Genomic DNA, 144,179 nt, shown 5'->3' with positions numbered 1-144,179 from the left:
TTTCCTGATAGCTTATAAATTATTTCCCCCTATTTACTAATGAGGACCTGGGGATAGAGAAAAAAACGTGCAAAGAAATCAGGGGAATAATGAACCCGTTCATAATGCATTCAATTTTTGCAAAAATAGCACCTGCTGAATTTCCTGTCTATGCTTGGTCTGGGGAATAGAAATAAACAAATTCCTTTGTGTAGTGTTAAGATATTATCACTTCTATAAGAAGTGGCACAGCAGCTGCTACCTTCATTAAAGACAGTAGCAAATTTTAATGTGTCCTAATTTGTTCAATGATGAGTTCTGAATAAATTGCTAATTGTCCCACTCCACCTTGCTTGTCTATTTTTAGCAATATTCTTCATCCTCTCCTTAATCATTCAGCAGACATGCTACACCAAAGGGGTCCAGGTAATTGGTACCCGAGGAAATTGCCATACAGGAGTGACTAAATTCAGATGGCTTTTTTTTATGTTTTATGATAAGCTCTTCTCCAAAAGGGGCAATTTTGTTCCTCAGTGCCTTGAATGTTTTCAAGTTTATATAGCATTTTCTGCTCATAAGATTTTTTTCCCCTGTCTCCAGATTGCAGGAGAGTGCTGTTTGAGTTCCTGGTGCCATGCACTTCCACATCTAACAGATAAGGGAGCAATAGCCAGTGTGGTGCCCTCCAGATATTGCTGGACTACAACTACCATCAGCCCCAGCAAGCATGGTCAATAGGGGTGATGATGGGAGTTGTAGTCCGAGTAACAATTGAAGAGCACCATATTGGCTAGCCCTGAAATAAGGCATCTAAAGAACTACTGGTTCTTTTTTTAAACGGTTTAGTGGAAATATTGAATGATGAAATATGGAAAAAGGGTTAGTAGCCTCACCTGTCACTTTTAGGGACCAATTTTTCACTGCTGGAATTTTGATGTGCATTATATTACGATTTCACATTATTGGATGACACCTGACTAGTGCATAGGCACTAGAAGGTGAGGATTAATAGAGGGAAAATTATACAGATAAATAAATGAATCTGACTCGCTGGACAAGTGCTATTGATTTGGTTCAATGTTGTTGGTTTCTTTCCCCCTTGGGTTAACTTTTACATGTTTCTTTTAAAAAGGAAAGTCAATAAATACATTTATTTGTTTTAAAAGAGGGGGGAATTTAAAAGAGAAAGATTAAATGCCCAGGATGGAGGGTTTTAGTGTCAAGTTTCGTAAGCCATGATGATGCTCTTCATTGATATGGCAGAGCTGTTGCTCCAGTATCGCAGGCAGGGCACAAATGTTTAGGATCAAGGTGCCAGCTGCAGGCAAAATACATTACAGTCCTCTTCACATTCCTTGCCACAGCAGCCCTTTGAAGTTGGCCACCTTCCCCACCCCCTGCCCCCACCCTGGCACATTAACAGATGGAAAACTAGAGGTAATGACTTGCCAGAAACTATTGAGCTGAGCTGATTGGGATATGAGCCTAAGCCTTTGAAATCTATTCCTCTTTCTGATGGATTGCCATTCCACTCCTGTTCTGGGCTCAGCATGAAGCAGATTGAGCCAGTGGGGAAAGGACCTAGAAAACCTTGACTTCTACACTAAAAGCTCACTGGCTGGCCTCTGGCTAGTCATTAGAGCCCTGATCCAGAGATCTGCATGGTGCTTGTAGAGATTCCACCAAACAGAATGAAGGGGAATAACTGAAGGAGCGTCTCCACCCCCATCGTTCTACCCAGACACTGAGGTCCAGCACCGAGGGCGGTTCCCTCACTGCGAGAAGCCAAGTTACAGGGAACCAGGCAGAGGGCCTTCTCAGTAGTGGCGCCCGCCCTGTGGAACACCCTCCCACCAGATGTCAAAGAGAACAACAACTACCAGACTTTTAGAAGACATCTGAAGGCAGCCCTGTTTAGGGAAGCTTTTAATGTTTGATGTATTACAGTATTTTAATATTTTTTTGGAAGCCGCCCAGAGTGGCTGGGGAAGCCCAGTCAGATGGGCGGGGTATAAATAATAAATTATTATTATTATAAGGTGCCTCTTCTGAGTCCACCCCCATGTGAATAAGGGATGGGGAGGGATTTACTATATTAGGTTAAATTTCAAGGCCCGACTCAGCCATGAAGTTCATTGGAGGGACCTATCTCCTGGTCTAAGCTCCCTCACAGGGTTGCTGTAAGGATCAATGAGGGAAGGGAGAGTACCATGTATGCCACCTTGATCTCCTCAGAGGAAAGGTGGCATCTGATTTTAATAAAATTAAAGTATCACCAGGCTTTTAGATGGGACAAGACTTGTCCTCAATTCTGCAGTGACCTCTTGTGAATATTGGGGGTATGTTGCAACATCTGGGCCACTCATTTGTGGATTGGTCCCACTGTCCCAGCCTCAATTTTCCATCCTTAATATAGGAATACTGATCACATGATTACTCAGGAAGAAATATGTGCAAGTTTGAGACCTTAGGAATAGGGATTTTACATGCCCGCACTGATGTTACTGCAGCATTGCCATGTAGCACAAGCCCATGGATGTTTACTGATGTTTACTGTGCTTGATATCATTTACTCCCAGGAACAGCTCATGCAGGATTGCAGCTGAAATGAGCACGAGACGAATGGAAGTGGGGGAGAAAAACTGGCCAGGAATGCAATGCGTCTTTCAGGATGATCTTCTCTTGGCCCAATAAAGCTATGATGGGTTGCGGAAGGCAATGAGGCATTTATCTGTTGGCTGCTCTCTCCTTTCTAGTCTTGCGTAAATAATGTAGCATACTGTTAGGATCCATAACAATAAATGACCCATAATATACTTAAGTAAATTATGTGGCACCTGCTAAGTACTTAGGATTTCACTGTTTGTGCCATTTGATGAACGAAGAACAAACCTCACCCCTCAGGAGAATGGGTTGAGTCTTCAGGGTGGAGGGGAGGGCAAATATGACCACATGGATCTAAATGTGACATGTAAATAATTATTAAACCTGGTAAACCAAGCATCTGCTTGAAAAGCAGGGAAATTTGGTGTGATGTTGCCAACAAGGCATAAATGAACCAGTATCAGAAAAGTATTTTGTAAATCTATCAGGTGGGAATGTTAGGAGAGGAGGAGAATGTGAAGGTGGGTTCACACACACACACACACACACACCAAGAACAGATGTGGGGACATCACAGGGCTATGTGGGGCAGCCTCACCCCATTGCCAATATATATAGCAGCCACGCTTTGTCATCCATGTGTTTTTCTGGAATGTGAAGGGACTCACAATGCATATCTGGGGCGCCAACTTGAATAAAATATTTGTGGGGAAAGAGGGCAAGCCCTGCTATGTAACTTGCTTCATACTGCACTATGGAATGAATAGGAAAAAAACAATAAATCGGGATATGAATGGTACAACAAGGTTTAATTTTAATTTTTATTAATGTTGAGTTTGCTTCAGATGGTGGGGGCACCAAAAGGGTACCAATTCGGGCAGCAGGATGCTTTGGGCTAGCAGTGGGTCTCTGATAAGTACACATTAAAGGGCGAAAGACAGGGTGGACAAGCTGTGGACTGCTTTAAAAGAAAGAAGATGGTGTTTTCTGCACTAGATATGGAGGCGGAACTGAAGCTAGGGAAAGGATCTAAGGGAAGGGGGTTCTATCTCAAACAAGGGAAGATACTTACAAGACACTCAAAGGAGAAATTGGCAAGAATTCTTGCTTGGTCTACAAGGGAATTGCTTTGCATTTAGGGGCAGAGTGGTAAGCGAACAGGAAAGGCAAGGTTACGCATCGTATTGTTATCCGTTTCTTATTTCTGAGAAGTGGGAAGTTCCAAGGGCAGTGAGACTGAGATTGGTTTCCTTTGGATGACACACGCAGGAGACTTATGGTGTCTGTCAGAGCTCACTGGGAATAATCAGCTACTCCATCTGAGGGGGTCTCATCCCCTGAGAGCAATTTGTGCAACCCTTTCTTCAAGACTGCACCCTGCCTCCCCGTTTGCAGCTAAAAACTCTCAGCTCTCACCCCGCCTTACTATGCCGGTTCAAACTGCAAATAGCTTTTAGGTTTTCTCTTCTCCTGTTTTGTAGTCTGGAAGAGAATTTCTTTATCGAAGGTCTAATAGCCATCTTGTTCTAAACACCCGAAGGAGATTCCCAGCTATCAGGAGACTTTTCGCTGCCATTAGTTTCCCCTGAAGAAACATTGACAGAGCGTCCTTGACCACTAGACACCAGTCAGTCTAACAAAAGATTGGTGAACCAACAGACATTGTTGCACGTATGAGGTTGCATCCAAGGCAGAAGTAGAGATTTTTTCGGGGGTAGGAAGAATAGATTTACTTTTCATTCAAAGGTGACTCTACCTAATCTGCATTTTTCCAAAACAATACTTGAACCGAAACACAACTATCCCTCAAATTTTGCTCCGAATTTTGTAATGCAGTCCTCCAGTCATATAATGTGTACAAAAGTGCATGTACTGGGGTAAAATCTGTACAAAATGAAAATAATAATGTACAAAGTTGCATTCTTTTAGTGGATTTTGCAAAATGTGTGTATTAGGCAGCATGTATAATGGGGGGAATCCCACTTAAAATGCTGGTGAATTTTCATGAGGACCATTCTTGTTTTGTGGAAATGTGGAGGGCTGGATTTAAGATTGGGAGAAATGAGAAAATGGGAGAAACTGCAATTGTCAGATTCATCCATTCCTGGGTCAAAGTATATGTGGTGCTTTAAACAAGGATAAACACCACTCAGTGATAGTGCATAGTAATTGAAGTGGGGATTCCTAAGAGATCATTAATCTGATATACACACCTAGAAGTAAATACCACTGGATTGTGCATTTAGGGGTTTTAAAATACATGTGTGATTACTGCCTAAGACAGACTAGAACTATGTGTTCAGTTCTTTTAAAAATACTGTGTTATTTATCCCATATTGCAAGTTCTAGCTATAATTAGACCTTAATGAGCTATTATTTTCATATTTTGAGTACATGCCACAGTTTAAAATTATGAAATTAATCTACAAGATTTTTAATGGTAGATACCCACATATGCTGGATTTCCTTTCACTCTGTGAAAGTAAATAATTATGAAATCTTCACAAACATTTGGAAAACAAAGGATATTTAAATTGTGCATGACATAAATGAACTATTTGAAACAGCTGTGTCTTGAGAGATGGATATAAAGCTTCTCCAAAAATGATGTTTTCATTTCCTTCCTCTCTAAATAATTTCCTCCACCAGGACGTTCTGTTGTTAAAAATCCATCTATGCACAGCTGGGGGAAATTGAGAGACAGTAGAAAGGCAGCTATTCATGGCATGGATCCATGCCCCCTCCCCACCCTAAAAATCACATCTTTTTTAGATAGAGATAAGTTACTCATACTTAGGCCATATTCAACTCAATAGAAAGAGTTAATTTCTTTTCAATGAATGATTGAATCTATTTTGGTCAATGGTCGATGGAACCTAAACACAACTGCCACGATCTGGATACAACTCAAGATGAATTAAGGTCTGACTATGTTGGTCTTCTCTGCCAGAGTCAGTGTGGTGACTTGATGAGCATTTTGGTAATGCTGAAAGTTTGGGTTTTTTCATCATTTTAATGGTTAATCAGTCTACTGAAAATACGGCACTAAGAGGTTATTGCTGCTGCTGCAGCAGCAGCAGCAGCTTTCCAGTATGAATCCATAGTGATATGGATAAGAAACAACAAAGTTCTAATCAGAGAGGAGTGGCTGATGAAGATGGTGGACTATGCCGAAATGGCAAAATTGACTGGAAAAATCAGGGACCAGGAAGAGAAGAGATTTAAGAAGGAATGGGAAAAATTTATAATGCATTTAAGAGAACGACTAAAAACTTTGGCAGGATTAGAGTAATACTTGTAACGTACAAAATACAATGGAAAATGGTTAATAATATTTCTAACAAATTGGGGAAAATAGGATAAGCTGAAGGAAAAAGGGGTTCACAATGGAAACCAGGGAAGGGTGGTGGGAAGTCAAGAGATTCTGAGAATCCTAAATGTGAAGGTTAATGATATGTTTAAATTGAAATTTGCTGTGTAAAATTTAATAAAAAATATTTAAGAAAGAAAGAAAGAATTTCCCCAAAGCTGCTGGATGAGAGTGTACAGGTAGCTGTGAAGTTAAGGATTCACATTTAATAATCTGAAGGTGAAGTAATGCCAGCTGCTCGAATCAAGACACAACAGAGCCAAAAGGGACATCAAATCACTGTGGAAAGCATGTCCATCTTTAATTAAAACTTTTGCACGTTGCTTCATTTTTTTGTGCAAGAAGGTTTTTTAAGAAACATCTAACACACTGGGGCTAAAATATATTTAACTAATGCTAAACTGTGCTTAATTAGAACTAAGTCCCATTGATTTTAGTGGAATTTATTTCCAGTTAAATAGCAGGGAGACCACAGCCCTAAAGAAGAAAGAAGTGCAAGAACCTAGCTAATTGGTCATGAATATACGAAACTGAGAGATGGTACAAAATCTAGCGAACAGTCATACAGATGTGTATTGTGAGCTTTTTGCAGCATGTAAGCTTTTTGCAGCATGCACACAACATCATTGGCATTAAAATACCAGCTTGTATCTTTTCACTATGTATTTTGCTCGCCACAACAATTTTGCAATATCCCAATGAACTGTTTGCAGATTAAGGCTCTCCTGGCCAAATCTGGAAATGCCCGTTGTAGCTCAATAGTTCACCCATAGATGCATTAAGAAAACCGTGTATCCTCTGCTGTGCAGAAACCTATGTGGGACTTTGTAACACCATGCTTTCAGCAACTTCTCAAGAATTTACCCCATTTGAGACCCATTCAAGGAGCCCAGTTGTATATGAATCCTACTGTGCAAAGGAAGACAGAAAGCTGCCTATGACATTCCCAGCACTACCAGGAAATGTTAGGTATTGCAGCTGGGGCCTTTTACATGCTCCACCACTGATGGAAAAACCATATTGTGAAAAAGAAGGGATAAAATTGTCCTGTGTGTTATCCGAGAGAGGGACATCACTATGACAGGTAAAAAGGTAAAGGTAAAGGGACCCCTGACCATTAGGTCCAGTTGTGGCCGACTCTGGGGTTGTGGCGCTCATCTCACTTTATTGGCCGAGGGAACTGGCGTACAGCTTCCGGGTCATGTGGCCAGCATGACTAAGCCGCTTCTGGTGAACCAGAGCAGCGCACAGAAATGTCATTTACCTTCCTGCCACAGCGGTACCTATTTATCTACTTGCACTTTGATGTGCTTTCGAACTGCTAGGTTGGCAGGAGCAGGGACTGAGTAACGGGAGCTCACCCCGTCGCGGGGATTTGAACTGCTGACCTTCTGATCGGCAAGTCCTAGGCTCTGTGGTTTAACCCACAGTGCCACCCGCGTCCCTCACTGTGACGAGTAACCAAGGATAATTCTTTATTTAGTGGAAGCTATGGAACAGGCTGGCCCAGCACTGTTCGCAGTAGCCACAATGGCAGCACTTGATAATGATAAGTAAGAATTATGAAAAGAAATAAACCAAGGCATTGTTGCCTCTTTGGTATTCTTGTATAGCAGTACTTAAAAGTTTGATTGCATTCCCTTAATGGTCCCTGGAGGACAAAAATCTGAAACATACAAGAACTGCCTTTCAATGTGCACTTATGCCATGGAAATCAATGGAATTGTATTTTGAACAAACATAGCTAAATTCAGACTGTGCATGTCCTTAGTTTTCAAGACAGTCACATCCACCAAGACAACTTCCTGCTAACTCAGAGTCAAACTCCAGGCAGGTAGAGGCACAGACATTTGCTTCAAAACAAGAAGTTCACTCTTTTGGCCTGCCTATGTGTCAGAATCTCTCCAGACAGGGCCCTCTTGATCTTTTTCTTTTTGTGTGTTATAAGGAAAACTAATGAGGCCTTTTTGGTAGTGACTGCTGTCTTCTGATGCAGAGAGCTTCCTTGAGGGATTGGTTATTAGAATGCTAAAAGGAATGATTCTACCATGACAGTCTACTCAAATCCCCTGGAGGTGGGAAAGAAAATCCTATTAGCTCTTGGCTCATACCTTTGGAGACTTCAAAAGCCATCCTTTGATGTTCAAGCAAGGTCTTTGAAGTGACCAAGTGCACAAAATGAAGATAAAAGACTAGGAAGTATGGGATGCTGAATCCCATTATGTATTCCCCAAGTTACAGAAATATTGTGGTGATTTAGTATCTCAAAATGGCATACTGTTTTGCAAATAATGGCTTCTCTCTTGTCACAGGGGCCACATAATTACTGCAGAGTGGTTCACGGTGTACAAGGTTGGAGTGATAACTCAGCTTTCTAGAAAGTCAAAGAAAACAAGCTGCAAAGTATTCCCACTAGTGTTTAAACAACACAATTGTATCAAATCATACCCATACAACCATACATTTACACATTCCAGTGCTTCAATCCTGTATGCACACCTACCCGGAAGGAAGTTCAACTGAACATAATAGGACTTGCTTCCAAGTAGATATATGTACATAGCTTGGTTCTGATCATAGAGAAGGCTGGTCTGGTTAGCACATCACATTAAACCATAGTTTAAAACAAACTGTGCGTAAGCAGTGTGCTAATGCACGCTGCTCAAAAGTTCTCACACTGCTCCACTTCTGCAGACAGATACACCACAGAAAAAACAGGCTCTGCTTGTTGTCTCATCCAAACCCAAACTGGTGGTTTGTTTTCTCCAAACAAAGCACAAACTGTAACAAAGGTTTGCGTTTGGCTTACCACTCATGGATTGCTTGGGAGCAACAAATCATGGCCCAGGTATGGGCAATATGACAAGCCAGGCTTGCTTGTTTTGCCTGCAGCACAACAGCAACAGGACTTTTGTGCAAGCAAACCGGGCCATCATGGCACAATTCACGCACTTTGAAACCAATGGAATAGCAATGGATGAAATGCAATGGCTACGGTTTGCATGAGTGCAAACACTTAAATCGTCATTTTATCAGCAGTGTCCCAGAATGATGGGACAGAATGATTGTGTTTGTATTATACTACTTGGAAAACAGCACATTACTGGCACTCGGACTTTGGATTGTGTTATGAGACTCTGTTAGATCACAGCAATCAGCAGCCATATGTGTATTCCTGGTGCAACTTGCTCCATTTGAATCCCTTGCACATGTTGCTTTGTTTTGTTTTCCCCATATGGCTCACTGTTAGCTTTACCATCCGTTTCATACACAGAGTAGACTTTGGCCATCATGAAACAAACGGCACTTGAAAACCAGTCAGAGATCCTTTAATAGGTTCTGGCTAGTCCTACTAGAGAAAAGCTAGCAGCTGGTTAAATGTTTAACTCAACCATCTATTACTTACGTAATATGTGTCATCAAAAGCAATAACTGCGTTGCAGGAAGTTGGACTAGATGGCCCTCATAGTCCCTTCCAACTCTACAATTTGATGATTTGATACAGAGCAAATATAAACAACAAGAATCTATACCTGCTCCAAGGGGAATACACTCCAGGTTTCAAGCATAGATGAGAAAACCAAGGGAAGAAGAAGATACATGGGGTATCAATCTTTAAAATAAAATACAAGGGAGAGATAGGGTAGGATGGGAAATGAGGTGGTATCGTTCTTCATGTTTTTTGCTGTCATAATTCCCACTGGTCCTTGTATTAGGCAAGGCCTGGTTCTGTGATACTCAAAGCAAGCCAATGTTAAAGAATTAATGAATACACAATATATGTAAAATCAGCAATGCAGTGGTTTTGAACCAGTGTGCCGTGGCACCCTGGGGTGCCTTGAATGATGGTCAGGGGTGCCGTGGGCAACACTGGCCCCTGTCCCTCTTTCCCTCCCTCCCTCCTCTGATGACTTCTCACGTGTCTGCCTCCCAAAGGCTTGCACAGCTGTTTGTTGCAGCAGTCCTGCCGACAAGCTCCCCAGGCGAATGGTGCCTTTGGGGCTGGCCAGGGGGTGCTGGTTACCAGGAGCTGATGCGGCCTCAGAGTAAGCAAGCAAGCAAGCGGGTGAGGTGGTGCAGCCAGCCAGTCCTCCAGCCCTTGCTGTTGGGAACAGGCAGACAAGTCCTAGGCCCCTGTGGGGCAGTGTTAGGAGGCGCCTCTCTTTGGGGCAGGGGGGCAGCTCAGAGACCGGGGTGGCAGCAGCGGCTGCCCAGAGGACTCCCAAGGAGAGGGGAGAGGAAAGGAGGCTGAGGGAACACTCCACAAGGGAGGGTGATCGAAAAAGTTTGAAAACCTCTACAGCAAGATATTGATCCAAAGGAAAGTCACATACTGAGAGGAAAGCGACCTTCTTTCATAACAATCTTTCTTCCACTTCTGATATTCAGCATCCATCCCTGACAGTTGCCACTGCTGTTCTTATGATTGTTAGTTTGTTTACTTCTGCATGCGTGCGCACACCATAACATATGACTTTGATAGGAATCTCACCACAGCACAGTTTTAGAAACTGAGATATGAAAGCTAAGAGCTAAATGGCACCTTAATCCTAGGTTATGGGTGCAACAACAGAATGTCTAGGTGCGCTTTTTATAACAAGAATACAAAGCTGAAAATGAATGAACTACAGCTAAATTATGTTTATTTTTCACATGGTCTAGTCCTTCTCCAGCCTGCCCCCCTAATATTCTTAAGAGGGTCTCTTCTCCAGTCTTCAGAGAGTAGCTGGAAGTGGGGAGGCAGAAAAAGGTCCTTTTGCAGTTTTAATCTGAAATTTAAACTGCTCGCAATAATGAAATTCTCTGTCGCAAAATGCGCCCAGAAACAATGGGAGTTTTGAATGTTGCCACAAAAATAGTGTCCACTTCTGCTACTCCTTGGTTGAGAGCAGCTGGTGCAGGCATCATTGCAACAGCAGTAGCAGTAGCAGTAGATGGCAAACTGGGGGGGGGTCAATTCTCAATCATCCACATTTTCAAATTTGGCATCCATGCGAAAGCAAATTCCTTAGGAACACACACAGAGCAGGTCAGGGTACTTTTCAGGATTGTTTTCTTTGACTGGCAGAGTCAGGCAGAGGGCTTTCATATTATCTGCTACCTGAACCTTTTCAACTGGAGGAGTCAGAAAGCATGCACACTATATATTTAAAGCACAATCCCTCTGCTCAAAAAAATAACCCTCACAGACCTACAGTTCCCAGCACCCTTGAGCTACAGTTCCCTTTTAATGTATGCTGTATACACAGTCTCACCTTGTGACTTTTTCTATGCAAATCATGTCTTCTACCACTGAGCTACGCGCACTTCCCCTTCTTTGCCAATTTCTCAGTGGCACAGAAACTGGAACCCTGAACATCCTGTACACATGGAAAGATAAGGGCTTGATTCTGTCTTCTTTTGACTAGCTCCTAAAAATGCCCAATTAGCTTCCAATTAGTAACAGCTCAGATTCTAAGGATCTGAGGTGCATCCTGCATGAGATTTTCTAATTTTGCCAGCCTCCTAACCAGTGCATGCATCACATAACTGAAACAAAATTAGCATTGAAAACAAAACCTGTGAGATCATCCAAAAGCAGGATTGATATCACTGACAAGTTAAGCAGCCCTTGACGACAACTGTCAATTGTGTGTATAAACCACACAGCCTGCCCTTAATGATCACGGAAAGAGAAGCAGCCAATTTCTCTTTGAAGACTCAACACAACACAAAATGCCAAAATCACTTAACAAAAGAACGCCATTGTCCAAACAATCTGCAGAGTTATGGGGAGGGAAATAAAAATGAGGAACTGTTTCAAACCAGGGTTTTGGCAGTATATACCTCTTTAGACAAAGCATTCTGATATTTGTGATAATCTGCTGAAATGAAAATTCTCCGGGATCAAGTTGCTAGTTACATATTTGCCTGGCAACCCAGCAGGTGGTATTATCTCCTTTATATGCCCTTCTAGGCTTCGGATGAGGGTAATAAGATGAAATCCCATCAATAACTCTCGCATTTAATGCTGGCAGCAGGAATAGTTATAGCAACAGAATGGCAACACCCAGATGCACTGTTGCTGAACGGATTGATTACAAAAGGTTAGATGCTCTTGCGATGGAAAAAGCTAAAGCATTCAAGAAGCTACTCACATGGCAACCATTTAATAGTAATAGTAATAATAATAATAATAATAATTTATTTGTACTGCTCCATCCCAGGCCGCAGCCAGGCCCAAAGCAGCTAGCATCATAAAACTAACAAAGTATACAAAGAACATAAAAACAGACAATCAATTAATTAAAATACACCTGGTTGCTTTTCATTGGTTTCTTAGACTAGTAACCCAAATGTCCTTAAAAGAAAAAGAAAGAAAGAAAGAAAGATTAGAATAACAGCAAACACTCTTCCCAAACTGTTGATCTGGAGATATGATATGGAGTTCCATCCCAAACGCAATACAATTTATATCCAAGGAAGCAATGAGTTTTTTCCCCCTCCATCAAAGCATATTTCCTCATGCCTGTTTGAAGACCAAAATCTTGTCTCTGTTTGTAACATACCTTGTAGACATCTACTTGGGGGGGGCCCTCTTTGTTCACCAGCCTCTGTATCAATTCACATTTTCTGTCAGTGTTTTCCCCCCATATTTTTGACTTGCTTGGAACATTTTCCAGATTGAATGACCGGCCAAAGTACCCCTGAATTCCTGCATATTACAAGAGATCCCAGAGCCCAATGGACCTCGCTATCACCTGGGATGGACAAATTCATCAATTTCTATTTCTCAACTCTCCAGTTTTAAGTTAAGTCCTCAATATTTCCATGTTGGTTTATGGAGGGAAAGGCCTTGTGAAAATTCACAAGCATTTAAGTGTGACCATCTCTTAATATACATATTTGTGTGTGCAATTTTGCTTAATATACACATTTTTTGCGAATCTATAGTGTATTTTTATGTATTATTTCCACTAATATATGCATTATAATGTACATTTTACCCTAGTATGTGCATTTTTTGCACACTACTTGGCTGGAGAAATAAAGTGAAAAATTCAAAGACGTGTGAATTTCAAAGGAAGGCTGTGCTTCGGTTCACATATTGTTTTGGCAAGTGTGAATCAGGCAGCTTCACCTTTAAATGTGAATCAAATTTCTTCCCCATCCCTACCACCACCTCACTGGAACGGGTGGTGCATGCCAAAACACACCTTGAACTCTCATGCCTCTTTATGAAGGAGAGTCTGTCGTTCAGGAGAATAACATATGTTCCACATGCAGGAGGTGCCAAGTTCAGCTCCAGCATCTCCAGCTAAAATGCTCAGGAAGAGGGTGAAATGAGAGCCCTCTAGCTGCCCATCGGACAGACAGAGTAGAAAACAGTGAGCTGGAGAGTCAGACATGCTATGGGGCCATTTCTTATGTTCAAGCTACATTGGGAGGAATAAACAGTGGAAAACAAGCTGTGTTTCTGGGAAGGCCCAGTCTGCTGCCCATTCCACCTCAGTATCAGCTGCAGGGGGAGGGGGCAAAGTTGCAGCCAGACAGCAGAGAGAGGGGGGAAACTCACATGACACTCTAGAGTGGGGCTGGCCCAAGACATCTTGGCACCTGAAGCAGCCCCCAAAATGGCACCCCCTCTCCCTGCCAGGGAAGAAGGGGTGAAGGAAGATCTACATCAGGAACATGGAGCATGTATAATAAATGTGTATAATACATAAATGGAAAAAAATCTTAGAGGAATATATGGAAAAAGATATACCGTATTTTTCGCCCTATAGGACGCACTTTTTCCCCTCCAAAATGAAGGGGAAATGTGTGTGCGTCCTATGGGGCAAATGCAGGCTTTCGCTGAAGCCTGGAGAGCAAGAGGCGTCAGTGCGCACCGAGCCCTCTCGCTCTCCAGGCTTCAGGAAACTATCTGCAAGCCTTGCAAGCCCGGCGGGAGTTCCCGTGGGCTCACAAGGCTTGCGGGCAGCAGCCTGCAGCCCGAAGCACAGGGCGTCCTCCGGAGGGCGCCCCATGCTTCGCGCAGGTGTTCGCAAGCCTTGCAAGCCCGGCGGGAGTTCCTGCGGGCTCGCAAGGCTTGCGGATAGCAGCCTGCTCTGGGGGCTGGGGTCGGGGGAAGCTCAGGCTTCCCCCGACCCAGCCCTGTGGCTGGGGGGGGGGATAAATTTTTTTATTCATTTCCCCCCCCCCAAAAAAAACCGAGGTGCGTCCTATGGGCCAGTGCACCCTATAGGGCGAAAAATACGGTAAAATAAACTTTGTGGTAAAATCAAGGCAATAAAAAAGTATAATGAGAACGACTGGAAGCTTTTTACAGAAGACATTATTGAATAAGACATGATGTTGTATAAATATCCGGTACTTTTAACTGTTATTTTATGTGGAGAATTCTTTTTTTTTTTTTGTGTGCTTAACTTTGTTGTACTTACCTTTATTGTATGATGTATTGTAAAACAATGAAGATATGTGGTTTTTTTTTTTAAAAAAAAAAGGAACATGGAGCAAGAGGAAAAAATCAAGATCAGCAGGATCTGCTGCCCTGGTACCTCACCTTGCCTCTTGGGTAGGCCGGACCTGCTCTGGAGTCAGAAACATGTTTGGTGCATAGTGTGGGATGGGTGGGCTGCCCTACTGAAGGACTGAGCAGCCACCTTTCACCCTCTTCTTCTCCTTCCAGCAGCACCTACCTTTCCTTCACCTTTCCTCTCAGTCTGATTTGATGGATGTTTGGGGGCTAAGTTGGAATTGTTCTCTGATCTACCTTGTTTTGTGGGCTGGCTTTTTTCACCTACTCCATGCTGGTGGTGGTACTAGATGGTTTACTGTGTTGTTAACTAGCTTGAGCAGTCTTAACTTTTGGCGGTGAGGTGTGGGATGATGAACGGCTGTGTTTTCAGCCTGGTGACTCCCTTTAGGCTCCTCTAAAGGTGACAGGCTGCCATCTCTGGGCTCTGGGATGCCATAAGGACCACCCTGGGGGCCAAACTGCTGCATCAGCTCTGGGACCCTGGGGAAAGGCGTGTGGAGTGACATAGGCCTTCCTACTTAACTTCATGGTATGGCCTGGGAATGGGATGCAGGTGGGACACAGTCATGCCTCAGGTTCCTGCAGGCAGGGGTTTTGGTTGCCCTAGTGGCTGCAGTTTGCATGGACGGGCAGACACCCCCTCCAATCCCAGGCGACTCCCTAGTGGAATAATGACTCATGACAACGTGTTATGGGATTAAAATTTGCCACAACTTTATTAAAGATTCAGATGTAGGGAGACCTTGGCTTAGGCATTGGGCGTTTATCCCTCCCAGTGCCCAGCCGGGGATCTGGGGAACATCAGGGCTATCCAAAATGTGTGGGGATTGGACTGACTCTGGAAAATGTATGCTTAAGCAGAGAGCCGGCCCCCCCATTTCCCCACAACGCAGGGGAGACCACTGACAACCTATTGGCGTATGGCCAATGCCTCTCCTCAAAACAACCCCTTTAACAGGAAACCCTGGGATTGCTGCCGCGGGGGGGGGGGGTGTCACTGCTTCATACACACACACACCCATTTAGGGAAGATAGACTAAAGGATTCTACCCAAGGCCTGAATCCGCCAAAGTTGTGACGTTTTGCTACGGGGAAGGCAAAACCTGCCAATGCAGGGAAATTCCTTCCTGGTCCTTTACCAATTATGTAGCAGCACCCACAAAACTGTGGAGAAGAGGTTAGCCTGCAAAAGAAGGCATAAATGAGGAAGGGCAGGGTGGGAGAAGCTCTGGAGCTGACTGAGGACTCCCAGGTAAGTTCCACCCTCTATTGTGTGGGCAGGGCTGTCCCACCCTACCTGGCCAACAACCCTAGCAATGCCCCTCTCCCCGCTGGGATTGATTAACTGTCTGAGGTTAGGCGGGAACCTCCAGGTATCCAGCATGGGAGGGGGCAAAGCCAGGTTGTATTTTAGGGAGCCACGTCGAATCGGGGGGGGGGGGCTGTGTTTGATGTGGGGAATGGTCATTACTTGAGGTCAAGGCTCGCTCCAATACCAGTGGTGGTGTTTTTCTTCCTCTTCTTCTGTAGGGATTTTATGAGTTTTTAATCTTCATTAAGTGCCTCTAGTTCAACCCAGCCTCTGTGTCTGTCTCTTTATTCAGCCAGCAGGTCACAAACTCATCTGCCATTGCTGATTTTCTCATTGTACAACCTCTGGTAAGCTTCCAAGGATTCCTATGGTTCCCCAGACACAATTTGAAAACTATTGTTCTGCTGCTAAGTTGCCATGGAGAGGGCCTGTGAATGGGGCAGGCTTGCAGCAAGCTCATCTATTTTGTGTAATTATTGCTTTCTGGTGCATCTTTAAAGACGCGTTTAGCATCTTTTCTCAGCTGGTGGCTTACTATTGGGCTTGTTATTTGCTGAATGGAGACTCTGTGTCTGCTTCGGAGTTTTGCTTAAAGTGGAGTTTTGTTGGCGGTGCATGTTTTATAATGCTTATGTGTTTTTTAAAAAATGTATGTGTGATATTCTATGTTTTGCTTTAACCGTAAGTTGTTCAGAGGCATTTTGCATTAAGCAATGCCTATATATATATATATATATATATATATATATATATGCAGGTTTTGGTGTCCTCGGGTGTCTTCCCGTGTAAAAGTTGGGGTGTCTAGGCGACGTTTCGACGAGGTCTCACTAGTCATCTTCAGGCTATGATTAAGCTTCAAGAATGTATAATCTTCTATTTCTTTCAGATGGAAATACCACTTTAAAAGGAGTCCACAAAGGTTTTCTGCTTCCTAATACGTCCTGAATATGTGGACCTTGAAAACATTAGTGGAGAGACTTTCCAGGTCTTCAATGTGATGCTATAGGGCCACTGGAAGCATCTGTGGGTCACCACCATTCAACATCTACCATGTCATTATTGCCTGGTAATTATGTGCAGTAAAAGAGTGTCATAAATATGAATTGCTGTAATTATGCTGTTAGCCCTCGAATCAATAGCACTCATTGGCCAGTCATAAAATCACAATTGTGGCTTTAATGCACAATGACCAGCAGCTAAGCAATAGCTGCTGACTCAACTTGCATCTCCCAGTCCTAATGAGAGCCCCAGGTTTACTGTTCAACATATAAATGCACCTTTGCCATAGTTTTCTTTCCCCCCCCCCTCCAGCTGGAGAAATAAATGTGCTCTCTTTACAAGATGTACCCTCAAAACGGTTACTTGTGATGACATCTCACAGCTAGTACCTTCTTTATATGGCCAGCCTTTCCCTGACCTTTAAGCCTGGAGCCTGTTTTGTGTTTCTGAATCCTCTGAATCTCTGTTTTGGTCTCTTTTATGTGTTTCTATATTGCTGTTTTATCGGTTTTAGCCTGTTTTTTGTTTTAATATTTTAATGGTATATTGTCTGTTTTTTAGGCTGTACAAAGCTTAGAGGTTTTTTGAAATGCTGGGTGGTATTCAACTAAGGTTCACTTAGAGTAGACCTACTGAAAAGAATGGACCTAACTTAGCCACGTTTGTTAGTTTCAGCAGGTCTAATCTAAGTTGAATACCACACTTTTAAATAGTTAAAATAAATTTCTGGAATAAGGGACAGAAAATGCACACCTATTGAGTACTTTACTGTGAATGAACATGAACACTGAGTTGAACCAACTTCACTCACTATTTAATTTGAACCTCTTTAATCATACTGGTGTTTTATTAGAAGTATACTCTGCAACATGTTTTTGACACAAAAATTAGTTCATCGGTAGTGGATTTGTCCTGCTTTCTCAGTCGTTCTGCAATGCTACCACATTATTACTGGCCAGAGGGTCTAGATGGCAACAAAAGCAAGGAAAGGAAATGGGGGAGCCTCTGTAGGCAAATAGCTCCATGTGCATTTTAAAGCCCCTCTTCATGAACCAGAGACAAGTGATAAGGATGACACTAGGTAGATAATAGGAGACGAAAGACTTGACTTCCTAAGGCAGCTTCTTATGTTGCCTATTATTTCCCCTTGTCTTAAGTTGCTCTATATACACACATGTTGGGCCACTTTAGATGCTCATCAAATTTGCAGCCAGCATGACCAGTGAGCACAGTGGCAGCAGAGGTCAAGGCCTTAACCCATGCAGCTCTGCAACCTCCACCTATGCCTTTAGCACCCCTCAGGCTGCCCCTTTAACACTGTCTCCTCTGCTTCCTACCATTTGATAGGACAGCTTCCACTCCCTTTCAACTGACTCTGGTTTTGCCATCATTTTATATTTAGTAGCTTACCTGTCAGGATAAGCTCATCTGTTTCTACTGCTTCTTTGTCTGGATGCTGTTCAAAATCCTCAGTCAGGTACCCAGACGGGGCCATGTTCATCTATAGAGTGTTGTTTTGTGAAGCGTCCTGGCATTCTGTAGTTTTAAATATACATCACTAAATTTCAAACCTGAGAAATAGTCTTCAGGCTACAACAATCGATGGTCCTGCACCACTCCATCAACATATCTGAAGGAAGCAATTGCTTCAGCTTAAAAAAATGATGAAACCGACTGAATCCCATAGGCCATGAGGCACATCCTAATGGAAGGCTTAGCATACATCAAAACCTCTCCTTGCCTTTGCTTGTTTGCTTGGAATCTACATTGCAAAGCAAGAGATTTCAAATGAGAAGGAAAGAAACCATTTCAAAAATCAATGTGTTTAGTCTATAAGCCCACTGTACTCTTAGTGCAGTCTGTAAGTAAAGCTTGCACACACAAAACTGAGGTAGAAAGGGCAAAAGCTTGCACAGATTGTTGATCATGTACTAGAAAACTGCCCACTGGTATTACATGGTGTGTGCATGTAAAGCTGAGGAGGGGCTTTCTGTTTTCTGTTTCCAGTTTTGCAGGACAAAGAGAAAACCATTCAAAATACCTTTATGACAATCAGCTTGCTAAAATGTCTTCTTTTCATTCATTCACTCAGAGGACTTTTTTTCAGCAGAAAATCACCAGAACTGAGTTCCAGCACCTCTTTTTGTAGAAAAATAGCACTGCATTCCCTCATTCATTCATTCAGGCGCACTATCCTACAAGGCAGTATACTGTATTTTTTGCTCTATAAGACTCACTTTTTCCCTCTTAAAAAGTAAGGGGAAATGTGTGTGCGTCTTATGGAGCGAATGCAGGCTGCGCAGCTATCACAGAAGCCAGAACAGCAAGAGGGATTGCTGCTTTTACTGTGCAGGGATCCCTCTTGCTGTTCTGGCTTCTGAGATTCAGAATATTTTTTTTCTTCTTTTCCTCCTCCAAAAACTAGATGCGTCTTGTGGTCTGGTGCATCTTATAGAGCGAAAAATATGGTGCACAATAATTGCACCAGACATAACATGTAAAACTATCCATTTAAAATCCACATCACACCCACTTCAGCATGAGCAGTGGCACTTCATCAAGACACAACAATTAATAAAATGCAGATTGAAATGGAAATGTCAGCAGCCTTCAGACCCTTTGCCAATTGCAGGCGCTAGTGAGTGCCTCCCCTGAGTTCTGTAGCGCCGGAGCAGATGGCAAGACAGCCAAGTGTTCTTTTAGCCAAGGGGGGGGGGAGGAATCAAGCACCCTGCAAGCTGCCCCTTCTCTGGCTGGTGGATGGGGCCCAGTGGGTCTTCTTCCTGAGAGGGAGCAGGTTCAGCCTCTTGGTGGTCCTCTGGCCTACGGCTGAGGCCAGAATGTGCTTCCCTTCAGCTTTGCGGACTCAGGGCAACAAGAGAGAAAGTGTGTGTGTAAAAAGAAGGTTGCCCCCAATTTAAACCCTGTGCCCTACATATCAAAAGTTTTGGGAAAGCACAGCTCTGAGTTCAGCTATAGTAGAAAAAACATTAACTTGTTTAAAAAACCTAAAGAAAGCGCTGATGATCAAGCTGCCTGCTTTTAATTTGTCACTGAAAACCACAGAGCATACAACATTTTGTTCATTAAAGAACAAATTCAACCCAGAATGGGTTATTTGTTAGACAAATGAAGAGCATCTTTTCCACTGCAGACCACTGCCGACTGTCATTTTTCCAGAGTAACAGCAACACATAAGATCAAAATCACTTTGAAATGCATTTGCTATGCTACAGAGAATATAGTATTGCAAATCAACTACCATAGTCAAGGTGATTAGTAATTCTAACTCCCTCGGGTTTATACGCCTTCCCAGTTTTCATTTTCGCTCTTTTGGGCCTGGCCCATTTAAGTTAATGGAAATCATTAATGGGCTTTGTTTCTGGCTTGGTCAAGTACACATGATGGTTCCAGAAGAAATTTATTTGGATTGTGGGACGATGCTCTCCGCTTGCAGGCAACTTTTTGTTGCCTCTTAATAGCAACAGCTGTGTTGATGGTTTTGCTTTTTGCAATACCCCTTGGCTTTCAAAGCAGGTGCCTTAGCACTGCTACAAGTGCTCATGCACTTTGTATTATTTATTCCCTGAAAGCTTTTGCTCACAATAATTGTTGGATGCAAAGAACAGTTTCACACAGTTGTTGTTTTAATGTACACATTAATGATATGTCGAAACACTGAAAATGACAATGTCTACTACCAATGACTTCACATGTAAATGAAATATGCAAGGCTTGCTGCTGATGTTAGGGCCAACCGAAGCTAACTCAGATTAAAAATTCATCCAGACTTCCAGGTTACTGTGGAATGGCAGCAGACGGCGAGCTCCATGAACAGCTCACTCATCACAAGAGCTTTGGAGGAAGCACAGATTTTTTATTTTGAGGGGTCCAGCAGTGCAAACAACTCTGACCAAGGAAGAGTGGCAGATAAAACTGATGAACTATGCCAAGATGGCAAAACTTACAGGAAGGATTAGAAACCAGGAAGAGGGGATCTTTAATAAAGAATGGGGAAAGTTTATAATCTATTTAAAAACTATTGTAATCAACTACACACATTGACAGAAAACTTGTAGCAAAATTTTGAACTATGGAATGATAAAGGATTTATAGGAATAGAGTTATGAAAGCGATGCAGAAGGGGAAATCATTATATTACAATCCACAATGCGGGAGGGAGGAGTCAAAAGGGATTATATGTTGTGTTATTTCACTTGTCTATGTAAAATAGAAAATGAAAAAATTAAAATTCAGACAGCAGAATTTCCAAAACTAGTAAATAACCACCAAGAATCAGCACCTAGGACTCCAGGGAACTGGAAGGGTTCAGTTCTGATGCGTGCCCTAGTCTAGCGTTGCAGGCAGGGCCAGGTAGATGGATCTAGCCATCTTCTAATTTTCTACAATACCCCTGACATCACTGTAGGTCATTGTGGGACATTAAAAGGGTGGCTGGATCCAGTTGCCCAGTGCTGCTTAGAGGACTGCCTCTGCAGCCAGGCGAGGGCCCAATAGAAGGCACTTCACCTATGCCCCTCTCACACCTGAAGCCAGCCTTGCCAACATCTCCACATGTTCCACATCATTAGTACTGATGCATGAATGAGACAACACTACCCAAGGGATACTCTCAGCTACCCAGATAGGCTCTTGAAAAGCTCTCTGGGATTCTGTTCACATGATATTTCAGCATTTCCATTTGTTGTCTTCACAAGCCATTTTTCTCTTTCTTACTTTATATGCATCTATCACCCAGTGAGGCATTTCCCTTAAAACTGGGCCTTATCTAGCCATCTCCCTTCTCTCACTTTCGGCTGACAGTTCGGACAAGTAAATCTAAAAGGCAGAGTTACCAGTAACCTCAGGATTTGCCTTCTCATTTTTCAGACTAGCTGGATTCTTATTCTCATTTTAGCTTCGCAACATTGTAGATTTCTTTAAGTCACCATTGCCTTGACTGCAATGGTAATGATCTAGCCTCTAAAGTATGATCTATTCTCTCTAAAGTCTGACAGTTAGACGATTAAAAACCCACAAAGCTGGCATAGAAAATGCATCTCTTTTTCCATAGTGCTGGCCCCAGAGCTCTGAAAATTTCTGAGGTGTTTGGTTTCCTGCAGATGTTTTAAGGTTCTACATATAACAGCTTCAGGTTCCCTGAGGGGACAATGAATTTGTTACTTATTAACTGTTTTAGAGCTCTGGTAGTATTCCTAAACAGAAAATAAAGACGAAAGGCTGGTTCCTACCTAAAGTTTTTTCTTTCTTTCTTTTCTAGTTCTTTCTTTCTTTCTTTCAAACTAGATTACAAAATCTATTTGAATTTGCAGAAGTCGTCTCCTAGTGCTTCTTTCCCTCCAGTAAGGACGGTCAGCAATGCAATGGAGCAATGTGAAGCATTCCCTCCAAAAAAGAAAATTCCAGAGGAAATGCCATTTCCCCTGCCAGTGTGGTGTAGTGGTTGAGAGCGGTAGACTCGTAATCTGGGGAACCGGGTTCGCATCTCCGCTCCTCCACATGCAGCTGCTGGGTGACCTTGGGCTAGTCACACTCAGCCCCACTCACCTCACAGAGTGTTTGTTGTGGGGGAGGAAGGGAAAGGAGAATGTTAGCCGCTTTGAGACTCCTTCGGGTAGTGATAAAGCTGGATATCAAATCCAAACTCCTCCTCCTCTTTTTCTTCTTCCAATCTTTATTTCCATCTACCATTATTTCAAAGTGAGCCAGGGCTCCATCACATGACCTATGTATTGAGCATTAATCCTGGTCTGCTTGCACAACGCATAGGTGGAGGCTAGGCAATCTTGATCTACTTTGCAGGGACATCCCATTAACCATTTGTTCATCTCGTACTTTGCTGTACCTTTCCCTGTTCACTTCCCTCATAATAAAAGGTTGGTTGTTGTTATTTTTAAGCAAGTTAGTTTGTTGCACTGCGGCGACAGATGGCTTTAATCCACTTTAATCATGTAAAGCTACATTTCTTGTATGCCTTTAAATCCCTCCCACAAACTAGTAGCAGTCTGGAGACACCCCCAGAGATTAGAGCGTGGAGGGGTTGTTGTTTTAACATAGGGCAGAGCTCCATCTGTTCTATGGAAGCCTCATATCAGAGAGAAGCAAGTTAGTGGTACCAGTTGCCTTAACTCGCCTTCCCAGCTTGCTCCTGAACTCTCTGGAACTCCTCTCTCTACAGCAGAGCTTTCCAAACTTTTCATGTTGGCGACACACTTTTTAGACATGCATCATTTCACGACAAAGTTAATTCTGGTTTCACTAGCAAACCGGAGGTTAAACTAACACCTTTCCAGCATTCGTGCAAAACACCTACACACTGCAGCCGACACACTAACATGTCATCACACACGGTTTGGAAAGCTCTGCTCTACAGACTTCCTTCCTTCCAAATCCCTACTGCCATGGTGCCTGTTCCCCCCAACTTCTCAAATTCTCACAAAAGCCCCCCTTAGGGGGTTATCTTTTTGGGCAAGGTGCAAATGGCAATGTATAGCTTTAAGGGGGGGGCACAGATCTACATAAAATTAACCTATGCTGATTTATTCATATACAGTGGTACCTCAGAATACGAACACCTCAGGTTACAAACACTTCAGGTTACAGGCTCCACTAACCCAGAAGTAGTACCTCAGGTTAAGAACTTTACCTCATGATGAGAACAGAAATCATGCAGTGGCGGTGCGGCGGCAGTGGGAGGCTCCAATAGCTAAAGTGGTACCTCAGGTTAAGAATGGTTTCAGGTTAAGAACGGACCTCCAGAACGAATTAAGTTCGTAACCAGAGGTACCACTGTAGATTAACATGTTAAAAGAATTTAAATAGAAGTGCATTTCACCATAGTGAAGGTATTGGAATCTTCGACCCTCCAGGCGTTACACTACAACTCCCATCATCCTTGGCCATTGGGCATGCTTGCTAGGGCTGATGGGAGATGCAGTTCAGCAACATCTGGAGAGCCAAAGGTTCCTCACCCTTCCCATTGTGGCTAAGAAATACTGTGACCAGGTGACTTGAGCATCTGCTATCCAGGTGCTAAATGTGAACTAGGAACTGCAGGCATCTTCCTATGGTTTTTAGCCTTTAAAACTGGTGTGGACTGGATAGTCCTTCAGATAAGACTCCCATAATACAAGTATTGAACTTTGGGAGATTCAGCACACACAAAAGGAAGCATTTCTTCACACAGTACATAAACTATGGAATTTGCTACTGCAAGTTGTTGTGATGGCCACCAACTTGGACAACTTTAGGAAGATTATACAACCACATGGAGGATAAGTATATAATGGCTAGCGTTGTTAGAAAAAATCTTTTTAAAATATATGTTTCTGTTGTGAGACGTGGGATCAGGCAGAGCCAATGGAAGAAATTTACCGAACCATATTTCATTATGAAATTCTATTTATATCTACTTACTGATTATCAACAACCTAAACCACAATCTGTTTTGCTTCGAACTATTCCAGTACTGAAAGATTGGCCTCACATATTACGGTTTGCATAGTATTCCTAGATCACCAACAAAATAAATCCAAATTGACAGGCCGGTAGGTTTGTAGGACAGTATTTATCTCTAGGTTGTCAGGAAAAGTAATTTCATTTCTTATGATTCATTTCATTTATATTTTAGTGTATTAGCTGGATACATTATTGATCTTTGCTCCATCCAATTTTGGCTTCACCATAAAGACAAAAATTTGATCTGAAAAAGAAAAGTCTTTTCTGGCTCATTGTCTAATAGGAATGCTGCTGATAACTAGAGTTTACAGAGCCTGAAGTAAAAGATAGCAATTATAGTGAACCTAAAATGGATCTCTCGAATGGGGGTTGGGGGAAGCAGTGCTTATATATTTGGAAGAAAATGGTGAAACTGAATATTATGACTTAAAGGTCCTGGCCCTTACTTTTGGCACAAACCTTTGCAACTGGATGTTTTCTTTTCCTGATACAGTCAAAGTTGACTACATTTGATATAAAATGTCAAATATGACAGAACCAGTCACGCAAGGGAAATGCTCATCACCTCTGTAGTAATGCTGTGAAGGTTTCAGCCGCATCACGAAGACTGGAGGTGAAATGAAAAGAGGACAAGTGCAGCAATTCCATTTGCAATCTCAAAACTAAGAGAGACAATTGATTACCCTGGCATTTCCTGAAAGTTTGCAGCTCATGGCAATAATCCAAAGAAACATGTGTCCTTTGCTTATCTGAACAGAATCCTGTATGCAAAAACACGGAGAATTTCAGAAACCAGTTTGTGGCATTTATTTACTTTATAATAATAAAAAAATGTAATTTATATTTATGTTTCTTTCCCCCAGGAAGATCAAAGTGACATACATAGTTCTCTCTCCCCACCATTTGATCCTCACAACAACCCTGGGAGGTTGCAAGATGATGGCGCAAAGTCTCCAAGTCAGCTTCATGGCCAAAGGGGGATTTGAATCCCAGGAACCCATATCCTAGTCCAGAACTATAACCACTATACCACACTGCCTGTCACGTTGCATAATGGGGGAAGTCCCACTGGGTGCACAGAAGCCCTTGAGCATGCCAAAAGTTAGTGTCTGGATTGTGACCCATCGGCTCTACAATCTAGAACAGTGTTTTGCTTTTCACTCCAAAAAATATAACTCTGTTCTATCCACTAACCATTCTCTAGGAATCACCTTCCCAAAGCCTTTGCCATGACAAACTGATCAGTTAAAACACAAATTAGAGAGAAGCAAACGGAAGAATCGAGGGCAGGTAGACACAACGCAATCATTACCAAATGCTGCTGCCTTTTCAGCTTGCTGCAAGTTTTTGAGTGGTTTGTTATATTTATTATTATTTAATATATTTGTATACTGCTTAAAACAAAACAACAAATGCAACACACACACACACACGTATATATATAAACAAACAATTAAACTGAGAAACTACAGTATGAGCAATGACAATGTTAAGTGCTCAAAAGAGACTATGAAAAAGGACATACTTTAGTGTAAATGCTCTCTAGACAAATAGCTCAATATGTGGTGAAATGTTCCTGACTGTAGCTCTTTAGATTGCATATGAGGTATAGTACAACTGATGGCTCCTCCTGGGTAGGTGGAATCATTTATATGAAAAACTAGTGCGTCACGTTACCCGAAAATTACTAAATTTATTTCCCTGACAAATTCAATGGGTGATAAGTTCAGCTGGCCTTCAAAAATCACTTTAAAACCCTTCCAATTTGTGCTAAATTTTAGTTACCATGGTTGCAAAAGTGATCCCATGCACATTTATTTGGAACATAAGAACAACTCAGCCAACTAGATGCTCATTTGAAACTCACAAGCAGAAACTGAACACAAGAGCACTCTACCTACCTGGGATGCCCAGAAATTGGTATTTCAGGTGCCTATCACCTCTAATAGGTAAAGGTAAAAGGACCCCTGACCATTAGGTCCAGTCGTGACCGACTCTGGGGTTGCAGCGCTCATCTCACTTTATTGGCTGAGAGAGCCGGCATACAGCTTCTGAGTCATGTGGTCAGCATGACTAAGCCGCTTCTGGCAAACCAGAGCAGCACACGGAAACGCTGTTTACCTTCCCGCCACAGCGGTACCTATTTATCTACTTGCACTTTGACGTGCTTTCAAACTGGTAGGTTGGCAGGAGCAGGGACCGAGCAACGGGAGCTCACCCCGTCACTGGGATTCGAACCGCAGACCTTCTAATCAGCAAGTCCTAGTCTCTGTGATTTAACCCACAGTGCCACCCGCGTCCCTATCACCTCTAATAGTGGTGGTAAAACATAGCCATCATGGCTAGTAGAATAGAATATAATCACAGAGTTGAAAAGGACCACGAGGTTCATCTAGTCCAACCCCAACAATGCAGGAATCTTTTGCCCAATGCAGGACTCAAACCCACGACCCAGAGATTAAGCATCTCATGCTCAACCGACTTAAGCAACTTTCCTAGTATGTTTCGGTAACAGTATCCAGTGGGCTTAATCATCCTCAAAGTTGATAAAAGTTATTTTAAGTGTTACACTTAATCATAGACCATGTTGCATTTTAGCAGAAGCTCTTTCCAAGAGCCCAGAGAGTTGCAACCCCCTGTTGAAATTACGTTTGGAAGATGCCACCTTTAGTCAAGAGGAGGCTTGTTTTTAAGCCTAATCATAGGGTGGGGCCGTCTCTCCTCATATGAACTGACCCAGACCCCGCAATCCTCATCTGAGGCTCTGCTTCATAGGCCTCCTCCATGAGAGGTCCAGAGGGTGGCAACATGAGAACAGGTGTTTTCTACAGTGGCTTCCCATTTGTGGGATGCTTTCCCAGGGAGGTTCGTCTGGTGCCTTCATTATACATCTTTAACTGCCAGGCAAAAACATTCCTCTCTAACCAGCCTTTGGCTGATTGATATTCTACAGCATTTTAAATGTGTGGGGGGGGGGGGTTTGTTTCGATTTGGTTTTGTCCTTACTCTTTATTTTCTTCTTTTATCCTGTATTTTTATCATGTGAACTGCCCTGAGATCTTCAGATGAAGGGCAGTATATAAATTGAATAAATGAATTTGTGATTCACTGCATTTATATCCTACCTTTTTCTCCAAGGAGCTGAGAGTAGTGTACATGGCTCTCCTCCGCACTGAAACCCCACTGCAACCATGTGTTTAGGCTGGGAGGCAGTGACTGGCCCATAGACGTCAACCTTCCATTTTTTGCGGGAAATTCCCTTATTCCAGTGCCGTTTTCCGCTGCTATCCTGGATTGTTAGATATCCTGTAGACTGTCCCCGGAACAGGTGAGGCTGCTGATCCCTTATTTTTAAATCTGAAAGCTAACAGCCATGGACTGACCCAAGATCATCCAGTGAGGTTCAAGGCTGAGTAGGGTTTTGAACCCTGGTCTCCCAGGTCCTAGTCGTATTTCAGGGAGAGTGGAAAGCTGCAGCATCATGTGGTGCCCAGCAACAGTTCTGCTGGTTTGCAAATGAGCCCATGGACCCAAAAAGAGTGGCAACCCTGCTTTATATTGATTTTGTATTGAGTGTTGGTTTGTACTTCCAAATGAGCTGACTCAAACATTTAAAATCGAGCACTTATATTTAAAATCAAGCATTTATATAATAATCACTCAGATGGTATCATAGTTCATGGGATTTTATTTTATTTTATTTTAAAAACCTAGCTCGGAAATCGAGCAAGCATTTCCATGAGGCATGTATGAAGGCTAAGCATTTATGCATTCTGAAAACAAGTAGCAGATATCTATCAAGAAAATAACTGGAGGTAGTTAATGGAAATGCCTGAGATATTTTTTCTCTTCCTGGGAAATATCAATAAAATCATTGCTTTTTTAAAAAATGATTATAAGTTAACATACTATCTTTCAGGGCTGCAAAAAATATTATGTGTCAGGTGTACAAAAATATTAAAATGTACTGGGATTGTTTATTTAATTAACCTTCCTTGTCATGGATAAAGTGATTAAAGGAAGTTTAGTACGCACTCAGAAACGAGATAAAATAGCAGCCCTTTATTATTTCCTTGAAGAAATAGGACACAGATTACTGAATTTCAGCATGGAAAAATATTTTCATTATTGCAAATGGGCCACAAAATCTATAGAAATTTAACACAACACGTCTAAATTTTAAAATTAAAAAAAAACAGCGTCATTAGACCTTCAAGTCACAGGACCACTCGCTATGCTCTTGCACACACCTCGAAAGGCGAAAACAGCTTTTTAGCAGGTGGCTCTCATATGCTGTGCTGCACAGCAGAACCGCTAAAAGAGAACCCAATGAACAGCTAAAGATGACCATACACATGTTTCTCCTATTAAAGAACACCAACTGGGTGCTGAGCGTTGCCTAGCACACGGCTCCGATACTGAATAAATGCTTAGTAGCACCAGCAGTCACATGACTCCAGGACTCTCTTGACTTTATAATGCTATAACACTTGTTCTCTTACCATCTATCACTTCCTTGCTGATGTCAAAGCAAGCCTTACATATGCACACATTTGTGAAGGCAATCTAACAATATCACATTCTATATACTCTGTATTTAGTTATTTCGCTAACTGCTAATGGCTCCTGACTGGAGTTAACCCTTCCAATGAAATTCAGCCTGGTAATAACTCAGGCGGGACTCATTCCTTCCCATTTCACAAACTGCCTGCAGTGAAGCAATTACTATCAAATGGAATAAGCTGACACAATTCTGCTTGGAACTTGTCTTTTTACACATACACACACACACACACACACACACACTTCCAAACTAAGGTGCACATGCGACATCTAGCGGTCAAAGGGAACAAATAATTAGACCACAAATGGACCGTCAGACACGATGCAACTTTGCATTATCGTACTTATTTTAAGGTTAAGCAAGAGTGCAAAAACAGAGCATAGGAAGGCAACCTGAAATCTCCTGCAGAATTAGGTCACATACTATATGCCTTTAAAAGAACAGAAACGAAAACCGTTTTCGTATCACAGGATTTGACTGAGAGCCTGCTGGCACTGCACTGAAATTAAATCCTAAAAACTGCCTTGGGTAAAGTCTTGGCACATAATCCCTTTGAAAATTGTCAATTTTCTTTTCTCTCCTCCCCCCTCCCCAATCACTTTGGAACAAAAACTGAGGTGATCAAAATGCTTAATTCAAGTGAACACACATAAATACATATGGTAGGAATGCCAGCTTTTTAACCTTTCATGCTCCACTCATTCTAAATGTTGAAACATTTAATAGTTTTCCCTTTGGGTTTTAGAGTGATCAACTAACTGGATATCTGTTTTAAAGCGTACAGGTATTTTTAATAATGTATAAGGGAATTTAATAAAATAAAACACATTGCAAGCATCTTATAAAATGTATACTTTGACAAAAATTACACCATCTGTTCTCGGGAAGCCAATAACGCTTATCTAGGCTGTTTGGGGAATGGGTGTGGTTCAACAATAGTGAAAGGTAGCACTCTGCACATGTTCAACAGCATACGAATAGCATACACCTTTTATTTTGGGCCCGGGGAAGGTTTCAGCAACAGTGAAAGAAAGGTAGCACTCTGCACATGTTCAACAGCATGCCGGCGCACATTGATTCTTGCTAGTGAGCTTTAAACAGCTGAAATGAAAACTTTCCTTTTCCTGGTCCAGATCCAGCTCTGCTGTTAATGTTCTGTGTGTTTTTTAGCGTGGTGTTAAATTTTAATTGGAAAGTATACAGAATGTGTGTGGTTTTTTAAATGAAGTCAAAGGGAGGAGCGGCTTCCTTCCCACCCACCCGCATTATTTGAGTTGGGGATATGTTGACGTTTCTTCGCGCCCATATCAAGGTCGGCTCCCTGGAAGCGAGCTTGCGCGCGTGCATGCCCAGAAGGGGAGCCGGGGACAAGGCTAGACAAGCGGCTCCTCGGCGTTGCAGGCCGCAGTTGGAGACGGAGAGGCGGGCCCCGAAAAGACCGGCGGCGGCGGCGGCGCGGCGGCTCCTTCATCAGGCGCGCCAGGGCCCGGTTGGCAGCGGCGAGCATTGGCGGCGAAGGTTAGTATGGCGCCGGGCCGGGCGACTCGGCCGCGCTCCGCCGCTGCGCTTTGCCGGAGCTCCAGCTCTCCCTGCCGGCTGCACAATCGCGGAGCTGGCAGCCCCCTCTCGGGCCGAGCAGCAGCGGCGGCAGCACATTGGAGAGCGAGATTGGCGAGCAGACGCCCCTTGCGCGTCACGCAGATCCCAGACTTGCTGGATCCCCGGACGCTTTGCAGCAGCGGCTGTTGACGTTGTTGCTGCTGCTGAACTAGCGCGGAGAAGCAAGCCAGCGCTGACGGTTCAACCTCTCCGCCGCCGCCTGTCAAGCTTCTGTTTACCCCGTGTGGGAATGCGACGGCGTGCGCTCTGCGCATGTTTAGGGACGCTCTTTGTTAATCACACGGACCATGCTTTCCGGAAGGGGACCCTGCCGCTGAGTCGGCACAGAGGAAATGGTTAGAATGCGAAAGGAATGGGCAGGCGCGCAAAGGGAAAGTGGTGCACGTCAAGGGTCCTGGTTGTCTGGAGAAGGTCTCTTCTTAATAGCAGAGCATGCTTCTTCAGCTAAAAAGGATCAGATAGCAGCTAATACCAAAAGGCCCTCTTCGAGAGGCTATAGAACAGTGGTTCCCAACCTTTTTTTGGCCATGCCCCACCTAGGTAAAGGTAAAGGGACCCCTGACCACTAGGTCCAGTCGTGGCCGACTCTGGGGTTGCGGTGCTCATCTGGCTTTATTGGCCGAGGGAGCCGGCATACAGCTTCCGGGTCATGTGGCCAGCATGACTAAGCCGCTTCTGGCAAACCAGAACAGCGCATGGAAACACCATTTACCTTCCCGCCGGAGCGGTACCTATTTATCTACTTGCACTTTGACGTGCTTTCAAACTTCTAGGTTGGCAGGAACAGGGACCAACGGGGGATTCGAACCGCCGACCAGCAAGTCCTAGGCTCCGTGGTTTAACCCACAGCGCCACCTGCATCCCTTAAGCCCCACCTAAGCATCTCTAAAATCCTGCTGCCCTGCCCGTGACATATAATGCTTATTATTAAAAAGTGAACTACTGTTCACGTGGAGGAAGCCTAGAAGACCATGAACTTGATCTAAACGTTCTCGAATTGCCCCCCTTAAAAATAAAATTGCCCCCCTGGGGGCAACCACAGCTCTAGAAAGCGCAAGGTGGAACAGAGTCCTGCTGGGATATTTTTTGCCCTCAAAATCCAAACTTATAGCCAAGCAGTCCTGTGTCCCCCACAGTCATATTTACAGAGGCTTCCTGAAGTCTTTCTGTCAGCTCTGCTTGCTCATCACAGGTGCAGATGCTACAGCAAGTCACAAACATCAGTATGACGAACAGGTACCATTCTTCACAATGCCTGGCTACATAGGCATATTGGAGTCCTGTACACCTGCCAGTAACCTGCATTTATGCTGCTCTTAGAGCCTTCCGGACAGGTGTTTATTGTGGGGTGGTGCCCCTCATTCTGGCGCATCGTTTTCAGACACCACATAATGTTGACATAAAAATAGCAGCCTGTATTTTTCCTTTACTTAATCCAGATTTGCCTTTTCTGGAAAAGCCCACTACCTTTAAAAAAGAAGAAGAAGCTATTGCTAACACCCCGTTTGCAATGTTAAGCCTCTGCCTGGAAGCATTCCTGGTCTCTCCACACATATCCACTACTACAGGGGTCAAGGAATCGCTGTCTAAAATGGGTGTACCTGGGGGTTGGTTAGGTTGGCCCCCACCAAGGATGTTAAAATGGCACCTCTCTACTCTGGCTTCGTCACAGCAGCCCTGTGGGGCCCCCTCCCCAGTCAGATGGCCTTACTAGCTCTTTGCCAAGGTTGCAAAGAAGCCTAGATACACCTGTGGTCTAAACTACCAAAATTTCTGTTCCACAGCTGCACTGAAGGAATACTTTGGAAGGCCTTCCTCACTATACATGCACCAGGTTTAAACCTCTAGGAAACAAGAAGCTGCATTCCTTCAAACTGATCAGTAGATTTCCAGTACTCAACTACTTGGAACAGTGGTTTTGTCAAGTGTCAGTATCAGTCTTGTGAATACATTCCCTTTCTCTCTTGCTTGTTCTATGTGAACACAGTTGGTTTTTTTCCATGCCAGCTTCCCACACAAACCTATTTGTCAACACTAAATAGGAAGGATGCAAAATTAGATAATACAGTCCTTCTGTATGGTAACAAGTCTTGGATTATTGTGGGTGGAGGTGGGGATACTCTCTTTGCAGCAGGAAAATCGTTGCTATATGGAAGATCATTTGCTGCTGCAGTGAATAATGAAATGAGGATTTTAATTCCCGCCCCTCAACATAAATACGTAGAATAATTTTTATGTACAAAGGGAAAATGTTCAGCAAGGAGATGGAGCATAAAGAACTACTTCCATAAAATTGTTTGCAATTTGTAAAGCGGATAGTAGAACATAGCTGTGTTTTCTCAGCTGATACAGACCTATTTTCTATGAATTCAATAAAAGAGACTGCTCAGCATCCAAGCACTTTTGAATCTTTTGATTCTCTCAGCACATGCATGCACACGGATTCATTGTTACATTTTAACTAAATGGATCCTGGTTTATTTTTACAATAGGGAAGCTTCAGACATGAGGTTAAGTATTTTTTTTCTAGAATATGTGGTTGTGTTGAAGGTAGAAAGCTAGGAAGTTGGGAGGGGAAATCAGTTTGGCTGCAGTTCTGTGCACACCTGGAACTTACTCCCATTGAACTTTGTAGGACAGACTTCTGAGTAGACAGGCATAATACTGTTTGAAAACATTTTGAAAGACTGTTTTCTGTTGTTCTTTCTCGAGACAGGATCTTTTCTTCCAGTCTGATGTGCTGAGGCATCCCATGACTGCTTGCAGTGTGGATATATTCAGCTAAAGAAACAAAGGCGGGTTCTTGTAAAGATTGCACCGTTGTCATGCCTCTAAGTCTGTTTTATCTTTGTTTCTGCCTAGAAATAACGGGGGAAATGAAGGTCGCAGTTATCCCTCAACTGCTTTCAGATGGATAAAATAGAAAGAAGCAGAACATGCAGTTTCTATCACCTGTCCTCTACCTTCTCAATTCACTGATAAAACTCTGATTTACTTACTTTAAAGCGGGGCTGAATTGTGACTTAACTGAGATCTGGTTCATGTAAGAGACCTGAGCAGGCAGCAAATTCAAAGCCAATTACTTCTGACTTTGTGGGAAAGCTTCCATTTAATTACAGCCGGATCAATTCTCAGTGTTTGATGAAGCGAACAGACAAAAATATCAGTCGCGTGTTGAAAAATTGATCTAACCATAAGAGAAAAGCAATTGGACAATGACTCTGTTGCACAGCCAATTAAAGTGTAGTTTGACTTTTCTGTGTGCTGATAGCCAATTTGGGGGTTGTGTGGCTCATCTTTAAGACACTGACCGAGTAGTGGTGTTTGTAGAACTGATTAGACTTTTGAGGAATTAACCATAGAAAGAGGAGAAAATATCATACTAATCGGTGCAATACTACCAAGTAATATGCCGCCTTATTTATCCCTCACGCGGAAGGAAACTTTGATATTGAAAATAGGCCCATTTGTTTACCAGCAATTCAGGGGATTTGAGAGATCTGTCATCTTAGCGTAGCTTCAGGTGTTTGGGGGCAGGAAATGGGAGAGTCATAGATGCATCATGTAGGTTCAACTTTGGACCTTCTAAAAAAGCATGAGAAAGGAAGGCAAAACCCTTGCTTTTTAAGAACGTACAAATTAGCCACTCTAAAACCAACCTTTCCTTTGTGTAGTATTGTTAACTGATTTTTGCTAATTTTATCTAACACTGCTTTACTCTCATGTGTTTCCAATGCAGCTGAGCACAAAGGGCAAGATCCAGCTCACGTCCAGCACCTTTAAGACACATCTACTTCAGTTGGAGTGTTTTGGTATGTTTATGCTATGACAGCTACTCTTTCTCTTATCAGTATGAACCACATAGTGGCATGAGAATATTTAGGAATTTTGAATAAACAGAACTAAGCTAAAGATCTATTACTTGTATGGCTTTCCACTTTTTCTTTCGTAGTCAGCCAAACCTCAATAAGCAAAGCTAATCAGATCAGCTTATACAGAAATAATGCATTACATTTCAATGTCCCACTGGCAAAACCAGTGCCATAGATTTTGTCAGTGCTCTTTTAGAGTGTTTATATTTTATTTTTTAATATTTTTTATTGAGTTTTCACATTTTTATAGACAAACACACACACAGACACAAAACACAAAACAAAACATATATAATTTTCATTACCCTCTTTCCTTGACTTCCCCACATCTCTCCTTCCCACATTCCAATTTCAATAGTTAATTCAGCAAGTTATTTCCTCTTCTCTCTATTATATTGTTATCCTCTGTTCTTAATATTTAACATCTCTTGTTAGGCTCAAGTTTACTTATCCAATTTTTACACATTAGCTCCTTTCTCTAAGGTCAACCTACCTTCTCTCCCACGAAATCCTCCCTTTTTATATTAAACAAACCATATCAAAATTAAAAAGAACATAAATCATAAATTTTTACTATTCTACTCTCCCCCTCCCTCCCTGGCCCGGTTTCTGTCCCTTCCCAAATCACTATTCTAAAAGAACAGTTTCAGCCCGATTTCTCACATCCGAGGCTCTCAAGCCCCAGTTAGTCTTTCTCCGTCTGTTTTGTTGCTTATTGGCCTTCAGTTCTCGAAGGAGTTGTGTCCCAAGCTCCCTCTTCTTTCCTTCCACCAAAGTCAGTAGCAGTTGCTGCCAAGGATCTGCTAGTCTCCCATGCTCAAACTTAAAAAAAGGGTCCCAGTCATACTTGTTCTTTCCTTCCACCGAATCAGTCAATAGCAATTGCTGCCAAGGGTCTGCCAGTCTCCCATACTCAAACTTGAGGAAGAAGTCCCAATCATGTTTGTTTATTTTTTTATATTCCGGTATTCCAGATATTCCAGGGGCTTCTTCCTTTGTCCTTCTCTCCTTTTGCAGATTTATGGTCCACTGGTCCTCTTCTTCAATTCCTTTGTTTCCTAAAGCTGCAGGCTTTTGGTTGGTGCTTTCCATCTGAACATCCTCTCCTTCTTCTTCTTCTTCTTTTCCCCCCTTTTCCAAAGCTGTCTCTTCTTTTCCGGCTGCCAGGTTTTTTTCCAACTTTGTATCGTCAGCAGAGTTGCTCAATTTCAGATTCAAGGTCACAAGTTGTTTACTCATATCTGCAGTCTGCTCTTGTAAAGTTCCCACGAGAAAGAACATCCTTTCTATCTCTGCCCATAATTTTCCTTCTGCAGCCATTGCAGTATCCTTTGTTCCCTCCAGGGGGATTGCCAGTCCAATAGTTCTTTTCCAACAATTCGTTACTTTGTTGTTCAAAAATACTTTGTTTCCAATCAGTTCAGATACAATATGTCACCTTTAATCCAAAAAGAAATTTCTAAATATCACAGTTCCAGCCTTTAATCGCCCGTTTGACAGCTCTTTTGACAGCTGTCAAACTTTCTTTCTCTTTTTCCTCCGGCTCACACGCAGGACACTCCCGGGTCCAGAATGGGGGGGGGGATTACACAAAAGCTTCTAATATTCCTCTCTCCTCTCCAGCACAATAACTTTTTAATCCAATTCGTGCAAGTTGTCTTTCTAAACACAAAAGTCTTTCCACCTTAGTGCTCCTCTCCTTGCTTGAATCTTTTTGTGGGGGGGGGGAGTGTGGACTTCCTTTTAGCACATCCCCCGGTCGTACTCCAATCAAAGGTAAAATTTTAATGTCGAATTTTCATTTTACTCACGGGTTCTTTGTTTCAGTCCAAATTTCAGGAAGGAAGACAGCGCTCTCCGGCCATGGCTCGCGGCTTCGCTCCGCCGAGGTAGCGATGGACTTTCAGCACCGCGCCGCACCCCAGTCCACTCCGCAGCCTTTAAAAAGGCTCTTCGCGGGTCGGGGAGGGCGTTTAAGGTGCCCACCGAGTCACCAAGTCCGCAGGCTTCAGCGCCTGCGGTTTTTGAGGGTGCCCGTGTCGCCGGCACGGCAAGACCCGTCCTCTGCGGAGCCGATTCCCTCCGGAGCTCGGAGGGAATCCGCCATTACCGGATCGCGCTATCCCGGAAGTCCTTTTAGAGTGTTTATAGTGATGTTTTTAAATAGCATAATAAAAGAACTGTTTCTTTTTGTTGCTTTTTATTTTAACCATTGTCCAGTTTATCTGGAGGCCAAGTCCGGTGCTTGACGATTTAGGCATGAATTACTCACGATTCATTACTGCAGTCAGTGCTGCAAGAACAGCATCTCCGATAAGGCTCCTCAGTAAGTACATATTTTGCGCCTCGAACCAGAACCTCTGATTTTCCTCAGGTTGTTTGTATGATTTTGTGGTAGGTAGCCCTATAGGTGTAGAAAGGAAGAGTCCGGCTGAGTTGACCTCCTTGCCACTTTATGTGGGCAGCATATAAATGAGCTCACTAAACTATCAGCCCATGTGGTTTGACACCACAGGTATGCAGAGCAATAACAGAGAAGGGCCAGCTCTCTTTTCTGAATTGTTCCCCCACCCACCACTAGGGAGAGGTCATGGCTCATTCACACACTTCATATGCTGAAGGCCCCGGCTTTCTACTAATGTTTGTAGAGGTTTCTTTTAGATTTTCATGAGCTTCTTGGTTATACAGTTTTTCCATTTTTCTGCATTTTACTTTTGTTACCTGCCCAGACAGCTTGGGATAGAGCATGTAGGAAATCTAAATAAATAAAATGAGGAGGGGGTTAAATGAAGGAGGGGGTTAAAAGGAAGTATCTGAAGATACAGGATCTTAAGTTTCATTCTTCTCTTTTTGCTTTTCTTTTACTTTAGCTGAATTGATGCAGAGATCTCCTCCATCACTGATTTCTCTGGCTGGAGGGGCACCAAACCCCAATACTTTCCCCTTCCAAACTGCCAGCATTACCATTGGAGATGGAACAACGGTTGAAATTGGGGAAGACTTGATGAAGAGAGCTCTCCAGTATTCAGCCTCTGCAGGGTATTTTACAGATTTCGTGGATCCAAGTAGTGTTTTTGAAATAGCAAGAGGAGGGTTGCAAATGAATGTTGGCCAGAGAGGCTCCCATTCTCCTTTGTGCAAGTGCACAGAGTACCACCACAGGAACCCTCTTCCCTGTTGCTGGTGAAAATTTATACGAGTAGCAAGGGAACAGGGAAGCTTTTATGGAAGTGGCAGCTCTATGGGTAGGCCTTGGATAGGTTGTCCCTTGCACCTGAAGCAGCACCAGGCTGTAAGACAGTGGTGGCTAACATTTCTGGCCAGGCAGCTGCATCCATTCTTCTTCTCCCTCTCCCAATTGCTCGAGGCAAAAATATTTTCAACCAAGATCTAAAGTTAGATCAATAAAGGATGAGAATCTTGAACGAGAACATGTAATACATTATTATGAGGAGCTTATTGATGCAACGATTTGAAAGAGAAATGTTTGCTTAGCATTCCAGAGCTATTATCCTGGCTGAAGGATTTGCAGAAGAATCTTCACAACCCTCCAACTGCTGAGTATCAGCCTGAAAAGGGGAAAATGGAGTTGTGTGTCACCACCGGCAGTCAAGAAGGGTTGAGTAAAGTAAGACAAAAGCAATATATGTTGAAGGTTGTGATAATTATCCCCTGTTTTCCTCAGTGTGGTGCATTGTTACCTTGCATTGCAAAGATTCAACTACTGGCTGGTAGATAAAACACACTAATATTGACCTAATATCTTAGGATCCATACAGATGTACTTTTAATATGGTGTCAGCATAGTTCTTACCTCCTAAGCGGTTAACTCGGCTTTACCTGAATTCTTATCTTCTAAGGATTCCTTTGCCAACTGAGGTTGCAGTCCTAACTCAACTTACTAGGAGCAAGCCCGGGTGAATTCAACAGGACTTCATTCTGAGTAGGCATGCTTAGGATCGCACTGTGGAATCCATGCCACTTTTTCAGAGCTCTAGCTGAAAAAGATTAGATACATCTGACAAGAACACGGTGGCAACCTGCCTGTTTTCACAAGCAGGACAAATAGGAGCTTTGGTGTGTGTGACTTGCATCTGGAAAATAGCACCGAGGGAAGTTTAAGTTCCCTTCTCCAGCACCATGACCGTGTTCCAGTTTTTGCCTGCTCCCTTCCTCCAGATCATGGGTCTCCTTCATCTCCTCTAATTTGGTCCTTGTGATTTGTTAACATTTTAATAGAGATTTTATTATTTTTCTCATTGGGTTTTTTTTGGGGGGGAGGGGTAAGCCATCTTGAACTTAGGCAAGGCTCCATTTTCAAAAATCCTAAAGGCAAGGGAAGAAGAACCAAAAGCAGCCAAACTGCCACATCTTTTGCTGGCAATAGTTCCTCTTCAGCTCAGTATCAGCCTGCCTGTTTAATCCAAGCTGCTCTGTTCTCAGGGCTGGCCCTACCATGAGGCAGCATGAGGGTGTCGCTTCAGGTGGAAAATATTGAAGGGCAGCAAGCCCTGTGTTGTGTGCATGTGCTGTGCAACTTGTCCTGCAGCCACTTAACTAAGCCACTGCCTTGGGGTGCACTGGAGGATGTTGAAATAAGTTTCAGTGGTCTGCTGAGCTTTTGAACCTCAAATGGGACTGGGAGGTGGCAATTTCTCACCCTTTCCTTCAGGCAATATCTTGGGCCAGCCCTGTCTGTCCTCCTCTTGACTCCACCCAGGCTTACAAACACCCAGGCAGAGGAGGAGAAGAACAGTGATGGTGGCTGCAACTACCCAAGTTAAGAACATCACCAGCATCATTTCTTATATGTAAAAGCACCAAGAATGTCCCAGGCACATCTGTAGTTAGATAAAAGTACACAAGCTCCATTCTTAGGAGGCTGTTCCCATTCCACATTGCTGTTTTTAGAGTAGAATTGCTGCATTTGACATCATAATCTATACAGTTTTGAAACTGACAAAGTAATTGTTCTTTATTAATAGGTTGCATGTAATTACAGTGGTACCTCGGGTTAAGTACTTAATTCGTTCTGGAGGTCCATTCTTAACCTGAAGCACCACTTTAGCTAATGGGGCTTCCTGCTGCTGCCCTGCCGATGGAGCACGATTTCTCTTCTCATCCTGAAGCAAACTTCTTAACTTGAAGCACTATTTCTGGGTTAGCAGAGTCTGTAACCTGAAGCGTATGTAACCTGAGGTACCACTGTACTGAATATGTACTGTTTTGGCCAACGACCTGTGAAACAGGCAAAGTACAAAATGAGCATTTTGTGCAATATAAATAAGGGGCTGCTTTCTGGTTTTTCGGTCCATTTTGTTGCCACTTATAATCTTAGGAGCACAAAATTGGACTGTGAAAGTACAGTTGAGTAAGATTTTATGTGCCGTAACTTTGCTATCCATTTAATTAGCATTCATTTGTAATGTGTTATGCAAGGTTGTTGTTTTTTTCTGGCCTGGACATTATTGAAAGGGTGAATGTATATTTTTGAGGGGGCACCCCTCGCAAGTTTAGCCATAATTCACCCAATGAGCAGTTCTCTACTTCCCATAATACTTTTTTCTATCTTAGAATCAACTTTGGTCTACAAAATAGCTAACTCATTACTACCATAAGGCACTTACTGTAGAAGTAGAGAGAAATATTAATGGTACACAGAAAGTCTTTCAATAATATATGTTCTATATTTTAAACCTGTAGGTATTTGAAATGCTGATTAATCCTGGAGACACGGTCCTTTTAGATGCGCCCACCTATCCCGGGACACTGGCAGCTGTGAGTATTCCATCATTCTGGAAACCTATGACAGTGGCAAGTGCTGGAATAGTTCAGATCTTCACCTAAAAACAAGTGGGGTGGAATCTACACATATATTTTAAAAAACGCTGTGAAAATGCTTTTTTAAAAAAAGTTTTTAAAAGTAAATTGAATTTTGCATTAGCTCACTAGCACCATCTAGGGTCACATTTGCATAATGCACTTAAAACATACTAAGACATTATATTAGCAGCTGTAAAGCTTGAGTCCTTGGTTTGGCTCTGACTGCTGCTTAACAGTGGGCTAGAGAGGTTTTTTTAATCCTTTCGTGAACTCTAGCCACACTAGCCACATCTGTACTAACCTTTTAAAGCACAACAAAACCATGTTGTAAAAGCCACAGCTTCCCCCAAAGAATGCATGGAACTGTAGTTTTGTTAAGGGTGCTGAGAGTTGTCCCTTTCCCCTCACAGAACTACATTCCCAACAGTGGAAAGAGGAGTTGATTATTATTAAACCACTCCGGGTAATTTCCATTGAGATAACAGCACATAGGATCAGGAGGTTTAACCCCATCATTGCTGCTGTACTTCTTTTGAAAATCCTTCCAGCAGCTGTTACTGGCTTCTGGAGGGAGTCACCCATTCATCCCAATGGGAGATTTTCTTTCAGGCATAATTGCAACCACAGGATGGTGGCGGCAGAATTTCGTCACATTCACAGTTTAAACCTCCCCTTGCCACCCACTGCAGTCCTAATGAAATCCACCCCTTTGGCTGCTATTGCTATTTTTAAAAAACCCTGACATGATTACTGGAGACACATTTGGTCTGGTATCCTGTATACACTTGTCTATAGGAATATAAGAAGCTGTGTTATGTTGAGTCAGGCCATTGGCCCATCCAGTCTACTCTGAATGGCAGCAGTTCTGCAGGATTTCAGGCAGAGCAATTTCCCAGCCTTGGTCAGAGATGCTGGGGATTTCACCATAGACCTCCTACCTGTGTCCACTGGGACACAGACCTTTCCCGCTGAACTCAGTAAAACTTATTTCTGAGTCGATGTGCGGAGGCCTGTGCTGTTAGCATCACATCTGGTTTCTCCACATATTCCTGTTCATGGGAGGGAACTGTGTGGCGATAACTAAACGGCGAGCTTTCATGTGCAAAAACTGGCTTTGCAGCTCTGTAGTTTTAAACATGTGCCTCGTGCGTTTAGATGAAATACAGTAATGTATAATAGCCGTAGATGCAGAGAAACGCTGGGATAAATCTTGTTCCTGTCAATATTACATACAACAGTTCAGCCTTCCCTGATTCTGCAAATCATTGTGGTGTCTGGATGATTTATGGTTCGACTTAGCGTGTTGTTGGCAATATTTTTTCATTATCTATTCCGTGGGGGGGCAGTATAAAACTTAAATGCAGCTGCATTTCATTTATGGCCTAATAAATGAAGGGCTAGTTAGTGCAGAAATAGAAATTGCAGACTCTTTATTTTAAAACCTCAGCTATAACTGCCCACACCTTTGTATTTTCCTCTGGTTGCTCCATTAGCATTATTGAAATTTCAGGCCTGTTTCTGAATACCTTGCGTTTTGGAGCAATTATCCTTTCTTTCGTTGAGGCGAGTTATTTATGGTTCCGGCAGTTTCACCCGATCGGGAATGAGAGATAAGACTATGAACTGCTTTTCACATTATGTGATAGAAAATCCAGCTTTGCTCCCAAACTTTACACTTAAGAGGAAACTGCGTCCAGTTCTGGGTCTCAGCTGTCTCTTATGTTTGTATATCGCATTCTTAACTTGTACATTTAAAAAGTGTTAAGTATACATCTATAATGGGTGCCAGAGGTGAGCAGAGCCAGAGGCAAAAGTAAATGAAGCAGCACGTGCAAATTTCACCTTTGTAGTGTGGACACAGGTTTGTACACACAGTTGCCACACACCACTGTCTAACCTCCATCCAGACAAGCAAGAAGCATTAAAATTCAAAGCCACGTTCCAGACAGGCCCAAACTGTGGCCTATGGAATGTTCTGAGGGCCAGATAGAGATGCCTAGAAGACCTGAGGTTCCCTGTGCCAATCTATAACATTTAGAGCGTGGCGCAACCATGCAAGCCAGGTTACGTGTGACAGTTGCATCTCCATGTCGTTGCCATTTTTGGAAGGGATGCGATAAAACTCTCAAAACCTGAAAGGCGAACCTCTCCACATGGACAGCTTGGTGTGCTTTATTTGTTTATATAGAGATTTTTATATGGTTTTCTGGCCGGTAAATCAACCCTTATGTTGTTTCCATGTCTCACCCCTGTCTCATTTGTTTCATAGATGTTCTCATTACTACTGTGGTGGCAAGCTTGTTATTTTTAGTTATAAAAGCTTGCATTCTTGGGCATAGAAAAAATCAGTGGTACAAGGTTCATTCCAAAACTGAGTACGACCAGACCGCAGGATATGCTAAAATGCTCAGAAAGGCCAGTAAGCATGCAGATTAGCTTTCTCGTGATACATGAACACATTTGGCTGCAGTTCTGTGCACATCTATTAGGAGTAAGGCCCACTGAACACAGTGAGACAGACTTTTCACCACTGCATAGCACCCTCAACTGTTCTAAGTAGATCTCCTGTTTCTTGGTGATTTCTGTCTATTCTCCCTCACAACACCTTATTCAAGGGATGCCCTTTTAGAATACATATGGAGCACCATCTCTATGTCTCTCCAATTGCTTCCTCAAAACACAATTTCTGTGATTCCCTTACTTCATTGTTTACACCCCATATGCAACAAAATCTCAGTAAGCTGCATTTGCTCACATAGGTCTCTTATTGCCACTGCTTTTCCCATTCCCACCACTCCACAGTAATATTTTAGACGGGAAGCAGATGTGGGGGTGCGAAATGTTTTGTGTCTTTTTTGCTTAGGAAGTATATTGCCATATACACTGATTTTTTTTAATGGACAAATGATTACAAAAGGTAAGCTAAAGATTAAGGTTTGGACCAACTTCTGCTCATGAACGGGTCAACAAGTTTTCAAGCTCCACAAAACCACAAAGTGCTACAAAGGAGAACTTCCCTTTTTCCTCCTCTCCCTGCTCACTTTCTGTTTTTTTTTTATAATATTTATTAAAGTTTCAAATTATACATATAAACACACACAAACATACAAACACACACAAACAAAAAACAAGTATAGTTTCAATAATTTTTTTCTTAAACCTTATTTCCCCGACCTCCTCACACCTCCCCCTTCTGTATTATAATTTCATTATTCTCCACTCAGCAAGTTCTTAACTTATTTCTCAACCTTAACCTAATAGTTTAATTAGATCATGCTATTATTTTCCTTCTCTTCCCTTCATTCCTCAATTTATTTTTAAAACCATATATCTACTTAATTTAAAAGACCCAATTTTAACTTAATCTTAAACCTTTTTCCTAAAGTTGACCCAACCTTCCCTTCCACGATTTTTCCACATTCCATAAAAATTACAAAAAGAAAAAAGAAAAGAAAAAAATGTACATATAAAAAAGGACTTAACAAATTATGTTTTAACACCCTTTAGATTCCCAAATCCCACCCACCCTTTCCCGGCTTTGATCCCCAAACCAATGTCCATCACTTTCTGTGCCCTCCACAAATCTGCGCCAGAAGGCTGAAGGAACCCCCAGAGCAGATTTAAACTCCTTGCTCTAGTGAAACTACTTCACAGGATACCATCCTATATTTTATGCTCTGTTCCATGTGATTTAAACCCTCAGTTTCACTATATACTTTATGGCAGGCATAGGCAAACTCCGGCTCTCCAGATGTTTGGGACTACAGTTCCCATCATCCTTGGCTACTGGTCCTGTTAGCTAGCTATGATGGGAATTGTAGTCCCAAACATCTGGAGGGCCCGAGTTTGCCTATGCCTGCTTTATGGTGTTCCCCTCCCCAACCCCAAGTGTACATGCAGCAAACAGAGTGTGATACCATGTGTGATCAAGCTGTGAAAAGATGGAGGAAAAATGTAAACCCAAAAGGTGATCAGCTGTTCAAGAATGAGCTTTCAGTGATTCTTAATTAATTTGCTTTCTTAAAGATAGGCTTCCTTTACATGACAGCTAGTGGGATATGGGAATTAGGCAGTGTAAAGATCATTTTTTGATTGGCAGCAGGGGTGGGGAACCTGTGGCCCTTGAGAAATTGCTGGTCATTGACCATGGTGGCTGGGGCTGTTGGAGTCCAACAGCATATGGAGGGCCACATGTTCCCAATCCCCAATTTATAGCTAAATAGGCACCATTAAAATACTGTAGTAAGAGTAGATGCATGTGATGCAAAATGTCTTGCTTAAGTAAACGCTCTTCATTCTTGTTGTCTTCTATTGTAAACCAGCTGAGGCCATTGGGCTGCAACATTGTCAATGTTCCCAGTGACCAACATGGCATTATTCCAAAAGCCCTGAAAGAAGTTCTTTCCAGGTGGAGTCCAGAAGATGCCAAAAAACCTAACAGCAGCCTCCCCAAATTTCTCTACACAATTCCTAACGGTGGCAATCCTACCGGAGCCTCACTGACGACAGACCGCAAAAAAGATATCTATCAGGTATATTCATTAAATGCGCATTTAATGTCACTGCTCTGGCAAAAAAAAAGTGGGGGAAGTGGTTTCACATCACGCGAACCTGCTGGATATTATGTCTCAGGTACTAGCAAAATACTAATAAAGAACATAGTGGAGAACAGACCTCTATATTACAGGGACTCTTGGGAGAGGTCAGTGGATTTTGGTACATTCTCTTCACAGAGATACAGAAATCTGCTCATCTGTAGTGGTTGGTGGGGTGGAGAGGGACACTTAACTGATCTCCCATCACTGGCATTGGGGGCAGCAGAGAGATCAGTGCAGTGAATATGCACTGGTAGGAATTCCATATGCATTGGTTCCACCAATTGGTTCCACCAGGGCATTTGCACCAAGCCAATCTTCCTGCTGTCTTACCCCCTTCCTCTCAGTAAGCCACAACAGCAGCTGTGATGTGATGTCAGGAAAGCACTGCTGACCACCACTGCCGCTGCTGCTGCTAAGATCCATCTATGTGGAAATCAGACCCCAAATGAACCCTCCGAGACTTAATGTGATTTCTGAGAGTAATAAAAGTGGCAGTGCTGCCAGTAGATGTGTTGTTTGGTAGTGATTGTAAACACATCAGTTTCTTAATTCTAGGAGAGTTCAACAAGGTACGTAATTTGTTTAAAGCCTAGAACGGTTTGGGACTAAGTCATTTGAAGCCCAGCCACTGCCACCACATCCATAAGAACTTGCCTGGGCCTGAAGATCAAACTGAGAAATGTCGTTCTCTGGCCTGCCATGCTAACCACCCTGGCAGGTGCAAGGGGCAGGGCCCTTTCAGCAGTGGCTCCACACTTGTGGATTTCCCTCTCCCAATAGCTGTGCTTGGTTCCCTCTCTTGTTGCCTTTAAACAGTCCCTAAAAACTTTTATTTTTCCAATAGTTGTATTGATCTTATTGCTGATCCCTCCCCTATATATGCTTTTTAATCTGTATTATATATATATATATATATATATATACATGTGATGGGACGATGAGCTGCTTGTGCGTAAAATGCAAGTCCCTCAGAGTTTGATCAGGCTTTCAAACCTCTGCCTGTGACGGAGCCCCTCCAGCATGGCTGCGTCAATCACTAGTAGAATCCGAAAGTGGCTGCTTTCGGAAACGTTTCCAACATAAAAGCTCCTTAACGGAAACACGTCGTCTGGCCTCTCGGCGTGACAGTTTCCGTCGAGGTGTGGGTGTCCCTATAGGAGGTCCTGAGACCTCCCCACTGGTTTCGCTTGAAGCGTCTCTGAGCCATCCCTCCGACTCACTTTCCCTTGGAGTTCTTGCTCGCCCTCTACTGGTTCCCTCTTCCGCTGCTACTGCTCTCTCACCCTCAGTGAGCCTTTGCGCCTCCGGCGCTTTAGATGTCAGTTCCCTGACATCCACCTCCCCTCCAGGGCCCCCTTCACCCCCTCCCGTCTCCTCTCCTACTGGCGGTGAGGAGGTAAAACCCTTGAAAGAACCTCCCTCATCTTCCGACGTCGCGAACACTTCCTTCCGCTTGTTGCTGTTCCTACTCTCTAGGTACTCTTCGTCATCAGAGTCCACTCCCTCTTCCAACTCCGACTCCGCGAACCCTTCCATTTCCTCTTCCTCATCGGTGGTGCCGAAATACTCCCTCCTAAACCTTGCTATCGGCTGAGGTTTCCTCGGGAACCTTTGATGGAACGTTTCTGTTAAAACCTCGTCATTGACTTCCTGCGCACTTACCCAGGTGTTTTCTGACTCCGGTTCCCCTTCCCACGCCACTAAATACTCCACCTGATTTCCCTTCCACCTGGAATCGAGGATTTCCGCTACATGGTTGCGGCGTTCCCTCTCTTCCAAGGCTGGTCCCCTGACGTGCTCCCCTTCACCTCCTCCCCTGTATGGTGACAGTAACGACCTGTGGAACACTGGGTGCAATTTCATGTGATTGGGTAATCGGAGTTTGAAAGCTACCGGGTTGACCTGCTGAATCACCTCAAAGGGTCCCAATCTTCTGGGCCTCAGTTTCTTACAACCCCCTTTGAACGGCAACCCTTGGGTTGACAACCACACTTGATCCCCCACCCTTATGGTTTCACCTTCCCTTCTGTTCTTGTCTGCCTGCTTCTTATATTGTGCCTTAGCCCTTTCTAAGTTGAGCTGGAGCTGCTGATGGATGGCTTCCATCTCTTCTACAAAATGTTCAGCCGCTGGGACGCTCCATCTCTCCCCTCCTTCCCCTGGAAATGCCCTGGGGTGACACCCGTAATTAGCCAAAAAGGGACTCATCCCTGTGGACACATTCTCCGCATTATTGTAGGCAAATTCTGCCAACGCCAACTTTTCGACCCAATCGTTCTCTCTGTCATTGACATAACACCTAAGATATTGTTGAAGAATGCCATTTGCCCTTTCCGCCTGCCCGTTGGTTTCAGGGTGCCGGGCAGTTGAAAAATTGACTTCCACGTGTAACAAGCTCATGAGCTTCCTCCAGAACCTGGAAGTAAATTGTTTGCCTCGATCTGAGATCACCCTCGAGGGAGCCCCGTGCAACCTAAAGATATGTTCCACAAACAACTTCGCCGTTTCTTCCGCTGTGACTGCATGTGAGCATGCTACAAAGTGGCACATCTTAGTTAACAGGTCTACTACTACCATGATGGCTGTTTTCCCCTTGGACCTTGGCAGATCCGTCATAAAATCTATTGATATCGCTTCCCAAGGCCGTTCTGGTGTGGGTAAAGGTTCTAATAACCCTGCCGGCGCCCTTCTTTCCCCTTTGGCTCGCTGACATTGGTCACACCCTCTTACATACTCCCTTACATCTTCCCTCACCTTAGGCCACCAAAATTCCCTGGTAACCAACCACATGGTCTTGTGTTGCCCAAAATGTCCCGCCGTGGGGCTATCATGCAACTGCTTGAGTACTCTCCCCCTCAATTCACCTTCGGGTATATACAGTGCCCCTTTGTAATACAGTGCCCCATTTCTTTCCTCAAAACCTCCGGGGCTCTCGCCCTCCCCCCTGAGACCTCTGAGCTTATCCTGGGCATATTCATCATTTTCCGTTTCCTCCACCAGTTCTCGTTGCCCCACCATCGCCGCCCCACACACCCAGCGGTCCTCCGGGATGACATGTCTCTCTTCGATCACCCCCTCCCCTTCCCAATATTCTGGTTTGCGTGAGAGCGCGTCCGCCCTGACGTTTTCTGGGCCTGGCACATAACAAATCTCAAAGTTAAATTTGGAGAATTCCTGTGCCCATCTCACTTGTCGTTGGTTGAGCACTCGAGCTGTTCTCCAATACTCTAAATTTTTGTGGTCGGTGCACACTTGCACCTTGTGTTGTGCCCCAATTAATAAATGTCTCCACCTCCGGAATGCTTCGTGAATGGCAAGTAGTTCCCTGTCATACACCGTGTAATTCCTCTCGGACTTATTCAGCTTCCGCGAGAAGAAGGCACACGGTCTCCACTCCGACGCACTCCTCCCCGGTTGAAGAAGGACCGCCCCTACCGCCCGGTCGGATGCATCTGTTTCCACTCTCATGGGTTTTCGTAAATCCACATGCAGAAGTTGTTCTTCCGAGGCGAAAGCCCTTTTCAGTTCTTCAAAGGCTCGATCCGCCTCTGCCGTCCAAACAAATTTCTTCTTGCTGCTGAGACAGTCGGTGATGGGCGCCGTCAAGTGGGCAAAGTTCTTGATGAACTTCCGATAAAAGTTCCCAAATCCCAAGAATCTTTGCACGTCCTTCTTGGTCTTCGGTGTCTTCCATTCCAGTACCGCTTGGACCTTGCCTGGATCCATGGCCAATCCCTTGTCTGACAAGCGGTACCCCAGGAATTCCACCTCCTTGGTATGAAACTGGCACTTCTCCAGTTTCACCCACAGCTGGTTGGCTTGCAGCCTGCCCAACACTTCTCGAACGTCCCTCACATGCTGTTCCTCATTTTCCGAATACACCAACACGTCGTCTAAAAAGGCCACACAATTCTTGTAGAGCAAAGGTCCCAGAACGTGGTTTATAAAAGCTTGAAAACACGCGGAGCCCCCTTGTAGACCGAAGGGCATAACGAGGTATTCAAAGGCTCCCAACGGGGTAAACATGGTGGTCTTCCATTCATCTCCCTTCCTTATGCGTATCAGATTGTACGCCCCCCGCAGGTCCAGTTTTGTAAAAATCTTTCCCTTCCTTACTCTGGTCAAAATGTCATCAATTCGGGGCATAGGGAAAGCCAGGGGCTCCGACACTGCATTGAGGGCCCTGAAGTCACACACCAGTCTCGGTTTGTCTGTGTTCTTTTTGTCCACAAAGAACACTGGGCTGCCCCCCACCGCTCGGGACTCTCTGATGAAACCTCGCTTCAAGTTTTTGTCAATGAACTCCCTCAGCTCCTGCATCTCCCTGTCTGACATGGCGTACAGCTTGCCTACTGGGAGTTGGGCCCCTGGGAGTAGGTTGATTTGACAGTCAAAGGGTCTATGCGGTGGCAGTTTGTCTGCTTCCCTTTCGCTGAATACGTTGCTCAGATCTGCGTATTGCGGGGGCACCTTCCCTTTGTCCATCACTTCCATCCCCGCTAGGGTGACTCTGTCTCCTCCCGAAACCTTCCCCTCCTTGCAGTGTTCTAGGCAATGCGCTGACCCAAAGGAGACCACCCTCTGATGCCAGCCCACTAGCGGATCGTGTAGCGCCAGCCAGCTCATCCCCAAAATGATGGGCGCTCCTCCCAGGATGGCCACATTAAACGCTATCTGTTCGGTGTGCCTTGCCACTCTCATTATCATCGGGACAGTCTGTTGGCTAACTTCTCCCCCCAACAGCTCTCTGCCGTCAATCGTAGTCACCTGCAAGGGGTTACTTAAAGGGATAGTCTGTATCTGGTGCTCAGCTGCAAACTCCTTACTCATGAAATTACAGGAGCTGCCTGAATCCAAAAGCGCCTTGACCTTTAGTGGGTGTCCGTTTGGCAGTTCTAGTAACACCTCTATCACTAAAGCGGGTCTGGGGGGTTCTGGCATGGGCACTTTCATTGCTCTTTGGCCTGGCTGCTGTGCCCCAACGGTGGCAGCCAGGCGTTGGCTTTTACTTGCTCCTTGCCTTCCTCTTCCTTTCCCCCAACAGCTCCTGCCATCCCTTGCCATTCCTTTCTTTGTGGGCAAACTCTGGCAAAGTGCCCTGGCTGTTGGCAGAGATAACATCTCTTGGCGCTCTTTCCCTCCTTTTTCCGCCCTTCACTGGAATTTGAAACTGCGCGCGCCCGCGCTGTTCCAACTTCCATCGGCTCTGCCGGCGGGAAAGGTGGCTCTGGAATGTCTGGAATGCGGAACTCCCTCCAACGGTCTCCTTTCCCTTCCCGCTTTTCCATAGCCCTCGCCTCCTGGCGCGCTCCTATGGCCAGCGCAGATTTGGTTAACTGGTCCATAGACTCCGCCCTGGGGCCCCGGGAAAGCTCATCTTTGACGGTTGAAGAAAGCCCCTCTTCGAAAAGCATTTGGATGGGCTCCGCCGATAGGTCCCACCCCAATTTGTGAATCAACATGGTAAATTCAGTCCAGTACTCACGGACAGATCTGCTTCCTTGCTGGCAAGCCATTAACTGCCTTCGCACCACCCCCTGCTCAATATCGCTGGAAAACATCAGGTCCATGGCACGAAAAAACTTCCTCGTGTCCTTTAAGATCTCATTATTCGCTGCCATCAGGGGTCTAACCCAATCTTTCGCCCCGGATTCGAGATGGCCAATCACATACGCCACTCGCGATTCCTCATCGGGGAAGTCATCAAACTGCAAGTTTAGAGCGTATTGCATCTCTGTTCTAAAGGCATGATAGTTCCTGGGATCCCCCCCGAATTTCTGCACCAATCCTGGCACCTTTCTGGCGAGCGGGGTGGTTTTCTCCTTTCCCTTTTCTGCATCCTGAGCCCTCCTCTCCTCAAGCCTCGCCGTTTGCAGCGCCAACTGGATCTCCAACGCCCTGTACCTTTCTTCCAGGCTTGGACCTCCTCCAGCTGCTCCTGCTCCCCCGGTTCCGGCTGGATTGCTCATGATGCTTCTCCCTGCACAAGCTGGCTTTCGGTGACTTTCGGATTGCTGTGATGGGACGATGAGCTGCTTGTGCGTAAAATGCAAGTCCCTCAGAGTTTGATCAGGCTTTCAAACCTCTGCCTGTGACGGAGCCCCTCCAGCATGGCTGCGTCAATCACTAGTAGAATCCGAAAGTGGCTGCTTTCGGAAACGTTTCCAACATAAAAGCTCCTTAACGGAAACACGTCGTCTGGCCTCTCGGCGTGACAGTTTCCGTCGAGGTGTGGGTGTCCCTATAGGAGGTCCTGAGACCTCCCCACTGGTTTCGCTTGAAGCGTCTCTGAGCCATCCCTCCGACTCACTTTCCCTTGGAGTTCTTGCTCGCCCTCTACTGGTTCCCTCTTCCGCTGCTACTGCTCTCTCACCCTCAGTGAGCCTTTGCGCCTCCGGCGCTTTAGATGTCAGTTCCCTGACAATACACACACACACATTTGTTCAGTTGTTTTTGGTTTTTATATGTTTATTGTAAATTGCCTTGTGATGGATCATCCTCAAAGATGGGACAGAAATATATGAAATTCATATTCTGTGGCGCCAATGTGGTTGGGATGTAAAAAGGGTTTTCTTTCCCTCTTTTAAGTTCCATATTTATCTACTGAAGCAAATACAATTTTTAGACTAAATCTGTTGCACATGGCTAATGACTTGCCCAATTAACAGATATGCTTTTAAATCTGTGATTAAAGCATTAAACACACTCATTTAGAGTATGGCATACTGCACTCTGATCCTCCTGGCTTCCAACCACTCAAGCCTGAAAGCGTATATGGATTGCTGCTACCCAGACCAATTTTCTTAATTGGCTTCCATGGAAAGTGCTAACCTGCATCCACATGCTTTTGCAGGCCTTCTCTCCATTGGAATTAATTAGAATCCCAGCATTTTCAAGAGATGCGGGTGCATGTGAGTATGCACACAGATCTTAGGATCAGGGCAAAAATCTCCACTGCTTATTCATAATTCCATTTGAAACTAAGTTTGGATTCACCTGACACCCCTGAAAACTACTTTGTGTGATGGTGTAATGGCTCAAAGGGGAACCATTTGGGGAACAGAATGTTTCTGATTTGATTAAATATTTTAAGGCACATATGTGTCAGTGGGTTGTTGTTTTTCCCCCCTTTCAGCTTGCAAGACAATATGATTTCCTCATAATAGAAGATGATCCATATTACTTCCTTCAGTTTGATAAGGTGAGTTTTCAATTCTGCTGTGCGCTAGCATAGATTTTGCTATCTCTTCTAACTTGCATCCTGCTGATACCACATTACTGATTGTATTTTGAAATGATATTTCCCTATTCTTTCCCCACTAAGCGGAAAGTTATGTTCTCATCATGTCACTTGCAAAAGTGCAAAAATAAAAGGATGCCATGTGCCTCATTTTTTGCAGTAGGGATGGACAGATCAGTCCATGTCTGGTTCATATCAGCTTAACGTACATTTATTCATGAGCCCGTCCCATCCTGTTTACACATCAATATACATTTGCACAAATTCACATTATTGACCTTTTTTATTTTGTATACAAAATACACATATTTTCACCCGTGGATGACAGAGGTCTTGAAGTGGGCAGTACAGCTACCCCTGCAGCTCAGAGACAGAAACACTCAGAACTCGTGACAGAATACTTTGCTCCTCCCTCCCTGTTGAGGCTCAGACCATTTCCTGTCTAAGCTCAGAGCACATCCTGTTTGGGATCTCTCTCTACCTCTTTTTCCTCAGTTCCTCTTCTCCTTATCCTTTAGTTTTTTGCCTCCGTTCCCTTCCCTTTCTCTCTTCAACGTTTGTGTCTTTTGCCTTTTCCTTACCAGGTTACTATTAGATAGATGATAGATAGATAGATAGATAGATGATAGATAGATAGATAGATAGATAGATAGATAGATAGATAGATAGATAGATAGATAGACAGACAGGCAGGCAGGCAGGCAGGCAGGCAGGCAGGCAGGCACATACACACATCTTTTAAAAAAACATTTTTTACCTCATCCCTCTGCTGCCTTTATCCCCCACCCAGCTGACAGAAAGGGCTTCAGTCTTCCAACTAGCTCTCCTGCATGGGTAAAACTTGTCCATCCTCGTGTTCCAAAGTGGTTTCTAGCAACAAAAAGCCCATGGCAATGGGCACCCATGGTGGTATTTGCAGTCAGTGCCCAGTCATTTGGGATTTTCTCACCATTGGCACAGCCCTTATTTTTGGCTCCTGACAACTGGAAAGAAGAAATCTCCAACCATATACTGAATTCAGTGGCTCTGGCAAGTGGTGAAAGGCAAAATGCCATCGTAGCAGCTGGGAAATTCCGTCATCTCAAATGTTGCCATTTCTCATGCAGACAAACAAGCTGCTTTCTGGCAATGAAGGCATGAGAAAGAATGTGGGACTCTGACACCAGGGACATGTCTGTGTTGCTGCATAAATATGTTAAAAACTATGTACGTTTTAAGAGTTGGAGCCAACTAAGTTCTTCTTAAAGTAGAGTCATTGAAATGAATAAACTTAAGCTAGTAATGATCTGTTCATTTCAATAGGACTACTTTAAATAGAACAAACCTTCCACAATGTATTATACACCTCTGCTTATATCTCTGCTTATAAGAACTGGAATTCTTGTGTTAACTTTTACTAACTAACCTTTGTGTTCTTTCCACAAGCCTTGGGCACCAACATTTCTTTCCATGGATATTGATGGTCGAGTTATCAGGACGGACTCTTTCTCGAAGATCCTCTCATCTGGGTAATATCGGATTTTGCTTTCTTGACCATATGCCCCAAAATGGAAATGCAATGATGTGGGTTCTGAGCTTGGGTTTTCCAGCCACACACTGCAGAAAGAACCTTAAACTATTGGTATAACCATAGGGGATGCGGGTGGTGCTGTGGGTTAAACCACAGAGCCTAGGACTTGCTGATCTGAAGGTCGGCGGTTTGAATCCCCGCGACGGGGTGAGTTCCCGTTGCTCCGTCCCTGCTGCTGCCAACCTAGCAGTTCGAAAGCACCTCAAAGTGCAAGTAGATAAATAGGTACCGCTCCAGCAGGAAGGTAAACAGCGTTTCTGTGCACTGCTCTGGTTCGCCAGAAGCAGCTTAGTCATGCTGGCCACACGACCATATTGGCTCCCTCGGCCAATAAAGCGAGAGGAGTGCCGCAACCCCAGAGTCGGCCATGACTGGACCTAATGGTCAGGGGTCCCTTTACCTTTATCTTTATAACCATAAAAGAAAGACTGCTTCTCGCCTTCCCCATTAATTTTATTTCACTTACACACACCCCATCTGCCACTCTGTCCTCCCTCTTGTCAGTTACTGAGAACTAGATTCTGTTCTTTTCTAGAGAGTGCAAGTGTAGCCAATGCTAGGCATTCACCTGCGCTGTCAAAAGTTCCTTAGCTATAGGTGCTTGAACTCCTAGATTCTTCTCCAGTTTCTGTAGTCATGTCTCATTTTCCTTCTACTTCCTCTCTCATAATTCTCTTCTATGTATTGAAAGTCACGATAAATGTCAGGAGCAAGGGAAGGTATTCCAACACAATTGCATTGAATTGTAATTATATATTTAAATGATGAAATGTTACAATTCGAATTAATTGGTTTTTTTTTACATAGACTAAGGATAGGGTTTCTAACTGGTCCCAAGCCTCTCATCGACAGAGTTATTCTGCATATTCAGGTTTCCACAATGCATACCAGTACTTTCACACAGGTAAGAGCCAACAAGGTTTCTAAAAGTATATGCAACTAGGTTTGCTGTGGAAAACTTCATTGTAACAACATGAGGGTTAGGGCAGCTCCTGGGGTGCAGATTTGTGGGGTGCACTGGGGGGAAAGGGGGGACTATTCCATTGTGCAATTGTGCAAGCAGAAATCCATTATGTAAAATTGTCCACCTTTTTTGTAATTTCAGCATAATTTTCACAAAGTTTGCACATGCGTGTGTGTAGATAAAAAAGTGTAATTGTCACATATTAGCACTACTTTTAATTTATTATTAAAAGTAATTATGAATTAAGAGGGTTGAGTTTAATTTAAAAAGACCATTTAAGCGTTTGGAATCTGTGGTGTTAATTAACAACACAGAATGTTATGGGAACTAGAGCTTTTTGCAACTAGCCCCTTGTCGATTCAATTTCTATTCCTTTGAGTTAGCAACATAATTGAGAAGGGTGGAAAGGGAAATGGCAACACACAAGGGAGCTGTACATGCAGTCTCTGCTTCTGGGCAATGAACATCGCTTAAAACTTATACGGCAACACCGGGCCTAATCACTTTGACAGGGTTATTCTGTAGTTGTGGAACACCTTAAGAACTGGGCATACGGATTTATAGAGATCAAAAACCTTGGAGAGAGATAAGAATAGCTGTATCAGGCTTACAGGCTCACCATGCTGCTTTAACCTCTGTAATATAATGTTGTTCGGAGTTATGTAGTTTTATTGGTGTGAGCCTCCCTTAGCTCCACTTGGGAAACAAGGGTGAGCTATAAATGTGAAGCAATAAATAACTAAATAATAAATTAAAGGGGTTAAAGGGAATTTTGGATGTAATCTTACGTAACTTCCCTGACAGTAAGGCCCACTGGACTTACTTCTGAGTAAACTGGCAAAGGATTTCACTGCACGGCATGCAGGTTTTCCAATACCTAGGCATTCTAGCTTGTTTATTAGTCTCTGCCTGATGAGATATTTACTCTAAGCTTTACTTCCATAGCTTATGATAGCCCAGCTTCTTCAACAATGGGGACAAAAAGGTTTCCTGGACCACGTAGATGGGTAATGCGTGTATATTTTACATTACTATGCTGTTGTCATTTTGTTTTCACGTTGGGCTATTTTCCAGTAGCCCAAGGCTCCATGCTGAAGACTTTCAAGGAAACATGATTAGAATCAGGCTTCTACTTCTAACATTATCAGACATAACTGCTGCATTTTTTATACCAAGCAGGGCTGTACATCATGACCTTTGGAACAAGGGCAAGAAATAAGCCACTCCATGAGTGGCTAATTATAAACTTAAGGAACTGTGGAACTGCCAAGAAGGCTAGGGATGTTAAGACAGCTAGTGTCATCCAGTTTGCCTCACAAAGCAATTTGTGTGCGGTGTCTAGCGCAGGCAAATAATAACTCCATTGGTCTTACTTTTTGTATTTTGTGCATCGAAGAGCATATACTCCAGTAGCTGTGTTGCGAGACCAGCTTTATTTGGCTCTTCCTTTCTAGCTATCCATGAATTTCCATTAGAGCTGGCCAGGTCAAGAGCTTTGTAACTCCAGGAACTGACGGTGTCCTCCAACTTCTCCATTCTTTTCCCCCTTCCTTTTAGGTCATGTCTTTTTAAATTGCTAGTTTATTTGCGGGCATGGTTGCCTTTTTTGTTACTGTTTTTATTAATCTTACATAGGCTGCCATGGGAACCTTTTTTTGCTGAAGAGGAAGATAAAAATACTTATATAACATAGAACTGCCATGGAAACATAAAGCATGTATTATTTTACAACTGGCCAATTAATAGTACCATTGGAAGAGCCTCACTTTGTCCCAGTACAGACACACACACACACACACACACACACACACACACACATATTAATAGCATACTATAGTGAGAAGCATATGTAGAGACCTACCGGGGATGGGGGGCAGAGTGTGAGCACAGTATTACATGGCGTCAGTATTTGCATACTTAATGCTATGAACATTAAACATTCATAACGGTGATGCCTACCTATGCACTATTTACATCTATTGAAATCTATGGCACCAAAGAGGATATGCATACGCAAAGACCAGCCATGTAGTTTTAACATATGTGCCCCATGAGGACTCTTTACATGTCACTCACCACTGGATTTAGGGATTTTTGTCTAAATCACCACTATTTCCCACCTGCCTGCCCCTAAAAAGCACTGACAAGAAATTTCATTTTGTGTGATAAGCCACTGCATGCAGATGAATGGCGAGGGACTAAAACCAGCTTCCACATTGCAGTCACCATTTTGTGTACACTCCAGCCCTTGGTTTGTAACAGATTTCTGTTTCATTTATAAACTCGTACTCTTCGTTTTTGCCATCAGAGTTTTAATGATGCGAGAGTTCTCTTGTTGAAATGGCTTTTCCCCAATGATGTTTGTATTCCAGTGTGGTGGACTTTTACAAGAAGCAGCGGGATGTGATGCTTGTGGCAGCAGATAAGTGGCTAAAAGGTTTGAAGACAAGAGTAATATTTGAACTGTAAATCAATTGTTTTGTTCCTGTATGTGCCATTCAGTGCCAGATTTAGGTTTGATGAGGCCCTAAGCTACTGAAGGTAATGGGGCCCTTTATATGTCCAGCTGTCCTTTGTCAACAACAAATTATCGCTGTTTTTTGTGTTGAATATATGCTACATGGTAATTTATGGACCTAATAGGTATCTAAAGCCATTTGCACATTAAAAAATATGTATCTTTTCAAAGTAATTGATACGGAAATGAGCAAACCAGTAATATTTTAGGGAGCAGGCTAGCAAGCGGGGCCCATTACTTACATCATAGGCGCCTACAAAACACACAAACACTGTTGCTGTATGTAGGTTTTATTTTATTTGTTTTTTATCTTAAATTTTGGAAATGTGCATCCAGTTTTTTCCCCTTTAAAATTTTTTTGGGGGGAGGGGGCTAAGCTATAGCTTGTTTAGCTTATACGTAAATCCGGCACTGATTCCATTGGTAGGGGAACCTCAGGCCTGGGGGCTGGATATCCTCCAGGCCACACTCCTCCGCAGCCCTTTTTGCACCTTCATCAAGTGTTTATACCTGCCTGGAATAGCTCTGATAATGCCTCTTTCATTGCCTAGAGGTGGGATAGTTTATGTAGAAACTAGCCTACTGTACAATGGTAAAATTTATATCCATTGCCCTGCCCACTTTTGCCTCATGTCCCATCCTTAGTGTCATGTGGCCCTTACCAGATTGCCCAGAAGGGAATGTGGCCCTCAGGAAAAAAAGTCCCTCACCCTTCCTCTATATGATAGAGATGTATTGCCAGAAGGAAGGTAACACAGGGAGGAAGTCCATAATTTCCCTCATTTGTTCAGAGAAGTATATGAGAAGATGTGCACAGCAGATGGCTTAAGAGCAGCTCATAAGTCTTACAGTAAATCATTACAGAACGTTAAAGAAACCTAAACTTGTTAAAGAAGAAAAGTTACGTTATTGCATGAAAGTTATGTTCTTGCATGTTTCCTTTCCCTGACTGTTTCTCTCTCTCTCTCTCAAGGCCTAGCAGACTGGCATTCGCCTGCAGCTGGAATGTTTCTATGGATGAAAATCAAGGGAGTTTCTGATACACAAGAGTTGATAATGAAGAAAGCTTTGGAGAAACAAGTATGATAAATCTATACTATCCTAGGCCTAAAATAATGTTGGGAGAGAGGGAGGAAATCATAGTGTATAATATTGGAACAGGCAGAATAAGCTTATGAACTGAACATGAAAGATTTGTCTCTAGGTGCTGTTGGTTCCTGGAAGAGCGTTTAACATTAACAGCTCCGATCCCAGCTCTTACGTCAGAGCTTCCTTCTCGCTTTCTTCTCCAAGCCAGATTGATCAGGTGAGTGCAGTCTTGCTGTGCCTGCCAGCTTGTCAACTCTTTGGTCAGATTTGCTATCATTCAGCCTCCTATCATCATTGTCACTAGGGCCAGACTCACAGATGCAAGTCTGGGGCCCTGCACCACCCAGAGAGCCCTGTGAAGTCCGCACACTCCCCTGAGGTCTGTGGAGACTTGGCCCTTCAGAGAGAGGAAGGGTTGAGAGCTGACATTTGGGAACAGTGGCCAAGGGTTTGACCTTCAAAGGAAGGAGCTCAAAGCATTCCTGTGTGGTGTAGGAATGTTGCCAAATCAGCTAATTTAGAAATAAAGCAGTAAGGTCTCTGTCCAAGCAAACATGCCACAGAAGGTCTGTATACACCTCCTATATCTAGCTCTGGACCATGAGAGATAGACGTGGGGAGGTATGGAAAGTGCACATCTTCCCATTCCTTGGAATGTGCATGTAATGCTGCCTTCACATGTGCTCATAAGCCAAAATAGGCAGAGGAGAAAGAATAAATAGGGCTTTGTTGAGATTTGTGTGGCAGACCCTGAACCCACACTTGAATGGCTCCAATCCTAACCAGTAATCATTCTTATTTATTATTGCAGGGTTTTCAGAGGTTGGCTGAGCTCATCAAAGAAGCCTTATGATTTTACCAAACGAAAAATCCTTGATAAGCTAAAGAATCTACGGTCGAAACTCCGACCTTTTCAAACACACTGGAGTTTCCTAACTGTCCACAGCAGGGAGAGCCATTGTGGGGGACCTCCAGATGTTGTTTGACTATAACTCCCATCAGCTCCAGTCACCATTGGATAATGGGAGTTGTAGTGCAACATCTGGCAGGCATCCCATTGGCTACCTGTGGTCTGCAGCATATGCTGTGACCTTTCCCCTCATGGTGGTGCTGCTGTTTTCAGGCTGTCCATAGCAGATAATAAGGTGGGGCTGCAGTATTCACCTGAGCTTCATCCAACAGAGTCGCTGCAGCATGCAGAGAGCGGGAAGGATACAGTGGCAAGGTTGGTGCAGTGTAAATTTTCCAGTGGAGCCAATTTACCATACCAACCTGGCCACTGTCACACAAACCTCCCTCTCTTCATCCCAGTGTGCTGCAGTGACTCAGTCAGACAGAGGACAGGGGAGCAGCACACCTAAAGTACCCCATCTGCTGCTAGAGGCTGCATATTGACATCTTGGAATATTGGTTAGAAGAGTTTGGATTTGATATCCAGCTTTATCACTACCCAGAGGAGTCTCAAAGTGGCTAACGTTCTCCTTTCCCTTCCTCCCCCACAACAAACACTCTGTGAGGTGAGTGGGGCTGAGAGACTTCAAAGAAGTGTGACTGGCCCAAGGTCACCCAGCAGCTGCATGTGGAGGAGTGGGGAAGCAAACCCGGTTCACCAGATTACGAGTCTATCGCTCTTAACCACTACACCACACTGGCTCTGGTTATTCAGGAAGATCTAAATTAAGCTATGGCTGAAGTGTTGCCCTCAATGAGTCTTGCTAATTTTTGCTAGATTGAAATAGTTTATCCAACAACGCCCCCTTTTGTGTATCAACATGTTTTCCCCAGATTTTAATGAGAAATTATCTTTAAACCATAATAGCCCCCAAACTTTAGTAGAGGTACCCTGCATCTTCTCCATCTCTCATCCACTGAACAAAAGAGTCCGAAAGTAATAAGGAAAGAAGTAGCAAGAACTGCTAAGAAGAGTGGCTGCAGCCACCATTTCGTGGCATCCTCCCAGAATTTACATTCAACTGATCAAATACCCATTTCCAAATAAATAGCTGCACTCTCCATGCAGAATGGCAAACCCGATATCTGTCTAAGGAAAGCAAGCAGATTGAACTCTTTCCACTTGGCAGTGAATCCCTGATATCGAAATGGGAATGGCAAAAGTAAGTTGGGCCAAGGACTTTCTTATGAGTAAACATGTAAAGGATTACACTATAAATTATATCAGTGGTTCTCACTGGTGTGGCAGGAGAGGATGGCAAGTGTTGCGGGAAGATTCAAGGATGATCAAAGAAACATTTAAACATTTAAGTGTGGTATAGTATACTATCAAAATAATTTGTTTAAATAATTTGTTTATTATTTATATTCGCAGATTATGGATAGGTATTTTTTTCAAAATCAAGCAATGCTAGAAATTGTTACTTTTTGTTTTCCAATGTATTTCTTATCAATAAGAAATTCAATGTGTCATGAGCAATTTTTTATTCTGACCCAGACAAAAAGTTTGAGATCCATTGAACGGCAAAAATGAAGATGAAAGCTACTTCTGCTGACCACATGATGCAGATTACAGTATTGATAGCCATCATATTTGTCCCTGTTTCTGTTCACTTTTTTTACATAATATATAACCATCGTGCTAAAAGTATTTCTCAATGTTACTAGTTTTTTATGATAATATATATGATGGCCACACTACTAAAATGATTTCTCATTGTCAGTTGCCAAGAAGAAATGGTCCTTACTGCTCTACACAAATTGACATTGTTAATTTTCTGATGTTCCAAAAGCGCCTGTGAGGTTGTCTCATGGTTGTTGTTTTTAAGAAAAAGTTTAATATTAACTCTGAAAAGGGAAAAGTGCCTTCTCTTGGTAGAATATCTAAGGTCTTTATGAAGCATTTATGATCACATGATATCTGTTATCTGGAAGTTTGCTTTCCTGAAATCTGCAATTGGAAAGTAAACGTTCAACTTGTTAGACTGAAGGCGGAACAGGCAACCAGTGGGGTCCTAAAGTTCTTTCCTAATATCGAAGTCCTCAAACAATCTCTGACTGTTTTAACTGATTTTAATACTGTATTTTTCATTGCTATAACCGGCCCTGAGACCTTATGGTGAAGGGTGAGTGAAAAATATAAGAACAATAATTAACTGATCATGGTTTAAAGTGCAACCTTGGGGCCCCTCTGATCTCAACTGATGTGCAAAGTTCTCAGAAAAGAATCCTTAGAGCAATTATGGGTGCCCCTAAAAATATTCGTTGGATTCTTCTCCTATAGACTTGGGAGTCCATTTATTCTTGCATTTTCAATTACTGGATTAGAATTCTTTCAAAGGAAGCAAAGAGAGACTCAGTTTTGTTGGTGAGTCTACTGAAAGAACACTCTTGGCTGAATACATCTGGGAAGCTTGTGCTGATTCATAAATGTTATTTTCTAGGCAGGGGCAAACAGAGGACATAGTCAACTAACGGTGGTTAAAAAAATATATATTTTAAAAGTGAATAAAATAGGTCTTGGCACAGACTGAACTGTCTGCGTTATCAAACGTCAAATCAACCCCACTGGTATTACTGACTGTAAAAAGTATTTTACTGACATTATAAATTTCCCTTTGCGGAAGGCTCTGATCCTACTCAGGTTCCAAAAGAAGCTTTCTGCAATTTGAAATAGTCATTATGGGGACATTCCTTTTAAGTAATGAGAAGGATGGAGCAGAAAATTTAGCTAAAATCGCACAAGCTGATAACCTGCAACATTTACTTGCTGACACTGTTTTGGGGTGGAATCAGCAAATATTTCTACTAGAAACACTATATGTATTGAACTGAAAATGTGCCTTTGCAGCAAAGTTTGCTCATCATTATTTTTCCTGATCTTGTAGTGGATAGTTTTATTGACAGATGATAGCATAGATTGCATGCTATATTTTCATCAAATTATTGGGGTTTGGTTATTATTATTTGTAGCCCTTAGTTAATAACAATACTTTGAGGGTATTGTGCTATGTAATTTTGTGTTTTTATATTGTAAGCTGCCCTGTGATCTTCGAATGAAGGGTGGTGTAGAAATTTTTAATAATAATAATATAAATTAATTAATAAATTTTTATGTTATCAAAATGCACCCTGCGTATAGCAACATTGTACTTAAGACTAAAGAACTGAATCTGTTTTAAACTGATCTCATTTTATAATCTCCCTTTCATGGGCTGAATCGTTAAAACAGTTTTATCCCATAAAAAGAGAATAAAGCTTCGAAGTGATAAACATTGTCTGTGTGTATTTGTATGACATTTTTGGTTTGCAAAATGCCAGCTTGATAGGAAGATAACATGGTCAGAAATTCACCCAGCACAAGTGATTCTGCTGGTGGATGGTGGCTCAAGAGCTTCCCATTTCAAATGGTGGCTGGTGAAAGCTCTCTCAAAAGGCCAGGGGGGAGAATAGCAACTCATAAATCATTAGGGGATACTCTGAGACATTGTTACCTCTCCTCCTGCATGCAGTCTCCACTTGTGCCAGAGGGTTGGATCTCGCCCAGTGTTCTTTGGCATGATCTGCAAACTTTACTATTAATGCTAAAAGTGAAACCACACATTCTAAATGTGATCTGCACTGAAGAAAGTGCCTTGGAACATATCACATGTGCAGTCAAACATTTTCGCCATGATTTATAACATATGTCAAATTATAGTTCCGTAAAGCATATTCAGATGTTTGTCTGAACATGAGAACACTGAAAGTGTAGATGAGGGCTGGGGGGGGGGGTTCCCTCCATCGCTGGTCATCCCCGTGTTGCTTGGGAAAGGCCTGAAAAGGTTTTCTACGAAGTAGACTTCTCCGTGTGATCAGAGACCCTGCTTTTATCATCGTCACAATTGCTGTAGAAACTGCAGAAGACGGGGGGCTGAAGGGACACGCTCATGAGCACATTGAGGGGAAGTGCAGAGCATGCAAAGCTCTGCCAAAGCACACACTTTGGTGTCTGCATATTCAGACAGATGTCCAAGCACCTATAGCTGTGCCTTAAATGGAGGCGAGATTTGCACACATTGTCATTGTGGCAGAACCTGATTCTGGATTAAGACCCTAGTTAGGCAGCCGGGGCTATAATGCTTTATGCCACAACATTCCCACTCTGGTCCCGCTGTGGATCGGCCTGTTCCCAATGTTCCCAAAATGCATTGGAGAGGGGAAATGTAAATATTCACCATCTAGATTTCCTAGGTGTTTGACCAGTTTCCATGGTTCTCTGCAGTCGTGCCTTTTGAATCAGTGTTTTTAAGTTGTTCCTGTTCTTTTCACCTCTGGACTTGCATACGAGGCTTAAAGGGCTCTTGTATCATTCAGGTTTGTAATGCCAATATAAAACACCACATTGACCAGAATACTGATTCGCACTACGAATGTCCCTTCTCGGCTTTGTTTACTGCATGAGCAGCGCTCAAATGTTAACATAAATAATGCAACAGAAGCTCAAAGGCAACTTTGTGAAAATGCTCTGAGCAGTGTCCTTTGAGGGCGATCTGTTTCCTTTTTCCTTAAGAAATACAACGTAGAAACGAAGGTTTTGACTGAAAGTGTTGACAGAAAAGTTGTGTTTAGTGTTCATGCAGGCATTGTTTGTTTATTTATTTGCAGATTCACTCTTTGGACATTTGACACAACCAAGCACAGCTGTGACATGTTGGCTGTGACATGATATGACAGCATTAGTGCAAGGCTCCAGCACACTGCAGGAAAGTAATTTCTACAAGTGCTGTCCCCCCAAAAAATCTCCTGCATTTTTTAACTATTCTCCATCAATGAATAAAGAAATTGTGTTAGAAATAGCAAAGGGAAAGATAAAAGTTTGGGTGAGACTCTCATGGGTGTTGGGATTACCTTACTTTGAGGTGGTAAAGATTGTGGCCTTTCATTCATTGTACAAATCACCTCAACAGCAGTCTACACCCTGCAGCCTTTCCAAGTAGGCCATGCTTTGGTCAAAGCACAAGGGAAGATATCATGAGGCAATTCCTCTCATGGGGCTTTTAAGGATCAGAAAATGCAGGTAACAAGACAAGCTGCAAAGTGGTAGACTAATGTTTAATGGAAATTAAACCACACAGCACCTTCAGCTACCTCACAATGATAAGGTAAGCTCAAAACCCCACACCCACCAAAATTCCCTGAGAACAGGGCAGCAAAATGGAAGCCCTTTTTGCAAGGGAGAACAACTTTTGTGAAAATGGAGGACAGATTTTAGCGCAGCACAATTTCCCATTCCTTGTAAGGTTTTATTTTGAGTTCAAATAAAAGGCACTATATTACACTCTAGTTGCGTTGTTTTCAGTATTGGTGTTGAGAAATGACAGAAAGCATGTGCTTTGTACTCCTATTATTGAGAAACTAAATAACCCCACAATTGGGAGTGAACTGCTCTGCTATGTTTATCACAAAAGATTGATCCACATTGCTATAATTAGCAATTAAAAGTTTTTGGCTTCCACGGAAAGTGTCTCCAAAAGCAAGTGGTGGTTGTCATCATTTTCAGTTGCCTACATCATTGGTTTGTGCTAAATAAAGTCTGGGTTTTGATTGCACCTTACCGGATAGTATTATGTTTTGGCTGCTTTGAGTACGGTTGTTTCTGGAAGGACTTTTATGCTGTTGTTAAGAAGGTATTTCAGCAAACTGAATTCTCCAGTACTTAGAAACACAAAACAATGTAAAGGAAAAGCTCTGATCCAATCTTGTGCCATGGTTACTATAGGAACACTGGGAAAAGTGGGTCGGAACTCAAAACATCATCATTATTATGCCATCAATGTACATGGTACTTTACAGAGGAGGGGGAGGAGGAGGAGGAGGAGCAACAACAACAGCAGGAGCAACCAAACTTTGTATGCTGAGAAGCTTGCCATCTACGCTTCAACAAACTGCAATAAAGGGTGCAAAGATGGTGGAGAATCTGGATGGGAGAGGACAACATGAGATGATGAGATGTCATTGTCCTGGTGCAAATCTCTTGAGCCTTTAACTATTCATGGGGGACAGGTAAGATTTCTCAACAATAGGGCCATATTCCCATCTGAGCAACCTTCTAAGATTTCCATCTCAGTGGTAGGTGGAGATCAGATGTAAATTTATTTATTTACCCACCCATCTGGCTGGGTTTCACCAGCTAGTCTGGGCGGCTCCCAACAGAATTGATGATGATGATGATGATGATGATGATGATAATGCAATAAAGCATCAGACATTAAAAACTTCCCTAAACAGAGAAAATATTACATTGGAACTTTGGGACAGAGACACCCACAGAGTCACAGAATGATATCAAAAGATGTGGTTTGGAGAACCTTCTGCTCGTAAAAGCTCTGTTATCCAGTCTTGTGCAGAACACCTGAGCCACTCCAGAATTGTATGCAGATGTTCTTTGTGAAAATGAGCAACACGTATCTGAATTTCTATCACCTCATTAGCTGTTACATTATATGTATATATATTTTAAAGGTACTGCTTTGGACAGAGAATATCAGAGTTGAAAAGTACTAAAATCTGCTTCATCTGCTCTCCTTGGTTTCATGTTCATTGTTTCCACAGCAGTTTCCTCATAAACTCCACAGGATTCCTTGCACACGTTTTCTGCTCCACCTGCCTTAACCATATCCATTAGGCGTTAGCTGTGTAACTTGTCTGTCATTTCTGTTCTGTACCATTTGATCTACCCTTTTGAACTTCCAAGAATCTTCCTATTGCCACATTTTGGAGATAAAGCAAGTGGCAGACCGATGAGGTGGAAAGTAGCTTGGTGATCAAGTGAGCTGGTAAGCAAATGAGTGAAGAGCAGAGTCACATGGAGGGAAGGATGCAGAGAGGTCAGCTAGAATAGTCCAATTACAGCTTGCTCTGTACCTGAAATAAACTGCTTAGACTAAGGAAGCAAGCCAGAACTGGAGGTATTATGATGCCAAATAGAATCTCATTGGCCATTTGTGTCAGCTGATCCTTAGTGAGCTAATAGGGCTGCGGGTGGCGCTATGGTCTAAACCACTGAGCCTCTTGGGCTTGCCAATCAGAAGGCTGACAGTTTGAATCCCCATGATGGGGTGAGCTCCCATTGCTCTGTCCCAGCTCCTGCCAACATAGCAGTTTAAAAGCATGCCCCAAAGTGCAAGTAGATACATAGGTACCATTCCTGTGGGAGGGTAAATGGTGTTTCCGTGTGCTCTGACTTCCATCATGGTGTTCCATTGCGCCAGAAGCAGTTTAGTCATGCCGGCCACATGACCCAGAAAGCTCTCTGTGGACAAACATTCTGGCAACCTGCACCAAGTGTTGCAGTTGGGTCTAGGCTGCTAGTGCCCTGGCAGCTTACACATGCAGTACCAATAACTTACCCTTCCGTAGTTTGGAATGAAATCCTACAGAAGTTGATTTCAAAATAAGTTCCATTGAGTTCCATGGTGTTTACTTACTCACACATCACCGTGTATAGAATTATAACCTGAATACTGTATATGAAATTCAGGACTTCCGGAGGTGGCGCAAAACGGCAATGGCGGTCCTCTTTACACTGTGAAGAGGGGCTCCGCGAAAAAGGGTCGTCCGCTGCGGCAAAGCGGAGACCCATTAAGACAAACCGCAGGCAGAGCGAGCCTGCGGCCGTGGGACTCGGCGGGTGCCAGAAGCCCCCCCAGAAACGGAGAAGGGACCTCGTAAGAGGCTCCGGAGCGTGAAAGGGGGAGCGGCGCTGTGAGTTCATCGCTCTTTTCGCGGAAGTGAAGCCGCGCTGCTGCTGCTGATGAGCGTCGACCTTTCTTCTTGAAAAACATCGGAATTGGCTGCAATTTACCCGTGAGTAAGGAGTACTAAAGATTGACTTAAAGATTGACTTAAATTCATTTAATTCGGCTGAAAACGGGAGGCGAGTAACAGGAAGTCCGTCTCCCGATCCTGCTAATCAGAGCAAAGCAAAGAATTCGGTGTGGGCTGAAGCGCTTAAAAAGAGACTCTGAAAGTAGCACGAAGGGGCATCAATAGACTGTGTTTTTAGAAAGTAAAAGGATTGAAGGATTAAATCTTTTGGTTTATTTTGCCACGGAACCTTCCCCCTACTGTGGAGTGACGTGGAGTTAAAGGGGATAACCGAGCTGTCGGGCTGCCAGTGTTGCAAAGGAGAACTGTCAGGCTGTTGAAACTTTCTCTGAAGTACAAATTGTCGCATTGATGGATACATTATCGCTTTAATACTGATACTGGAACCTTTCTGTCACCTTGTGGCACTACTTTGAAACAGATTTATCTGGAAGCCTCCTTTTTGAACTTGGGGACTATAAAAGTTGAAATAGGAACTTTGATGGTGGAAAAGAAACTTTCCTTCCTATGAAACACCCCCCCCTAGTGGATTTGCGGAGGTATAGAGGTCTGGGAACTGTACCATATTGAGATTTTTTGTGGTTTAATTGTTTACATTCTGGACTTGCCTTTCTCATGGATTGAAAGACTATTTGACCTTGAACAGAGGCAGCTGGGGAATGAGTGGCCCAGGGAAAACAAGAGCAGCTAAAGCTAAGGAAGCTAAAGAAAAAGATAAGAGAGCTGGGCAGCTTGTTCAAACAACGTTAATCCATCAACGTAGATCCTCTGTACCAACTGTGCTGACGGCGCAGGAGGAAGAAGTTGAAACGCTTGCCACAGAAGATATGGCAACTGGAGGAACTGATCCAGTCTTGAAACAAATTTTGGAACAATTGGCACTTCTGAATAAAAAGGTGGATGATCAGTCATCTAAAATTGACAGAGCTACATCTACTATCAGTAAGTTATCAGATCAGGTTTCCCAGCATACCCAGGCCATTGAGAAATTGCAAGGAGCTACGGTAGAGAACTATAAACTAGCTGCGGAAGCCAACCAAAAAGCTGAGCAAGCGTGCAAAAAGGTCGAGGAGATCAAAGGGGAAGTAAGACCTCTGAAAAGACAGGTAGGAGAACAGCAAGCCTACCTGTCAATGGTGGAATTGAAAAGTAAGGAATGCAATCTTAGGCTGAGGGCCGTCCCAGAACTGGAACAGGGCAACCTAGAGGAATTTTTGACGCAGTTATTTTCTAAATTTTGGGGGGTTGAGGAAGACAAAGACTTTAAAATTGTGACGGCCTTCAGATTGGGAAGATCGGCTAAGAAAGACAAGTCCAGAGACTGTTTGGTTTGCTTGAGAACAAGAGAGGAAAGAGACAAGATACTAGGCCAACATTTTAAAAAATCTCTGGAAGTTGAAGGCAAAAGAGCAGAAATTTATAGAGACATTCCTAAATATCTGTTGGACCTTAGAGCCTCATATACAGACTTGGCCAAACTGTTAAGGTACAACGCAATTCCTTACAGGTGGGAATTCCCTCAAGGTTTATCATTTACCTATAAAGGAAAGAAGGTAAGAATTAAAACACTAGAGGACCAGCAGAAGTTCCTGCACGACAACGAGGAGGACCTCCAAAAGAGAGCCGCAGATTCTTGGCCTCCACCACCGGGATTACCACCAGGACCATCTGGAGGCGGACCGGCACCACATCCTTCGGGAACGGAGGATAACATAGATACCCAACTGTGATACTTAAGTACTAGACCAGGATGTCTCTACAGCTTCTTAGTTGGAACATAAATGGCGGGAACTCTCCAGAAAAAAGGAGAAAAGTATTTCATATTTTGAAAAAAGAACAATTGGACATTATCTGCTTGCAAGAAACACATGTGACAAGACTCCACAGAAAAGTGTTAATTAATAAAAGGTTAGGCCAAGAATTTATTTCATCGGACAAAGTCAAGAAAAGAGGAGTGGTGATATATGCAAAGGAGAACTTGTCACCAAAATTTGTATTTAAAGATGAACAGGGCAGAATTTTGGCGGTTGAAATTCAGACACAAGGAGAAAAGTTTTTAATTTTAGGAATATACGCCCCAAATGAAGGGAAATCGGAATTTTTCAAGAGGCTGCATGAGACTATGCTGGACTATTTGGATTACAACAACATTATCATGTTGGGAGATATGAACGGAGTCGTCTCAGTGAATATGGATAAGTCGCAAAGTGCTAACATAACGAAAGACGGCAGACTACCAAAAACTTTTTTCGAAATGACTGACAATTTGGACTTGACTGATATATGGAGGATCAAGAACCCTCTAGGGAAAGAAGGAACTTTCTTTTCTGAGGCCCATATGACATGGACGCGAATCGACCAAATATGGATAACTAGAGGACTGGCACCTAAGACTAGAAAAGTGGAAATCTGCCCAAAAACCTGCTCCGACCACAATGCTTTGAGAATGGAACTGAGATTAAACACAACCGGATCTTTCAGATGGAAAATGAATGACGCTTTGTTAAGAGATCAGGAGATTGTTAGGAAGGCCCAAAAAGCTTTAAAGGATTATTTTGAAATAAATCTAAAGACAAATGTGGAAAAAAGAACAATCTGGGACGCAAGTAAAGCAGTTATGAGAGGGTTTCTAATACAGCAGAATACGATCAAAAAAAGGCTCTGGAATGAAAAGAAGGAGAAGATTTTGGAGAAAATAAGAGAAGGAGAGAAAAAACTGAGATCCAGGCCTAAATCAAAGGAAGTATTGAGAGAAGTGAAGTTTTTCCAGGCACAATATTCGAAACTGATAAATCAGGAGGTGGAATGGAAAATTAAACAAATGAAACAAAGATCCTTTGAATCTGCTAACAAGTGTGGGAAGCTGCTGGCTTGGCAGTTGAAAAAGAGACAAAAGCTTAATACAGTTACAAATCTAGAGATCGAAGGGAGAATGGTTCAGAAACCCGAGGAAATTAGAAAGTGTTTCCAGAGATACTTCAAAGAACTTTACTCACAAAGGCCACAAAAAGATTCGGAGGTGGACCAATTTTTCATAACTAATGGATTACAAAAAATACCTCAGGAAATGAGAGCAACCTTGAACTGTAATATTACGTTCCAAGAAATTGAATGCGCCATTCAGAACCTCCAACTGGGCAAGTCTCCAGGACCAGATGGACTTACTTCCAAATACTATAAGGTACTGAAGGATTCGTTGATACAACCACTGTTGGAAGTTAGTAACCAGATTATGGAGGGGAAGAAGGCACCGGAAACGTGGAAAGAAGCTTTCATCACGTTGATACCAAAATTAGAAACTGAAAAAACCCAACTTAAAAACTACCGTCCTATTTCACTCCTAAATGTGGATTATAAAATTTTTGCAGACATTTTGGCAAGCAGGTTTAAGAAAGTATTAAATGAAGTGATTCATAAGGACCAAGCAGGCTTTCTCCCTGGCAGGCATTTATTTGATAACACAAGAAACATCATTGACATCTTGGAATTCCTACAGACAAACTCAAATACAAGAGCGGTGTTGATTTTTATTGATGCGGAGAAAGCCTTTGACAACATTTCTTGGATGTTTATGAAGAAAAATTTGGAAAGGATGGGAGTAGGGCGGGGGTTTGAAAATGGAATAGAAGCAATTTATTCAGAACAAAAAGCTAAATTGATAGTAAACGACGTGGTGACAGAGGAGTTCAAAATTGAAAAAGGGACACGACAGGGGTGCCCTCTATCTCCTCTGCTGTTTATTTCAGTCCTGGAGGTGCTATTGAACATGATCAGAAATGACCGGTTGGCACAGGGAATTGTGGTCGGAGAGAAACAATATAAACTGAAAGCATTCGCAGATGACTTGGTATTAACATTATAGGAGCCAGCCTCTAGTACTAAAAGAGCGTTAGAATTAATTTCTGACTTTGGTCGGGTGCCGGGATTTAAGCTGAATAAACAAAAAACTAAAGTTCTAGCAAAAAATTTGACAACTACTGAAATAGAGGAGTTCAGAAAAGAAACGGAACTAAATGTGGTTAAAAAAGTAAAGTACTTAGGGGTGTACTTGACCTCCAAAAACTTGAATTTGTTTAAGGACAATTATGAGAAATGTTGGTCAGAGATTAAAAGAGACTTGGAAACATGGTCAAGACTGAAACTTTCCTTGTTGGGTAGAATAGCTGCTATAAAGATGAATGTATTGCCGAAAATGTTATTTTTGTTTCAGGCCCTCCAGATCGTGGACAAGGTGGAATGTTTTGGAAGATGGCAGAGGGATATTTCTAAATTTGTCTGGCAGGGCAAAAAGCCCCGAATAAAGTTTAAAATACTAACTGATGCGAAAGAAAGAGGGGGGTTTGCCCTGCCGGACTTGAGGTTATATTATGAATCTGCAGCCCTCTGCTGGTTGAAGGATTGGATTTTATTGGAGAACACCGATGTCCTCGACCTGGAAGGATTTGATAATGCTTTTGGGTGGCATGCATATTTGTGGTACGACAAGGTTAAAGTTCATAGATTGTTCAAAAACCATATTGTCAGAAGGGCAATTTTTATGGTCTGGTCAAAATATAAAGACTTATTGGAGAGTAAAACTCCGAGGTGGCTCTCACCGATGGAGGCCAAAGCACGTAAAAGACTCAATATGGAGGCCCACTGGCCTAAATATTGGGAAATAATTGAAAAAATTGGAGATAATTGGAGGTTGCAGAGTATGGAAAAGTTAAAAAACAAGGTGCGAGATTGGTTGCATTATGCCCAAATCCAGGAAGTTTTTAAAGCGGACAAAAAAGTGGGTTTCCAGGAGGAAAAATCGAAATTAGAGACAGAGTTGCTAGAGCCAAAATCTAAGTTAATTTCGAGAATGTACAACTTGCTGCTTAAATGGAATACACAGGATGAGATTGTTAAATCCTCCATGATAAAGTGGGCACAGGATTTGGGGCACAACATTATGTTCGAAGACTGGGAAAGGTTATGGAACACCGGAATGAAATTTACGGCATGTAGTGCCCTGAAGGAAAATATTATGAAAATGATATACCGGTGGTACATGACCCCAGTCAAGCTTGCAAAGATATATCACCTGTCTGACAACAAATGTTGGAAATGTAAAGAGGAGGAAGGGACATTCTTACACCTCTGGTGGACCTGCCCGAAGGTGAAGGCCTTCTGGGAGATGATACATAATGAACTAAAAAAGGTGCTTAGATTTACCTTACCCAAGAAACCGGAGGCCTTCCTCCTGGGCATGGTGGACCAGAGGGTGGCAAAGAAAGATAGAATTTTCTTTATGTATGCTACTACAGCAGCAAGGATCTTGATGGCAAAGCACTGGAAGACACAAAATCTACCCACATTGGAAGAATGGCAGACGCAGCTGATGGACTATATGGAACTGGCTGAAATGACTGGCAGAATTCGAGACTCGGGAGAAGAAGAAACGGAGGAAGTTTGGGAAAAGTTCAAGGATTATTTGAAAAAGCATTATAAGTTGTATGAATGTTAAAAAATGCTCCTTTTTAGGAAATTACAGCTTCAGCATCGGAAAATTTTTGAATTGGAAAATAAGGTATAACAAGACAGAAGTGGTGTAATGAAATAATTTTATTGTGTTGAAACTAAAAATTAATGGATTTGGACTGTAATGTTTAGAGACCAGATATCACGATAAAATGGAAGACATATTATTATGTTTAAAATAAGTTAACAAATTGCTGAGGTTTTGAATCGATAGAGAATGCAGTGCTCGGAAGATGGGGGGAGTCTATTAGATCAATGGAAATATGTATTTGGAAGTTGGATTTTGTATATTATAAACTTAATGAATACTGTATATGAAATTCAAATGGGATGTGTGTTTTAACAAATTAAAAATAAGCATTGACAATCAGGTAGCCTCCATTATCCAAACATCTTCAGATTTTAATAGGCACATTCACTCACTTGATACAGCATTATCCATCACTGTTTTATGTATCAATGTTTATGCTATATTATCTGTTTAGACCTTCCACAAATTTGTTAACCATGTCAAAACTCTGATAGATAAATATTACCTGGGTATTTCTTTTGTATCCAGGATCCAATTAAAAATGATTTATATTAGCTGTCCACAGGAAAACAACTGTCCCAAGGAAGATATATTTCCGTGACATGTTTACTATAGCTTTAATTTTTTTTTACTAGGATTTGTTGCAACATAAAACATTCTTTTCACACTATGTGAAAGGAAATCAGTAATGTTTTGTTGCTGGAAAAAAACTAGGACTTTAATGGATTGCTTTTAACTTTTAACACTTCGTATAACAGCAATTCTCTCAATGTTGCAGGTCGTGTAATCAGGATTGATGGTGGACCATATCTTCGTTCCAGATAAGGTCAGCTAAAGTTTTGAAACATTTTATAATACAGCATTTAGTACTAAACAAGATATGGTGGGGGAGGGGATGATGAGCAAGGTCTTCACTGCTCAACATCCAACACTTCCCATCTTCAAACTGTTCTGTAGCGATTCATGTGTTTTTATCCCCATTTATCAAAATAGGAGACTCCAAAAAGAAAACATGACAGCAGAAAAGAAACATGTCCACTATAAAAAATACTGTAAATGCATCCAGTTCAGTGGCGTAGCGTGGGTTGTCAGCACCCGGGGCAAGGCAAGTAATTTGCGCCCCCTAACCCGTGGATTTGAGCCCCCTAACCCTAACCCCCAGATGTTGCGCCCGGTACGGCCAGCCCCCTTGCACCCCCCACGCTACGCCACTGATCCAGTTTATAATAAATGATATAAACTAAGCATGTGTCCCACCATCCCAATGCTGCAACATTCATTTACAGAAACTGAGTGATTAGATAATGGAAACTGGAACACAAGATCTAAGCAGCACAAAAGGTTGACTACAGATTAGGCAGGTAAACCTGTACTGGTTTAGATCCTGGACTTATTGTCTGATAGGATATTCCACCCACCCTCGCACTTCAGTGATATGTATTAATTCAACATGTAGCACTCTTGACCTTTCTCCTTGTCATTCCTCAAAAGCTCATTTCTTTAAATGTCGAACATTTTAAAGTGCACCACCCCTTGTATACCTTCGTCTTTCTGGTTTGCAAACTGGCTGGCTGGCAGGGCTTCTTTCTCTTTCCTTTCCTTTTTAAAAAACTGATGCGAGTCGCTTTGGAAAGCAACAATTATCTGAAAAGTGGGATAAATTATACGGTAACAGTGCAATGCTAAGTGGGGTGTGTAGTGAAACCCAAAGGTGAACCTACCACTTTAATCCCCATCTCTGCTGGATTGGTGCTAGCAGAATGGGAGTGAGGGCACAGGAGGGTTGCCACATTGGAAACAATAGGTAAGGGGAAGGAAAGATTTAGGCAGCCTAAGAAGTGTCTAAATTTTCTCCAAGTTTGGCAGACAGCATTCGGATACAGTTGCTGCCTGGAATGACCCGGAATGGCCTTGACACAAGGATGGGGAGAGGGGGATAGATTCAGTTTTCATTTTAAGGGAAACCTACCTGTTTTAGACTTTGCAAAACAATACACGAACCAAAACACAGCCATCCTTCGAAAGTTGCCCTTCTCCGAATTTTACAGTTTGATTTCCCCAGCCGTGTAATGTGTACAGAAATGCGCATAGTAGGGTAGAGTGTCTTTTTAAAAATGCATATATTTTTGAAAATAACATACAAAAAATGCATTTTATTCGGGGAAATTAATTTGCCAAAAATGTGTATACTAGGGGAAACCAAAAAAGTGCATTATTAGGAGAATTTTTCACTAAATGCAGGTGAACCTCTCGCATTTAGAACATTTGCAAAGTGAAGTGGAAATGTGGGAATTTAACTTAAATGGGATGAAACCAAAATTGACCTTTTCGCCCACCGCTCCCCAGAATTTTGCCCTACTGATGTTAGAGTTCCAACCTAAGTTGGAAGCCAAGGAATTGGAGAGGGAGGTTCTGATAATGGATCTCTGGCATTGGAGGAAGGTCCTGACATTTTCAGTGGCCCCTGGGACACCTTAAAAAAAGCAAATAAATTATTGCTAAGTAGTATTGAATCAAAGGTTGGTCATGACTGGGCATACAGCCATGTTTCTTGCTTGATAGAGTAATTGTTTAAGAACTCAGCAAATTAATTAGTTATAGAACATGCAGTTCAATACAGCATAGGCTATGGCTTCTCTTGCCAGAGAAGCAAAGAACTAAGTTGTTGTTTTAAGAAAGGGGGGGGGTACTGGATTCTTTCTCAGAAAAGCCACTAATTAATCAAGAACTATCATTAAAAGCTTACTGATTTCTTGGTTGTCCTTATTTAAGATGCAGAGCAATACATTGAAGGCTTAAAAAGGGAGAGAGATCTGCTTTCTTACTGCCACCCAGCTTATTTCATTAACTTTAAGGAGAGTACCTCGCCGAGGATCATAACAGTATGTTTAAGCTAACATTCCATAGCTTTGGCCATGCAAGATGCCAAGTTTCTCTCTCTTTTTTTAAGTAAAATGCAGCGGGAAACACTTTTCAAGGGTTGAATGAGGAGAGCACCTTTGTATGCAGGAATAGGTAAAGGGACCCCTGACCATTAGGTCCAGTCGTGACTGACTCTGGGGTTGCGGCGCTCATCTCACTTTATTGGCCGAGGGAGCCGGCATACAGCTTCCGGGTCATGTGGCCAGCATGACTAAGCCGCTTCTCGGCGAACCAGAGTAGCGCACGGAAACACTGTTTACCTTCCCGCCAGAGCGGTACCTATTTATCTACTTACACTTTGACGTGCTTTCTAACGGCTAGGTTGGCAGGAGTAGGGACCGAGCAACGGGAGCTCACCCCGTCGCAGGGATTCAAACCACCGACCTTCTGATCGGCAAGTCCTAGGCTCTGTGGTTTAACCCACAGCGCCACCCGCGTCCCTTGTATGCAGGAATAGACATGGTCATTTACCTGTCTTTCAGAAGGGTATTATGAAGACCTAATTTATAAAGTCCCAAATAACTAGGGGCTTATTCAAAGAAGCAGCTCCTTCCACATAGTTCTGTCTGTCTATTAAGATCTGAAGTTGAGGTCTGCCTGGCTGTTTTGCATCAAAAGAACTATCTCTTATGCAGCAGTCAGAGAGAGGGCTCTCTCTCTGCAATGGCACCCTAATTGATGTCAATATAGGCATTGGGTCAGTTTTATCTGTGGTGATTGTGTGAACTATTGGGTAGACAAGCTTGAAGGGCCTGCTGTTTCACACTGCGAGCCAACTAGCTCTTGAGAGGATATAAGGAGAAAGGCTGAGCTATTCCTGATGTAAGTCCAGAGTCTAAATTTTCATAACTGATTTTCCTTGGTAAATTATTAAGTACTTGGGCAAAGTTTGCTAGAGATTTATGGCTTTGAAGGAAGCTATGAGAAATACACAATTATATTATATTCACCTTAGGAAAAGAACAGCTTTCGGCATTGCTACTCTTCTTTCTTTGTGCCTGACGGTTGAAGAAAAAAAGTTGTTTTTTTGTTATTGTTGGAGCATTTGGTGCTTCCTGCCCTTCTTTCCTACATCAAGCTGCAGACTGTAAGTTTCATACTTTTATTAATTTTCTTGTGTTAAAGCTTTATTCAGAAGCTAACAATATTGATTTCATTTACATCAGGGCTAAGCCAAATAGATGTCCCTTTAGTCCCCATGAAAATAGGTTGGGGACACACCAAACAGGAGTGGGGGGGGAAGAGACATAATCCCCCCTAGCCAGTTCACATTTTGTCAGGGGGAGAGGGAATCGCCCGTCTCTTTTGCAGTGAACAAACATTTTGCCACTTCAGTGGTGGCAAACTGCCACTTGAAAAACAGCAGTCCACACTCTGAATGATTCTCATCCGCAGATGATTTGCCCGCTTAGAGAGGCAATGAATTCCTGGCTGTTTACAATGACCCACATCGCTAGTCTAGAAAATATTACGCTCACCTTAGCTCAACTATGTTTCCACTTGGTAGAATTATCATGCTCATTTTGTAGTCCCTGGTTGAGTAGGACCACTCCTGGAACTATACATCAGAGGGGCAGAGTGGAGCTGAAGCAGTCGCAACTTGGGGAAACAGTGGCCAAGAACAGGTGTGAATATAACACTAACACACACACACACATGAGGAAGAGGGAGAGGGAGAGATGTGATGATGAGAAAACCTATTTTGCTTCTCAAAAACACAATATTTTTCCTTGATATGTGCATGCATGAAGAATTAGCACAGTCCTACTTTATAGAAGTTTGTTATCCCTGATAAATACATTTTTTGAAGAAGAAAAAATGATGGTGATTTTAACTCTGTTTGGAACTTGTTGTTCTGCCTGTTGTTAATGTGATTTATTTTTTTACTGTATTTAATGACATTGCGTTTTTAACTTGTGTTAGGCTGCCCTGTGTTCCTCAGCTTCAGAGAAAGCCCCTTAGTTAATATTGGATTTGAAAAGATATTTGATTGCTCTTAGTTGAACACGTGAGCAGTTGAACATAAAGTACTGAAGCATTCTCTGTTCTAAGAGAAAGAGGTCAGAACATACAAGTGTAATCATTATCTGTGTCTAATTTCTACTGCAGTTTTCTAAGGAAATCTAAGGAACCTGTTCACTGCTTGTCACATCAAAATGGATTATTCCAAATTTCTGTCCGATATAAGTGCAGCAAGGAAACCAAACGTTGCAAGACTTTCAAGTGAGTAGTTGCATTTTCCAGTCATCACTTGATTTGCTTCACAATTTTCATTTTCTCCTGGCTTTATATCTATAGAATATGCTTATGCTCGGAAAAGTCTTGTTGAGAGAGAGTGCAAGTTCCCATTCGGAAGAGTAATGCTATTGGGTATTGTTGTTTTACCTTTTTGTAAACCGCTTTGAGGGGTTTTTACAATCAAGCGGCGTATAATTTTTTATGAAATAAATGAATAATAAATTGGGTGGGACCGCACCTCAGTGGTACAGCAGATGGTTTGCACAGTCTCATGTTCAATCCCTGATAGTATTTCCAGATTTTTTGAAGACCAGGTAACAGGTGATGTGAAAGACCTTTGCCTGAGACCCTGGCGAGTTGCTCCCAATCAGAGTAAATAATGTAGCCAGGTATATAAGGCAACCTTGTAATGCTGTAATTTACTGCTCAGTAACATCATAAATATACACATCACTGCATAACAGTAAAAACTAATAGTTAGGTTGTAGGCCTACACACACTCAACAGGGAAGAAGCTCCACTGAATGCAGTGAAACTTACTTCTGATGGAATATATGGAGCTGGCTGACCTTACTGGAAGAATCCGCGACCAAAAAGAAGAGGAATACCAAGAAGAGTGGAAGAAATTTAAGGACTATTTGAATAAATACTGTGATATTAAAAATTAGAAATTACTTGCAAGTACCAAAATAGGCCTATGATTAAATTAAGAGTTAATTAAACAAATAAGATTTAGAACTTTAAGGAAAGTTAAGAAATTTTATTTTAATTAGAATATTGTGGTTTTTTAAAAAATGATATCAGAAAACTGCTACATTTTAATTACAAGGAAATTCAGATTGGAGGGCTCAGAGGAAGCCCAAAATATGTTTATGAGGTTAGAAGTTTAAATAATTAATTTGTGTTGTTTAGGTGTTTAGGTTGTAGGTGTTGTCAGGGAGCTGCCATCAGAGAGAGAGATGGGGGAGAGGCTCCAGGAGAATAGGAGAGACTCTACAGCAGAAGCAGGAACCAGCAGGGGGAGCGCAGGAGTTCCAGCGGAAGGGGAATCGGAGGGAAGGCTCTGGGATACTTCTAGTGAGAATAGTGCTGAGGTATCAAGACCCCCGTTAGCAACTCCCACCCCTCGCCGGAAACTGTCACGCAGAGAGTCACGAAGGCGCATGTCCGTCAAACAGCTTTTATGTTGGAGTAAATTCCGTAGACGCCCACTGTCAGATTCTACCAGCGACTGACGGAGCCATGCTTTGGGGGCTCCGTTAGTGCCTGGGTTTGGTTGACCAGCCAAACCCCAGAGGGATTAAGCTTTTACGCACAAGCAGCTCATTATCCCATCACAGGTGTTTACTGGTATTTTGTTTTTACTCTCTTTTTTGTTTATATTTGTGATCTTGTCTTTTTTCTTTTTTCTGTTTTTCTTATGTTACATCTGTAAGAAACTTAATAAAAATTATTATTATTTTTTAAAAAAGAATAGCATTTTCTTTCACATTTGGCTTCCTCTGAAGTTCATTTTTTTCTGTTAATTATATCTTTTAACTTATTAACTAATGTTCTTTTACTCATGTTAACGGCAGATGAACTGGAAAAGAAGATGACAGCGTCTACCGTCATCATGCTTAGTGGGGGGATGCCAAACCCTAACTATTTCCCAATGAAAACAGCAACCATAACCCTCAATGATGGAAGCACCATTGAAATTGGAGAACAACTGATGAAGAGAGCTCTTCAGTACAGTGCTACAGAGGGGTATGATGAAAAATCATGCAGAGGGCCCCTCCCGACTGGTGTTTTATTGCAGGTGTATTCTGCAACATAATCCCGGGAACTGTAGTTTGCTTGGGGTGCTGAGTGTTTTTAGGAAATCCCTATTCCCTACACAGAGCTACAATTCCCAGAGTGGTTTAACCAACAATCCCTCTTTCCAGGGAACTCTGTCCATGGATGCACAACAGATACAAAACAAATTACAATTTAATATAAAACTTTGGGGGGAGAGTGCCCAGAGTTTCCCACAGACATCTGGTGGGCCTTTTGCCTTATCCAACAAGGGTTTTCTTATGTTCTTAATTAGCTCAAGCAACTCCCTAGTCATTTATTCAAAAGACTTGTTATTTAAAATAATACTAATGAACACACTCCTGGTCCACCTCTTAAGTGTTAAGAAGTTTATGTATTTCTGTTTTGTTTTTTTCTTCATTGCACCAACTTCAAGCTAACCTGAAGTGGTATATTATGCATGAAGAACTGAGGATATTTAAAAAGAGGAATAAAATCTCTGTCTTCCAGAATGCACAACTTATTGTCTTGGTTCAGAGACTTGCAGATGAAGCTCCACAACCCACCAACAGCGACGTATGCTCCTGAGAAAGGACAAATGAAGATATGTGTCACTTCAGGCAGCCAGGATGGCCTTACTAAAGTACGAGTGATTCAAAGGTCAACAGAACCATGTCAGTTCAGACAACTGAGCCAAATGCCCACTGAGTCCCTCTATAGCAATTAAATCGGAAGGATATTTTTAATACTTGAAAATAAAGACTTGACATGACTGCTTCATGTGCACTATTGGAAAATACAAGTGTATTATTCCATCAAGTTTTTGTTGTCGTTGTTCCCTTCCATGGAAAGGTCTGAGATTCAGTGGCGGTCCCCACTGGTAGAAGGGAAGGGATTTATCAACTCCCCATTCCTCCTTCAGTCCTTCACACTGCTTCCTACACTGTTCAAGAGGGTCCTCCAACTCTCTTGAGCAGCTTTGCAGGAGAAGGAGAAGGAGAAGGAGAAGGAGAAGGAGAAGGAGAAGGAGAAGGAGAAGGAGAAGGAGAAGGAGAAGGAGAAATCAATTAAAATTACATCTCCCCTTCATCCAGCAGAACTATCCTATTTTCAGAATTAAGCTCATGGAAACTGTTGACTCCTGTCCCTAGTCATAGGAGTCCGAGGGGCCGAGGTTCCTTCACACACACCCCAATAAAATATTTGAGGGTGCCAGGGGAGGGTCCAAAGTTGATGGCCATTGGCATTCAAATGGTGTGTGTGTGCCACATCTTACCTGCTCCCCCCAATCTTTTATTCAAGTTGGCACCCCTGTCCTCAGTGGAGACAGAACCAGATGAAATTGCTTCCAGTTATGTAGCTTTCCAATTATGTAGTTCTAAACTCTGATTCTTAAATATAGATAAATACTGTAGATGCACGTCCATTGTTCTTTATAGAGATGATTGACTTCAGGGACATATCATAGAATGATTTATTCACCAGAGATCTGCTGCTTGTCATCTTTGTTTTTAATCTTCTGCATGCATTGTTAACTATTTTTATTTTCTAGTTGTGCAATGCTTGCTTGTGCTTAGCATCTATATGTAAACTATATGCTCAAGGTAAAAAAAAAAGTTGTGTAAAATCTTAGTTAGGGGTAGTGCAATTTTATCATTTTTATTTATTTATAAATGAGATTAATTCTGGTTGTCCAATTCTGAGGAGCCAAGGCCAAATACTACATGGTTAAAAGTTGATCAAAACCAGTTTTAAAACAATAACACATGAATAATGGAAGAAAAGATTAAAACTGGGAAGCAGATAGATATCAACTGTCAACCAGATAAATTGAACTTCTGATGGGATATCTTAAGAAATCCGCCCAAAAACATTAAGCCAGAATCAGGGGACAAGGATTTCTACAGCCCAGATATAGCCAGAGAAAGATCTCCTAACATGCCTCTGCTATAGAAGCATCTCAAATACAGACAAGGCATTCAGGACAGCCTTCCTGGCTGGTGTCAAAAGAAGAGCAAGATAATGTCACCATTTAGATTGGGGGGCTGGCCAACCTGTGGGCCATATATGACCTGATGACTTGAATCTGCCCTGCCATCTCCCTTCTTGGGCCCCAACCTGTCTTTGTGGCAATTAGGTTGAGAGAGAAAAACAGGACTTTTTGTTTTTGTTTGCCTAGCCTAATTTCTATGGGGGTTGAGGCGGTGGTGATATGCCTTACATCTACATTGGTAAAGTATTAGGTTTTAATATTAAAACTTGGATAGGACTCCACCACACCACCCACTAAGATCCAGTAGGATGCTCACTGTTTCAAACCTTTTTGATCTTTTTTTTGCAGGCGTTTGATATGCTCATCAACCCAGGCGACAGCATCCTTGTAGAGGAGCCGAACTTCCACGGGGCAATGTTAGCAGTGAGTTATCTTTGGGGTCCGATCACAGCAAGCTGCTATGCCAACTCTAGTCCTCCACACCTGCCCACGTCCTGTCCCCCCAAAACAGTTCTTCTTTCTGGTCAGGATTCAACCTCAATCTGTTAGCCGCCATCCATCCTCCAACTGCGATCCATCCTCCATCAGCTACTACCATCAGCACATGACATTTCAGAACCAGTTTTAAGGGGCACGGTATATGACTTCTGTATACGAGTGGTTTCGAGCTTAGCTGCTGAAATAATGTCCTGGTTTTAATGGCCTCTGTGGATTGGATAATAAATTATGTGTAATACCATGTTTCTTTTCATAAACAGCTAAAAGCCTTGAGATGTAATATCATCAAAGTACCTAGTGATGCACATGGAATCATTCCCAAAGCCTTGAAGGAGATTCTTTCCAGGTGGAAATCAGACAATGTGCATAAGCTCACAGACAAGCCCCCTAAGTTCCTGTACAGTGTTCCTAATGGTGGCAATCCTTCTGGGAGCTCCCTGACAGCGGAACGCAAAAAAGAGATTTACCAGGTAATCCTTGGTATCCGGGCATCATCTTAAGTAGAAACAAAGACAGCATTTCCACTAAGCAACCCTAGGCAGGTATACAGAGCAGCAATTTAGCATAGGAGCCGTGCTTGCTTTTTTTGCTTTTTTATTTTTAGAAACTACCTACCAATATGGAGTGTGGTCACTTCTTCTTCCTCTTTGCAACCTATGTACTGACACCTTTAAAAAAAATAATAATCAAAAAAGAGAAAGCACTAGTTGGCAGTACTACAAATGCAGTAGCAGATGAGAGAGATGTCTCTTTCCCTAAACAATTAAGCAAATTCCCCATGCTCCCATCCTCGCTGCTCTGGAACAGCACAGGAAGAATGGAAGGAAGAAGGCAGCAAAGGAGAGTTCACAGAAAGCAGGGCCAACCCAGGGCATTTTCCCACGTGAAGCAAAGCATCATGGTGCCCCCTGCTTCCTCCTCCCCTCCGCTGCCACCTGAGGTGACTGTTCATAGACTCAGCACAAAATGGGAAACATGAACATAGACTTGGGACGCATCAATTTCCCAAGGTTTTCTCATGTTTGATAGGACCACTATTGCTTTGGCTTGTTGGCAAACCATAGTTGTGTATGCACTGATCATTCCACAAAATTATTTTCTCTTCTTTTCTTGTTGGTTTACCTTTTAGCTTGCCCACGAATACAACTTTCTTATAATAGAAGATGATCCATACTATTTCATCCAGTTTGGGAAGGTAAAATCAAACTAATAGCACTTACCAAACTAAATGTACTAATTGGTTTGCTCTGTGTATGTTTTCTTCTTGACACAAAAGAAAAGTACGTTCAGCCTCTAGATTTTAAGGCTCCTTAGGCACTTAGGCCCAAGAACATAGGAAGCCTTACAACCAAGTCATCCCATTCATCTATCAAGAGCAGTATTGTCTACACTGAATGTTGGCAGTTCTCCAGGAATTCAGTCAGGAGTCTCTTCCAGCCCTACCTGGAGATGCCAAGGACTGAACCTGGGAATTTCTACATCTACATGCAGAACAGGTGCTCTACTACTGAGTCACAATTCTTCCCCCAAAAGCAGGTGACAACCCAAGAGCAGATGATTGACAGTCTTGAGTCACATGTCACACAGTTCTGCCTTGCCCTAGCTTGTCTCTTTTAAGAATATCCAGTTTTTCTTGTTCTCCATCATGTCTAAGCACAATGGTCATATTTTTCTTTCTAGACCATTAGTTAATGCTTTGATAGTTCCAGTATCTTTGCCTCTAACACCTTGATTACTTCATCCTGTAGCTTCCCCAAAGCTAACTCCACTTTCCTGGCTATGTGCAAGCCCCATGATTGGTTCAAGGTGCTTTCAATGCATTGTAGAGAGCACACTCACAGTGGCAACATATGGCCCTCTGTCTTTTGTGGGGGAAGGTCCTCCAGATCCCAGAGAAACTGCAGGATCAGCTCAGAGACCCCCTACACACACCTGGGCTCTCCTAGGCCCAGGTTTGGCATGGTGATGATGATGACGGTCAGTGTCTCCATTGATCTGTGCTGGTGTCTAGAGGTTGGTTCATTTTTTAAAAAAAATTCTATGCACCATTTGTACAACTTCTAGGTAGGAAAGAAATACATTTTCCCCCCTTCCCATTTCTTACGGTACTTTTCAGGGGAACAGTTTGCTATCATACTAATGGTTACTAATCTTGATGTCTATGTTCTGCCTGTTGGAAGCAATACTCCGGTTGCTGAAAATTGCTATGTGGCTCAGAACCTCCTGGACTAGGTACTGGACTAGGTGGACCACTTCAGCAGTAAATAACACTGGCAGCCTCCATCCCTTTGCCTCTGACATCTTTGCCCCTGAATCTAACATGGCTCTTCTTATGTTTTTATCCCACCTCCACATAGTTCTTGTGCCAAGAGAAACCTTAATATTGTTTTGTTTTGTTTTAGTAATATTATGTTATTTGCATTTTAAGACTAAAGCGCCATCATTTCTTTCAATGGATGTTGATGGTCGAGTCATCAGAGGTGATTCTTTCTCTAAAATTATCTCTTCCGGGTGAGTAGAATATGGAAGTGCAGAACATGCTCCCTGTAGCAATGCCCCTATCACCTTAAATTAGAGTTACGATGGAGATTTTGAAATGATAACGAGATTTGAATCTCTCAAATACTGCAAATTGAAATGCTTGTTGCATGGCTATGGGTGTTTTCAGTGATTTGACAGACCTCACAAAATCCAGATGGCATTGTACAAAACAATGTGCAAAACAAAAAAGGGACAAAATTTAAAACTGGGGACTTGCCAAATTAAGTAGGGTGTGTGTCTTTCAACTCTTTGTTGTATTTTCTTTTCTATAGGTTGAGAATAGGCTTTATAACAGGACCTGCACCTTTTATAGACAAGATTGTTCTACATACTCAGGCCTCAACAATGCAACCCAACACTTTTGCACAGGTAAGCATTAGTCATATATTGGATTGCTTTCCAAAACTAAAGTGGGGCCCCAACTGAATGCTTAATCCTAAATAAACATATATAGAATTCAGCTAAAAGTCGAAGCAGTCCCAGTCATGGTTCCCCTCCAAGGAATCTTGGGAACTACCGGTGAATACACAAATCTTGCATATTTTATTTAGATTGTGACATCACATTGGGGACTTTCTTGCTTTCTCTTGCAGGTCATTGTAATGGAACTTCTTAAGAAGTGGGGGCAAAAGGGTTTTCTGGATAATGCAGACCGGTAAGGGGATTATGAAAATGCTAGCATTTGGGGAAGGGCTATAGCTCAGTGGTGGAGCATCAGCTTTGCATGCAGAAGGTCTCAGGTTCAATTCCCAGCATCTCCAGGTAGGGTTGGGAGAGACTCCTTGCTTGAAACCCTGGAGAGCTGCTGTCAGTCAGCGCAAGCAGTCCTGAGCTAGTTGGACCAGTGGTCTGGCTCAGTATAAGGCAGCTCCTTATGTTTCTAACATGCTCACAGTCCATAGGCTGTAAGTGTCACTTTCATCAATTCCATAGAAATAATAATAATAATAATAATAATAATAATAATAATAATAATAATTTTTATTTGTATCCCACCCTCCCCGGCAAAAACTGGGCTCAGGCTATAGTTAATGGATACGGTTTACAGTTGACCACAGTATCTCATAGCACCAGATCAGAAAAAAGCACCTTTGCCTGTGAAAGCTCTCGCCATGGTCCTACCATCTCTTCGTTCTAATTTGAGATAATTGATCTTCAGGTGGCTTACAATGAAGAGCGATAAAGCTATCAAATTACAATAAAACGACTCCAAAGAACAACTGCATGAAAGCAGGAAACAGTGAGCATTTGCCAGTAAAGCCAGACACAGTGGTACCTCAGGTTAAGTACTTAATTTGTTCCAGAGGTCCGTTCTTAACCTGAAACTGTTCTTAACCTGAAGCACTACTTTAGCTAATGGGGCCTCCCACTATGGCTGCGCCACCGGAGCATTATTTCTGTTCTCATCCTGAAGCAAAGTTCTTAACCTGAGGTACTATTTCTGGGTTAGCGGAGTCTATAACCTGAAGTGCATGTAACCTGAAGCGTATGTAACCCGAGGTACCACTGTAAAAGATTAAAATACCTGAGCAGATGTACAGGTCTTTGTATGACACCAAAAGAGCAAAGGACCTGGCACTGGGCATGCCTTTTTAGGGATAGGGTTCTTCTACAACCATTGGACTTCTCACACTTACCGTATTTTTCGCTCTATAAAACGCACTCGACCATAAGACGCATCTAGTTTTAGAGGGGGAAAACAAGAAAAAAAATTCTCTCCCTCTCTGCACAGTGCCCCTTCGGCGAAGGGGCAGGAGAAACAGAGCCCCTTCCATTTCTCCTCACTCTTCACTGAAGGGGCACTGCGCAGAGAGGAAAGCTGTGCAGTGCCTCTCCAGCGAAGTGAAGCCAGGAGAGCAAGAGAGGGCGGTGCGCACCACCCCCTCTTGCTCTCCTGGCTTCAGCGAAAGCAACGGGAAGTCTCCGGAGCGCAGCAGGGTTTCCCGCTGCGCTCCAGAGGCTTCCCATTGCTTTCGCTAAAGCCATGGAGCCTGCATTCGCTCCATAAGACACACACACATTTCCCCTTACTTTTTTGGAGGGGAAAAGTGTGTCTTATAGAGCCAAAAATACGGTACCATCTTCCCCTTGACATGTCTCCTACTTACCTTCCCTATTTCTCTTGATGTCATTCATTCATTCATTCTGTTATGGTGCTTGGCCGGTAGTGGTTTCCCATTAACTTTACTGCTGCTACATCGTGGAAGAGGTGGACAGCCTAGGGTTATGTAGGAGAATATACAAAGAAACCCACTCTGTCCATTTCCCCACCCAAATAGGATGGAGAATTTGGGGAGCTTATTTTTCACTCAAACTTATAATCAAAATGCATTCTGAAGAAATCATACTAACTAGGAAGGATGCAGTCATTAAATTCTCACCCAAATATATGCTGTCTTCTTGGTCACACCTGAGATCGTGGGCAACAATGCATTTTTTTTTGCTTAATCCATGAAAGGGGTAGTAGAAGAAACAGTGCTAGCCATTTCTTCCGCAGTAAATTGTTGCCAGCTATTGTGTGACCTAAGCAACTGCCCATAGTCTCCATCCACAGTACAGAGATTGAGTGCCTTGTATTGCTGTTCAGGTTATATTAGTTCTGAATGTGACTTGTCTAGAACAATTTAATGGAAGTGCTACGGCTGACACATGACCCCCACTTTTCTTCACTAAGAATGCAAGCATTGATTGTTTGTTTTCAGAGTGGCAGAGTTCTACAAAAAACAGCGCGACGCGATGCTTGCTGCAGCAGACAAATGGCTGACAGGTCAGTGAACTCACTCCCATGGGCAATTAGACGTAACAATGTGCCTGGATTTAAAAAAAAAAACACAAAAGATTCTATACAGATTTAAAGAAGAAACACAAAACACAAAGGCTAAGATGATTTTAACATGGTAGGAGTGAGAAAACGGATGGGTTAGGGTTGCCATTACTACTTGTCAAACAGTTGCCCCTTGAAACAAGCATCTGCCATTCAAAAAACCTCCAAACAGAATGGAGTGTGTCTCCTCCATGCGCCACTGGTGTGCACAGCATGGCTTATCAAATATTTGTCCACATCATGTAGAGTGTTCATGTTGGCGGCACCAGCCACGGTCAAGAATGAGTGCATGGAAACTGTGCCTGCTGAGAAAAGTCCATTAGGTGCTGCACTCTGAGTTACTGTGGAAAATGCAACACAGAAAGATTATTTTAAGCAGTATCTGCTTTAGAAATGAAACATTTAGACTAGCCTGTAGAGCACATTTCTTGGCCTTCACTTCATGAGACTAAGAGCTCTAGATCACGTTAGGTATCTTAGGTTGTTCTCGGTGCAACCATTCATCTGTCAAGAACTGGTGACAGTTCTAACATAGTCTTTGCAGCCAGTATCACTTGTTTTCCAGAGTAAAAGCAGGTATGTCTGGAAGGCAGGAAGGTAAAAAGAACTCGCTAGAGGAGATCCTTATAGCTAAATTAGCCAACCAGAACTATGGAATGGTACTTCCTGGATGTGTGATCAGCAAATGACATGGGCTTCATTTTGTGCCTTCTATTTACTGTCATCAGATTATAACACCACCATAGTAGTATCTGGATGTGCCTCAGAAAAAGAGACATTGCTTTGCTGTTGGGCCAAGCAGAAAAACAGTATGATGGTAAATGGCAACTTTAAACTCCAGTTCTAGTGCTTGTTTACTTGACCACATGTAAGCATGAAGTGTGAACTCACCCTTGGAATGTCCAAGGACCATGTGTGTTCAAAACCAATACACATACAAGACTATGAGAGCTATTAGTTGGCTGAGTGTGGTAGAAAATCTGGCCTCTGACATGAGAAACTGTTTGGCTGAGGCCCTGGTGAAGAAGGCTGAAGTGTTCTTCTACACCACTGTGTTTGTCGTAAGCACTGAATATTTTAAAAACACAAACGCTTGATATGCTCGTTAGGATTTCACTTCTTGTTGTGCTTTCTCCTCTAGGTTTAGCAGAGTGGCATGCTCCTAATGCTGGACTATTTTTGTGGATTAAAATTAAGGGGGTTTCAGATACATTCCAGATGGTCATGGAAAAAGCGCTGGAGAAAGGGGTAGGAAAAATCGATTACTCTACTGCTGTGGTAATGGGAAAGGCTGAAATATTTCATGATGTGGAGTTGGTGGGTGAAGTGCCACGAGTCAATGGGCGGTGTCACTGGGCTGTCATGTCTGAATAAAGATGAGAAAGAAATTCTGCTTTAGTTTGCATTTTACTGCAAACCTGATTAATTTGCACTTCCCGAAGAAATCTTAATCCTACTCAAAGTAGACACATTAAGATTAATGGACATGATTAATATATTTGCATAACTTTCAGTAGACCTACTCTGAGTCAAACATAATTAGATAAGGCTCATTTGTATCTTTTGAATTTTTCATTTCTCTGAATTTTGCAATACAACTGTGATGTGTAGAAAAATGGGCACATTAGGGAAAAGTGTGCATAAAAATGCATATATTAGTTAAAATAACATCCAATTATGTGTATTATTTGGCAAGTTGCATACAAAAATGTATATACTGGGAGAAATACACAGCAAAATGTTGATGAATTCTCAAGACGACTTGTATAATGGTGTGGAAACGTGTAAAATTGATCTTAAGGCTGGAAAAATAAGGGGGGAAAACTGAAATTCATGCATCCCTGCTTCTGACCCAATCATGCAGTCCATAAATTTCTGTGGAGCTCAGCTTCTACCAGTTCTATTGTTATAGTCTCATTGTTGTGTTAGCAACAAAAAGCCATTTCAGAGGAAAATGCAAATGAAAGAACTTCTTGTAGAAATTCTGCAACTGAAAATGAAATACTCCTGAAAAATATAAATGTGTGCCAAGTAATCCAGTTCAGTAAGATGGAGCTCCGTAGAACTACCATTGATTTATCCTTTTGAATTTAATTTCCTATGTTTTTTTACAGCAGAAATCATATTACATAAGTAATATGATTGCTTTCTATGAGCCCAATTCATCCACAAGAATAAAGTGTAAGCAGGCCAGAAATGAACTTGTTTCAGCAGTTTTTCTCTAGTTTAATACATATGGAAAGGTCTATTTCTTACTCCTATCTGAGATAACTAAAATTTAGGGGACGGATTAAACTACCCTGTTCTGCTAGCAGAAGCCAGTAAAGGCTAGTGCAATAGGACACAGGGAAAGATTGTTCATTGGGCTAACGTATATGCTTTCATTGATGGAAATATGTTGAATTTCCATTCTATAACTCCTCCCTTCCATTTGCTTCACCACGCAAACATGTGGAGATCACATGTGGACAATAACATATCTACAAACAGTATATTCATGCATGATAAATTAGTAGCATCTACATACACAAAAGCAATAAAAGTAATGAACAAGTCTTAAAAAATAATCAACATTTTTAGGTGTCTTTACTTCCTGGGAAACCTTATATGATTGATCCCTCAGAACCATCCCCTCATATCAGAGTTTCCTACTCTTTCGCTACTCCAGATGAAATGGACCGGGTAAGTGCAATCTACTTTCTTGTTGTCCAAAAAAAAAAAAGGAATTTTATGAGAAGCAAAATTCTATGATTCTAAATCCCATTGAACTCAATAGAACTTCCTCCTGAGTAGACATGTATGGGACTGCACCATCCTAACTGAAGCAGTAGGCATGAAGCGGTAGATTAATTGCTGGATCACAACCTTGCCAGGGGAAAGGGTATGTGTGGGTGGCAGAAACAGTTGAATTGTCTATTTTTGCTGTGTCAACTCTCAGGCTGGTGCAGCAAAGGGGCCTGAGCTGGGCCCTTCTGAGGGAAATGGACCTGCTGTGGACCCAGTGGATTCATCTATGGCCCTGCTCTGCCCTTGCCTACAAAACTCCCATTTAGGGATTTAGGTTGTTAGCTACTGCCAGCAGGATTCGGTGAGCACAGCAGGGGCTTCTGTGGTGGTTTGCCCTGCAGCAGAAAGAAGTCTCTGGCAACAGTGTAGATTGGGAATTTAAGTTGCTGTGTAACTGTGATGGCCAGTGCCAGCAAACGTCTACAGAGACGAAACTCCTCTTGAGTTCAGTGTATGTATGTTAATTACATATAGGACTACAGCCAAATTGTTGCATCTTGGTTCCCGGGAAGGGAATGGGATTTTGCATTCGATTTGACATTCTCTTTCTGTCAGAAGAAACAACTGAAACAGTTTTTATTGAAAATCATTAGCGCAGGTAAATAAGCCCCATTGGAAACATTAGAAAATTTACCAAACTCATTGGCTTGAATATTCCAGTTTAAGTGCAAATTGTTTTCTTTTTTATGTTGTGAATAAAAAGGAATAAGGGAACAAGGTACATTTGACAAAAACGAAGAATAAATCACAGTCGGTTTCTGGATCGTTGCAAAAACATTGACTTTCTCTTTCTGTATTAAAATAATTGTGGGTTTTCCAATACTCAGTCTCGTCTTAAGAATTTTAAATTACAATAAAAGTCTGATAACTTGCAAAAAAGGGGGGCATATATTTTGCCCTCTCTTTGAACTCCCAGTAGACCTTATCACCTAGTGATCATTTTTACACTTTATGGTTATGCTTAAAGTGTCCTTCCGGTTCCATATACAGCCAGTATTTTACATGTGCTGCTGAAACAGAAACACTCAAACCAAGAAGATACAAGAAAGGCACACACACAACACAGCAGTGAACAGACAAGTTTTAACTACAATGCATTGTGCTAATGCCACTAAACCAATACAGTGGTACCTCTGGATAAGAACTTAATTCGTTCCGGAGGTCCGTTCTTAACCTGAAACTGTTCTTAACCTGAGGTACCACTTTAGATAATGGGGCCTCCCGCTGGAGCACATTTGAGCACCTCAAATGCAGCAGAGTAACAGAAGCAAAGCTGTGGAGGTTTTGTTGCATACCTAATTTATTTCTCCTAATTAAACAAATAAAAGAACACAACAAACATGTACGAGAGAAACAACTCTCTCATATTGCCATCTTGTCTCTAGACAGATCAAAGGAAAAAAACACACAGTACCAGGGATGGAAGTCTGGAAGAGTAGCTTCTGCCCCCTCCTTTCTCTCAGACAGAAAGTAAAACAAACATGATCTGGTGATCCTTGCAATGGGAGGGATGAAAATGCTGACACTACCAGTATAGATCCTGATCTGCCCATTCCTGTTCTGCGGCCAGCTCAGTTTTGAGAAAGGAAGTGTTGAACAGCCCCACCGTACACACGGGCACACACCTTGAAAGCAGAAAAGTGTCCCATCACGGGAGTATGTGATGACAGCCAGTAGTCAAGATAGGGAGTTTTTCACCTGCCCTACCTTCTACATCCAACAAGCAAGAACAGGAGGGTGAATTTGCTTTGGGATACTGGGTTAAGCATCAGTCTCCCAGATATCCCATTCTTTAACAAGTGGTGCCAAGGCTGAACCAGAGACCTCGGGCCTGCATAGCATTAGAGCTACAGTTAAGCTTTTGTTCCTCCTGCATAATAAGCTGCCCCCACTATCAAGTGCCTCCTCTGTGTGGACAGCAGGAGGACTTCTCTCGATTTTCTCCATTTTTATGGAGGCTCTCAGCACATGGTTAAGATTTTCCATAAGCAGAAAAGTCTTTCTTCTCCAGAAGTCACACCAAAACACTGAGAAGCCAGAAGGAAATGCATGATAATAGGAATATTTATTTGTTTTACTGAATAACCAGCTTTTTTCTGCTGTATAAACATAAAAGGGAAACACCATGAAGTATTATAAGAATGGTATCAAAATTCATATAGAATGATAATAATCATTGCATTTTTAGGTATCTATGTATTTGAAAAATACTGTGGGTTCAAATACTAAATAGCTGCCATGGGTAGCAAAATAAAAAGAGGTGCCTGTACTTTGTAACCAGTGAGTACTGTTATTAAAAAGCCCTGATAATAATGGCTTTATCAGAACCCTGCTGGATCAAGCCAAAGGCCCAGGTAATTCAGCACCCTTTTCCCACCATGGGAAGCCTACAAGCAAGATCAAAGTAAAAAGAAATTTGCACTGCATTTCTATGCATGTTTACTCACAATGAAGTTTCAGTTTAGTGTGGCTTACTCTCATGTAAGCATATGTAGGATCAGCGCACTGCACTGCACATAACTTTCAAGTATCATCTGTATTGGATGAATTCCTAATGATCAAAGGCGACAACGGTATTTGCATTAATAGTTAAGAGAGTTAGTCCACTAAAACGAATATTTAATTAATGGACAGCACTCCCACAAGAGTAGATATTATTATTATTATTATTATTATTATTATTATTATTATTATTATTATATAAATTAGTTGCTCACACCATTCAATAAAGCCCGACTTTGGATTCCTTCAGATGAATGGGCTTTGTTTAACTACAGGAATATTACTTAAATAATACTGAGTTTTGTCAAGATGAACTATGAGCATTTTGGAAAGCATGTTCTTGCTTTTTTTTTTTTAGGGTTTCCAGATACTGGCTGAACTTATAAAGGAAGAAATTGCTTGATACTTACAGCGATCTAGCTTTTACCAAAATCTTCACTGGCTAATATTCAAAACTGTGCCTCTAATTTCACAGAATGTTCTGTTAAATAAATCATTGATTATACAGCAGTCGTTCATTATTTTAAATAGTACGGATTTTTTGCTTTTGTTAAAAGCAAGCAAGCATTACTGTGACCTATAATTTATTACAGTTGATATTATTTGGTGGTTACTTAAGATAAAATTTCAAGCTCCTTTTTGGAACATTATTCCAATGCTGCTTAATGTATTCTCAATAACATAACAAAACCCACATCTTGAAATAGCAGAATTGTCTATTTCCAGACTCAGCACCAGGGCTTGTCACCATGGGGCAAATGCCAATGAGCCAAGCCCTCAGAAGGACTTGTTGCTGAACCTATACAAAATGTTAGCTACAGCTCCCACAAGCCTGGTGGTTCTCTCAGCACAGAGCAAAGGAAAACCACCAGCAGACTAGAGCTGGAGCAGGCCCAAGTGTCTCCTCTTGGTCCCTGACATAGATTTGCTCCAGGGGCATTGTAAGGGAATTTAAAAGGCCATCCCTGCCTTTTTGCTGCTGTACCTGACTAACCCGGAGCCAGCTTTGCCTTCTTCCATCCAGGGAAAGGGAGAGCTAAAATTTGGATTATCCACAGCAACATGCACAAGCTTACATATTTATTGGAGAAATTTATTTTTACTGCAAACCTGGGCAGTCTAGCATCCCTAGAAAAATTATAAACCTTTGCGTTGACTCCCTCTAGTGGTCTCTCTCCTAAACATAATAGCCACTAGATTCTATGCATGACACCACAATTCCCAAGGTCATTTAACCACCAATCTCTCTTCATGGGGAACTCCTTTTTGTCCAATACTAGTGTCCGCTGATAACTCTCATGGCTTTTCTCCTGTGGTCAGCACAGAAGGTGGATGCCTTTGCAGACGTGTACAACTACTAAAGAGACGGAGATAGCTTCCTCAAGATTAGACTTCCACCCAGGGTGTGTGAGGAGGATGGAGCAAGAAGTGAAACAATGGCTGTCACTCTTTATATCATGGGTTCCATTTAAGCTGTGCAGAAGTCAGAGATTTCTAGTCACCCACCCACCCACCTCTCAATCCAGTTAAGCAAGCAGCTTCAACACAGTTCAAGGAAACTTTCCAGCCAGGAAAAACCACCCGAGTGCAGAGGGAAGTTGATGAGGAACATGGCACACAGAGCCTCCTGAGGACCTGACAGGGTGGCAGGGAGGGATTCATTGGCTCATAGAGTAAAGGTTCCCTTTAACCCTGTCAAAATTATTGTTATGAGATTGTGGGGTGCAAACCCCCTAAATTCCTGGGCCCAATAAAAGTTGGAATTAAGGTTTGAGGATATAAATTGTGCCAAACCACTTATGTTGAAAATACAAGCCAAGCCAGCCTTGCTGAGTGTGGGTTGTTAGGAGAACGGAGCCTAGTGATGGCTGAGCTGTTAACGAAACAAAAGGTAGGCAGTTGGGCCATTGGAAGATTCAGTGCCAGACTGTCAAGTTCGAGAAGCCCCTCCCTGAACCCTGGTTTTAGTTAATAAGGCAAAGGCCAGCGTTGCTTTTTAGGATTGCGGTTTTGCCTGATGAGGGTCTGTTAGTGGTGACAGGGGGGAGAGAGGTAGATTCAGGGTGGTATAAACGGTTCCACCACACCGGGAGCTGAGCCTAGGGGGTGCCTCAGGGTGCTGCAAGTATAACATAGTGACTTGAGCAGAATAGAAGGTGAGAGGTTTGGCCTTCGCACAGAACTTTGGCCTTCGCACAGAGCACTGCTGAGAAATCAGAACCCACAAAGGAGGCAGGTCAGAGCACGAGGGAGGCTGCCTGCTTATACACTGTAGAAAAGAGTCAGAGAGCATGGCAGCTTTCTGCTTTGGATTCAAGGCTGCTGTGCCTATAGGAGAAGCAAGAGACCAGCTTGAAGTACAATGCTGAGATAAATTCCCTGCCATTTCCTTTTAGCTCTATGGATTTTTTTTTTACCAAAGCCAAAAAGGGGAGCACACCCAGTCTCTTCAGAAGGTTAGAGAGGAAATCCCTGGTAAAGGTTTTATATACAGTATATATTTTTTGAAATAACCCCCCCCCCCCCCACTATTCCCAGTTACATCAAACTCCCACCAGGTGGCACCCGAACTTCATGAAAAATTATCTATGATTGAAAAGTATAGGGTCAAGTAACTCTGTAAAATTAATAGCTACCAGTGTGATATACTCTTAAAAACACATTGAAGTTATTAACAATTTATTTTTAAGGTGGTGCATATAAGAATATATAACTACCATGATTCCTCTGCAATGTAAAACTGAACCTTTTTAACCTTAAATATTAAGAACACTGCTCCCCCAGCCAAAACCAATACAATACAACACAATACAATACAATACAATACAATACTGCATTCTAACCTTCAGAATGAAATATTTGACTGTGGATGCTTTAGGGAGGAAGGGAGGAGATGGACTAGTTCGGTAGGAAAGACCTTTCCTCAAGACATATTGGGAATGTCGGCAATAAAACTCATCAGATTTTTTAAATAAATGTTTATTTCATCTGTCAGTACATACAGAGCTGATTCACATGTGCAGATAGCACATCAATCGTTCAGTGCCTAACAAGACATTACATGGAAGATCTGTGGTTGGGTCTGCCAGTGTGATTCTCTTTTTCTAAAGGCAGCCACAGGGCCCTTAATTTGAATTGGAGTTACTAGTCATGGTGGCCATGCTTTGACTCCACAGCTGAAGGCAGTCACTCTTCCAAATAGCAGCTTCTGGGAACCAGGGGAGTGGGAAGGGCTGGTGTGCTCCGGTCCTACTCGTGTGCTTCCCGTGGTTGCTATTCAGTGCAGGGTAGAAAACATACAGACGCGACAGAGAAAGCAAAATCTGAACTCATGTCCACTGGTTTCCTGGGACTCTCCATTTCATGATTGGAATTTTTTTAAAAAAAATGTTTTTGGAAAGCATTGACCCAACCCCTTTTCCTCACTCTGTGGTCTACTGCCTATATAATGTGTGCAACTTGCATCTCTCTCCCAGCCACTGAATTGAGTAGCACTGAGAACAGAGCAGTCACTTAGTGCCATGTGCACCTTGGAATGCCTATTGATGTGCCACCAACAGCAATTTTTATTCTTTCATTTAAACCACAGCTGCCTTAGAAGAAAGGTAGTATTATTACTGAAGAGGGAGGAACAGCACATTCTCTGAAAGTTACCTGTGGTATCAATTTTTAATAATCCTATTTCTGTTAAGGCAGAAATCCAGATACAGGCGAGATTTCTGCATGGAGCCATGGCTGATGCAGCAGCCTAGCTTCTCCCACTCCCAATGATAATCTCCTGGATGTCTACATATGGAGGCGTGTACGTTTATAAATGTTAATAAAATTTATGCACTGCTTGATTGTAAAAAGTACACCTCAAAGCAGTTTGCAAAAAGATAAAACAATAATGCCAAGAAAAAAATACATCCATACTTAAAACTGGTGCTTTTTTCTAAAAAAAAAAAAAAATGTTTAGGGTACTCTCATTTTCCTACTCATATTGAAATACTGCCCCTCAATGAGGCCAAACTTAGATTCACAAAATGTTATGGGGTATGCGTCCCCCTGTGTCCCCCCAGAAAAAAGCACTGCTTAAAACCATCCCAAAAATACTGAAAACACAAGTTAAATACAGGTTAACATTATCTCAACTTTCTAAGCATCTGGGTAGCCTTTAGCTGGTACCAAAAAGAGTACAGTGATAGCTCCTGCTTGGTCAGGGAGGGCGTTCCAAAGTGCAGGTGCCGCCACAGTAAACAATTGAGTTTTTACAAATGCGCAACAGGTATAATTTGGCACCTGTGGTAGTGCCTGTTCTTCCAATCCAAGCGGTCGAGTGGGCACTCTGTTACCTTCATCAGTGCATGGTGGGAGATGTCATGGAAGGTTTGGAGCAATGTTCTTCAACCTTGAGTCCCCGGATGTTGTTGGGACTACATATCAAATAATCCCTGATCATTGGCTAAGATGACTGGAGATGTTGGGGACCCAGGGGTGAAGAACACTGGTTCAGAGGACACTCCAGCCTCAAAGCTTAACAAGAAAATGGCTGGCTGACTCCAAAAAGTATGGAACCTACACAGGACAGTCTTGACTCCATTCACATGCAACTAAGTTCAGTGCCATTGAGTGACTTAATCATCTAGTGACTTAATGACGGTACCTACACTGGAGATTGCTAGGAAGGACACCCTTTCTGCAAAATCCATACTTAGAGTATGTGTCCTTGTCCTTGAGGGTCACTGCTGCCAGAAGTCACATGAGGCTTACAGACTCTGGCTGCAGATTGCTGTGGCATAGATCTACTAACAGCAAGTCCACCACAGGGGGTGCACAAGGGTGAGTCTACTAGGTGACATTTAGCTGTGTGGGGGGGGTCACACCTGGACCCAGCTTTGGCCTTGCCACATGATGTACCCATGAGCTGTGTTCTGAGACTTTTGTACTCCTAGGGTTGTGCCCAGATTAGCTCCAGTTAGTCAGAATCACAATCTCTGTTGCAGTTGAAAGGACAGCCAGTGAGAAGTGGCTTTCCATTGCATTCTAATGGGGATGTTTTCATTAGCCACCTGTTTTAGAATCACACCATAAAGGCATTGTGGACATAGAGTGAAAGCAGGATTCTGATTAACCTCCACTTGTGTCCTGCCATATTTCCATTCTACTCTTGTTCCTCCTTTTTTGTACAAGGGTATTGCCAAGACAGCATGGCTTCTCTCTCACTAGGTCAGCATTGTACTCTACCAGCAAAAGCTGGTTTATGAATTTTCCTATCCAGCCCAGCAGGCAAAACTCAAGGAGCAGAACACTCTGCTAGTTTTATATGATTGTTGGTATAAAAGAGAATTTTAGAAAGTAGCCCCGTGGAGAATTTTAGTTGAAAGGCAAGGGATGAATATTTTAAATAAATAAATGATAGGCAGATTTCTCTTTCCAGGATTCTTTTGGTTTGGTTTTGTTAAACAGTACATAATGCTGATATCAAAGGCTAGAGGAAATATTTTCTTCCAGTATTCTTTTGACATGTGTAAGTCTACACATTTCATCTCTTTGTCACACTCATGAATAATTTGGCTGTTCTCCCTCATGACCCAAATCCTGAATCTTTTGAAGGTTAAATATCATGCCCTGCACCTCACTCTCTAGCTCTTGTGTAGATCATTGTCAAATTCTGCATCCTGTTCTTCTACATGCATTACAGACAAGAAGAAGTTGTTTTCATTGAGGTTCTATCATTCATATTATGCTGGTCCTGCAATGAATGGAATGCAATCCTATTGAAAAGCAATTTATCTGTGAATATTTTTTAATGATGTTTACTTGGCTGGTGAACATCAAACCACTAAGAGGCAACAAAAACAAATTTAAGAAATGGGGGCGGGGGAATAAAGCTAATTATACTGTTAAAATGACAATGATTTCTCCTGCTACTTATTTATATAATTCATTTCCATAGACTTTGTTTGTTTGCTTCTGATATAACTCATTCTCCATCCAAATGGCAAAATAATGCACTCATGCCTTCTGAATGGTTGCTGCAATTGTAAGCAAGATGGTGCCCTCCTAATTTGAGATCATACTCCAATTCCCATGAACCCCAGGCAGTCTAGCCAATGGTCAGCGATGATGGGAATTGTAGTCCAACAATGCTTGGAGAGGATGTATCTATCATTCCCTCTATATCCAAAGTTTAGAGATAAGTGTAGATCCCTATGTAACCACCCACACACAAGAGGTGTACACTTTAATGATGGGGATAAGCTGCTTCATTTCACTCTGGTAGCAAAATCTTTCAATAAACATTGCTGAAATATACTCGGAGTCGAGAGTAGATTTCATGCTCTTTATTCAGCTCATAGTGGTGAGGAGGAATGGAAGTTCCCCCAGAATGTCTGCTTTATATACATTATTTACATAATGGGCCCCACGTGACTGGCTAATTCCGGGATTCTCCTGTAGGCCAATCAGGTCGCAGATTCACTTCCAGCTGGAGCTGGATTGGGTGGCTCCTGTGGACCAATCAGACTGCTGCATTCTGGAGCCTATTGTTCTAGGACCAACCAGGCAGCTGCCTTTTGGATCCTATTCAACTCAGTACATAACAATTGCCATTTCCTAATATTCACTACGAGGATTGACACCAGAACCTGGAAGAGGTATAGAAACTTCAGAAGGATTGGCATTCTGACAGCAGCAATTTCCCTGAGCCATTAAAATTAAGGTGGCTCCAGCTTTGAAGCTCCTTTAAAACTCCAGAGTTTCTATGCCACACTTGGCAGAAGTTGCACACCCACCCACCTCCTTATCACAACCCCCAAGTATCTAAAGCTGGTGAAGAATGGAGTGAAACCGGATTCAGCAAAAAAGGTGAGCTTTTTCATTGGGTGGCACATTTACAGGTAATATAACAGACTTGGCACAATTGATTTCAAGTCCAACTACCAGGCAGAACTGTTCTAAGATTGCTTGCAGATAGAGGAGGAAGGGTCTTGCAACATCAGTAACGTATCGTCTGCAAAGAGGTTTGGTTTATCTTCCGCCTTCTTGACTTTGACTCCCCTTATCATTTTAGCCAGAACCTCGATCACCACAGCAAAGACTAAGGCTGGCAGTGGCCACTCCTGTTTAGTATCTACGCAATTTCAGAAGACAGAGATGAAGGCCCCCAGGCAGGCATTTAGAATATATTAATTGGCAGTTAAATTACCAGCACGGCACAAAGGTAATTTACTACTATACAGCAGGTGCTTTTTAAAAGTCCTTTTTCCTTCTTTGGGTAATTGAGGGAATTCCCAATTTGTTGCATATATATATTTATTTTTTGACAGAATCCCAGGAAATCCAAATAAATCCCAGTAGCTCTTCAGAAAGACTCAATTGATTCCTATTGGGTACCAGTCATTTAAAACAGACACAGACATCTGTGTGCTGTGAAGGCAGCAGTCTTTACCCCAGTAGAGGGGAAAAAACCCGGCAACAAATAGGCAGTTGTATTTAAAGGCAGTCTGCTGAATAGTAACCAAACAACAACCATCCCTTTTCGAAGCTTCTGCAAGGGATCCCTACGGTCCAGATACTAATTGTGCAGCGTTATCCCTTGTCATTGCACGTTGCTGGGCGGAGATCTGCCATCTTCCTCCACCCCCCGTCCCAAGGTTACCTACAGGAGAAGGGGAGTGTTCCCTAGTGGCCAAGCCTCTCCCGCCCCCCACCCCACCCCGGTGCCCCCTCTAGGTTCTGCGAGCGACCTTCGGCGGCTACGGAGAGGAGGGAGGAGGAGGATAGTCGCATTTTCACAGCAGCTTGGCTCGACCTCGAGCATGCTCAGTGGCGCTCTGACCTACTTATGCACGCCGAAGCCGGGGAGGTCTGGGGCTGCCGCTTTCACTGCGCGAGGGAGCCGGCGACGGCGCTGCGGCTTTCGGGGGAGGCGCGCAGGGCGCGCGCGCGCGGAATGCTGCAGCGTCCCGACGTTCCACGGTGGAACCTTCGTGGACACGCCGGCGTTCCAAAATCGAACGCGTCGCCCGGCAAGCTGCTCGAGGCGCAGCGGCGGAGCTCGTAAGGACGACTGCGGTCCAGAAGCCGGGACGGCAGGAAGGAAGCCGCCGCTGCGCGCACTCCTGTATCCCATTCCCTTTGCCGTATCGCCGGGCGCAGTGGCGGCGAGTAACGTCGGGACGGTGATTTGCAGGTAAAAAGAGAGAGAGAAAGAAAAGTGGGGTGGGATGGGGAGAGATCGCCTTTCCAGCTACGCTGACGCTTACTAGCGAAGTGAGGTGGGGGTGGTTGGAGAGAGAGAGAGAGAGAGAGAGAGAGAGAGAGAGAGAGAGAGAGAGAGAGAGAGAGAGAGAGGATGTTTTCAGAAGAATGACGGCTCTGGTCGCTCTGTTTGTTGCAACTTGTAGGAGTGTGGCGCTCTGGCAGGGCTTCTGCGGTGCCAGAACAGGGAGCTATTAAATGTGTCACATTGATCTTACCGCCTTTCTTCGGGCGAAAGCGCTCCAGGCGATCTCCATGCTAATGCAGCCGCCTACCTGGGAGGAAAAGAATCCGAGCTCAGTGGGACTTACTTCTGAGTAGACGTGTGTAGGGTGGATTTGTAAGAGGCAACGGGAGAGGAAGGGGAAAGGAGAGGAGGATGTGTGCCTCTGTTTGGTAACAAGATTCATTTGGTCTAAGTCATATGGGAGTAAAACAAAAAGAAAATGAAACTTTTAAAGAGAGTGCATCTGAGCATATGCAGAATTTTGCGTGAAGGAGGAGGACTTCCAGGCCAACAAAGGCCCAGCAGGCTTAAGTCACAGTCCCTTCCTTTTAAGGAATTAAGGATTTTTAGAGTTGGGGCTCCCAGCATCCAAAGTAAAGAGCATTAGCAGTCTAGAGATTGCCTTGGATTTGATACCAGTGGTGGATATATTTGTGAGTGAGAGAACCTCAACTCCCATTCACCTACCTGACTTTTTCCTAGGAACTGGGTCCTTGAACAAACTAGACATAAGGGTGATATTGTGTTGCCTTTGGAGCACTTGTTTCTGGGAAGGGGGTCCATCAGAGTGGACACCAACAAATTTGGAATGCTTCTTTAGTCTCAGACTGTATAAAAGAATGCCCCAAAGGCACCTTTAAAGCACACTCAGAGCCCTCTCCAAATTCCTTGCACTCTAGTTTGCTAAGGGTTGCTTGGAATTATAACTCTCTGAGGGGTGAACTACAGTGCCCAGAATTCTCTGAGGGGGGAAATGTGTTTTCAGGGTGCTTTAAAAGTATAGTGCATGCACAACCAGGAAAAGAGAAATGTTCAGGGAGGGTTATTTAGTAAATACTGAAATGGCCAAGTACAGCTCAAAGGCCTGGAGTGAGTGCTTTTGATGGCAATCTGTGTGTATGCGACTTAGGGGTTGGGGAGCGAGTTTGTTTCATGCCTGCCTGGGAGTGTTCGGTGGAATAATAATGCAATGAAAGTGTTGCAAAAGATAGAGATGGAAACAAACCCATCAGGTAACTCTTGGTATGATGCCATGGCTAGAGCAATGTTGCACTTTGTGTTTTGAAGTTCCCTTTGTTCATTTTGCCTTGTTGCCCAATGCAATACATGCCTAGTTTGATCCCTGCTTGCTAGAGACTAGGGATGTTTTCTGTGGGCTGTGGGTGGCCCAATATCCAAAAGAGGGTTTATACTAATGTTGCCATAAACTTAACTAAGAAACACACTAAGGGTCCCCTAACCTTCACCCAGCCCAACCTTGGTAATTTGAACTTGGTGTTTAATTTCTCATCCATTTCTCTGAAGCAGTAAATGCAAGCAAATAACCTTTTCAAATTGGGATTTTGCAAAAGTCCTTGTCCTTGAATTTAATTTAAACTGTCTGCTATCTTTCAGCACTTTTAATTAAAGGTGCTTCTTATTAGAATAGTTCCACAAGATGCTTATCTGGATACTGTAAATGGCCTAAAGGAGCAGCCATGCAGTTTCATGCTTTTCATAGCAACCTGACATTATCTACTTCAACAGTACAAACCCTGCAATGAAGGGAAATCTTATGAAACAAAGCAGACACAAGCATCCAACTCATTCCTATTTCATTTGTAGTATATAAACTTCACATGTGACACTATACATTTCTAACGCTCTAATAATATGGTTGGATCTTTCAGAGAATGAAATGCAACCTTTTCAGAACCTCCTCCCCCCCCAAAAAAAGATAACTTGTCCAATGATGTTCCCCCCCCCCTCCTGCTGCAATTCCAGAACCACATGTCTTTCCCTTTTTCAAGGTCATGTCCTCTCTTTGTTTCAGAGGTACAATATCTACTTGGTTGATATGAGTTCTCGTTTTTGATGTACATCAGTGCAACATAATTTTTTTATCAATGAGATTGAAGCTGCTGCCTTTGTTAGATTAGACAAAGTTTATCAAGGCCTGTACTCTGATTCCAGTCGTGGCCAGCCAGAGCTCTCCATTAATGTAAGGAAACAGACATTTCTTGTTATCTCTCTCTCAACTTAGGGGAGCTGAGAATCAAGCTTTAGCTCAGTGGTGGGTGGGTGGGTGCTTGCTTGCTTGCTTGCTTGTTTTTCCAGCAGAAGGTCTCAGGTTCCATTCTTGGCATCTCCAGGTAGGGCTGGGCAAAATACCGTATTTTTCGCTCTATAAGACGCACTAGACCACAAGATGCACCTAGTTTTTGGAGGAGGAAAACAAGAAAAAAAATATTCTGAATCTCAGAAGCCAGAACAACAAGAGGGATCGCAGCGAAAGCAGCAAAAGCAGCTGTTCTGGCTTCTGGGATAGCTGCACAGCCTGCATTCGCTCCATAAGACGCACACACAATTTCCCTTACTTTTTAGGAGGGAAAAAGTGAGTCTTATAGAGCAAAAAATACGGTACCTGCCTGAAACCCTGGAGAATGCCTTTCAGATATTGCAGACAGTTCTAAGCTAGATGGACCGCTGGTCTAACTTGGTATATGTTCTTTCCTATTACTGAACACAGAGGCTGCCAGAGTGTTTTTAGCTCCTATAAACATGGGAGCTGGACCAGTGTGATTGCTGCCTTCTTTAAGGTTGTTCCTGCATCACCCCATCTACATCAGGGATGGCAAACCTGTGGCTTTGTGGAAGTAGTTGGATGCCAAGTCCCACCATCCCCAGTCAACATTTTTATACAGTATTTAAGCAAAGGTGGGACACATGGTGATCTACCATGCCAGCAATGTCCTCCCCATTTTTTTTCTAGGTAGCAGTAATGTGTACGTTGGACTTATAACTTGAAAGTTTTCTTAACAGGCTGCACCAGTCACCGGATCACCATGGAAGCAGCTTTCCCACGCAACTGATCTACTGTCTCATATATGAGCCATTCTCTCACTTTACTTTGTTGGTGTTACATGTATCTATTTTCATCTGATAAACACTGGAGGAAATTTAATATATATTTTGCTGCTGAGCCCGAATAGTAGTCCACAAGCAAAACGTGAGCAGGAACAGAGAACCATATAATCCCAATGCACAATGTAGCCCTTAAATCCACAGTGTAGGCCATAGATGCTCAATAGATTGAAAAAGCAAGTAGCTCCCAATCTACCTATCCCACAGAGCTTGGAAAAGCATTAAAGAGTTATTGCAAGCATCTATCATAAGAACAAAATCTGTGAAGAAGAAATTGCATCTGAGAAGCTGGAGCTGATGGCAGCTATGAAGCAGCACAGAATCGCCATGGTTTATGAGAGCAGCAGGGAAAATTACAGGTTGCACCCAGGAAAAGAGGGGAGAAGGGTTTGTGTGGTTCATGCCTTGGGCGTGGGACATTTTGCTGCCTGAGGTGAAAAGGCTCTCAGTGTCCAATCCACATGCAAAAGCTAGCCTGACTGGCAATGATTTCAACACAGCACAGACCCTCCACCTGCTTGAAAGCAGTAAGCTAGTTTAGGGGGTGCAAGGCAGGCTGTGTGACACACACAGCTCTGTCCTTGAACACCTTGCCACTGCTCCCCGTTCCTTAGCATTTGCCACCTGAAGCAGCTGCCTCACTCTGCCAAGTGGTAATAAATGAGCTCTAAGGCTTGCATTCATAGCTGCTTCTGGAACATTAGTACACAGCTACCATCCTCACTGGGAAGCCACAGCTATTAATCTTTCCCGCTCCCCACATAATCATCACATAGGAAGTGGACCTGACAAGGTAAAATAGCTGACACAGGCCATTACTCTTCTTCAGCAACTGTAGACCTGGTTTATGACCCATACCAACATCTTTCCAAAGTCAGAGAGTTGCTTACAGCCCATGGATATTTCAAGGCCCATCCTGCTGAGCCTGAGATCCGGTGTATTTCTTAAACAATGGCAACGACACCACTGGGGGTAGCAGATCAAGGATTATAGAAATCAAAAGAATTATATATGATCTTGGCAGTACAAACTGTCATTGCAACTCAGTGGAAAACAGCCCCAAATCTTGCACTGGATGCTTGGTATTGCTCACTCAGAAGTATAGCTGTAATGGAGAAAATCACACATAATTTGAGATTTTGACATGGACTAAAACCTCCAGACCCTTTTAATATGATTTGGCATTCCTTGACGGCATATACAGTGGAGCCTTAATTTTCAAGACAAGCCTTGTCACAAACCAGGCAGATCTGGAACTATTTGATACCTGATCAATTAGATAGTCTTTACTTGGACTTCGTTATTTTAATTAATTGTATGTGCCTATTTTAAAGTTTTGTTTTTATCTTTTAATTGTGGTCTGTTATAATTGTTATCTCTGTTTTATACACGTTATAACATGAAATAACAATTAAAAAAACTTTTTTAAAAAAAGGATTATGGAAGTGAAGCAAGTTTCTTGCCAAGGATGTGGGAGACCCACACAGTAGATCTCTTAAATCCACATAAATGTCAGTCTGTCCCTGCAGTCCCTTGGTTTTCATAAAATATTAGCAAAGGCTGTGATTTTGTTCAGATTTAGCCCCGATTAAACTGCGCTCATAAAAAAGCCATTGTAGCCACTTCACTATAAATACCTTGTTGGAAAAGAGCTGAGAAGTGTTTTGTTTACAATGAAATAACCAATGTTTGGGGACTGGATAAAGTATGTCTGTATACAACAGTTTTATTGTCCAAAAGTTCTGGGTTTCTCCCAGATGCCTTGGCACTTCAGTAAAAGAGACTGTACTGTCTTTGCCCATGTTAAATAATAAAATCATTTTAGATAAGCATTCATAGGCCTAGTTTGCAAGGAAAAGCTTGAGAGCTTTATATTGGGTGGATAAAACTAGAAAACAAAATGAAATGCAGAGGAGAATACAGTATGAAGACTTTTCATTTTATAACTCAAAAGAAAGCATTATGCATAGGCCTGTGTGCAAATATGGGGGAGTGTTAAAATCCTGCAGTTTAATTAATTAATTTAATTAATTCTTTCACCTCAATGAAATGTGAATGACCCACTTTGCATCCTTACACTAAAGTGTTAAGGGTGTTCTTCATGTATGTATTCTGAATGTGTTTGCTCCAAGAAATAGAAAAGTATTGTTGCCATTTCCTTTGGCAAAGAGCAAGCACATGAGAAACGCTTTGGTTGAAAATGTCTCTGCTTTGTGTTTAAAAAGATACAGAACAGGTCTATCAACAGCTATTGGCCAATCCTGTTTTAGCTAGCTAGAGCTTACAAATTCATGGTTAGCAAGTCGATGAATTCTTGTTGCTTGTGGATGTGGGACAAATAATATGACAGCATTGCTGCCTTCAATCCTGTTAGAGGCCTTCCTGGAAGCTTCAGGCTCTGGGCCATCTCCAGCTAAAAGGTCACTTCTAACAGCATTACTACTACAGGTGTAAATACACCCTAAGACTTCATTCCCCCCCAAACTATATGAGGATTCCTGAGTACTTTTGCAAAGTCCATTGCTTTCCTAGAGTTCCAAATCTGCCTTCATTCCTACTGCAGCCTCAAAACTAGTAAATATATTAGTTTTGTCATGCTAATTATTGACTTAAAACAATTATTCTAACATTGCAAGTATTAACTTGCTCAGATTAGATTTAATAACTGCTTGTGAACTGTTTCAGAAACTGGTCCTAATCACAAAACTGGTAATCAGCCTCCTTGTATCTAGCTTATGATATTGGAATGAGGAAAGACCATTCATTAACACCTGGTAGTTACATGTGCCCCTGGGGTCCTGTGGGAGGGAGGACAGGATATATATCAAATAAATAATAATGATAATTAATATATATATATACATGCAACATACAGAAATAGGTCTACGCCCTTAATCCCTCGATATTAGAGCTGAGTTGAAGGTTCCATCTCAGAACCTTTCTTTTGAAGATTTGTGTATGGAGAAGTATGTGTAGGTAGGAAATGGAAAGAAATTTAGGGAGATTTTGAAGACTGCAGATCAACAGATGCTGCAATTCTGTGAACATAGAGTGGGCTTGCCATGTTCCTCCATGAAGCCTCACTTGGAGCGACACTGACTAAGGATTGGGAAGAAATTCAACTGAGTGTGCGTTTAAAGGCACAGCTACCTAATTTGCACTTTTAAAACCGCATGTGAAGCAAAGCACAGCCGCCTTCAAAATTCACACTTCTGAATTTTGCAGTGCAAGTAATGTGTACAAAAATGCACATGCTAGGATAATGTGTGCATATGTTAGTGAAAACAACACACAAAATATATCTCTGTTAGGAAATTGATTTCCAAAAGTGTGTATGTAGTATAAAAAAAATGCATACAAACATGTTCAGATAAATTCACACTAAGATATTGATGAATTTTCAAGTTCTTTAAAAATGCAAAGTGATGTGGTGAACTGAACTTAAAATGAGAAAATGAGAAACTGATTGGTACCGAAATTAACAGATTAGCCCATCCTTCTGACATAGTGTCATTCCACTGAGCATTATGGGTATACATGGTAATTGGCCAGAGAGCTGCTGCTGCTACAACAGCAACACTGAATTATTACTATTATTGATTAAATTTGTTTGTTGCTTTAGCTTGCCAAGGCAACCAAAAGCAACTTGCAAACAAACAAGCCAAAAACAAAACCCACACAGATACATTGAAACCATTAAAAACATTCTACCCACTTCTAATAGCCTACAGATAGTTAAAAGCCAAAAGCCTGGTTATAAAGGAATTGTTTTGCATGACACCTAAAGATATATAAGAAGTGGGATATAGAGCTTCTGCTCCCAGGAAACTAAAAATTCATAGAATTTCTTCCCATCCCCAAACAAATCCCTGAACACACCCCTCCACTTTCACCGCCTACGAATGGGTCTTCGGAAGTGGGGTGGTATTGTGCAGATTTGTTCTCTCTCCTTTGTGAGTATCAGAGTCTTTTGTTGAAACATTACCTTTTATGAGAACTACAAACTGTTCAGTGAATTAAAAAAAGCAAACTTGAGGAAATGTAACACTATTGTCAATAGTAACACTTTGTGGTCTTGTAAAAGGAGTTAATCGCTTTTTTTAAGAATGTGTGCATGTTCCTTAAGAACAGTCTCCACCTAACAACCAGGAAGATTATAAATGTTTGATTAAGGATGTTTGACCTGTAGGCCCAAGTCAGAAATACGCTTGCACCTTAGTTTAAAATAGTGATAGCACCCAAACCTGTAATTTGGGATGACCTGGCTGAACCCTTGGATTCAGTTTCTGTTGCAGTATTTGCCTTTTCCTTTCCCACCCCAACCTGGGTAGCAGGACAGAGAGTCCTTGGTTAGGCCTTCAGCTCTGCTACAGCAGTGCCCATCTCAATATAAGGAACAGTATAGGATGCTGTTTTGAATGCTTGCAACACAAACCATTGGAAATGTAGCTCTCATTTTTCTACTAAAGGCAACAGACGCTCTGAGGACTGTATTTACTATGAGTTGTATTCAAAGTAGCACTAAGTGGCAAGGGGAAGCCAGTCAGATGAGTGGGGTACAATTATTATTATTATTATTATTATTATTATTATTATTATTATTATTAAGCTCATTGTGCAAGTGGAACAACTTCTGTCTGCGCAATTGGACTTCTTACAGTCTCCCCTCACCAGCCATAGCTGTCAACTTTTCCCTTTTCTTGCGAATTTCCCTTTACAAAAGGGAAACGTTGACAGCTATGCCATCAGCACCCCCTAATTCTGTTCTGGCAGATCCCCCAACACTCTGGATCAGATTTGGGATTGCCATTGGGGCAGGGTCCTGTTGTGGAAGTCGTTCCACTCACACAATTATTCAGTTGAATACTGCCCTATAATTCTTCGCATTTGGGGATACCTCTGCAACTGCACCAACAACTTAACAGGAGCCCTACCACAAAGCTGCTCCCACTGTTGTTGATCCCTGGTAAGCTTTTGAGAAAGGGAAGTAGTGGCAGAGGGCTTGGAGAGATGGCCTCAGGGTAAAACCCATTGCAAATTATCACTAAGCTGGGACTGTTGATAGTACTTCTGAGCCCAAACACCTTGTTACACAAGCAACCCCATGGCTGTTTTGAAAAATTGGATGGATTGGTGTCCTTTAGTTCTTTGTTTGTTCCCTTTGTTTAAGCGCCTTAAGTTTGGGTATCTATAGCCAGACATGAGTTAATAGCAAGTATGTATAGTAATAATGCAGGAATTACAAATACTCTCTAGACACTGTTTGCCATCCCTAGAATCCTGTGTTGATTCCTCCATACACTCTGGAGACCAGAGGCCAACAGCGCCTATAAATCTTATCAAGGAACCGTGAAACCTCAATATCCCTGATTTTTTACGGTTCTTCTCCCTCTTGCTGCCTTTTTTTGTTGCCATGCCTTGTTGATTCTTCTTGCCTATGCAGGAGGTAAGGAACTTTGGGATTTGTTCTCAAGAGAGAGAGTCTTTCTCTTTCTGTATTTCACATTGCAAACTATAGGGTTTCCCCTAGAATACATTCTGTATATGGGGACTCTCTCAGGCCACACCCATCACCAGAGCTGCTTTGCACCTTCTTCTTACGTGCTTTTGCCTGTCTGTAGTGTGTCCTTGCACTCTGACCATGCTTCTTGTTTGACTGGAGGAGGGAAGTGTAAGTGTGAAGAAACTAACTCACCATACAAAGGTAAAATGTCTTGCTCCTTCCACTTTCGCATCTGGCCTTGTGCACCACTTTCATGTGGCCCCCTGGAAGGCTGTCTTGAAAAGGATTTGGACGCTGGGCTGAAAACGTTTCCCTGCTCCTGTTCTAGAGGAGGTCCTGGTCCAGCAGCTCACCAGAATATACTGCTTGCCTTATTCCAACACTGATTTTGATATGGCTCTAGCAAATCTTATGAGATCTACCAAAGTCTCTGGACACCCTGTATAGATAAAGGGATATAAGTTTGCATACACATCCTCTAAAGCACGATCTACAATTTAACCTTGTCTTTCTCTTCCTAGTAGGAATGCACTATTGTCCCATAACAAGTCAAGCCCCTTTGGACACCTGGAACTCAATAAAATGTACCACTTTCCATGTTTGGATCTTGCTTCTGCTGCTGTTTTAGGAAAGGAAGCAAGGAGGACAAGCACACAAAATTAGATTTGCTCCTTATTCCTGTCTCTGACTAATGGCTGATTCATTACGCGCACTGGAAAACAGAAGGGTGTTGTTGCCTGCGCATTGCTGAACCATAGGAAGCATATGAAATAGGAATAGATGAAAGAGTTCCCTAGCAGGTGCAGATTGTATTTCTCTAACCACTGAGTGGCTGCAAACAGGGATTAGGAGCAATGGCTTCCAGATCAGAGCATGGCTTCCGTAAACAGAGCCCTGAGCCCTAGCAAATCTTTTTTTGGAAATTAAACACTGGAAACAGTTAAATGGGGGGGGGGAGAGAGAAGCAAGTGGTGTGGCAGGGTGGTTGCAGGCAGAAGATGGGGGGAATTAGCCCAAGAGTAATGATTTTGCATTTCTCTCCTTCATTCTTAACAATAAGAGGGATTTAACTGCCTGATACATATGTGGTGTTAACGTGCATATATTCCACATGCACTGCAGCTTTGAAGAAGCAGCTGTACTCAGAGTCATTGCCTGGGGTATTCTTGTAATGAGTTAAACAAATATCTAATAAAGAGATACAGCTGTTTCTGGAATAATAGCTTTGTGTACCAAGCTACAGAGAGTGACTTGCCCGCCCTCATAAATAAACAGGGCTTCTAAATAAATCCAGATTATTTATGCAGCTGTCGTATTCACAAGCCCCTCAGAACTCCTCCAAAGAATAGATGAAATCAACCAAGCAAGGAACTAAGTGAACTTTTTTTTAAAAAAAAGACTATATATATATATATATATATGCTTTCGTAGATTTTCACGGGTACAGGAATGCAGGTTTTGGTGTCCTCGGGTGTCTTCCCGTGTAAAAGTTGGGGTGTCTAGGCGACGTTTCGACGAGGTCTCACTCGTCATCTTCAGGCTGGTGCTTTCGGCTTCTTGTTACTGGAACAGAGCAGGATCTCAGTGTTTGAGTTCCTATAAATACTGTTGAGGGGGTGTGGTGTATAGCCTCCAATGTTCTGGGCAGAGAGGAAGTTCCCAGGCTAGTGTGCCTTTTCTTCTTTTGTTCCTTAATTACTTGAGGGATATCTTGAGTGATTTCTTGAGTGATATCCTGAGTACCACTTAGGTGGGTCATTAGGTGTGGATTAGTTGCTAAAGTCTTTGTGTCTTGACCTCTTGAACTTTGTGAAGAGTTTTTCTGAGAAGATGGCTGTACTGCACTTAGTTGTGCTCTGGCTTGGCTTCGTGTATAGGGGCGAGCTGTGGTTTTGTGGCCTGTGTCAGCCAGATCTGTGTAGGGATTGCAGGGGGGTGCAGCATCTGGAGGTGCCACCATGGTTTGGCTACTGGATGGTGTCTGTAATTTATCTGTGGAGAGGGTCTGGGTTTGGGTCTGGTGTGGTTGATTGGTGATGGCGTTCTGTGTGCCTCTGGATCTGGTGTCAGTTTTTGAGGGGAGGGCTAATTTCCAGATGTCTGGCAAGCGGGATGTGTCGTCACGCTTGTTCATGTTGTGAGGGTGTTTCTCTATCTCGATGGCTTCCATGATTATTCTCTTGTGGTGATGTTCCATGTTAAAGAGCAATTTGGAATCTGCAAAATTAATTTCGTGTCCTGTTTCTTTCATGTGTTGGAAAAGAGAGGAAGTTTTTTCTTCTTTTTTGACGGCATTCTTGTGTTCTGCGATACGTGCATTTATTCGTCTGTTTGTTTGTCCAATGTACGTGGCTGGGCAGACTTTGCAGGGTATTTCATAGACCCCTTGGTTTTCCAACTGGATTTTATCCTTGGGGTTTCTGAGGATATTGGCTATTTTTTGGTTGGTGCAAAAGGCTGTTTTGATATTGTGTTTATGGAGGATTTTGCTAATTTTATCTGTAGTGCCCTTGATATAAGGAAGGAGGGCCATGCCATTGTTTTCTTCTGTGTCTTGGTTTTTGGGGGGTGTTTCTTTTTGGATTAGCTTCGTAACCCTGTTTTGCTGGTATCCATTGGCAATTAGCACATTTGAGAGATTCTGTAACTCAGTTGTCAAGTGGTCTTTGTCAGCCAGGCGTTTGGTTCTGGAGATGAGAGTCTTGGCTACGGAGTTTATTTGTGCAGGGTGGTGGTGTGATTGTGCATGTAAGTAGCGGTTGGTGTGTGTTTTTTTCCGGTAGATAGTGTGTCCTAGGGAGCCATCAGGTTTTTTGTAGATTAGGACGTCAAGGAAGGGAAGTTGGTTGTTGGCTTCTATTTCCATAGTGAATTGTATTTTGGGGTGTAGGCTGTTGAGATGTGTGAGGAAGCTATCCAGTTTTTCCTTCCCGTGTGGCCAAATTACAAAGGTGTCGTCAACATATCTGAGCCAAAGTTTGGGTTTGTGTTCTGACTTGTCTAAAGCATTGGTTTCAAAGTGTTCCATGTACAGGTTTGCGATGACCGGTGAGAGGGGTGATCCCATAGGTGCTCCTTCTATCTGTTTGTATCTTTGTCCATTGTGGATGAAGTACGTGTTGGTTAGGCAGTGGTTGGTCAGGTCCAAGATGTATTCGGGGGGATTGTATTTGTACAGAACGCCATCACCAATCAACCACACCAGACCCAAACCCAGACCCTCTCCACAGATAAATTACAGACACCATCCAGTAGCCAAACCATGGTGGCACCTCCAGATGCTGCACCCCCCTGCAATCCCTACACAGATCTGGCTGACACAGGCCACAAAACCACAGCTCGCCCCTATACACGAAGCCAAGCCAGAGCACAACTAAGTGCAGTACAGCCATCTTCTCAGAAAAACTCTTCACAAAGTTCAAGAGGTCAAGACACAAAGACTTTAGCAACTAATCCACACCTAATGACCCACCTAAGTGGTACTCAGGATATCACTCAAGAAATCACTCAAGATATCCCTCAAGTAATTAAGGAACAAAAGAAGAAAAGGCACACTAGCCTGGGAACTTCCTCTCTGCCCAGAACATTGGAGGCTATACACCACACCCCCTCAACAGTATTTATAGGAACTCAAACACTGAGATCCTGCTCTGTTCCAGTAACAAGAAGCCGAAAGCACCAGCCTGAAGATGACGAGTGAGACCTCGTCGAAACGTCGCCTAGACACCCCAACTTTTACACGGGAAGACACCCGAGGACACCAAAACCTGCATATATATATATATATATATATATATATATATATATATATATATATATAATCTTCACCTCAGCTGCACAGTGTCGTTTCTGTTTACCAGATTTTTACCAGCAGAGCAATGTTGTTTAAAAGGCATGCAGATAAATTTCAACACAAAAAATCCACTAAACCATTTTCATACAGAAAAAGTATGTTTCTTTATGGAAGAACTTTACTCTTTTCTTCTCTTTCTTTTTTATTTCAGCCTTAGCATTGATTCAGCTGCTATATAAAACTCTGGGGGCTGCAGATGTGGGAATCTCTCATGCTTCTGAATCCCCGCCCCTCAGTAATGTTTCCGGACAGCAGCTCTCATCATGTCTGACCATTGGCTATGTTGTCTGGGGCTGATGGAAGTTGGAGGTCAACAATATCTAGAGAGATGCTTGAGACCTAGGGGATTCAAAGATTGCTGCTCCCATATGAACCCACCTGGAATGCAGGGATTGGGCTGAGAGTCGTCCCCTCCCCCTTATCCGTGCCTTGAGCGTTATAATTTTATTGGAAATTCAAACACGAAAGTGATTTTTGCATCCATAATCCAATTCATAACCAATTCATATAGGTGATATCCTATATGATATCCAATTCATATAGGTGATATCCAGCATTAATCATGCTCAGAGTAGATCCATCAAAATCAGTAGACATGTTACTTAAGTTCATTAATTTCAGTGGGTCTCCTTTTGAGGATGATTAATGTTGGAATGTAATGTGTGGTGACATTTAGGGCACAAACCTGTGGTCACTAAGAAGGCATCCCGGGAGCCATGGGATTTTGCAGTGTTCCTTCCCCTGTTCCCTCAAGATGCCCCCAGGTGGGGCTGGGGAGAGATGAAAGCCCTACAGCTGGAATACCTCTTTCTCCTCAGGCTACCTCCTTTACTATCACAAATTCTCCCTCCCCTACTCATACTAGATTGCTCTGCCCATTGATAGTAGCCAAAGGATATTCCAAGTTGTGCTCTTTAAAAGAAAATGAAGGATGACACCTTCTGGTTTCAAGACCTGTTGTTACGATCCATATTCTAAAGGCATTTACAAGTCAAAGAAAGATTTTGCTGGGGCCATGCACAAAGAAAAAACTAAGATAGCTTGGCTAATTTCATTGGTACTTGCTACTCCGCAAGTGAGCAGATAGCTAGAGAGGTGGAGGATGTTGGCTTTTTGCACATTTTCTATTCTCAGGGAGAGTCCATATTCAAAGTTCAATACTTTATAAATTGGGAAATTATTATTAGTCATGATGGTAGCACTAATAATTAATTCACGAATCGCCTTTTACAGATCTGTCTCAAGGTGATTTGCAAACATATAAAAACCGCAAACATATGTTTAAAAACAATACAAAGAACAACTGCAAATAGGGTTTGAAATGCATAGCATAAGACAGAGACCTTTTCATTTGGCTGGAAAAACTTGTCGAAATGCAACTCCTCTGCCAATTATTGCAATCATTCATTGCTTTTCAATTGCTGCATGGAATGTGGCTGTGCAAGTATCATAAGCACTTATGCACAGTGCCTGTGGCATTGCTTGTGAAAAGCAAACACAGCCTTCTTCCTGTTCCCATGCCACTTTTACTTAATTGTTAAAAATGTTCTTGCTGCTGGTAGGTCCTCCATTGTGCTATTTCGTAATTATGCAGCTCTCTGATACTTGTGTTTTAAGGGTGCTTCCAGACTGGGTGTGTGTTGTGGGTTTGGTGTTCCTCAGTTTATTTGCTTCTAAAGAAGGCTAACAGCAGCTTGGTTTTCCCCACAGCTAGGCTATACCCCGTCCTGCAGAGATTCAAATCCCTGCTGGTAAGGAAATGCAGTATCACATGAAGGCTGCAATCCCAATCCCACTTTCTTGAGAGTAAGTCTCATTGACATTTTTATGATTTGGCAAAATTCCCCCCTTACGCCATTTTTACACCCGAAAACCAGCACATGTCAGGAATTTACCTGACGTATGCAAGCCTACATAATTACACTGTAAATGTTTTAGGGTGGAACTTATACAAATGTAATACCAAGGACAAAAAATGTCCCAATAAACTTGGAAGGCAGAAACTTTTTTGACTTCACAAGCTCATAAGAAAGAAAGAAGAGTATCACTCATTTTAAATCCAAATTTACTTTTGTTGTGCTGTTGCGTTTGTTGGGTTGTGATTTTCCAGCCCATATCTATAGGTATAACTAAAATTACTTGAATCTGTGAGCAGATGAAAGAAATGATTATACAGTCCTTTCCCCAAAATTAATGATGTGCCTGAAACAGATTGCTATGAGAGAAGTTATTGCATCTACACTCCACCCAGAACTGGTATTGGAGTGATTAAATGCTTCATTTGCACATTACAACATGTGATTTGTAGATGTGGCAGAGTGATGCGGCTTCAAATTTGACTGCAGGTCCAGTGTATGGTAATAAGTATCACAAAACAGATTTGCTTGCAAAGAATGCACTCAGGCCAACTGCTAAGAGAAATACTATCTGCACATGAAATAATATGTACCTGGGTAAGTTTAGCCTCGATTTGAATATACCTGTCAATTTTCCCATGATAAACATACAGTACCTTTTGTATTCCATCATGGAGTGGGGTGGGGAAAACAAATGAGACAAAACAAACAAACCCTGCTGCTCCTGATTGGTAAGACTGGGGATGGAAAGGACCCTGCCTAATATAATCCTATGCATGTCTATTCAGAAGTAAGTTACATTCCTAGGTAGGAATGAATGGACAGAGTTTCTCATTTTCCCCTAACCAATTCTCCGCATTTCTTAAGAACGCTTACTAATGAGTGATCCCCATTGAACAGAATGGGACATACTTCCAAGTAAACATGAAGAGGGTTACACTGTTATGCTGTGTCTAAGGCTCTACACTCTCTCTAGGAAGCAAGTTCCCTTGAAGACAATAGATCTTTCTTTTGAATAATGCATAGGATTGTACCACATCAGATCATACTATATTCCTTTTTCTGCTTGCTGCAGGGAAGTTGGGAGAGGGGAAGAAAGAGATTTTATTGTGAGAGAAGGTATGCACACATGCATTTTGGCGTAGTAACTTTCAGATGGGTGCGGTGCTTTGAAGATGCTGCCATAGTATATAAGTTGAGTGTGTTTCAGTGCCTATAATTCAGCTAGCGCTAGTGAAAAGGGTGGGGATGGAGAGATCCCAGAGGTGATGTTGTTCAACTATAAATGGCTCATAGAGTTGGAGACAATTGCTTGCTCATATAAAAACTGTGAAAAGCCAGAGAGATCACAGCTACCATTGAGTGGGACTTATCGATCACCCTTTCTAGCCTGTCATTGCCTTGAGTTCACATCGTTGAGACTGAACTTTTGAACCCAATGTGTTGCCAGAAGCGGAGCACATGCTGTACACCCGGGGGCGGGGCCATGAGGGTGGGGCGAGCAACCCAGGGGGTGAGACGCCCATGGGGGCAGAGCGACCTGTCCATGGGGATGGAGCGAGCCACCCATGGTGGGCTGCTTCCTGGGCGGGGGCAGGAGAAGGGAGCTGGGCCACTTTGCCAGCAGCCTTCCTCCCTTCCCTCTTCCTTTTGACAGCTCAGGGGAGGCTCCCCCCCCCCGAAGCAACCATGACTCCCAAGCCTCCACCAACTTGGGAGTCGTGGCCAAATGTCACCCCCCTCAGTGATGACACCTGTGGCGAACCGCCCCCACCGCACCACCTTCTTCCACCTCTGTGTGCTGCATCAGTAAATCCTAATGTTTTGCCTTTCCTTCCAAGCCAAAATCTGTAGGTTGCATATGATAATCTTGTTTAGAAGTACATTGGTTTGGATACTCTTAAAACATGTCTTCATGAAATTTAGAGCCTCCTATGTCATTATAAAGGGTTGCATTAATTAATTTGCAGGACACAGTACCACATAAAGAGGTGGCCAAGCATTGCTTTGTTGTGTTGGGATTAATGGGAGTGTGACAACATTTTGCTTCCATAATGCTTTCTACTCTTCATTACATGACACAATCAAGGGAAGGATTACAACTGAGGGCTGTGAAAATCCTCACCAGCAATGGACTTGTTAACCATTTGAAGCTACTGGGCTAGCCTAATTTCTGCAGAAGCTTTTTTCAGACCATTCCTTTTGGTGTTTCTGCTTTTGGGCAATTCTCATCAGGGAGGAAAGAAAAGCCTCCTGGTCCTTAAGACTTGCTGTGGATATCAGCTGTTTGGTGTTTCTTGAAACACTAATACAGGGAGGCAGCAACAGCAGAGAAATGGTTATTTACTCCCTGGGCACATTTTCTCAAGTCCTAGTGTGCTATAGCTGCTTCCAAGGATTGCTGGACTTTTCTGCCCCCGTGACTCAACTATTGATAGATTCGTTGCTCTATTAATAATATCAACCACATTGCACTGCTTTAATGGAACAGATCACAACTTACATTCTGGATCTAGTGAAACTTTAATTGCATCGCCAGTAGAGAGGTTTTTTGCTGGATAATTGACTGCTAAAAGGTTATAATAATTCAAATGTGTTTCAGGGCTCTGCCTGCGTTATAAGCTATGACCTTAGCTACATTCTTTCACACAAAAATCATGTGTGCTTAAATATTTTTGCATCCCCCCCCCAGCAGCCTTTTATATATGTGCTTATGTGATTACCTCTTGATGTTGTAGGATTACACCTCCCATCATCCCTGACCATTGGCCATGTTTATGAGTTTGATGGGAATTGGAGTCCAGAAACATCTGGAGGATACCACATTGGCTACTCATGGTGTAAGCAGGTTGGCATAGCTGGACTGGTTAAGGACATATTATTCCACTTTCAGTAATGTTCCTCACTCCCATTTGCTGATATTACTCGTCTTATTTTGCAGGGTATTATTTTCTTGGCTCTTAAAATTTCATGGATCGAGGTTAATATTACCCGTGGCTTCTTCAGGACAGTGCACTACACGATTCCTGGCCTATCCTTAAGTCTGCTCTGCAGTGCACAAGAAGACAGATGAACATGTTCAGCCGCCACCTCCTTTTGTACTATTGGACTACCGTACACCTTTCCATCTTGCTAGCAGTCTTGACAGCTGCTGAAGATGTCACGAACAGCACTTTAAACCACACTCATATGCTCTTAGGATCTTTGCCTGTGGTCGTCTCCAGAGTTGATCACATTATAGTCAAGGAAGGTTACAGTGCCTTGATTGACTGCAACGTTCAAGGTAATCCGGGGCCAGAGTACAAGTGGTACAACTCCAATGGCCATTTGCTGAAGGAAGATGGGAATACAGGTATGTAATGGTGGAGCTAACACATGGTCCGCCTAGTGCATACATGAGATGCTACAGTTATTGTGTTACATATTTATTTTTTAAAGATATTTCCCACTTGCCTTCCTGAGCAAATTCCCTCACAGGACAGCTTTCATGAACTAAAATGCTGTATACTAAAGGTAAAGGGACCCCTGACTGTTAGGTCCAGTCGTGGACGACTCTGGGGTTGCGGTGCTCATCTCGCTTTATTGGCCGAGGGAGCCGGCGTATAGCTTCCGGGCATGTGGCCAGCATGACAAAGTCGCTTCTGGCGAACCAGAGCAGCACACGGAAACGCCGTTTACCTTCCCACTGGAGTTGTACTTATTTATCTACTTGCACTTTGACGTGCTTTTGAACTGCTAGGTTGGCAGGAGCAGGGACCGAGCAACGGGAGCTCACCCTGTTGCGGGGATTTGAACCGCCGACCATCTGATCTGCAAGTCCTAGGCTCTGTGGTTTAACCCACAGCGCCACCTGTGTCCCTCTGCTGTATACTAGGGATAGCTATATATGAGGACCCCCCAAAGCATTTTTTTTTTTGCTCTGTCCCCCACCATTTCTTGTAACAGTGGCACAAATGGGGCATGAGTTGAGTGGAGAAGTTTAAATCCTTCGACCTAAAGCAACACCCTGATAGGAATTCAGCTCTCCTCCTTCCCCAGTCATCAGCTGGATCATTTGACAGATTGTGGCCTGTGTGTGCAAATAAGAATGTGGGGTAGTCTCTCCCACTTTGGGCCATGCTCACCTATGGCACGTAACCCCTGGAAGACTGGTCATGGGCGAAGGTGGCCAAAAATGGTTCACAACCCCTACTGTACACCATAAGCACATAATAACAAACCATCATTTAGAAACAGTAAAATGAAATAGCCCATGAAAGTGATGGCAGCAGCAAAGATGAGGTCAGCGTGACAATGCCAATAAGTAAATAAAGTGCAGCTGAACATAGAATGTCATTTCAGCACCAGTTCAGGTTGATAGGATTAGAGAACCGTTTTTAGGAATATGTATCAGTTTACAGCACCTGTGCTCAGTGGCACTATATCAGGGCAGGACTTTGGGGCAGAAGTCCAGGGCCCTGCCCAGCAGAATGAGCAGCAGGGCAGGCTTGCCACATTTTGAAGTAAGTGGAGTATGACATATCGCTATCTCGTTTATTTATTAAATTTAGATCCCACATCTTCCTCTAAAGCAGGCATGGCCAAACTCGACCCTCCAGCTGTTTTGGCACTACAACTCCCATCATCCCTAGCTTAAGAAGAAGAAGAGGAAGAAGAAGAGTTTGGATTTAATATCCCGCCTTTCACTCCCTTTAAGGAGTCTCAAAGCGGCTAACATTCTCCTTTCCCTTCCTTCCCCACAACAAACACTCTGTGAGGTGAGTGGGGCTGAGAGACTTCAGAGAAGTGTGACTGGCCCAAGGTCACCCAGCAGCTGCATGTGGAGGAGCGGAGACGCGAACCCGGTTCCCCAGATTACGAGACTACCGCTCTTAACCACTACACCACACTGGCTTAACAGGACCAGTGGTCAGGGGTGATGGGAATTGTAGTCCCAAAACAGCTGGAGGGCCAAGTTTGGCCATGCCTGCTCTAAAGGATGCTATGTCAATACTAAAACAATACAATTAAAACTCCTTTTTTTAAAAACAAAACAGTTCAAATCTCCTAATGCCCTTGAATAGCAGCTGGTGCAGAGCAACCATGGGAGAGGAGCCTTGCTTGTGGACTGCCCTGGGGCAGCTGGCTGGGCAAGAAGCAGGTTTTGTTTTCTGCAGTCGCTTCCTGTGCAGCTAACTATGCGCAGCAGAAACGTGTTTACACATTTTCTGCCCAAAGAAAGCAAAGGAAGGAACAAGCTGAACTGTGGAGGACAGAATTTCAGAAGCAGCGTAGGAGGCTCACAGCACATGCTTTTGTGCTCTGAGAGATTCCGCTAGAGTTTGAATGACGCTGCTGGGGCTCAAAAGACCTGCAATTTGCAGCGATGTTATTTAAAGCACTTGCAAAGCACCTCTCCCTGTGACAGGCAGGAGGACTGCCTGTGGTGTGCAGGACAAGGCGGGCAAGGGCACAGAGGGCGGCCTTGCCTTTGCCACTGCAAGCCATCAGCGTTCTCTGCCCACCTGCTCCTTGCTCATGCACTCTGCTCTCAGTTTCTTTCCCCATCTAGTTGCTCTCACCCAAACAGTTATGTTGGGGGTTCTGGCATTAGGCAAGTGTTGCAGCTCAGTGGGGGAGCACTGACTTTGCATGCAGAAGGTTCCAGGTTCAAATCCTGGCATCTTCAGGTTCAGCTGGGAGGGACTCCTGTCTGAAATCCCAGAGAGCGTCTGCCGATGTGACCAATGCTGAGCTAGGTGGATGGTTGCTTTGTCTCATTATAAGGCAGCTCTCTGTATTCCTAAAAGGTTGGGTAACCAGTGAGGAGGAGAGCCTTTGCCAGAGAGCTCCTGTCAGGCAGATGAGACAGTACTTGGCTAGATGAACCAAAAGTCTGACCTGGTATAAAGGAGCTTCCTAAGGTGGGAGAAGCTGCTTTAACCTCTCTCTTCCCCCAGTTCTGCGTTTTAATGCCTGTAGTCATTGCCTAAAAATGAATATATATGAGAAAATCTCTGTTAGGTGCATTTAAGTCTATTTATGTTACTGGGCTTAACCTTGTCTAACTGTGCTAAATTTTGTTCCTTGGTTAGAAGACTGGTTCATGTTTCAACTTGCTTACAAAACCACTTAAATTCCATTTACTCGCACAAGATACATTGGCTTTTGGACCACAGGATGCCCTTCAGGTCAGATGAATTTAAAAGTTCCAAAGGTTGTTCTTACTTTCTTTATTTTGATCACAGCACACAGCCAGTTTAGCCACTGAGCAAGATAAACCATAGCAATCCTGACAGGATATGTTTGGGTTATTGTCTTGGCCCATATAGAAATGTAATAAAATATAACCATTATTATTATTGTGGAGAACAAATCTATGTGGGTGTTCTGCTTGCATGTAAACCCTATATGTGAGTGGGGACGAAATATGTAAGCTCCACCCCACTCCCACCACTCTCCAGCTTTGGAGAGAGGGCGGGGGTCATGTGATACAGAGACAGGAGCTTCCATTATTCATGGAGGATCACCCCCCACACACACACACGCACACCAAGTTTGAGGGCGGCAGGGATAGCCATTTGGGGACAGGCTTAGCGCACTGTCTTTGCATTCTCATGGTCCTATATGCACGCAGAATGCCCAAATAGGACTGCTGTAGAACATTATTTCCAAGTTATTTGCAGATAGCATTGATGCATGGTTGTGATAAAAAAAAATATTCTGCTGACACTTAGTTTGCTTAAACAAAGGCATTTTACTGATCACTTTTGCGTTCTTTCCAGCAGGGAAATGGATTTTTGACAACGGGCAATTGAACATTACTAGTGTGTCATTTGAGGATCGAGGAAAATACATGTGTGTTGCTTCTAACATCTATGGCCAAGCAAATAACACAGTGACTCTGAGGGTTGTCTTTACCTCTGGAGATATGGGGGTCTACTACATGATTGTATGTCTTGTAGCATTTACCATTGTCTTGATCTTAAACATCACTCGGCTGTGCATGATGAGCAGCCACCTAAAGAAGACTGAGAAAGCGATCAATGATTTCTTTCGGACGGAAGGGGCAGAAAAGCTGCAGAAGGCTTTTGAGATTGCGAAACGCATCCCAATCATCACATCGGCAAAAACCCTTGAACTTGCCAAAGTCACGCAGTTCAAGACCATGGAGTTTGCCCGCTACATTGAAGAGCTGGCTAGGAGTGTCCCGCTGCCCCCTCTCATCATGAACTGCAAGACTATCATGGGAGAAATCATGGAGGTGGTGGGGCTAGAGGAGCAGGGCCATAACTCGGTAAGGCAGTCAGCTGTAGGACAAGAGACTGCTGAGACGGAAGATATGTACATGATTCCCAACTCCCTAAAGCGTAACAACTCTTTCACTGCTGACTCAGATGCTTCCTCTCTGCACGAACCACCGCTGAAGATTGCGATAAAAGTGTCGGTCCACCCGTTGGCTAAAAAGGACTGGGTGGATGACCAGTCACACGGCAGTATACAATTGGAAATTAAAAAGGAGAAGGAAGAGGAGGAAATTGTCGAAGCGCCAGAAGAACCTCCTGAGCCGGCCTCAGAGCCTCCCAGTGAACCAAACACTCCTGAGACAACTCTGGGAAGCAACATGGACACATGCACTGTTTACGAAAGCCATGTATGACACAATCTTCAAATCTATGCATAGCAAGAATATTAGGTGGAGCACTCTTTAAAAACAAAAACAAAAAGGATAATGTTTTTGCCAATAAGCCTTACCTAAAGACTATCATAGCAAAAGCCTGCATGTATGGATTACTGGGGCCTTTCTTCCTGAGGGTCGAACCAGACGTTACGGCTGAATACACGCCATACATTTAAAGTGCATCTCCCCCACCCCCTCCAAAAAAAGAATGCTGGGAAGTGAAATTTATCCCTCATAGCTACAATTCCCTGCGCCCTAAACAAACTACAGTTCTCTGGATTCTTGGAGGGGGTTATTTTAAATGTATGGTATGTACCCACTTAGCATGACTAGCAATCACACCTGGTGGTGTTTTGTTTTTAAATTTAAATACCACACATGGGATTCTCCACTTTTCGACTTGGGTTGGGAGTCTGGGGGTTTGTGGAACCCAGGAGATTTAACCTTTTCTCTCTAGCCACAACCCCAATGAACCTCTTCCCTACACTCGGCATGTGCAGCATTTAGCAGCAAAAGTTTCCATTGCTGAAAAAAATCTGGTCCCACCACACATCTGATGCAGAAAGAGGAAACCTGCTAATTGTGCTATGAAAGTCTGGCTCGGCCCTTAGTTTAGTCAGGAGGTTTGTGAAGGAATAATTGCTATTACACTAATATGAATTGCATTTTAATGTTCAGGAGATTTTTTTAAAAAAAATCACAAAATATTTACCTCAGAATTGTTTGGGTCAGCTTGTGATGGGTACTTGTAATCCATGTATAGTGCTTGGAAACAGGACTTATAAGTCTGGATCCCCGAAGATCTTTGACTTCGGAGCAGGGCTCCTGAAGTCAACGGAACTATTGTTTTGTTCTACTATTGAAATGTTTCTCAGTTTATGTAACAAAGCAAAGAGGTTCTCCCCACCCCCGCCCCCCGCCTGCCTTGCCTCTTTCTTCTCTGTGACTTGCTCCCTTACGTGTCTCTTGTGACTTTGCTCCCATGATTTTGTAATGCTGTTCAAGAGGGAGCATTTCCCTAGCCAAATGAAAATCTATGTGGGCTGCCATTTACTAGCGCTTTGTAGCAAGCAAGAAGAAGGTCAGATGAATTTATTTCATTTGAAAGCAGGCAATTTGTATTTAGAGCATGTGGAGTGGGGGAGGGTGGAGCGGGGGAAATGTCCTCCTTCTTTTGCTCCTTTGGAAGAAAGAGCCCAACAAATGTTGCTCCATGGGGAGGGTACACTAAGCCACTTGTTTCCGTTGGAAGAGGGCTATTTGTCTCCAGCTAGAAAGCTTTATACAAACAACGAGTGCAGTCTGGAGCACAGTTGCCCACTCCCCCAGCTATGATGGCCATGTGCAAAGGAGAACTTGGCCCCTTGTGTAAGAGAGGAAGTTCTACAGGTGATGTTTGTCATGTAGGGACTTAGACGCAGCGGTTCTCAACCTGTGGCTCCCCAGATGTTGTTGGACTGCAACTCCCATCATCCCTGAGCTCTGGCCTTGCTAGGGGTGATGGGAGTTGTAGTCCAACAACATCAGGTTGAGGGAGGCTGCCCTAACCTATGCACAATACGGTTGAATTGTAATGAAATGTGAATGCAGGTCACTGTGTAGCATGGGAACAGCACTTGCAAATCTATGATTTGGAGGGGAATTCAATTATTTGCTCAGATGTTTGGAAAGAAGCCATTCGACCTCTGTGAAGTCAATGAATGTAAATCTACACTGGCATTTATGGGCAGCCTGGTATTGGACAAGTCTTGAGCTGAAGGATAACTTCACTGCATAAATTATGTGAACATATTGAAGGATGCAGGATGTAACAATCATAGTGATCTGGTTTATATCTTATTAGTTATAATGTAGGTCCACAGGCGCCAATCGCTGTGGCACAGATGGTCATCTTAGCATAGCTCCAGCAGATTCTACTTCCCTGGTGTCACCAAGAAGCATATAGTTTTCCTACAAGATCAACTCTTGCATAGCCAGAGAGTCATTATGTATATACTTTAATAGACAGCCTGTGCTAAGGAAAAGATAGCAGTACATTAAATGCTCACATGAAATGTCTTCTGACCTCACTGAGGCTCCTTTTAGGAATCTCAGAAGAGACCTACTGGATCCAACACTACTGGATCAGATGCAAAGGCGAAAAGTCCATGTGGATGAGTATACTAGCTCCACCTCCCATTGTTCTGGTCACTCTCCGTGTGATGAGTTGAGACTGCCCTCTTGTACTTGTGAATTCTCCCTGTACATTTTAGAACACTGAGAGTACAGGGCAGCCAACTCTCAACTTGTGGAGGATGCCAAGAATAGCAATGTGGGTATGCTAGCACATCCCCCTCATGTATTTATTTAGTATGCCATGCAAATGTCTAGATGGGGCTTTTGTTAAAAAAGATTTCTTAAGCTGCCACAAGTTGCATGTACAGTCTTAGCACTTAGATGCCTATTTGATTGCTGTCACTACTCAGGAATTTATAGATCTAAGCAGAGCCTTTGCCCCAAGAAAAGCTCGGATGAGTTAGAAAGAGAAGTAAATTAACTCAAACATTCTCCTTTCCCTCTCTGCTTTCAGCTTTTCTTCCTTCCATTCATTCACTTAGAACACGCTCCTTGTGTGCAGCTATTCACAAGACCTATACATTAGACTATAGCTACTTAACCTGGAGTCACCATATTTAAATCCATGTGACTTTTCCATAGCAAATGGTCCAAGAATTAAGCTTGTCCAAAGATTAAGCCCTGTCTTTCATCTATTTACATGTCTGTGAGGTTCGGATGTGGATATACTGAGTGCTGAACTGCAGACTTCCCATTTTACTTTGTGGAATTTCATAGCTTCTATATTCCTTCAAGATGATGTTATTTGGGGAGGGGGGAATTGGGGGGAGGAATTCCATAAATTAGCATTTTAGCTTTGGAATAGTTGTGCATCAGTAACAGACTACAGGCCTATACACACTTAGCATGAGAGTAAATCCCTTTGTACTCAGTGGAACCTCTGAGTAGGCATGTGTAGGATTGCACTGTTAAATGCAGTATACTGTAACAGCAAAATTAAATTTCAAAAGGAGTGTAGATGCTGCTTATTGCCTATTATTTTTAAAGGCAATCCTTTTCTTAACAGTCTTACTGTGTTCAGTATTTGATATGCACAGGCAATGAGTCATGCAAACCTCAGACTAGATAAAGTTCCTGCCCTGGAGAGCTTGCAACTAAAAACCAAGATTAATACGTGAAAAGGAGCAAATGGCACATGCAGCTTATATTTATTTTGTGCAGCACTATATAAACTAAATGGCAGCAGGTTAAGACAACAAAGGGTCTCCTAGCATTTTAAAGATTTAACCAATTTAATCATCTGTGCACAAGAATTTACCTCAGCCAATTGAACCTGTTGCCCTCCAGAAGTTTTGAACTGCAAACTCCCCTCAGCCCCAGACAGCACCTGGAACAGGAGCAGGGTTTATGGGAGTTGTTGTCCAAAACATCTGGAAAGCACAACATTGTGGGAGGCTGCTCTACATCAGGTGCATGGCGTTATCCTCAGTTGTAAGGTATATGTATTCAGGGGGTGGGAACTAAAAAGTGGTATTAAATAGCAATGACGTGCACAAAAGTACCACCTGTAACAGTTAAATTAAAGCTTTAAAATGTATGCAAAATAACCATAGTGATCATCAGGCTGAACCAAGCAGCTTGGTTCTTTGGCAGTGTCTTGGCAAAGCAAAAACAGAAAGGAACACTTCTCACCATATGTGCTGTTCTTTCCTGCGTTTCCATGTGTCATTGTCGGCTCTTAGCAGGGCTCTGGAGTGTGGTCTTAGGCTAAAAGCTCAAGAAGAACCCTTTCCCTGTCAGGGTGAAGGTAACTCCACAAATAAGAGGCTTGAGGAGCTACATCACTGGATTATGGTTTAAATAGGTTGTGCAGGAAGAACCAATGTGGTATTCCTCCATGTGTTGTTGACCTACAACTCCCTCCATCCCTGATCATTGACCATGGGCCTGATGGGAGTTAAAAGGGTAAAGGGACCCCTGACCATTAGGTCGAGTCGTGGCCGACTCTGGGGTTGCGGCGCTCATCTCGCTTTATTGGCCGAGGGAGCCAGCATACAGGTTCCGGGTCATGTGGCCAGCATGACTAAGCCGCTTCTGGCGAACCAGAGTAGCGCACGGAAACGCCATTTACCTTCCCACCGGAGTGGTACCTATTTATCTACTTGCACTTTGACGTGATTTTGAACTGCTAGGTTGACAGGAGCAGGGACCGAGCAACGGGAGCTCACCTCGTCGCGGGGATTCAAACCGCCAACCTTCTGGTTGGCAAGCCCTAGGCTCAGTGGTTTAACCCGCAGCGCAACCCGCGTCCCTCAACAAATTGTAGAGGGCACCAAATTGGCTACTCCAGGGGTTAGTGTCATTTTATCACATCTCAAATACAAAAGGACCTATGATGTAGGCTAAATACTTCCGTGAATGTGCTTAGTCTAAAACAGAAACCCATTCTTGGAAGGGTGAACTAGCTATTGATTCTTTAATGCAGCTTTTTTTGTCTCTTCTTAGAAGATGTGTTCCTGCCCTCTGCTTGTCAGCTTATCTTACAGGAGCTGCACTTTAAGATGCCAGTGTCTGCCTAATTTTTCTGAATTGTTAACTGTGAGTCTAGTATAGGAGAACTTGTGGCTTTGTCATTCTTCTGCTCAACAGATAAATTTTAAAAAATGTACTGTAATGTATCAACAGGTTTTCCTAACCTAAGGCAGCGCGTCGACTACTGCTCAAGCAACTGTAATCAATGTTAAAGTGTTAAGTATTCATTCAAGCCTGAACTTAGAGAATTGCCAACAATTAATTACCTGGGCCAGAGGTGAACAACTACCTGTGGCTCTCCAGATATTGTTGGGCATCAACCTCGGACAGCAAGTCCAGCAGTCGGGGATGATGGGGGTGTTTCATGTTGTCCATCCTGACTGTGGCTATCCTGGCCAAACACTATTTATGGACTGCAAACCTATGTTCACAGAATGTAGAATTTCTGCATTTTCCTCGCTGCAAAGAAACTGCTTGCACTGAAGCTAATGTTGTCTTCATTATTTCAGGACAAATGTAATGAACATGAGTATTCTGCTGCACAAATGCGTAATTGCCGTGTCTTGATTTTTAAGAACAGCACATGCTGAGATTTTTTTAGCTGACTGGCAGTAACTGGGATACAGACACAAGTTAATTACAGGAAGTCCACACAGAGGGGTTTTTTTCTGCCCCTCCCACCTTCAGCAGATCTTGTGTTCCATGAAAACCTCTTTTCTGAAAGTCAGAAAGGCCTTCCTGAACATTTAGGATAGGGCTTGGGGGGATGGGAATCACTCAGAATTGGGCTTGGATTCTAAAGTACCCTATTTTTTGCACCATAACACTCACTTTTTTCCTCCTAGAAAGTAAGGGGAAATGTCTGTGCGTGTTATGGAGCGAATGCCTGCGGGTGGCGGGGGGGATCTGCTGCAGTCGTGAGCAGAGGATCCATGGTTCCCCTTCCTTCCCTCCTCTGTGGTTACAAAGCATGGATCCACATGGATCCTCAGGATTTTTTCATTGGGCTACTCCAAACTCACTGTCAGATCACATGTCTGTGGCCACAGCATGAACCACAAAAATCACATATCCACTATTTCGTTTAGAATATTTTTTTTCTTGTTTTCCTCCTCTAAAAACTACGTGCGTGTTATGGTCGGGTGCATGTTATAGAGCGAAAAATACGGGTACGTTCAGGCAAAGAAAGTTACCTGTTCTTTTCTTTGCTCAGCAGCTCACCCTACACTTCATTATGAGAAAGGATGGCACCCTCTGAGGCTCTTCTCTGGGTACCCCTCTGAGAGAGGCTTGGAGAGTGGCAACAAAGGAGAAGGCCTTTTTGTTGTAGGCCTGCTGCCTGTGGAATGATCTCCCCAGTGAGGCCTACCTGGCACCGACACAGCTTTTTGGTGCCAGGTTAAGATTTTCCTCTTCTCCCAGGCATTTGATGGGATATGATCCAACTGGGTTGAGGTTCCTGATAAGGTTCTCCTCACGCCTTGTGAAGATTGGTGTTTTTGTATTTATTTGTTAAATTCTGGTGGCCATTTTAAACAATTTTGTATGTTTTTTTAAAACTTGATTGCACAAGCCACCTAGAGACTAGCTTGTGTAATAGATTACTAACGAGTTAAATCAGTAGCAAATAACCAATCTGCACTCCCCCCACCACAAGCTTTTTTTTCAAATGCTCCAGCCTTAAGAAGGGGAACACATCTTTTAATTTCTTGTCTTAAATGGCCTGCCACCGTTCGGTGACTGAGTTTTGTCAATTACTCTTCAGGGAATTGAAAATGACAGGGCTCATTCACAGTGCTGAGGGAGAGAAAGGCGTCTGGGTTTATGGAGTGTAGGTGGACATATACCAAATTCACAAGCAGTTTATCAGATACATGAATAACCAGGCAGACAATATTAAGAGCTGTTTGTTCACAAGTTACTCATATTGAGGAGCTGTCCAATGTCAAAAGCTTTATATGACCATAAATATAGGCCAATAGGTGGTGATGCTGGAGTATAGCAGAAACCAAACGAGCAAGATCACTTTTACTGGGGTGGTTGTTGTTGTTTTTTCCAATCAAGGGGTATATAATTTGTATGAAATAAAGTAAATAAATTCCTTCTTCTGGCAAGCCAACACAGTAAAATGGAGAGCTACTCCTGAGCTCTGATGCCAGGGTTCCCGGGTTGAGACCCCTGCTGCTTTAAGCACAAAGCACCAAAATGAAAAGTAAAGAAAATCATATTCACAAAAAATCAGGCACTCTGCTGGATGTCTTACAGGAGTGTTTCCAGTACGGGCATTTGAATTTTGAATGGGAACATTTGCCTATAATGCAAGCATTTCTATAATCCAGAATTCAGTCTGAATCTGCTTTCCACAACCAGGGATACAACAAAAATGAACTATGATTGTGGCTACCAGAATTCCAACACAAGATTCCTTGTGAAGTCCATTTTACATTTCCTGTATCTCTTGCTAAACATTTGCACCAGTGTGCTACCATGACATCTCTAGATGTTGCTGGGCAATTCACCATGTTTATTTAGTCAAGCTGCTCTTAGCATTGGACAATGAATCGCATAATACTTCTTTCTCTGCGTAGTCTTGCACTGAAGAAAATACAAAGAACAAAAATGTTTGGGGGGGGTTACACTCTTACTGCAATGCAGCAGTGAGCTATATTCTGTTCTCCTGAAAGGGTTTTTTGTTTGGAGTTGGATTCACCATTTCTTTTTTGCTTCAAAATGTACTTGGAAGTGGGGAAAGCAAGGAAGTAGGAAAGCTTTAAAATCGCAATTAGCGAATTGTGAAAACACAGAAGTCTCCCATCTCCAGTTTAGGTTTTTGTCACATTGACAAAACCAAACACAGGCAGTCTGTTTTCCCCTTAGAAAAGCATTGTAAGCTGTTTATTGTTTGCAATCTATGTGGTCACCATAGAAATTGGCACAAATGCCAAGGAAATCTTCACCCATCTTATTTTGATCACCTCTATTCCACTGGATCTTTGAGAACAATTAATTGCCCAGAGCGGCTGAGAAGCATTTGTTTTCTAGGGTGTGAAAGGAGATGTTTTCACAGCAGCCAAGCTGTAATTTGGCATCAAAATCTTTCTGTAAGTGAATCGTACAGCGTGTAATATATAAACAAGCTGTGAGAGAGAGAGAGAGAGAGAGAGAGAGAGAGAGAGAGAGCGCTTAACATTTTTAATGCCCTCTTGAGAAATGAAAGAAAGCAGTTCCTGGGAACAGTAAGAAACGCTGTCAGGAAACAAAGATCATTGATTTCCTTCAAAGATGACTTATGATCAGAGAGATGTGCTTTGAATAGGAAAGCAGCACCATGAAGGCCCTGCATTCCCTAATGTCTCTTGTGAGACTTGAGCCACACTCATTCATTGAAAGCATCTTTGTAAATTAGGGAGTCTTGCTTGTTACACCTACTGATCTCAAATTTACTCCTTACACATCAATCCAGTTAAGAATCTGTCTCATCACAAACAAGAGGCTGGTCTTCTTGTACAAGGACATGAAGAATATGCTGCTGTGAAGGTTTGTGAAAGAGAGGGAAGGTTTATATTTTCAAAATGGATGAGAAGGTCTGTACTGGGGTGGGAGGGGTGTGGATAATGTGAAGCCCAAGACCAATTCATGTGGTAAGAAGTCCTGGAAGACTGTGAGGCCATAATCTAGCCAAAGGGAAGCACTTCGGAGTCCTGTTGATTTCAACAGCCGTGTGAAAGAAAGTTAAGCTCCTACATAACTCTCTCCGACTGAAATGAATGTCCCAGAGAAGGCATTTAACTTTTATCATGCTCTATGTGCAATAGACTCAGGCTCACAGCCAGCAGCCATAATGATAAACACAGCCTCCAGTCCTTCTTCAGGTGAGAGAGTTATTAATACCCAGCACACATGTACACGGCCCAATGTACACATGATGTTGTGCACATAGTGGTAGCTGCACACAAAGAATCCTGGTAATTACAGTTGGTTCAGGGTACTAGCCTCAATGACCTACAATTCCCAGTACCCTTAACAACCAGCTACAGTTCACAGGAGTCTCCATCACTGTTAAAGTGGTGTAAGAGTGCTTTAAACATATGTGGTGGCAATTAACTATGTTTTACACAGAGCAGACCCATTGGAATTAATGGCCCTAACTTAGTCATGTTGCTTAATTTCAATGGGTCTACTCTGAGCATAACTTGGTTGAATACCACCACAGCTTCTGGGCTCAGAAACAGCTCTGACGCTGGCTCCAGCCTCCCCACTGGGTAGGCAGGGCATGAGCATTGCTTTCAGGTTCTAGTTTCTTCTGATCCATCCAAATCACTAGTTGAATTGGAAGGTGTAGTATAACATTAAAGTAATGGTATGTCTACCCCCTGCAGCCTAGAAGCTCAAGCAGATTTACCTTCCCAGCGGATTTATGGCAAAGGTGGAATAGCACCTGTTCAAAGGTGTTAAAACTATCCTCAGCAGAAGGTAAATCTGATGCTTAGGTATCATCCCCTTAGTCTTTTATTTTTTTCATACGGTCCTAAGCAATATTTCTTTTTCAACCTTTAGGAGTTAACAAGATGCTCTGCTAAACTAATCATTGTTGCATATCACTCCAATCTCCAAGCGGTATGGGGTTCCAGGGGTTCCAAATGCTCACCTACGGTTCGGTTTCCTTGGAATGAGGGACAGCGGAGACTGTGGTGTCTTTATGGTATATGGTTTATTTACACAAATATGCAACCTGAGCCTAAGATGGAGGGGCTCACAGCATTAACACCAAAGAAGATCTTGCTTCTCCCATAGTCACAGCCATGGGTTCAAACAGAAATGAAGCATGACTCTCATTCTCTGGCTTCTGCCTGCAGCCTGCTTCCAGCTCTCACACACAAGTCCTTGGCTTTTGTCTTTCTCACTACTAGCCAGGTGAGGGAGGGGGCCCATCCATTTGGCTTCTGGCACAAAGCCACTTCCATTGTTATACTAACATCTATGCTTAGGCCTATTAACTCACCTAGAAGCTGGCCTGGCTACTTCAACAATTGCATCCTCCATTAGATTTTAACCCTTGCTGGATTTAGGACCCAAGAATTACAAGGGACTCAGGCAAATCACATCAATATATTTAAGAAGAGTATGAAAACAACAACACACACACACAGTCTAATGAGAGCAATTGTTTTATTTATTATTCCCATGAATCTTCTGGCTTAAACAGAGGCATCACTTTTCAGATGGGTAAAAATGGTAAATCAAACACAGTCCTTCTATATAATATAGAGAAAGCCCTGTTGGGTAAGATTGTTGTTAACAGGGCCCTCTCTGAGGGGCAGAACCCTTGAATATTTAAATTATTTAACTAGAACTTTGTCTCAACTAAAACACCATTACAAACATGTGTTGAATAGAGCTGAACTGAAGAAAAAGAAAAATCCCAAAAACTTTCTCTCATACACCCCTCCAGAAAAAGACTGCCATTTTGCTTCTTTTTCTCTGAATACACGCCACCTTTTAATTTTTTTGGCAGCAAACACAATTTTCCCCCTCCCCCACAATAATGCCCTGGAATGATGTTAGGTCAGGCTGCAAAATGGCTGCCAACGGAGATTTCTTCCAGGTCACCTATTTATTGAGCATTTGTTCTGATTAGTTTGTGGGGGAGTTGGACAGCCGACTCCGCATCAAGCATTAGCCCAGTTTCCAGTGTATTTCCTTATCGCAAAAAGTCTGATCTTTGGGGTCTGATCTGCTGGTCCCACTCATAGTGGCAGCAAATACAAAACACTGAAAAAAGAGAGACACTGTACAATTGTTAATAGCAAGCCCTACGCTCTGCGAAATTGTTAGAGAATTCTTCTCCACCATCCCAGAGGAAGGCAGTGAAATGATCCCCTCAAATTCTCTGCCCACAAGTAGGATGGAGAATTTCAAGGTCATTTTGTACACAGCTCTATTGTGAAACACTGCCAAAGACTTGCCATAACATCTAATAACCTGCCAGCAGTTTCTGCCACACATCAGGCAACCAGCTGTGCCTTGAGCTGCTTAAATATGCCGAAGGGCTTCCAATTATCACTGCCTCTAGGGGCAAGTGCTTCTGGCACCTGGAGAAATCCCCAACCCTCCTCACCTCTTTCACAACATCCTGGCTTCAGTTCAATCCACAACAATGAATAATTGCCCCAAGGTGGCATAAAAAGCCCTCTGCTGCAGCAGAATGTGTGCATAATAATTACAGGAATCGGCAAGGTTTGTTCCGGCAGTAAAGGAACTATCACACAGGTGAGTTTGCAATGGTATCTAGCTATCTAGCCTCTTCCACAACCCATGGAGGACTCAACAGAGCTGGAGAAGGCTAACTGGGGTCTGCAGCTTCATTTCTACAACTTTGCATGGGAAGAATAATATACAGTGGTACCTTGGTTTACAAACTTAATCCGTTCCGGAAGTCCGTTCTTAAATCAAAGCATTCTCAAACCCAGGCACGCTTTCCCATAGCAGTGGGGGACTCAATTTACAAATAAAACACACTCAACAGGAAGCGAAACATCTTCTTATTCCAAGGCAAAGTTCACAAACCAAGACACCTACTTCTGGGGTTGCAGCATTCTTAATCCAAGTTGTTCATAAACTAAGCTGTTCTTAAACCAAGGTGCCACTGTGCATTGTTTTAAACCACCCCCAGATTAGTGATGACCATATAAGGGGTGGAGGTCTTATCCCTGTGGTTTGTTAAAACTATATATATTTAAAAAGCAATCTGTACGCAGTACTAAACTACTGAAATTAGTGTACATGTAGCCTAACACCACTGTAAAGTTGATTTCTGATACAGTTCCCAGAATAAAATGGTAAAAAAAAGAAACAACAAAATTACCAGCTGTTCCCATCCTTTCTTCAATATCAATAATCCATCCTTATTCTGCTCCTACTATGCCCATCCCCATGGCCCTGACCCCAAATAAAATCCACTTCAGCTTTACTTTGCTTAAGCATTAAAAGCACCTGATACTAAAATCATAGGAGGCAGGACAGCCCCACTCTAGACACACCCACACGCCATGCTGTCCACATGTTTGGGAGCACCTTCCAACACAGGTAAGCTGTCCCTGAGAGCTGGAACCTGAAGCACTCAGCATTCTAGTTCATGGGGACACCCTAGCTATGTTTGGTAGGCTGCTTCCAAATGCATAGACATTGCACAGTGCAGAGATGAGCAGAACCGAAGACACACTACTTCATTCCCTTTCCTGGCGTGAATCATCATTGCCTGTTTTGATTCCCCAATTATTGCTGCATTCTCTTGCTTCTCTATCTTTATTGTAACTGCTTTCACAGCTCATCTGGCTCACAAAGGTTTTACCCTCAATGTGTCCTCTTTCCTGGTAGAATGAACAGTCTTGCATGACGAATGAGTCACCTCTTGCTGATGGTCCCCACCTAAGTGGGGGGAGGTTGCTTAGTAGGTTGCCAGTGACTATGGTGGCTAGGCACAGATCTAGTTAAGCCAAAAGCACAATGAGGTAAGACCAGTCCTCTTTCTTTGGATTTCAGCATGGCTCTTGAGGCTTTTTAGTGTCAATCCAAAATCTGGCCAGTTTGGATTGTGGCTGCTATTATTGGTCTCAGTGCCTTAGTACCCCACAGATCCTTCTCACTTGACATTTGCACTAACACTAGACTATAATTGTGTAGTGCCATTATATTATGTTTACTGCAGAGGTTGGCAACCTAAGGCCCATGGGCCAGAAGTGGCCCATGAGGGTCGCTTAACCAGCCCATGAGCCACCCCCAAACCGAGCCGCCTGCTCAGCGAGTCCCCGCGCGGTGTGCTAAATCAGCCCAGCGTGGTGCGGGGACTTTCTTCTGCAGCTCTGGAAATCGCTTCTGCACATGCCCAGACACTGGAAATTGTGTCTGTGCATGTCTGTGGCACCAGAAATTACTTCTGGGCATGCCCAGATGCCGAAAATTGCTTCTGCACAGGCATGATTTTCGGCATCTGGGCATGTGCAGAAGTGATTTCCGGTGCTGCGGACATGCACAGACGCGATTTCTGGCCTCGTGCTGCGCTGGTCTGACCCACAGAGGATCTCCGCAGGAGTGATCCAGCCCATGCCCAGTAAGCCTTGCCGACCCCTGGTTTACTGATTGAGTACCCGACTGCTTTGAGGATACATGTCACTTGGAAGACCTGTACGGAAGTTATTCATCTAAAGCTGCAGTATCCAATTGCAGCACAGGTCATGTTGCTGTTACAGCAGAGTTATGAAAGCTCAACACAGTGACACCAGCAAAGGGGGGTGGGGTAGGGGTTTGGCAGCTTGCAACAAGAAATAAAACAATTCAAAATTCAATAGCAATAAAACAATAGAAGCAAATGGCAGCATAAGAAACACAAGTCGCAGAGACTTAAATACAGCTGAAAGGTAAGGCAGGTGGAAACGTCTGGAGAAACAGTGCCAAAATGACAATAAAGTAGTTGTCAGGCAAGCTGTGGAAGAGGCTCTTTGTGGAGATGGGTGGTCCTTCAGATAATCTGGTCTGAATCTGTGAACGGCTTTAAGGTAAAACAAGCGGCTTGAATAGGGCCTGGAAATGGACTTGGAGCCTGGCAAAGCACAGTTTGCGGGATCAGTTTCCCAGCCATGTTCTCAATTAGCTAGATTTTCCTGACCATTTTCAAAGATGACGGCATATACAGTGGTACCTCAGGTTAAATACTTAATTCGTTCCGGAGGTCCGTACTTAACCTGAAACTGTTCTTAACCTGAAGCACCACTTTAGCTAATGGGGCCTCCTGCTGCTGCCGCGCCGCTGGAGCACGATTTCTGTTCTCATCCTGAAGCAAAGTACTTAACCTGAGGTAATATTTCTGGGTTAGCGGAGTCTGTAACCTGAAGCGTATGTAACCTGAAGCGTATGTAACCTGAGGTACCACTATACAATGTATTACGGTAGTTCAAAAGAGAGGTTACCAGGGCATGGATAACTGATGCAAGGCTATCTTTCTTAGGTTGGCATGACAGCTGTCACTTTTCCTAGGCTAAGCTGGCAAAAGTTGTTCAGGGCTAGAAAAGCGTCAATGAGGGGCATGTGAAGGGTCAGTGGGCTACACTGTGACCTGATCCTTTAGGGCAACTTTCCCTACCTGGTACGCTCCATAATCCCTGACCATTAGCTATGCTAGCTGGTTCTGCTGGGAGCGTCGTCCAAAATAACTGGAAGACACCAGGCTGAGAGAGGCTGCTGCAGTGGGAGTACAGTCCCCTCTAGAACAGGTTGAATTCTACTCACCTGAGCAGATGAACCACCCACTGCCATACGTCTGGGTTTTCCTGGACATGTCTGGGAATTGGGCAGGAAACTGGCATCCAGGCGGATTTTCGGCCAATCGGAAAAAATGTCCGAAAAAACCTGGACGTATGGCAATCTTTTAAAAATTCAATAATGGCCCAAAACTTAGATTTTGGTGGGAGATATTCCCCCAAAAAAGCTCAACAACCTCAGCTTTGTCTAGATTTTCACTTTGAGGAATATGGCAACCCTAAGTAACAGTACCTTCATCTTGTTTACGTCGAACTTCAGTTTATTGGCCTTCAACCTCACCTTTACCACAACCAGGCATTGTGAATATATTCAGGAGGCATCTGTTGTTTTTCGTGCTTAGGAAGCACTGGTGCAAGAAATCAACAGAGACAGACACGTGGACAGGTTATCACATGGAAAGCACCCCAGGTGTCAAAAGATATTCTGTCTGGTTAAAGGAAAGAATGTTAATCCTACCTTCACCAGATGGCTTTGAGTATATAATTAGACACAGGAGAGGTCATGTTCAGGCAAGATTCAGAAGCCCAAAGAAAATTGTGTGCATTCATTACAATCAACAGCATCAAATTTCTAGGGAGCTGTCACAGGTTTTCCAAGAGCTTAATGCTGAGCAAGAAAACCACACACATGTATCTAAACTGTGCCTACAGTTTTTAATTGACCAAATGGTACCATTAATCAACAAAAGACAAAAAGCATAAAGCATTGGAAGGGCCTATCATAATGCACTCCTGGTAATCGTTTTGGCTTCCTTTAACCAAGCATCAGGTTGGATGAAAAATAAATGTACATCTATCTTTCCTTTCATTCTGCATCCAGTAGCCTGAAACTACGATGTGTGCTTCTTCTGAAGAAACTCTCAGTCAATTCAGTGGGGATCCAATGGTGTGCATGGACACTAATAGCTTTCTACACCTATGCAGGATCCTGGATCCTTCTTTAGAGTCCTGGGATTCAAAGAGGAACCAGACTGACATTTCGTCAGTTTCTCCTTGATTACTGATTGGTAGTGCCAAAGGAAAGGGGGCAGAACACACTTCTGTGGAGATGAGAAGCTGGGTTTTTTAAGTATAGTACTTATGAGCTGGTTTGCAGTCTTGCAACCCTATGTGACACATGCAACACCACAGTCTATGGTAGGTAGGGGTGAGTTGGGTTGTTGAAGAATTTCAATGGAAACAGGTGTGGAAACTGTCAGTGTTTTTGCTTATACATCCCATGTCCAGTACAGTTGTACCTTGGTTTGCATATGCCTTGCTTAGGATTGCAAGACTGCAAACCTTTTTTTGAATTACAACCCATTTTTTTGGATTACAAACAAAAAAATTTTGAGGCCCCATTGGTGAAAGCGCACCTTGAGTTACAACCTGTTTTGGTTTACAAACGGACCTCCGGAACGGATTATGTTTGTAAACCAAGGTACCACTGTGTAGGAATAAATCCAGCAAGTACAATCAATATTGTTGTCTTCATTAATTGACGATGTTACCCCCACTCCCATTTGAATCATGTTTCCTTTGAACTGAAATTGTGGTCTTTGCATTGAGATAATTGGTGTGGAATAATGTATTTAATTACATGATCAACTGCATAATTAATTATGTATAATTATGCCACAGCAGTGCAAGAGATGAGTAACATAGCTTTTCTCAGAAGAAGAACTGCAGTGGAATGGAAACAGTGGTGCATGCAACAAACGTAGGTTGGAATGGAAATTGATCCCTACTTACATCCCTAGGAGTAAACAATGCTTTTTCCTTTGAGGGCCACATTCCCGTGGGGTTAGTCTATCAGAGGCCACATGCTAGTGTGGGGTTGGAACTGACAGTGAGCAGGCCAGAACCAAAAATAGGTGGAGCCAAAGACTGGTGTGCTCACCTTCTTTTCACTCTCTTTCTGGCACTGCTATTTTGCTTTTTCTGACATGCCCTCCATCCCATTTTTCCTTCCTCGCCCTGTACATGAAATTGAGTTTGAAACTCCTTTGAGGGATTATAACAATCAAGCAGTATATAGTTAAATAAATAATAGGGCCAATGGCTGCAAGCTGCTGCATGGCCTCAGGTTGCTTACCCCTGGCCAATGGCATCAGATTTTAGCACATGTATCAGTGACTGAGATATACTAGAGGCACACATCATGTAAGAAACATCTTGAAGAAAAAATAAGAAAAACGAAAAACACCCTTAAACTCTGCTATACAACACTGGAAACATACACTCAGGTCAAAAAAAATTCTGCATATCCTCAGTCCATAAAATGGCTGTGACTGCTTTCTTTTGTAGAACTTAGTGACACCCATACTTTTCCATGTACTGTATTTTTCGCTCTATAAGATGCACTTTCCCCCCTCCTAAAAAGTATGGGGAAATGTGTGTGCGTCTTATGGAGCAAATCCAGGCTCCATGGCTTCAGCGAAAGCAACATGAAGCCTCCATAGCGCACCGACCTCTCTTGCTCTCCTGGCTTCAGGGATAGCTGCCGATCCCTCTTGCTCTCCTGGCTTCGCTGGAGAGGCACTGCACAGCTTTCCCTATCTACGCAACACCCCTTCAGCGAAGCAGGAGGAGAAATGGAAGGGGCTCCGCTTCTCCTGCAGCTTCACTGAAGGGGCGCTGCGCAGAGAGGGAGAGAATATTTTTTTTATTATTCTCCTCCTCTAAAATTAGGTGTGTCTTATGGTCGGGTGCATCTTACAGAGTGAAAAAAATTTCCCCTCAGCTAAAATGGCAATGAATTATTTGTATTGTGCTTTAAAATTTTGCTTACAGGGCACTTAGTAAACTTGTTACTCAGTTATATTAATTATTAACCAGGCTATCAGAATACTGTTTATGAAATTTCACTTGTTTTAATATCCTCCAATCTAATTAAAGAGAAGATCAATATTACGAATTGTGCTTTAATGTTGTAGCCCGCCTTGCGACCTTAGGGTGAAGAGTGGGTAATAAATAAACAAAGACATTATTATTATTATTATTATTATTATTATTATTATTATTATTATTATTCAATCTGAGTAGGTCAAAGGTAGATTTGGATTGCCATGAGACTATACTGCAAGGCTAAAAATAAAATTAAACACTTCTTTTTAGTGTCTTCACTTGGCTAAAATTTGTTCTGATACCCATACACTTTTATTTCATTTCACATTAATTTTCTTTTTGTTTATTTCATTAAAGGACATAAAAGGCTTCCACTCACAATGGGGAAATGGAATTCAGATAAAGTCGTGCATTAAATTAACTCAAGTGGTCTCAATGCAATCTCTACGTGGATGTTTTCCATAAACTAAAACCACATTGCTTTTTGGCAGGAATAGCTTTTTCCTAGAGATGTACTTCTCTTTCTCTGTGTGTGTGTGTGTGTGTGTGTGTGTAATGTCTTAAAATAAGAACGAGAAACCTGTGTCTCTCCAGATGGTGCTGAACTACAACTCCATACTGGTTGGGAATGATTTGGAGTCCAACAAAATTGGGACACTTATTTTTCTCTTTAAAAAAAAAAAATAGTTTTTATTAAGAATTTCAACATCATAAATTATCAAAAACATATCATCTTCATCCCCTCCCCATTTTTCCCTCCCCCAAGAGACTTCCCTCAGCTCCTCTCTCCTGTTTTTCAACACATATTATTCTCTGCATATTATAAAATTGTAAAAATCCTTAAATTGTCTATCTGGGGGCACTTATTTCTCAACCCTGTCTTCAAAGTTAAGGGATAAAATGTTCCTCATGGATGCAAACGCCATACGATTCAAATACAGAGAAACAGTATTTAAGACATCTCTAGAGCCATTTTAGCATTGCAACATATGGTGGACTTCATATAGGCAACATGTCAAAAAGGTTAATTTGTAAGCAGACAGCTGCAGAATACTCCAGTGCGGTGTCCTCTAGCAAAACCCTGCCCTCCTTAACAATGGGCACTATATGCTCCAAAGAATTTTAGTTCTTGCTCACCTGACTACCCAGAATGCGTTTGTATCCTTCCTTGACAGAAAAATGTGCCGCCTTCTCAGAGGCAAAATGATAGCGTGTGTACAATTTAAACAGTATTCATTTTACTGTGTTTCCTCTCTGCAAGGGAGGGAGGCCAATATGAGTTTAAGTAAGCAAGCAGGCACCAACAAGGAATGAGGTCACCTTGCCTGCAAAAGTTGTGACATCTCAAGTCACATATAATTGACCAGTCATGAACAGTAACCCTCTAATGGCTCAATAAGCCTCCTGTTTCTGCTGCCTTTTCAATGCAGGAAAAGTGGGAATTATATGGTATTTACCACTCTTTACCATTCTCAAACTTATCCATTCTGAAGGAAATCAGCCCTGAGTGCTCACTGGAAGGACAGCTCGTGCAGCTGAGGCTCCAGTACTTTGGCCACCTCATGAGAAGAGAAGACTCCCTGGAAAAGACCCTGATGTTGGGAAAGATTGAGGGCAGAAGGAGACGACAGAGGACGAGATGGTTGGATAGTGTTCTCAAAGCTACCAGCATGAGTTTGACCAAACTGCGGGAGGCAGTGGAAGACAGGAGTGCCTGTCGTGCTCTGGTCCATGGGGTCACAAAGAGTCGGACATGACTAAACGACTAAATAACAACAACCATTCTCAGGGGGAAGAAACAAATGACTTCTAAAGCCATTCCCTCCCCCAAGGTATAGCTGGTAATATGATTTAAGTGGCACTATATCACTCCTTTCTTTTACCCCCTTCCCCCCAACAAAGACTGCATATGTCATGTACTTAATAGCTACATTCTCTAAGTGCAACAGAAGATTCTCGCTCTAATTGGAAGCAATGTTAAAAAGGAGACCTGCTAAAAGCGGAGGTGATGCCAGGAAAGCATTGTTGTAAGATAAGTATTTTTATTTACAAATATATATATTTATACCGTTTTTTTGATCCATCGAAATGGCAGGGAACCATTGCAGATGGGGACCCACTCCAAAGGAGAACCTCAAAAGGAGAACCTGCTCAAAAGTAGCACCACTTTCTGCCTAATACAAAGCTGCTGCTGAGAGGCTTGGCAAGGATACGCAGTGTTGCTGCTGCCATCATCATTGTGGCAGCAGCGGCAGGAGGAAAGCATAGTACTTGGGTGGGCAGGTGACCACTACTGATGGGAACCAAGCTGTATGCCCAATGCTAAAATGCTACTCATGGGGCCTGGCAAGGAAGGTGGGAATGTGGCATTGGCAGGGAGAAATTGTGGTCTGATTTGCTGTGTAGATGGTGGCACCCATTGGTGGCCCTGTACCCAGGGCCTCCTGAAGTCTGGTGCCAGCCCTTATGGGGCTAGTTTCACCTCTTTTGAAAGGGAATCCCATAACTGTGGTGGTACCAGAGAAAACACCATATCTCCTCGTCCCACCATCTAACACTGCAGATGACAGACTAAAACAGGGATGCTAAATGATTTCCCTCCAGAGGAGAGATTCTCCTGTCAAAATCTGGAGGGATGTACACAATGAGTTTTCCATAGAAGATATTTAAAGCAAATTGATAAAAGTGAAATGTCAATGAGACTTGGCAGCATTAATCCAAAAGCACTTTAGTATGAAATTGCTGCATGGCTCGCTGTGATGCTCTGCACCAAAAAAGAGAAAGGTAACTAATGTAATTTTTTACCAATATTTTTAAAGCCTCTAGAAATTGGTTCTACAACTTGGTGGTTCTTACAGTAATGTCTAAGAACAGCAGGCAAAATGCCAAGATGTTGCCAATATTATTGAATCTCTCATAGGAAGTTCTGCACGTCAAATATTCATGACCTTGTGCATTTTGTACGTCATTTACGGGAGAAAGAATAACATTTAAAAGACCCTGCATTTCTCGGATGAATCTGATCCTTTTCAGATTATCTTCCTGCAATGTGAGTCAAATGAAAGCATTATGGCTAAGAACAGAACACTCTAAATACATGGAGAAACAGGATGCATTAAAGATGAGTCAACATGGTTTTTTAGGCTTCACAAAACCACTTGGATTTTGAGTGATATGATTGAACATATGACACAGGTTGGTGATCATTGGCCTTTGTGCTTGGGGCCTGTGCTTGCGTTGGGTTGGATCAGTGTCAATTGCTACCCAAGAAAAACTGACACTAGGAAGGTAGGATTCAGCACAAGTTTTCTTATTGGGGGGTTACTGTGTGGGGCACAGTTTCTTTCCCAGTGCTCAAGGTCTTCTTTCTGGTCTGTTAAAGATCGTGCAATTTCTAATCCTCCTGGAATGGGCTTTCCACCTTCACTACATTCCATTTATTGGAGGGGTCCCAGCAGTGATTTCTTCCTTTTAAAAAAAAGTTCTGCTGATGATCTCTGTGAAGTCAAATGGCAGCACTGTTAGGGCAGTGTGGCTCTCTCCTGGACTTGGGACACAGCAAATACCCAGCTTTGTCATCCTTTGGAGCCAACCAGTATTTATAGCTCAGTCTTTGCTAATTGTCAACCTAGAGGTCCTGCTCAACTCTTTAAATGTTCTTAAGCTGGAAGGGGGTGGATCATGCAAAATGATGAATTAATCTGAATTAACTAATCCCAAATTGCCCAAGTTCAAAACTTACTCATAAGGGCTTTAAACTAGTTCTGTAATGTAAGAAGAGAATTGGCATGAATAATAAAGGGCCTGAATCTATCAATGTCCTTTGAATGGGATGTGAATAGATCAATAGGTGTCACAGACACTACGCATTATTAAGTGGAAATAGAGCCTCTAATTTATTCCAAACAGGCCTCCGGTTTCAAACAGATGGTCCTGGCTTCTTTTCTTTCTGTTGTTATGAAGCTCCAATGCAAACTTCATAATGCAAAAGGTGGTACAATGTCCAGCTCAGCACTGTCTACTCGGTCTGGCACAGTCTCCCAGGGTTTCAGGCAAAAACTTCCTCCAACCCTGTCTGGAGACACCAGTGACCTGCAGTCCTTCCCCAAAACATTCTGGACTTTGATGTGAGGATGGGGTGCCCATGACACTGAAAGACTGACAGCTCTTCCACTTACTCTGCCTTGTTTGTTCGCCTAAGAACAACATAGGAGTATATTAAGTGGATGACACATAGGAGGTGGGAACTATTAAAGGTAAAGGTAAAGGGACCCCTGACCATTAGGACCAGTCATGACCAACTCTGGGGTTGCGGCACTCATCTCACTTTACTGGCCAAGGGAGCGGCGTACAGCTTCCAGGTCATGTGGCCAGCATGACTAATCCGCTTCTGGTGAACCAGAGCAGTGCACAGAAATGCCGTTTACCTTCCCACCGGAGCGGTACCTATTTATATACTCGCACTTTGACGTGCTTTTGAACTGCTAGGTGGGCAGGAGCAGGGACCGAGCAACGGGAGCTCACCCCGTCGCAGGGATTCAAACCGCCGACCTTCCGATCGGCAAGTCCTAGGCTCTGTGGTGGAAAAGCCATAGTACAGTGGCACAGCCTCTCCCTTGCATGCAGAAGGTCCTGGGTTCA

General features: G+C 42.8%; 3 protein-coding genes across 7 annotated transcripts; all 3 read left to right on the top strand.

Moving 5' to 3' along the window:
- The first annotated feature begins 28,166 nt into the window (after nt 1-28,166).
- AADAT (aminoadipate aminotransferase) lies at nt 28,167-62,346 on the top strand. Its single transcript, XM_081926327.1, is given in 15 exon segments — nt 28,167-30,306; nt 30,309-30,346; nt 34,188-34,260; nt 37,191-37,359; nt 37,816-37,948; nt 40,024-40,098; nt 44,466-44,675; nt 51,877-51,942; nt 53,407-53,489; nt 54,359-54,455; nt 55,461-55,522; nt 56,888-56,952; nt 58,007-58,113; nt 58,238-58,339; nt 58,934-62,346. Coding segments are annotated over 15 exon segments (1,518 nt in total). The 5' UTR covers nt 28,167-30,110; the 3' UTR covers nt 58,976-62,346.
- A 2,607-nt stretch (nt 62,347-64,953) lies between these two features.
- On the top strand, nt 64,954-93,067 carry LOC309378162 (kynurenine/alpha-aminoadipate aminotransferase, mitochondrial-like). The gene is made up of 15 exons (XM_081926147.1): nt 64,954-65,118; nt 76,356-76,487; nt 77,510-77,623; nt 79,216-79,387; nt 79,928-80,060; nt 81,759-81,833; nt 82,169-82,378; nt 83,038-83,103; nt 84,337-84,419; nt 84,722-84,818; nt 85,043-85,104; nt 87,152-87,216; nt 88,415-88,521; nt 89,854-89,955; nt 92,921-93,067. The coding sequence occupies exons 3-15, from the start codon at nt 77,557-77,559 to the stop codon at nt 92,963-92,965; spliced, it is 1,284 nt and encodes a 427-aa protein (XP_081782273.1). The 5' UTR covers nt 64,954-65,118; nt 76,356-76,487; nt 77,510-77,556; the 3' UTR covers nt 92,966-93,067.
- Nucleotides 93,068-100,337: 7,270 nt separating this feature from the next.
- On the top strand, nt 100,338-127,941 carry MFAP3L (microfibril associated protein 3 like). 5 transcript variants are annotated; one of them, XM_081926177.1, is made up of 4 exons: nt 115,030-115,098; nt 116,224-116,267; nt 118,090-118,500; nt 121,913-127,941. In XM_081926177.1, the coding sequence occupies exons 3-4, from the start codon at nt 118,218-118,220 to the stop codon at nt 122,785-122,787; spliced, it is 1,158 nt and encodes a 385-aa protein (XP_081782303.1). In that variant the 5' UTR covers nt 115,030-115,098; nt 116,224-116,267; nt 118,090-118,217; the 3' UTR covers nt 122,788-127,941. The 5 variants fall into 5 exon arrangements, with proteins under 5 accessions (XP_081782304.1, XP_081782300.1, XP_081782302.1 ...); XM_081926178.1 differs by lacking the exons at nt 115,030-115,098; nt 116,224-116,267 and adding an exon at nt 100,338-100,738 and having other exon boundaries at nt 121,916-127,941; XM_081926174.1 differs by lacking the exons at nt 115,030-115,098; nt 116,224-116,267 and adding an exon at nt 100,346-100,738.
- The last annotated feature ends 16,238 nt before the right edge of the window (nt 127,942-144,179 follow it).

Source organism: Podarcis melisellensis (assembly GCF_964234715.1).
Source record: "Podarcis melisellensis genome assembly, chromosome: 9".
NCBI lineage: Eukaryota > Metazoa > Chordata > Lepidosauria > Squamata > Lacertidae > Podarcis > Podarcis melisellensis.
Note: the sequence above shows the minus strand (reverse complement) of the source record. Positions and strands in the feature narration are given on the sequence as shown.

Excerpts from the sequence above, each read along its gene's own strand:
- MFAP3L (XM_081926174.1), top strand. The coding sequence starts at position 118,218 with ATGAACATGTTCAGCCGCCACCTCCTTTTGTACTATTGGACTACCGTA. Across the intron at positions 118,501-121,912 it reads GAAGGAAGATGGGAATACAG|CAGGGAAATGGATTTTTGAC; the intron begins GTATGTAATGGT and ends CGTTCTTTCCAG.
- LOC309378162 (XM_081926147.1), top strand. The coding sequence starts at position 77,557 with ATGGATTATTCCAAATTTCTGTCCGATATAAGTGCAGCAAGGAAACCA. Across the intron at positions 80,061-81,758 it reads GCCAGGATGGCCTTACTAAA|GCGTTTGATATGCTCATCAA; the intron begins GTACGAGTGATT and ends TTTTTTTTGCAG. Across the intron at positions 81,834-82,168 it reads TCCACGGGGCAATGTTAGCA|CTAAAAGCCTTGAGATGTAA; the intron begins GTGAGTTATCTT and ends TTTCATAAACAG.